This window comes from Anabrus simplex, chromosome 11 (assembly GCF_040414725.1).
Source record: "Anabrus simplex isolate iqAnaSimp1 chromosome 11, ASM4041472v1, whole genome shotgun sequence".
Taxonomy (NCBI): domain Eukaryota; kingdom Metazoa; phylum Arthropoda; class Insecta; order Orthoptera; family Tettigoniidae; genus Anabrus; species Anabrus simplex.
In genome coordinates this window covers 52,252,427-52,396,605 of record NC_090275.1, presented here as the reverse complement: position 1 = coordinate 52,396,605, position 144,179 = coordinate 52,252,427, and positions in this window count along the sequence as shown.

Here is a 144,179-nt window from a genome sequence, read left to right as displayed (position 1 = left end):
AGGATAAACTAAAAAAAAAAAAAAAAAAGGGGTTATATGAAAGATCAGTCAGACTTGTGCGATTGCGGGGAGCAACAAACTACCCAAATCTTTTATGACTGTCAATCCTGCCCTGTTCGTTGTACACTTCAAGACTTGACTCAAGCCACTGAAGAGGGAACTGCTGTTGCCCATTTCTGGGCAGACTTTGTATGAAATATGTTTATGATATAAGATGTACTTTGTTTTGTTTGTATATAATACCTTATTATTGTCCGGCTCCATGGCTAAATGGTTAGCGTGCTGGCCTATGGTCACAGGGGTCCAGAGTTCGAATCCCGGCAGGATTGGGAATTTTAACCATTATTGGTTAATTTCTCTGGCACGGGGGCTGGGTGTATGTGTCGTGTTCATCATCATTTCATCCTCATCACGACGTGTGGTCCCCTACGGGCGTCAAATTGAAAGACCTGCACCTGGCGAGCCGAACATGTCCTCGGACACTCCCGGCACTAAAAGCCATACGCCAGTTCATTACCTTATTTATATTCTAAGTTTTTCAACGCTGTGACACGAAATAAATAAATAAATAAACCGAAACACTCCACCTCAAGCTCCTAATGTTTCGGAACAACTAACTGTTCCGGTCCGCCCAACTCTACTCGCTTTACAATTAAGCTGCCGGCGGTGGAAAGGGGAGAGATGTGTGTTGTCTGTCAGATATTTCTTAAGGAAGGCGGCTATTTGTTTACATAACGAGTTCACGGGTGTCAATGACCTTGCTGTGTTTGTTTGTTATACGTTCTTCTCGGCGCTGGACACCTTCTAATTTTCTCATATTTTCCGTTGTCTTTGGGTCCTAGGAAGGAAGATCGTAGAATATAATTGGCCGCACCAGAGAAATATATGCCGTCCGTACAGCTTTAGTTCTTCCACCGGACAAAACCCAGTGCACGTATATCTCGCTAACAGTAGGTGGGAGACCAGAAGCGGCAATTGGGAATTATAATTTGGTTGGGGGACAGGCAGTATGCACAGACAACAAAAATTAACCGGGTTTATGGGATATAGCAGGTGGGGCGAGGGCATAATTTGCATATATTATATGCATCAAAACTGATTAAAAAACAACAAAACTGTAAGTGTTTGATTCTCTCTGAGCGAATTTCGACAGAGAGGTAAAGGTTGTCAGTTTACCAACTTAAGGGTGGTCATAAAAACATTTTTGAGATTTTGATTCAATACGATGAAATGAAATGGCGTATGGCTTTTAGTGCCGGGAGTGTCCGAGAAGAAGTTCGGCTCGCCAGATGCAGGTCTTTTGATTTGACTCTCGTAGGCGACCTGCGCGTCGTGATGAGGATGAAATGATGATGAAGACGTCATATACACACAGCCCCCGTGCCTGCGAAATTAACCAATAATGGTTAAAATTCACGACCTTGCCGGGAATCGAACACGGGGCCCCTGTGACCGAAGGCCAGCACGCTAACCATGTAGCCATGGAGCCGGATATTCAACACGATACATAAGAGTTTCACCAAAGGCAAATAATAGCAAAGTCAACTTCGTACAGGCCATGAAGGGGTGGAAGGTAAAGGCTTCCACTAGCCGTAACCTCGGCACTTGATGGGGTAGAGTGGTTAGCTCTACGCCCGGTCTCTTGCTCCCAGGAATTGACCTGGTACTCATTTTTGGTGTAGGCTGAGTGAACCTCAGGGTCATGTGCTCAGGAAAATAATAAACATGTATTACAATTAAATAGAAGTACGGCGTGATTATACAATTAACAATCATTTAATATTTGACTACACAAGAAGCCTCCGTGACTCAGGTGGCAGCACACCGGCCTCTCACCGCTGAGTTCCGTGGTTCACATCCCGGTCACTCCATGTGAGATTTGTGCTGGAAAACGTGGAGGTGGGACAGTTTTTTCTCCGGGTACTCCGGTTTATTCCTGTTATCTTTCATTCCAACAACACACTCCGATATCATTTCATTTCATCTGTCATTCATTAATCAATGCCCAGAGGACTGCGACAAGCTTCGGCAGCCGGCACAATTTCTATCCTCGCCGCTAGATGGGGGCTTCATTCATTCCATTCCTGACCCAGTCGAATGACTTGAAACAGGCTTTGGATTTTCATTTGACTACACACAACGAAGCTAACAGGCACTAAAAAGAGATTGCCAGACTGACGAATGGTGTCGTTGCGATTGCGAACAGTCTTGATTGCCGGAGGCCCGGGTTCGATTCCCGGCTCTGCCACGAAATTTGAAAAGTAGTACGAGGGCTGGAAGTGGGTCCACTTACTGAGTAGAGGTGCGTTCGATTCCCACCTCAGCCATCCAGGAATGGTTCTCCGTGGTTTCCCACTTCTCCTCCAGGCAAATGCCAGGATGGTACCTAACTAAAGGCCACGGCCGCTTCCTTCCCTCTTCCTTGTCTATCCCTTCCAATCTTCCCATCCACCCCACAAGGCCCCTGTTCAGCATAGCAGGTGAGGCCGCCTGGGCGAGGTACTGGTCATCCTCCCCAGTTGTATCCCCGACCCCCCAGAGTCTGAAGCTCTAGGACACTGCCCTTGAGGTGGTAGAGGTGGGATCCCTCGCTGAGTCCGAGGGAAAAACCGAACCTGGAGGGTAAACAGATGATGATGATGATGATGATGATGATGGAATTAAAGATGTCATGGAAAACCGGAGTACCCCGAGAAAAAAATGCCCCGCCTCCGCTTTGGCCAACACAAATCTAACATGGAGTGACCGGGATTTGAACCACGGAACTCAGCGGTGAGAGGCCGGTAGGCTGTCGCCTGAGCCACCTGTTCTTAAACCATGTGTAAATACGGGCTGAATGGTCCTACGTTTTTTGTTCACCACCTGCTATAATAATGGTGTCCGGAGAGGGCTGATACAGGTCTTTCGAATTGACCTGCACGTCCGTAAAGATGGAGCAGATGGATGAAGACAGCACATGCACCCATCCCCGAGATAGCTGAAATTAACCAATTAAGTTTAAAAACCTCGACTAGGTCGAGAATCGAACTCGGGGCCCGGTGGATTGAAGGCCAGTACGCTAACCATTTAGCCGTAGAACCGGTCATAACAGTGGTACGCCAACAGCATGCATGATACAGTATTGTACAGAAGTTGTAAAACTTCAATGACTAATTTGGTGATGGTATCTCCATTTAAGGCAGTAGCATGAAAATGTTGTCCGCCTCTGTGGTGTAGTGGTTAGTGTGATTAGCTGCCACCCCCGGAGGCCCGGGTTCGATTCCCGGCTCTGCCACGAAATTTGAAAAGTAGTACGAGGGCTGGAAGTGGGTCCACTCACTGAGTAGAGGTGCGTTCGATTCCCACCTCAGCCATCCTGGAAGTGGTTCTCCGTGGTTTCCCACTTCTCCTCCAGGCAAATGCCAGGATGGTGCCTAACTAAAGGCCACGGCCGCTTCCTTCCCTCTTCCTTGTCTATCCCTTCCAATCTTCCCATCCACCCCACAAGGCCCCTGTTCAGCATAGCAGGTGAGCCCCGCCTGGGCGAGGTACTGGTCATCCTCCCCAGTTGTATCCCCGACCCCTCCAGAGTCTGAAGCTCTAGGACACTGCCCTTGAGGTGGTAGAGGTGGGATCCCTCGCTGAGTACGAGGGAAAAACCGACCCTGGAGGGTAAACAGTTAAAGAAGAAGAAGGAGAAGGATAATAATTTTGCTGTATACAGCAGGGACTACCTTTACGCTACTGATTCCTCTGCTATGCTACACACTAAGAACCCCCCCACCCCACTCCCCTCAACCTGCATCGAAGAATGCTGAATGTGTGGTTGTTTTGTAGGGTGTATATATTTAGTAGTAGGGGCTGCCTGGCCGAGGCAATAAAGGCGTGCTCGGTTCGCCCGGAAGGATGTGGGTTCGAATCGCCGTCAGGAAGTCGTAAAATTTAAGAAACGAGATTTCAACTTCCGGAGGTGCACATGGCCCTGAGGTTCACTCAGCCTACACTAAAAATGAGTTCCAGGTTAATTCCTGGGGGCAAAGTCGGCCGGCGTAGAGCTAACCACTCCACCCTATCAAGTGGCGAGGTTACGGATAATGGAAGCCTTTACCTTCCACCCCTCCAAGGTCCTTCATGGCCTGTACGGAGATAACTTTGCCATATATTTAGTAGTCCGCCTCTGTGGTGTAGTGGTTAGTGTGATTAGCTGCCACCCACACCCCGTCCCCCCCCTAGGCCCGGGGTCGATTCCCGGTTCTGCTACGAAATTTGAAAAGTGGTATGAGGACTGGGACGGGGTCCACTCAGCCTCGGGGGCTCGATTCTCACCTCAACCATCCTCGAATTGGTTTTCCGTGGTTTTCCCCACTTCTCCCCCAGGCAAATGCTGGGATGGTACATAACTCAAGACCATGGCCACTTCAATCCCTCTTTCTTGTCTATCTATTCCACTATTCCCACCCCCCTACAATGTCCTGTTCAGCATACCAGGTGAGGCCACCTGGGCGAGGTACTGATTCTCCTTCCCAGTTATATCCCTGACCCAAAGTCTCGCGCTCCAGGCCCCAGGGGCTCTGAACTTTGGAGCGTGGATTGGCGACCACGGGGCCTTTATCTGAGTCCTGGCATTGTTTCCACTAACTTGTGCCAGACTTCTCACTTTCATCTATCCTATCCGACCTTCCTTGGTTAACTATTGTTCTTTTCCGACCCCAACGCTGTTAGGTTTGCGAGGCCTAGGGAGTCTTTCATTTTCACGCCCTTCGTGGCCCTTGTCTTCCTTTGACCGATACCTTCATGTTTTGAAGTGTCGGATCCCTTCCATTTTTTCCCTCTGATTAGTGTTATATAGAGGATGGTTGCCTAGTTGCACTTCCTCTTAAGGGAATGTGGTACCCCCTCTGGTTCAAAAATTCAACTTTTTGTGGATTTTTAAATATTGAAATGTATTTAGTTATGCATGAGTAATAGGATTAGCCACAATCATTCCTAACGTCCTAAAAACATTTTAAATGACAAGTTGACATTTTGAGGTTACGTCTCCTTTTCAGTTTGAGTAAAAAAGGTTAAGTATACTCTGATATTCTATTTCCTGTGGTGAAAGTAATGTTGTCCGCCTCTGTGGTGTAGTGGTTAGCGTGATTAGCTGCCACCCCCGGAGGTCCGGGTTCGATTCCCGGCTCTGCCACGAAATTTGAAAAGTGGTATGGGGGCTGGAACGGTGTCCACTCAGCCTCGGGAGGTCAACTGAGTAGAGGTGGGTTCGATTCCCCCCTCAGCCATCCTGGAAGTGGTTTTCCGTGGTTTCCCACTTCTCCTCCAGGCGAATGCCGGGATGGTACCTAGCATAAGGCCACGGCCGCTTCCTTCCCTCTTCCTTGCCTATCCCTTCCAATCTTCCCATCCCTTCACAAGGCCCCTGTTCAGCATAGCAGGTGAGGCCGCCTGGGCGAGGTACTGGTCATTCTCCCCAGTTGTATCCCCGACCCGATGTCTGAAGCTCCAGGACACTGCCCTTGAGGCGGTAGAGGTGGGATCCCTCGCTGTGTCCGAGGGAAAAGCCGACCCTGGAGGGTAAACAGATGATGATGATGATGATGATGAAAGTAATGTTGATCACCAAAGGGAATGTTTTTGTTGTGTTCATTTGTGTTGTGGCTAGCCTGTATCACATATTCCCGCACTTCTGTTCATTGTTTGTTTCCCTCGTATGAAAACGTGCAATGAGTACGAAGGGACGAATTTTGAAGATGATCGGTCCTTATCAGGAACTGGGAGACTTACGCAAAAGGAAATTGACAGCAATCACAATTATTATGGGATGGCAATAAGAAAGAATACCTCTAGTTCAGAGGATATGAGGAAAGCTGTGTGGGCAATATTTCTACATAAAGCATTCACTGATGAAAATGTTTTATGTCCCACGGGGGAACTTTCGTGGTGTAAATATAACAGGTCTTAAGTTAAGGGTGAAGTTTACAGTCACAAACATTCCCTGCCTGCACTAATAATTGACATTATAAAGCCTGTGTTCAGGAGACTTTCTGTCCAGCTCCATGGCTAAATGGTTAGCGTGTTGGTCTATGGTCACAGGGGTCCCGGATTCGATTCCCGGCAGGGTCGGGAATTTAAACCATAACTGGTTAATTTCCCTGGCACGGGGGCTGGGTGTATGTGTCGTCTCATCATGACGCGCCGGTCGTCTACGAGCGTCAAATCAAAAGACCTGCATCTGGCGAGCCGAACTTGTCCTCGGACACTAAAAGGCATACGACATTTCATTTCATTTCAGGAGACTTTCTGATCCAGAACTACTTCGTAAATGCTTGCATGGTCGAACTCAGAACCCTAATGAATCATTCAACAGTGTCGCATGGAGTAGGGTACCAAAAACAGTGTTTGTAGGATATCAGTCATTGTGCATTGGTGTTCATGATGCTGTAATTACTTTCAATGAGAAGCCAGAAAAGGTCTAGAGAAGATGCTGATGACCATGATGATGCATTTGTTTTCTCCATTTGAGTTTTTTAAAAGGAAAAGTTACGAATATTTCAGGTAGTACTAGGCATATGAGCACACAATTTTAATCACTTATACTCTCGGGTGTTTTACACATTTCTGTGTTTTCATAACATCAGTACTTAAAAACTGTCGATTTTGTTTGGCTACAGTGTGTTAAAAATCAATAAAATAGGTGCCCATTAAAATAATTATATAAATTCAGCCGGGTTATTATTCAAAGTCTAAAAAAATTGTTGTCCCAAAAGCCCTTAAGCTGTATGCATACCAAATTTCAAAGTGATATTATTGATAGTTATCACAAAATGTGTACCTGAAGTAGGTAAAATTAGCATTGCAAAGATAGCGGGTGTACCACCTCCCCTTAAAACAATAATCACCACCACCACCTCTCTCACGCTCCAGGACACTGGCCTATAGAGGTGGGATCCTTCGCTGAGTCCGAGGAGAAAAAAAACCTGGACGATAAGCGGATTAAGAAAGAAAGAAAGAAAGAAAGAAAGAAAAAAGAAAGAAAGCACATATTTAGTTTATTAAGTGTATATTTAATTGTGAAGTTGTATGGATGCTGCCTTTGACCTGATAATAAGTATGGTTCGAAGAGACATAACATTGTATTTTCAATTGACCATCATTCCTGGATATTTTCCATTTAAGGCTTTAAGGTCTACAGTATATTCTTTACATAACCTCACGAATAAGTTGTACGTTACATCCATCGAAAGTGTCGTGATCCAATTAATTTAAAATACATGAATGAGCGATATAATCTCACACTGCGTGCACCCTAAGGGCTGTGATCTTATCGTTAAAATGAATTTGACATCTCATGTCGTATATCTACAGTATTTTGAGGATGATGAATGAGAGAAAGAGACAGGAGTAATCAGTCGGAAGATTAGACGGACGCCTCGTTCAAAAACAGGTTTTGGCTGGAGAAGAAGACTTTGACATTCTTGTTACAGTATAATTAATAGATGACCGACTCGAGTCCTATACTTGTAGAAATATTCCTGTTCCACCAGGTATTCATCTAAGTCAGTGAACATGTCAGTTTCAAATGGCGCTAGCGTTCGCTCTTCCTTTTCCATAGCGGCTGCTAACCTAACCTAACGTAACAAAACAAAATTAATTAAACTTCGCAATAAGGGGCTTTAATAGAAGATGTGATTAAAATAACTACAAACAATGATTCTTACAAGGAGAAAAAGATTATAAGACTATTTTATACAAGTGTAAAACAATTTAGTCTGCCTCTGTAGTGTAGTGGTTACCGTGATTAGCTGCCACCGGTGGAGGCCCGGGTTCGATTCCTGGCTCTGCAAGGACATTTGAAAAGTGGTACGAAGCCTGGATCTGGGTCCACTCAGCCTGGGGAGGTCAACTGAGTAGAGGGGTTGCGATACAACCATCCTCGAATTGGTTCTCCGTGGTTTCATATTTATCTAGGCAAATACCGGGATAGTGCCTAACTTACGGCCATGGCCGCTTCCTTTCCTTCCAATCTTTCCATCTCCCACATGGCCCCTGTTCAGCATTGCAGGTGAGACCGCCTAGGCGAGGTAACCAGTTATATCCCCTACCAAATGCCTCACACACTAGGACACCACCCTTGAGGCGTTAGAGGTGGGATCCCTCGCTGAGTCCGAAGGAAAACCAACCCTGGAGTGTAAACTGATTAAATAGTAATAATAATAATAATAATAACTAGAGATGGGAATTATAGGCATGAATACGTTAGAATCCAAACGTATTTGAAAAGGTGCAAATGTAATCTAGACGCTCTACAGTTATGTAGGTGAGTTGCATACATTTTAGGGGTTCTGATAGGTTAGATCGGTACTATTTGTGCAAATGTCATGCGGGTAGCAGACACTTGCGCCTCGGTTAAATACATTTGCAGTCTAACCTATTCGTGCCTATAATTCCCACCTCTAATAATAACATTAATAATTGTCTCAGAAATAAAAAAAAAAAGACACCTGACTGTTCCTGACAAAAAGAAAAAACTGGTTGAATTAAAGACACGTGACTGTCGAACTGATCACTGCCTTCTGAATACTACTCTGAATATCGAGCGAGTTGGCCATGCGGTGAGGGGGCGCGGCTGTGAGATTGCATTCGGTAAATAGTGGGTTCGAATCCCACTGATGGCAGCCCTGAAGATGTTTTTCGTGGTCCCCCATTAATTAAGGCCACGCCCACTTCCTTCTCACTCCTAGCACCCAGGGGCTCTGAACTTTGGAGCGTGGGTTGGTGACCACGGGGCCCTCAGCTGAGTCCTTGCATTGCTTCCACTTACTTGTGCCAGGCTCCTCACTTTCAACTATCCTATCCGACCTCCCTTGATCAACTCTTGTTCTTTTCCGACCCCGACGCTATTAGGTTTGCGAGGGCTAGGGAGTCTTTCATTTTCATGCCCTTCGCAGCCCTAGTCTTCCTTTGGCCGCTACCTTCATTTTTCGAAGTGTCGGACCCCTTCCTTATGCCCCTCTGATTAGTGTTATATAGAGGATGGTTCCCTCGTTGTACTTCCTCTTAAAACAATAATCACCACCACCTCTCACTCCTAGCAATTTCCTATTCCATGGACACCATACGACTATCTGTGACGGCGCGGCGTAAAAGCACCCTTGGTGGTCCACATGGGTTCACTATTTTGAATTACTTCCGAGGGAATGACTGGTAGCGAGGAAAACGAGCTCCAAGAAGCCAAGCATTAGGGACGGTGCAACCACGGATAGAGTTTTGCCGCCTGTTATTCACCAGGAATCTATTCCGATCCCTAGGGATCCCAAGGCCTAGAGTGTAGTGATGGATAATCGAATACGTTTAATAATCAAACAACCTCCATCCGATTATTTAAATAATCGAATAAATAATCGAATAAATCGAATGAGTTTCAAATATCATTCAGTTGTAGCGATGGATAATCGAATACGTTTAATAATCGAACAACCTCCATCCAAAAATTTAAAAAATCGAATAGAGTAATCGAATGAGTTTCAGATATCATTCAGTTGCAGTGGTGGATAATCGAATACGTTCAATAATCGAATGGGAAAAATCCCTTCTCGATAGCCTCATTGATTCGAACGGAGAATAATCGAAAAAAACGATCGGGTGTGAAATATACTCGAATAAAATGAAATAATCGAATAAGCGATTATTTTGTATTCGATTATCCCATCACTACTAGGGTGACTCGGTTTTCGCACGAGGCTTCCACATCTGAAGAGGCATTCATTCAGTCCTACCCCCGAAACGAGTACCAGGTTCATTCCTGGAGGACCGGGCGAGTTGGCTGTGCGGTTAGGAGAGCGCATCTGTGAGCTTGCATTCGGGAGATTGTAGGTTCGAACGCCATTGTCGACAGCCCTGAAGATGGTTTCTCGTGGTTTATCATTTTCACACCAGGCAAATGCTGGGGCTGTATCTTAATTAAGGCCTCGGCCACTTCCTTCCCACTCCTACGCACTTTTTTTTTTTTATTCCATCGTCTCCGCAATGCCTATCTGTGTCAGTGCGACGTGAAGAAAATTGTAAATAATAATAATAATAATAATAATAATAATAATAATAATAATAATAATAATAATAATTACTGAAGGCAAAGGTGGCTGGACATAAAAGTAAGCTCCCTGTCTCACTTAGAGCCACGGTTACAGTTACTGGAAGTTTTTAAACTTCGACTTCTTCAAGGTCCTTCAATGATCTGTACGCAGGTTGCTTTGGCGTTCGGAGTAGAGTAAGAACTATGGGGGCAAGGCGTCCGCCTGTCACCCGGCGGCTCCGGGTTCGATTCCCGGCCGGGTCAGGGGTTTTTAATTGTAAATGATCGATATCCCTGCCTGGGGACTGGGTGTTTGTGTTGTCCTTAACGTTTCTTTCCTCACATTCAACACTCTACACTTCTGCAATTCCAATTACACGCAGGTTCATATCACATGGTGCAAGTAAGGGCAAAAGATATCTATAGATCGACACCCCGAACAAATAGCATTAATAAAAAAGTACGGAACAGCAATATCATTAGGGAAAAGATCGAGAAACACGAGGCAAAGGGATAGTCATCGTCCATGAAATTAGGTATGGTGTACAATAATAATAATAATAATAATAATAATAATAATAATAAATATGCCTTTGCTGGTCAGATCTAGTGCTTGCTGTGTCTTCTTCCATGGGCTAGAATAAATTTGTTACTTTCATTGGCCTGTCACAGTCTCCTTTGGCTTTGAAAATATGAAAGTGTTTGAGGTATGAGCGATGCTAGTAATACCATTCCTTATGCAGCCAGTCCCTGCTATGAATGGTGTGAAAATATCGCTCATAGGGTCAGTTGGTGCATGCATTTCGGTGGGCTGGGCAGACTGATATGTAATAGCAACTTCTGGCTCAGTGAGGAAAGCAACGGGAAATGACCTCACTCCTCATTTCCCTAGTACGCCTCTTCAGTGATGCCTAGGCTATCTATGACAGCTCAGATTGCCAGCTGAAAGAGTCTGTAAACATTTAGTGTCCTACTTCAGAAGTCTCAAAAAAGATTCCTCCTTGGTTGGTGGAGATCGATAAGAAATTATAAAGTACTAGTGGACCCGTGCACTGCTCCGCAACATTCCTTATAAATAGGTCAGATAACTCATCTTGATATGCCTGTCCTAGTCATATTGTGTTTCCTGCCCATTTCAATAATTTTATGAACATTTAATACCGATAATATAGTTTATGGATTTTCCAAAAATAAAAAAAAGTGTTTATTTTTAAAGAAGATTCCAAATACCAATTTTAACGTCTGTAGCATCTTCAGTTGTACGATCCGGCCCGTATGTGTGTCTTACCCTACAGTTTTCTTTCCCAAACAGTGAGTCATAATATGTTTACCAAACCGATTGGGAACGAACTTTGACTTAAACGGCATTCAAAGTGTCACAGTTCATCTCAGCTACCCCAAAGACTACGAATTCGTCACTAATATCGTAATTTGCGGATTTTTAAGTTTCACCTTATTCCTTTACGGGTGCTAGAGGTTTCTTGCCCCTACAGTAATTTTTCCAGATAAAAGCAGAAATACGTTTTAAGGAACACATCATAATCTTCACATACTGTTGGGTAGACAACCCTCTGATCGGACTTGTCTTGCGGTTTGCTTATCTTCCCCTATTTTATTTTTTCCCTTTAGTGCCGAACTACCAATCAGATTTCATTCAAACCACTTCATAATCGCCCTCAGAAGTAAAACAAACTGTAAAAATTTCAGCGAAATTGGTCCAGTAGTTTTTGAGTTTATTAACTTCAAACATACCAACATCCAATTATATATATATGGAATCAAAGCAACATACGTTCAACTCCGAGCACCACTCAAGCACGAACTAGGACAGGTTCATCAAGAAGAAGTCCCAACTCGACTGAAGCATGCCCATTGTGATGCATGGAAGAAAGCGCACTCGGAAAAGATGAAAACCTGATGGACCCGCAGGAAAATAAACAGCTGAGATCTCGCGGTCCTTAATGTCCCTGACGATGAATAATAATAATAATAATAATTATTATTATTATTAGCAAAATATATGGCCCCACTCATGTAAATGGCATATGGATTAAAAGAACAACTACAGACCGGTACACATAAAGAGATAAGTTTACTGATGCCGCACGCAGGAGACGCTAGAAATTCTATGCTCACATCTGTAGAATGGACAATAATAGATTTAGGCTACTAAAAAACTATTAACTATAATTAATTCAAAGAATATCAAGATCAACTGGTTGGAAGAAATTGAGTAGGATTTACAAGAAATAAGCGCTACAGACGAAATTATAAAAAATCGTTTCTTTGGAATTGTGGTTGTAAATAGCACATTCGTGGAAAAACCTAAAAACGACCACTGGTAAACCGTGGACAGAAGAACGGTAAAAACACCACAGCGAATTCATGAAGAGAATTTGGGAGAAAAGAAGGAGACGTCAGACGAAGCTAACAAGTCCAAACGCGCTCTTTAATTGAATAAATAAATAAATAAATAAATAAATAAATAAATAAATAAATAAATAAATAAATAAATAAATAAATAAATAAATAAATAAACCAGAAATGGTCTGAGGAACGTAAGATTGAGTTTAGCCGGAAAATGAAGGGCCACTGGGCCATCGGGAAAGCTCGAGGTACCAACAAGAAAACAGCTGCCAAACCAACCGCTAAGAACACCAATTGTGGCAAACAACGATGATGACATTAAGAAACAGCTAAAACACAAGCACCGTGGTCCATAGATGGCCCTAACGAAATAAAAATAAATAAATAAATAAATAAATAAATAAATAAATAAATAAATAAATAAATAAATAAATAAATAAATAAATAAATAAATAAATAAATAAATAAATAAATAAATAAATAAATAAATAAATAAATAAATAAATAAATAATAATTACAATTATAATAACAGAACAATTAGATCCAAAAAAATTGACCTGTCCACCTCTGTGGTGTAGTGTTTAGTGCGATTAGCTGCAACCCCCGGAGGCCCGGGTTCGATTCCCGGCTCTGCCACGAAATTTGAAAAGTGGTACGAGGGCTGGAACGGGGTCCACCCAGCCTCGGGAGGTCAACTGAGTAAAGGTGAGTTCTATTCCCACCTCATCCATCCTGGAAGTCGTTTTCCGTGGTTTCCCACTTCTCGTCCAGGCAAATGACTGGATGGTACCTAACTTAATGCCGCGGCCGCTTCCTTCCCTCTTCCTTGTCTATTCCTTACAATCTGCCCATCCCCCCATCGCAGGTGAGGTCGCCTGGACGAGGTACTGGTCATCCTCCCCAGTTGTATCCCCGACCCACAGTCTGAAGCTCCAGGACACTGCCCTTGAGGCGGTAGAGGTGGGATCCCTTGCTGAGTCCGAGAGAAAAACCAACCCTGGAAGGAAACAGGTTAAGTAGAAGAAGAAGAAGAAGAAGAAGAAGAAAATTTTTACTCAACTTCAAGCAGGACTCTTGAAAAACAGCCGAGAACATAGCCCCCCGTGATGCTCAGATGAATGTGACAATTTAATTCAACGTAGGCAACAAACATGGCATAATTGGTCATGCAATAAAACTCGAGCCACCTTCCAAGAACTTCAAAATAAAAGAAAGCTAGTTACAAAATCAATAAGGAAAATTCGCAGAGTGAGGATATAAAATTGCAATCTATGAAAGTTGACTTTAAACAACAAAAGTCAAGGAATTATTATTGAACTTTCAAACAAAAATTAACCAATATTCCCCTCCATTACTCCATTTTGTCTATGAAATGGATAAACGGTTTATACCATTCATAGTAACTGTAAAATCCACGTAGTATAATTTTCCAAATTACTTAATAGTGAAACTTCTCTGGAAAAATGTCAGTTCGCTTATTTTTAAAGTTAAAAATTTCATGTTTGTTCCGTATTGAATAAAGAAATATACAATACTAGCTGTAGTACCCGGCGTTGCCCGATTGTTTTTTTTGAATGTTTACTTTTAAGATTAGTATTAATAGTTATGTGCGAAGTGAATTTTTCTAGAATTCCTTTTTGAAATATTGATTTTTAACATCTATTACGAAGCTTTAGAGTTATTTAGATGTGTTTGATTGCAAGTTTTCCATTATTTTATCATCAAGTAAAACTTGATCCTTGTGGAAGCTCGAATTGACTGGGAAGTACTGTATTTGATCCTTTCAAAAAAATAATAAGAGGTAACTACATGTATGTATTAGTCGCGCTATAGATATGATCTACACGATTTCAACTCTCTTTGACACTGTCACCAATCAGCCTTGTGACTCCAAAAGCAGTGGATTCAACACTAATCTCGGTCATTTTTTACTATTTACTATCAAACCCCATTCTTCCTCCCGTCTCATTGGAGGCTGAACGTGGACTTCAACGGTATTCAGAGCGTCACAATTCATCTCAGCGACACATAAACATTGGATTAGACTTTAATATCGGTTATTTTCTATTACTTTCAATTGCCACCTTCTCCCATTCTCCATCCCCAGCGGGGGTTTGGTATGTTTTACCTCCATAGTATTATTCTTCCAGATGGTAAGTCATATGTGTACCAAGATTCGTTGAAAGCTTTTCTGGAACATACCCACATACACCCATATGTAAGACTTAACCATCCAGAGTATCACAGTTCAACTCAGCGACCTCGTAAACGATGGTATTCGCCATTAATATCAGTCATTTTCGTTTATTTTCATAATTCACCACCTCCGCTAGAAGTGCTGGGGGGGTGTTTTACACAACAGTATTTTTTTACATAGTAAGAAATATGTATACCAATTTTGTATGAGGGCTACGTTGGAAGAAACACTTATACGTCCGTAATTTCGGTCGTTTTGGGCAATTTCCTTTCCATCCCTTCTCATCTCCATGCCAATGGGGGCTGAAGATGGACTTAAGCGACGTCCGGAGTGTCACTATTCTTCTTAGCAACCACGAAAACTATGGATTCGACACTATTTCGATTATTTTTACATCTCATCCCCTCCCACCCTACCCCTAGGGGTGCTAGGGTTACCATACCTCCTCGCAGTTTGTCTCATGGAAGTAAGTCGGTGTAAGTGTACCATGTTTGGTTGAAATCTCTCCCGTAGTCCAGAGAAGTATGGATTCAACACTAATATAGGTCTTTTTAATTATAATTATATTTTGCCCCCTTCTTTAGGGCTTCTAGGGGTGTCTTGCCCCCCACAGTATTTTTTCCAGATAGTCGGTAATATTTTTACTTTTATTGACACATATGCTGGAACAACATATAAACATCCATAATAACTTATATGGTCATTTGGACATTTGTATTTCTTCATCCCTTCTCTCTCTCCTGCCGATTGGAGCTTAACTTGGACTTATACGACATCTGGAGTGTCACTATATCTCAGCGACCACGGAAACTATGGATTCGACACTATTTTCGATTATTTTTATGTGTCACTCCCCCCTCGCCCCACCCCAAATGGTGCTGAATATGGACTTCAGAAAACCCGATGTGTAACTATTCATCTCAGTGACCCCGAAAACTGTGCATTCAAAACTATTTTCGACTATTTTATACCTCCCCCTACCTGTAAGGGATAAAAAGTCCGAAATTACACTATTCACCTCAGCGGCCGCGAAAGCTATGGATTCAACACTATTTTCGATTATTTTCATATCACTTCCTTCGACCCCCACCCGTAAGTGATAAAAAGTCCGGAGTGACTATTCATCTCAGCGATCCCGAGAACAATGGATTCGACACTATTTTCGATTATTTTCATATCACTTCCTTCGTCCCCAGCCTAAAGCGGGCTGAAATAGGACTTTAATAAATCCGCAGTGTCACTATTCATCTTTGCGACCCCCAAAACTAAAGATTCTACACTATTTTCAATTATTTTTATATCTCACGCGCCCCCGCCCCAAACGGGGCTAAAATTGGACTTTAAAAATCCAGAGTGTCACTATTCATCTCAGCGACCCCAAAAGCAATAGATTAAACACTATCTTCAATTATTTTTATACCTCCCCATCGACCTCCACCCCTAAGGTATACAAAATCCGGAGTGTCACTATTGATCACGGCGACCCCGAGAGCTATTGATTCGACGCTACTTTCGATTATTTTATATCTCACTTCCCCTCCCCAACACCAAAGGGGGCTGAACTTGGACTTTCAAATATCCGGAGTGTCACTATTCATCACAGTGACTCCGAATATGGATTCGATGCTATTATCGATTATTTTTATAAATCAGCCCCCCGCCCCCCCACTCGCATTTAAGGGTGCTTGTGGTGTCTTTGCCTCACGAAGTTTGTCTTCTGATACTAAGTCACAAGTGTACCAAGTTTGGTTTAGTGGTTTAGAAGATGTAATACATAAACATCCACATACAATGACATTGATCTATAGATAGATTACATAGACTCGCCTTTGCTCGTTGGGAACCCTCAGTCGCTCTTTTTTTTTCCTTTTTTTTTTCTATATGCTTTACGTCGCACCGACACATATACTGTATGTCTTATGGCGACGATGGGATAGGAAAGGCCTAGAAAGTGAAAGGAAGCGGCCGTGGCCTTAATTAAGGTACAGCCCAGGCATTTGCCTGGTATGAAAATGGGAAACCACGGAAAACCATCTTCAAGGCTGCCGACAGTGTGGCTCGAACCCACTATCTCCCGATTACTGGATAATGGCCGCACTTAAGCGACTGCAGCTATCGAGCTCGGTCCAGTTGCTCTTCGTTAGGAGTGGGTGATAATTTGTGTCATTCCACTCTTGTTATTCTCTACGTTTCACAGTTTCTTAAATATTTACACATCTAATAGAGAGCTACATTCTTCAAACTGGGCAGACCTATCAAAGTTGGTCCTATATATTGAAAGTACGTCTCGATCATGGCATGTTGTATTGCTATTTTCAAATAACAGCCACGGTCATTCATGAAGCTCCTAGCAAGGGATGGTACTCTAGGAACCATGGTGACGTGTTCCCATCCTCCTATATACAGCATTTCTTAACGGACTATCAGGATATAGCGTAAGCTGCAGTCGCCTAGCAACAATTTGTCCATCAAGTCGATTCGATCTTGGTGCGGCTTTGCAATGTAATAAAATTACACAAAATTACTCATAATAATAAAACTACCTATCCGATTTCGTTCAAACCACTTCATAATCCATCTCAGTTGTAATAAGAACAAACTGTGAAAATTTCAGCGAAATCGGTCCAGTAGTTTTTGAGTCTATTAATCACAAATATACCAACATCCAATTATATATATATAGACTAGCAAATGTACCCGTGCTTCGCTACGGTGTTCAACATTGTATTCGAATATCGAAGTAAACAGTGTACATGCAGTAAATAAGATTGTTTTAAAATTGCATGTCTCTTAGCGTTATCCGAGAAAGAGCATGGGGATGTCCCCATACGTTGTTTCCAATGTAAAGTGTTTGTTACGGATTTGTGATATAACGGCAGGCTCACTTGTCTACTGCCATTCACAATCGAGTTGGGAAGTTTACATTATAATTGGAGGCCCCATTGCCTACTGCGCGGTCACAATCAAGTTGGGAGTGTTCGTTACAATGGCAGGCCCCATTTCCTACTCCCAAACAGATTACAGTCGAGGAGATTTTCTTATAATGGCAGGCAAATTCCCTACCACCATTAAAAATTGAGTTGTGCCGTTATCATTATAATGTCAGGCCGATTTTCCTACTGCCAGCCAGCTTACTGCCAGTCACACCAAGTTGGTGAGTTTCCATCAAAATAGCAGGCCACTATGCCTAATGCCAGTCATATTTTAGATGAGGACATTTCTTTATAATGGCGGGCACCCTTGTCTTCTGCCAAACACAATCGGGTAGGGAAGTTTTACACAAAACTGCATGCTCACTTGCCTTCTGCAAGTCAAATCGAGAAGCGAACTATTCATTACAATTGTAGACCTTCCTTACTAATGACAGTTACACAGGAGTTGGAGAAGGGCCCTTTCATACAGCCAGTCAAAGTCGGTGTGGGGAGTACTCAATACATTAGCAGACCCACCCTTTCTCGATCGCTACAAATCGACATCAGTGAATATATATAGATCGACATACGAAAGTATATGCGTGTTTACAATATTGAAGACCTTCATTTACAGATTAACTGCTACTAAACGTACGTCATATCGACAAAGAATTATACTATAAGACACGCCGGATTTAGTGCCCTAAATGGCTGGTCCTATGATATGTCATCTATTCTAGGGTCAGATTGAGTTAGAAACGTGGAACAGGGTAACGTTTTTGTAAGATTATCTCACATTACATTACTTTTCGGATAATTATGTGACAGCTACATACATAGAATTTGGCTCACAGATGGCTACTGGGTGGGCCAATTTTCGTGAAGAGTTTGATGATTCTGTATTTCATATAAGTAATCGAAAGTATGAATTATGCTTGTGAAAATTCCAAACTGACTTAACATCGATTAATAGAGAAAAATCAAGCGTAAAAGGGATACAAATACGGCAAAAAGTCATAAGACCAAGGTTGTAGACCATTCAAAATTGAACGGAGATTGTGCAATCCGTTATGTGATAGGAATTTCCGAAGGTCTGCACCATCATTAAAATTGCCTGCATATTTCGATATTCTTCGGGGATAAAAAGTGAAAAATGTAATAATCTAGGATGTTTTCCGTTCGTTACAGGCTAAAACGTATAATTTTTTCAAATTTCAATGATCTTCTTTTTCTTCTGGCAGATTATGCCACAATCTGGATTTTGGGCGAGGCGGGTAAAAATTAGGACTTTCAGGAAACTAAACCAAAAATTATGGAGATGATCATTATTACCCCTAAAAACGGAAAGCTGTACGAAAATTTCGCCAAAATAGTCAGTGTAGAGGCACACAGTCGTTACGATTTGATTTATATAGATAAGGAATCTGCTCCATGTAAAACACCCTTCGGGCTATGTGCGCTGGACTTAACATGCAAAAGTGACCATTCATGATATCTCCCTTATTAATCCTACTGACGAAAAAATGCATATGAAAAAAAGGGTTTAGAGGTGGAATTCTATCACGTTTGGTCGATTTCGTCAGGTTGGTCTTGTTCTGTATATATTGTGGAAGAGTAAAATAACCATTTCGGTTCCCTATAAACCGCCAGTCCATTCCGGAACATGAAATGTTATTTAAGTTTAAAACCTACCTTTGGACAGGTGGATGCTAAATACAAAGTTTGGTTCGAATGTCTTCAGTAGTTTTCAAATTGTAAGGAGTACGCTTTACACGCACCCGCTCGGGAGTTAAGTCCGATGGGACTTGTACAGAAAAACGGTCCGTTAATGATATCTCCCTTATTAATCCTCGTATCGAAATGATGCACATGAGAAAAAAGGTTTAGAAATTATCTACCAAGGTAGGTAGATTTCCATTAAGTTTGGTTGTGTATATTTTGTGAAAGTGCAAAATCACTGTTTCGGTTTCGTATAAACCCCCAGTCAATTCAGGGATTTAGAAACAATATCTGCCCTAAAACCTATCAAGGACAGGTGTATTCTAAATATGAGTCTTGGTGGAAATACATCCAGTAGTTTGTAGCACTCGAGTACATACGGCGTAATTAAGGAAGAAATAATACAGTTAAGAAAGTTGAAAGTAATAGAAAATGGATTATAACTGAGGACAGCCGGATAACGAAAAATATGTAAATGCCAAGTGAATGTATTGGAAAATCAAATGCCCCTCAATAAATTATGCCAGTGTGAGTAATGGATATAATAAAGCGGTAACAGAGGAGAAATTTAGGTCAGTGATTCTTAGGTAAACAAATAATAAGAAGATGACTAATGGTGTTATTACTTAATCTATTCGAGGGCGGTTATAATATCCAACGATATTCCGCCAATATCCCGCAGATAGGCCGATTGACGCCTCTCTTGCCTTCTACCCAAGGAACAACCACGAATTTAAAAGCATGATGAGGAAAATGGCAATGCGTTACTTCCCTGCTGGCATGCAGTCAGAGACGTTGCCATGGTAACCTGTCGGTTCGTTGTCGGTCTGTCGGTCACTCAATGCAGAGCATGATACAGCGGAAAACTGTAAATTTCTCCGGCATGTGAAGAGTAAGGTAAATTATGAACATAACGAAAGTTGTTTATAATGAAGAGACGTTTCACGTACGGTAAACGAAGTTTACAGAAAATCAATAGTATAAGAGAAAATGGAGAAAAACCATTCTGGTTTTCCTATAAACCACCCGTCTATTCAAAGATTTTAAAATAAAATGCATATAGAAACCTTCCCCGAGATGAGTATACTCTAAATATTAAGTTTGGTTGAGATCTATTCAGCCGTTTCGAAGTGATGGTGGAAAAACCATTCAGGTTTTCCTATAAACCCCCCGTCTATTCAAATATTTTAAAATGATCTGCATATGGAAGCCTTCCCCGGGATGAGTATACCCTAAATATGAAGTTTGGTTGAGATCTATCCAGCCGTTTCGAAGTGATAGTGGAAAAACGTTCTGGTTTTCCTATAAACCCCCGATCTATTCAAAGGTTTTAAAATAATATGCATATCGAAACCTTCCCCGAGATGAGTATACCCTAGATATGAAGTTTAGTTGAGATCTATCCAGCCGTTTCAACGTGATGGTGGAAAAACCATTCTGGTTTTCCTATAAACCCCCCGAGTATTGAAAGATTTTAAAATGATATGCATATCGAAACCATCCCCGGGATGTGTTTACTCTAAATATGAAGTTTGGTTGAGATCTATCCAGCCGTTTCGACGTGATGGTGGAACAGACAAACAAACAGACAGACAAACAGACAAACAGACAAACAGACAAACAAACAGACACGAAACGTAAAAACCACCGATTCGGTCTTGAGTTGACCTAAAACGGATAAATATCTGAAAAATTGGCAAAACAAAAGAAATTACAGACAGCGGACCCCTACAATTTTATTTATATAGATGACAGATAAGCATGAGCACTTTGAAAAGTGCAGACTTCCACTTCGAGATTCATATCTCCTAAACGGTTTATGATATTAAGAAACGGTTTGCGCCATCAGACGCCCCATTTATCGCTCTACATGTTTGTTTCTAAACCATTTAATCGTATCTCCCATATTAAGGGGGTAAATTGAGATCAAATTTTGAATAGGGTGAAATTTGGGTGCATTTTTAACACTTTACATTACGTTTTGCCTACTTATGTATAAGCTAGAATCATGAAATTTGGTACACACATGTCCCTTAATCGTGCCAATGTGCGCACACAACGTGATGATCCTATCATTCTTATAAGTGTGTCAAACAATGAAATATACTTGTAAAAATCACCAAATTTACGAACAATCCAGAAATACGGCCAAATTTAACGTATTAGGGAGAGAGATACGACAAAATGTCACAGGACCAAAGTTGTAGATCACTCCGAATTGAAGGGACATTGTGCCATCCGTTTTGTGATACGACTTACCGTTTAGCCAAAAAATAGCTCAAAAGGAATGTCTGCACAGTCATTAAAATTGCCTCCATATTTCGATATCTTTGGGGGGTAAAAAGTGAAAAATTTGAACATCTTGGAATTTTCCCGTCGGTTAGGGACCAAAAGCTATAATTTCACCAAATTTCAATTGTCTACTTCGTCTGGCAGGTTGTGCCGCCATTTTGATTTGGGGGGATAGGGGATAAAAAAGAGGAAATTCTCGAAAATTTTTAAGCCCACGAAACCTATAGGTTATCGTTTTGGATATACTATACGACTGTGTTCTTATGCTGAGCCCAAAATTTGAGCCCCCCCAGCGTGCCCCCTTCAGGGAATTTTGAGAATTTCTGATTTTTCTAGGGATCCTGGGGTCATCAGTTTCCTCCGTACAAAGTTTCAAATTTCTGAGATTTCTGGAAGTGCCTCATTAATTCACGTCTTTTTTCATTTTTAAATATTTATATATACATCGCTCCAGCCCGACTTGCTTTTATATATATAGATAGATGACAGATAAGCATGAGCACGTTGAAAAGTGCAGACTTCCACTTCGAGATTCATATCTCCTAAACGGTTTATGATATTAAGAAACGGTTTGCGCCATCAGACGTCTCATTTATCGCTCTACATATTTGTTTCTAAACCATTTCCTCGTATCTCCCATATTAATGGGGTAAATTGAGATCAAATTTTGAATAGGGTGAAATTTGGGTGCATTTTTAACATTTTACATTACGTTTTGCCTACTTATGTATAAGCTAGAATCATGAAATTTGGTACACACATGTCCCTTAATCGTGCCAATGTGCGCACACAACGTGATGATCCTATCATTCTTATAAGTGTGTCAAACAATGAAATATACTTGTAAAAATCACCAAATTTACGAACAATCCAGAAATACGGCCAAATTTAACGTATTAGGGAGAGAGATACGACAAAATGTCACAGGACCAAAGTTGTAGATCACTCCGAATTGAAGGGACATTGTGCCATCCGTTTTGTGATACGACTTACCGTTTAGCCAAAAAATAGCTCAAAAGGAATGTCTGCACAGTCATTAAAATTGCCTCCATATTTCGATATCTTTGGGGGGTAAAAAGTGAAAAATTTGAACATCTTGGAATTTTCCCGTCGGTTAGGGACCAAAAGCTATAATTTCACCAAATTTCAATTGTCTACTTCGTCTGGCAGGTTGTGCCGCCATTTTGATTTGGGGGGATAGGGGATAAAAAAGAGGAAATTCTCGAAAATTTTTAAGCCCACGAAACCTATAGGTTATCGTTTTGGATATACTATACGACTGTGTTCTTATGCTGAGCCCAAAATTTGAGCCCCCCCAGCGTGCCCCCTTCAGGGAATTTTGAGAATTTCTGATTTTTCTAGGGATCCTGGGGTCATCAGTTTCCTCCGTACAAAGTTTCAAATTTCTGAGATTTCTGGAAGTGCCTCATTAATTCACGTCTTTTTTCATTTTTAAATATTTATATATACATCGCTCCAGCCCGACTTGCTTTTATATATATAGATAGATGACAGATAAGCATGAGCACGTTGAAAAGTGCAGACTTCCACTTCGAGATTCATATCTCCTAAACGGTTTATGATATTAAGAAACGGTTTGCGCCATCAGACGTCTCATTTATCGCTCTACATATTTGTTTCTAAACCATTTCCTCGTATCTCCCATATTAATGGGGTAAATTGAGATCAAATTTTGAATAGGGTGAAATTTGGGTGCATTTTTAACATTTTACATTACGTTTTGCCTACTTATGTATAAGCTAGAATCATGAAATTTGGTACACACATGTCCCTTAATCGTGCCAATGTGCGCACACAACGTGATCATCCTATCATTCTTATAAGTGTGTCAAACAATGAAATATACTTGTAAAAATCACCAAATTTACGAACAATCCAGAAATACGGCCAAATTTAACGTATTAGGGAGAGAGATACGACAAAATGTCACAGGACCAAAGTTGTAGATCACTCCGAATTGAAGTGACATTGTGCCATCCGTTTTGTGATACGACTTACCGTTTAGCCAAAAAATAGCTCAAAAGGAATGTCTGCACAGTCATTAAAATTGCCTCCATATTTCGATATCTTTGGGGGGTAAAAAGTGAAAAATTTGAACATCTTGGAATTTTCCCGTCGGTTAGGGACCAAAAGCTATAATTTCACCAAATTTCAATTGTCTACTTCGTCTGGCAGGTTGTGCCGCCATTTTGATTTGGGGGGATAGGGGATAAAAAAGAGGAAATTCTCGAAAATTTTTAAGCCCACGAAACCTATAGGTTATCGTTTTGGATATACTATACGACTGTGTTCTTATGCTGAGCCCAAAATTTGAGCCCCCCCCAGCGTGCCCCCTTCAGGGAATTTTGAGAATTTCCGAATTTTCTAGGGATCCTGGGGTCATCATTTTCCTCCGTACAAAGTTTCAAATTTCTGAGATTTCTGGAAGTGCCTCATTAATTCACGTCATTTTTCATTTTTAAATATTTATATATACATCGCTCCAGCCCGACTTGCTTTTATATATATAGATAAATGACAGATAAGCATGAGCACGTTGAAAAGTGCAGACTTCAACTTCGAGATTCATATCTCCTAAACGGTTTATGATATTAAGAAACGGTTTGCACCATCAGACGCCTCATTTATCGCTCTACATGTTTGTTTCTAAACCATTTCCTCGTATCTCCCATATTAAGGGGGTAAATTGAGATCAAATTTTGAATAGGGTGAAATTTGGGTGCATTTTTCACATTTTACATTACTTTTTGCCTACTTATGTATAAGCTAGAATCATGAAATTTGGTACACATATGTCCCTTAATCGTGCCAATGTGCGCACACAACGTGATGATCCTATCATTCTTATAAGTGTGTCAAACAATGAAATATACTTGTAAAAATCACCAAATTTACGAACAATCCAGAAATACGGCCAAATTTAACGTATAAGGGAGAGAGATACGACAAAATGTCACAGGACCAAAGTTGTAGATCACTCCGAATTGAAGCGACATTGTGCCATCCGTTTTGTGATACGACTTACCGTTTAGCCAAAAAATAGCTCAAAAGGAATGTCTGCACAGTCATTAAAATTGCCTCCATATTCCGATTTCTTTGGGGGGTAAAAAGTGAAAAATTTGAACATCTTGGAACTTTCCCGTCGGTTAGGGACCAAAAGCTATAATTTCACCAAATTTCAATTGTCTACTTCGTCTTGCAGGTTGTGCCGCCATATTGATTTGGGGGGATAGGGGATAAAAATGAGGAAATTCTCGAAAATTTTTAAGCCCACGAAACCTATAGGTTATCGTTTTGGATATACTATACGACTGTGTTCTTATCCTGAGCCCAAAATTTGAGCCCCCCCAGCGTGCCCCCTTCAAGGAATTTTGAGAATTTCTGAATTTTCTAGGGATCCTGGGGTCATCAGTTTCCTTCGTACCAAGTTTCAAATTTCTGAGATTTCTGGAAGTGCGTCATTAATTCACGTCTTTTTTCATTTTTAAATATTTATATATACATCGCTCCAGCCCGACTTGCTTTTATATATATAGATTAAATAGAAGGAAGGATCCACCTTTCAATACTCCGTTGTTAAGTTGAACCAAATAGAAGTTACAACCTGTTCATTTGGGACCGATTTTAACACATTTAAAGTGTCATCATCAGCCAATTAGCAAAGCAGTGCAAAAATTAAGTCATAAAGATCTAAAAACAACTAATACAATGATCACAGGCGAACAATTAACACTATTTCGACGAAGCAATTCGAGTTGATGTTCATAACACAATGATTACAGTCAAAAGAGTAAAAAGAACACCACTATTTCATGCCGAAACAAATCCAGTTTTAATTTCATAACGAGTTATCCTTCAAGTCTCCATATTAGATCAAGTCCTTTAACTCGTTATCGATCTGAAATACAACATCTTCTTACGTCTTCATATGTGAATGCGGCATAACAGGATTGTACTAGACCTGCTTATGAACTTCAACTGGATTTGTTCCGGCATGGAATAGTGGTGTTCTTTTTACTCTTTTGACTGTGATCATTGTGTTATGAACATCAACTCGAATTGCTTCGTCGAAATAGCGTTAATTGTTCGCCCGTGATCGTTGTATTAGTTGCTTTTAGATCTTTATGGCTTAATGTTTGCACAGCTTTGCTAATTGGCTGATGATGACACTTCATATGTGTTGAAACCGGTCCCAAATGAACACGTTGTAACTTCTATTTGGTTCAACTTAACAACGGAGTATTGAAAGGTGGATCCTTCCTTCTATTTAATATTGTATAGTTCACTTCTTATCAAAGTAAACAATATTCAACCCCACTAAATGTCCGAGAAATTAGAGAAACCATTTAGTCATTAACAAACAACAAAGCCACAGGGGAAGATCAAATATCCGCAGAACTTTGGAAAAATGCGGGAGAAGATTCCATCAAAAAACTTCACGAAATTTTGTTGGACATTTGACAATCTGAAAGGATCCCCAAGAATTGGAAACTGGCAAAAATACGCCCCATACACACAGAAAATAAAGGAAGGAAAACTGTTCCAAACAATTATCGAGGGGTCTCCCTTCTACAGATCACATATAAAATTCTACTAAATTGTGCAGAGCCATCAACTGAACCACCAAATCGGTGAATACTAAGGTGGATTCAGAAAGGGGAGGTCATGCGCAGAGAAAATTTCGACTCTAAAAACATTCTAGCAGGTTTTCGAAATTCATTGAACAAAAAATGTCACCACGTTTGTCGATTTCAAAAAAAAAAAAGCTGATGATAGTATAGATCGCATCTCACTATTTAACGTTTTAACAGAATTTGGACTTGAGCAAAACACAAGAAATATTATAAAGGATACACTGAATGAAACGAAAGCTGAAGTTAAGTTTACGGGTGGATGTAGTGATGAGTATGAAATAAATACAGGTGTCTAACTGTGCTCTTGCAAAAGTTGTCAGAGAGAGAGGAGAAAAGCAGGTGCACCATGTCACCGACTAGGACCAAAAATTAATAGTCTTGACATAGACTGTCTGGCGTTTGCTGATGATATGGCACTAATTGCCAAAGACAACTCTGATGCACTAATTGCCAAAGACAACTCTGATACACAGAAACAGATTGCTACACTAGAAAAGCAAGCAGAAAAATAGGGATTAAGATCTCGTATGAAAAATTAAATTTATGACAAATATGAACACTGCTCCACCTGAACTTAGCATTGATATGAATAAAATTGCAGGAGTAAACGAATTTAAGTTCTTACGTGGATGAATAACTGAAAATAGCAATGAAAATAAATCAGTAGCTTCAAGAATTCAGAAAATGGAAATTGCTTTTCAACACACAAAGAATTTTTATAACAAAGAATGCTTGTCGTGGAACAGCAAAATTCGTTATTACTAGAGCCCGGATTTTTGTGCATTAATAGGTTAGAAAGCAAACTTAACAAAGCGAGTAGAAGCCTATAGTCTACCTTCACAACGATTATGTTGTGGGGTTTGCATAAACATGAGGGGTACGGCCCATCAGAACCCCTATAATTTATGTTACTCTTGCTACATTATGGAAGAGCGGGTGGCCGGCACTTCCTACTGACCAAATTAGTTTGCAATCTAACCTGTTACTGCATAAAAATCCGGGCTTTAGTTATTACCTAACAGTGATCAAACCTAGAGTTCTTTATGCTTCAGAAATGCTCAATTTACACTATAAACATTTAAAGGAACAATAATTAGAGATAAAAGAAACGAAAATCATGCGGAAAATATTATGGCCGAGAACTGAAAATGGAAAATATATATATATATATATTTATTAAATATATTTAAAAATATCTAAACTTACTGATACAAAGACTGCGACGAATTCAAATATCGGAAATACTACTACTACTAATAAGAATATAATGCAAAGCAAAGCAAAGCAAAGCAAAGACACCCTCGTACAGGCCATGAAGGCCCTTGGAGGAGTGGAAGGTAAAGGCTTCCACCAATGTTAACCTCGGCACGTGATGGAGTAGAGTGGTTAGCTCTACGCCCGGCCGCCTTTGCCCCCAGGAATTAATGTGGTACTCATTTTTTGTGTAGGTTGAGTGAACCTCAGGGCCATATGCAACTCCGGAACTTCCTGACGGGGATTCGAACCCACATCCTTCCGGGTGAACCAAGCACGTCTTTACCGCCTCGGCCAGGCAGCCCCTAATAATATAATGGAAATAATGAATAACAACAGACTTACTAACCGATTACGCACATTTTGGCAAATCAAACGAACGAGATCAAAATTGTATAAGCAAGTAGAGAAAGACCTCACTGAATTAGGATCACCAAATCTGCAGGATAGAAATGTAATCAGAAAAGCTGTTCATACAGGGGGATTTGAGGAAGACGAGGAGAAACCAGCACGATGTACCTGGTCGGAGGAACATAAATTACAACAATGGATGAAAATGAAGAAGTATTGGACAAGGAGGAAAGTTCAACAAATGTTGATTCCACGTGGTCCTAAGTGACCACTTCGCACATAACAATAATAATAATAATAATAATAATAATAATAATAATAATAATAATAATAATAATAATAATAATAATAATGGCACGCGGGTTGTTACCCGAAGTTTGCCTCTGTGGTATAGTGATTAGTGTAATTAGCTGGCATCCCCGGAGGCCCGGGTTCGATTCCCAGCGCTGCTACGAAATTTGAAAAGTAGTACGAGGGCTGAAACTGGGTACACTCAGCCTCGGGAGGTGAACTGAGTAGAGGTGGGTTTCGATTCCCACCTCATCCACCCTCGAAGTGGATTTCCGTGGTTTCCCACTTTTCCTACAGGCAAAGCCCGGGATGGTACCTAACTTAAGGCCACGACCGGTTCATTTTCTGTTCCTTGTCTATCCCTTTCAATCTTCCCATCATGTTCAGCGTAGCAGATGAGGCCTCCTGGGCGAGGTAGTGGTTCTCCTTACAAGTTGTATCCCCCGATCCGAAATCTTACGATCCAGGACAATCCTGGACGGTAAGCGAAATAAGAAAGAAAGAAAGAAAGAAAGAAAGAAAGAAAGAAAGAAAGAAAAAAAGAAAGAAAATGAATGTTATATGTATCTTTTCTTACCAGAAATTTCATGGTTTTGCTGAAGACTTCTTTCTTGTGTGCCCTAAGACATTATGATGCCTTCTGAGGATCCTCTCACGTTTTATATAGGAGTTCAATCACCTTACCTCTTGGTCACGCCCATTCTCAAAAGTCAAGTTCATCTTTACGACCTCCTCGTGCATGGCGCAAGTTTTAAGAGTTCGAAGTGAGTTTTGTTTAGACTGGACGAGGCTCTCTATTGGCTGTCGTAAGAAAGCCTAGGCAGTGGAGGCCGTCCTGTCTTATAGGGGCCTATAAGCTTCTGGATTGGAAACCCAATCCTCACGGCAGGTGTGAGATATTAGGAAGGAACTCCATTAACCAGTATGTAAATGAATACTCATGTGGCTAGACCGAGTGACGGGCATCATATTTAAGACGGGTCCGTATGAAGGAGAACATCTCACCATGTTTTAAGAATTCAAAAAAGTAACAGCAAACAGGTGTATTCTGAAGTACTACCTGCTCCAAAACATCCTCTCTTTCGTTTATCAGATTGTTTCCCCAAAATCCCTAATCCTTATTATTACGATTATTACGATTTATAACAACAACAACAACAACAACAACAACAACAACAACAACAACAACAACAAAAACAACAACAACAACAACAATCTATACATATAAAATAAGAGTTTTGTCTGTACATTGCTCAGAATTTGAAAAGAATAGTATTTCTGTATCGGTCATGTCCACAGTAACAAGGAAATGTACTTTTTACTTTTCCGTAATTTCTGTCTGTCTGTCTATCTGTCTGTCTGTCTGTCTGTATGTATGTATGTATGTATGTATGTATGTACACGCATCACTAGAAAACGGCCGAAGAGAATTTAATGAAAGTCGGTATGCAAAGTCGGGGAATAATTCGCTACAATCTAGGCTACAAATAATTTTATTCACGCTGATAGCAATAGTAGCTTAGGGGAAGGCCTAAACTTTAATTTTCATATATTTATGTTTTTTGTAGTCCTATCTTAATAAAAATTGGTATGAAAAGTCGAGGAATACGTCGATACAATCTAGGCTATAAATAATTTTATTCACGCTGAGTGAAATGGTAGTTTGGGGAAGGCCAAAAATTTAATTTTTAAATATTTACGTTATTAGTGGTCCTACTGCATTGAAAATTGGTATGAAAAGTCGGAGAATAAGCCACTACAATTTAAGGTATAAGTTATTTTATTTACGCTGAGTGAAATGGTAGTTTAGGGGAAGGCCCAAAATTTAATTATCAAATATTTATATTATTAGTTGTCGTATCGATACATTCTACATAACCAAAGTTATATACAATGAAATTTCCGACCATTTGTCTTATACATTTTTATCGTACCGGCTATGATAACACAGATATTCATGAATTTGTATTTTTGTTGCTAAGTCCATATCAACGCCGAGCCACGAGAAAATCTGTTAGCAGAACTTAATGAAAATCGGTATATAGAGTCGGGGAATAAGAAACTACAGTCTAGGCTATCAACAATTTTATTCATCCTGGATGAAATTGTAGTTTAGGGGAAGGCGCCTAAAATATAATTTTTAAATACCAATGTTATTAGTCCTATCGAAAAGTACTATATAAAAAAGTTATAGAGAATACAATTTCCGATCATTTATCTTTTATTCAGTTTTACCGTACCGACTATGATAAGAGTGGTATTTTAGAGTCGGAATAAAACGAAATGTGAAGGCCTACAATATGGATAGCGCATAACATTGATCAACTATAACATTACATTGACCATTGTTTGTTGTGATGTTCTTTGTCTCTTATGCAGCCTCTCAACTCCGATGGATGGGATTACTGCTGAGTACCGAGTATAACAGCCTGACTGAATACTGGCGGGAAATAGCCGGGGAGTTAGAAAACTTTCTTCTTTAGCATGCCATTCCTCTAGTTCATTCATTTTCTGTTACAGCTGGTACGTAACACACTGTTTCATCATTGTATTTCAGTTATTCGATCCCTACTCTGACGCGCTATTTTGATTGAGCAGTGTGCATACTTAAAGGCAGAGCCTTACTTAGTGGTGGTAGTAGTAGTAGCAATAGTAGTAGTATGGCCTGGTCTAGAATAACAATTTAGGCCTATTCCAAATTATAGCATCTCAATATTCACTAAATAACTCAAAAATTCAACCCTGAAAAGAGCCGTTTCTTAAGAAAAGTTTCTCTCTCTTCACTTTTATTAAATTCTACATTCAATTTATTCCAAATTAGCAGTGAAGAGGGGGTTTCTCCTCTGGCTTTGGAGGAAAAAATTTGCCTTCAAGTCAGATAGGTTTTTCCGCCGCCAGTGTAGTGAATTGATATTTTCCGACGCATTGGGTACTCCTAGGAAACAGATTAGTAACTGGGCATAGTTTTCTACCCTGGGAGTTTCCACTATTCGACGCTCTCCCTGCCGAAGGGTGTTCACGGATCACGGGTGTCTGCGCCTTTGTCATTCCAGCTCTGGAATTTTGGACTGTTAGATCGGCAGCGTAGTCCTGTTCGTTAAAAGTGAGAAAATGTGTGGTGTTCCATTTGAAAGTGTATTTCATAATATGAAAGCATTGCTTTTAATCGTGCCATTTCTACTGACGTCATTGTAATGTATGTTCATTTTGGTTGGGAAAAACCACTAGGACAGTCTTTGTGAGGATGTAAAAAGGCATTATAATGAAAACATCCCAACCTGATTGTGACTGATGGTATGCAGTTGGGTCTACAATTACAGTGAAAATTCCCTAACCCAGTCTTCATATGAGAAAAGACGTTTGGTGATTTCCCTGTCGCGTTTCTAGTGTAACGTTAAGAGCTATACAATTTAATACAATCTTGCTCACAACGTGTACACTACCTAACCTAGAATTCTGTATACAATGTAGAATTCCGTAGCGAAGCACGGGTACATCAGGTAGTAATAATAAAAATAATAATAATAATAATCTTTCACTTTATTTTTTTAATATGTTTACCCTCCAGGGTTGCTTTTTCCCTCGGACTCAGCGAGGGATCTTACATCTACCGCCTCAAGAGCAGTCTCCTGGATCGTGAGACTTTGGGCCGGGGATACAACTGGGGAGGAGGACCAGTACCTCGCGCAAGCAGCCTCACCTGCTACGCTGAACAAAGGCCTTATGAGGAGATGGGAAGATTGTTAGGGATAGACAAGGAAGAGGGATGGAAGCGGCCGTGGACTTGAGTTAGGTACCATCGAAAATTTTGCCTGCAGGATAAGGAGGAAACCACGGAAAACCACTTCGAGGATGGCTGAGGTGGGAATCGAACCCACCTCTACTCAGTTGACCTCCCAAGGCTGAGTGGACCACGTTCCAGCCCTCGTACCAGTTTTGAAATTCCGTGGCAGAGCCGGGAATTGAATCCGGGCCTCTGAGGGTGGCAGTTAATCGCGCTAACCACTACGCCACAGAGGCGGAATAATAATAATAATAATAATAATAATAATAATAATAATAATAATAATAATAATAATAACACCAAGCTCGATAGCTGCAGTCACTTAAGTGCTGCCACTATCTAGTATTCTTGAGATAGTGCGTTCGAACCCCGCTATCGGTAGCCCTGAAGATGTTTTTCCGTGGTTTCCCATTTTCGCATCAGGCAAATGTTGGGGCTGTACCGTATTAAGGCTACGGTCATTTCCTTCCCACTCCTGGCCTTTCCTGTCCTATCATCTCTATACGACCTATATGTGCTGGTGTGATGTAAAGCAACTTAATAATAATAATAATAATAATAATAATAATAATAATAATAATAATAATAATAATAATAATAATAATAATAATAATATTAATAATAATACCAGGAGGTACACCTCTACGCCGCGCGTTCAAAATAAGCGCCTAAAAGAACTCCTCTATTGGTGAAACAGTGAAACTGAAACTACACCAACTTAGAAATTTACTCAGAAGATGTCACCACTAAAATATGATGTAATTTTGTTATTGTCAAGTTTCCTGAACTGACTGTATTTCTATGATCTTGCACCCCGGTGCGAAGTGAAGGAACTTTTGATTTAAAGAAGTTTTGTATTCATAAGTTTTTTTACTGATTGATGTTCATTTATTTTTGGGTTGGCAATATTTCTTTTTTTATTTCCGCCAGTTTTGAATCTAGCCAATCCCAAATTTTTATAATTAATTCACAACCTATCAGAGCCTTCTTATTCGATTCTAAGTGTGACTTTGAAATTACCCAATAAACGTGAGAGGGTGTGGCTAGTTTAATCTTGAATGGTCTGGAACTTTCCCCGAGGGTTTATAAACTGCGGATTTTCACGTTTCTTGGACAATTGATCGTCATCTTACGGTGCGTGTGTGTGTGTGTGTGTGTGTCAAGGAGGAGGCGGGCGGCCTCTTTCTTTGGTCAGCTGTACATCAACCAGGTGATGGCCACATAACATCTTTCTTTCTTGCTAACTCCGCAGTTTAACCCGAGGGAAAGGTCCGAATCGTTAACTATGTAACCTTCCTTTCTAAAGTGTAAATCTTCTTTCGACTAAGGTAAAATTTCATTAAATTTTTAACTGTAAATCGGGGATAAAGAGTGAAGTACCCTCTCGAGCTCCCCTTCATCTCGGTTTGAGGTGCCACGTTTTTGTAACCTTTCGTTTTTGCAATGTATTAATGTGATTTCCATGCGTGCTACCTCAGTAGGTTGGGAATAGCCCCTGTTTTATCCGCCAAGCGCCCTATAGGTTTTTACATTTTTGGAGCTCAGTCTTTGCCTCCATTCAAATTGTACTCGGGCCGTTTACTTAACCTGTTCTTTTTCACTAAGGTCCTGTAGGTTGGGTAATAGATACCTCTGTGTAATACGATTTCTATTTGTAAATAGTGCCTTGTAAGGCCAGAGATTATCAGATTTTCATGCAATGTTGCCTTGAATATGCTTGAGAAACTGAGAGCCTGTTAGCTCTTTTCAGCTTTTGATAATTGTAAAGTGTGCCTCCTGAAGGCTAGATGTTGTGATTTAGGGAGCGAGTGCTCTTGAATTAGGGGATTTCTGCCCCTCATTAAATAATACCTCTTTCTTTTGTAAAATTGTAAAACTAGGGGCATAAAGCCCAAAGTGTTAAGGTTCCGAATCTTGGACCTTTTCCCAATCTTGTTCAATGATTGCTACTTTTACCTGCAATATTGTCATAAAATCGTACCTGCAATATTGTCATAAAATCTTGTCATGTGTGAAGTTCTGAAAATATAACCTTCAGTTTAAGTTTTAAATTCAATTCTGGACATTGTAGTTAGACCAATTCACCCCAGCACCTTCTTTCACCTCTTTCTGCTCCACGGGTAATCCCGTAATAATAATAATAATAATAATAATAATAATAATAATAATAATAATAATAATAATAATAATAATAATAATAATAATAATAATAAATTAGCCTCTCGAAGACTAAATTGATGTCAGTAGGTAAGAAATTCAACAGAATTGAATGTCAGATTGGTGATACAAAGCTAGAACAGGTCAATAATTTCAAGTATTTAGGTCGTGTGTTCTCCCAGGATGGTAATACAGTAAGTGAGATTGAATCAAGCTAATGCAGTGAGCTCGCAGTTGCGATCAGCAGTATTCTGTAAGAAGGAAGTCAGCTTCCAGACGAAACTATCTTTATATCGGTCTGTTTTCAGACCTACTTTGCTTTACGGGAGCGAAAGCTGGGTGGACTCAGGATATCTTATTCATAAGTTAGAAGTAGCAGACATGAAAGTAGCAAGAATGAATGCTGGTACAAACAGGTGGGAACAACGGCAGGAAGGTACTCGGAATGAGGAGATAAAGGCTAATTTAGGAATGAACTCGATGGATGAAGCTGTACGCATAAAACGGCTTCGGTGGTGGGGTCATGTGAGGCGAATGGAGGAGAATAGGTTACCTAGGAGAATAATGGACTCTGCTATGGAAGGTAAGAGAAGTAGAGGGAGGCCAAGACGACGATGGTTAGACTCGGTTACTAACGATTTAAAGATAAGAGGTATAGAACTATTGAGGCCACAACACTAGTTGCAAATCGAGGATTGTGGCGACGTTTAGTAAATTCACAGAGGCTTGCAGACTGAACGCTGAAAGGCATAACAGTCTATAATTGTAATCCATGTATGTATATAATAATCATAATAATAATAATAATAATAATAATAATAATAATAATAATAATAATAATAATAATAATAATATAAAACCGCCTTTGTGGTGCAGTCGTTAGTGTGATTAGCTACCACCTCCGGAGGCCTGCGAGGATTTGAACGGTGTCCACACAGCCTCGGTTTATCAGTTGAATAGAGGGGTTTCGATTCCTAACTCAGCCATCTTCTAAGTGGTTTTCCGTGGTTTTCGAATACTTCTCCAAGCGAATGCCAGGATGGTATCTAAATTAAGGCCACGGCCGCTTCCATCCCTCTTCCTGGCCTTCCATTTCCAATCTTCCCATCCCTCACAAGGCCCCTGTACAGCATAGCAGGAAGGCTGCCTGGGCGATGTGCTGGTCCTCCTCCCCAGTTGTATCCCCAACGCAACGTCTCACTCTCCAGCACACTGCCTCAGAGGTGGCAAGGTGGGAAAAGCCAACCGGGAGGGTAAACGGATTACATAAATAAATAATAATATCTTATGAGAAGACCCAATACATGGAACGACAGAACAATAATGTGCACAGCATGCATACTGCGCCGTTCCCGCGTCATTTTAATTGTAATTTTATGACATTGAAATGGCACAATACTGTATTTGGATCCGTAAAAAGAGTCGAAAAATTTAAATATTTAGGAATGCATACAAATAGGAGGATCAAACAAGACGTTTAACATAGATCGAATGGAAAAACTCCAGAAAGCATACAAACTCACATGGTCATATTATAATAAAATCATATCAAGACAGGCCAAACTTAGACACTACAACACAGTCGTATTACCAGACGCATTGTATGAGTCAGAAACGACCACAATTGGAGCATCAGGTATCATAGACACAGAAAAATAGAACGTAAAATTCTCAGAAAAATATTTGGACTAATACACAGAGATGGCATATGGGTGAAACGACCTACCGAAGAGCTGTACCAGCACAGTGACAGACTCACAGACATGATCAGGAAACGAAGACTAACTTTCTATGGGCGCATACAGAGAATGGACAGCAACAGACTTACAAAGAAAATCTATAATGTAGTAAACAGTTCAAGCAAGAAAACAAATTGGTATCATGAAATGGAGGAAGACTTAGGGCAGGTGGGGATCAACAGGCAAATGAAAATGAAATGAAATGAAATGGCGTATGGCTTTTAGTGCCGGGAGTGTCCGAGCATATGTTCGGCTCGTCAAGTGCAGGTCTTTTGATTTGACATCCGTAGGCGGCCTGCTCGTCGAGATGAGGATGAAATGATAATGAAGATGACACATGCACTCAGCACCCGTGCCAGTGAAATTAACCAATGATGGTTAAAATTCCTGACCCTGCCGGGAATCAAACCTGGGAGACCTGTGACCAAAAGTGAGCACGCTAACAAGTTAGCCATGGAGCCGGACAACAGGCAAATGATAGGAGAAGGAAAATAATTCAGAAACAAAACTAGCAATGAAAAATTTATAGTAAATGTGAAGAATAAGACAGGAACATTGTGGACAGAACAAAGGAAGCAGGAGCACAGCCAAAGGATGAAGAGATTTTGGGAAGAGAAGAGGAAGAAGGGAAAGAAGTAAAAACTGTGCCATCATGAGATATTCGAGTTCAAACACTGTCCATGAGGGCAAAAATTATATGAATAATAATAATAATAATAATAATAATAATAATAATAATAATAATAATAATAATAATAATAATAATAATAATAATAATACCGAGCTCGATAGCTGCAGTCGCTTAAGTGCGGCCAGTATCCAGTATTCGGGAGATAGTAGGTTCGAATCCCACTGTCGGCAGCCCTGAAAATGGTTTTCCGTGGTTTCCCATTTTCACACCAGGCAAATGCTGGGGCTGTACCTTAATTAAGGCCACGGCCGCTTCCTTCCCACTCCTAGCCCTGTCCTGTCCCGTCGTCGCCATAAGACCTATCTGTGTCGGTGCGACGTAAAACAACTAGCAATAATAATAATAATAATAATAATACTAATAATAATAATAATAATAACAATAATGTTTTCTTTTTTACGTTCTACTAACTACTATCTCGGTTTTAGGAGACGCCCACAGTAAAAGAATGAAAGAAATATGGGCACAGAGAAAGGCAAAGGCTCGCCTCTAAGTACTTTGCGTAATCTAAATGGGGTTATTCGCATATATACTAGGATAATAATAATAATAATAATAATAATAATAATAATAATAATAATAATAATAATGTCCGCCTCTGTGGTGTAGTGTTTAGTGTGACGGCCTTCCCTCTTCCTTGTCTATCCCTTCCAATTTTCCCACCGTCCCCTCTACAAGGCCCCTGTTCAATATAGAAGGTGAGGCCGCCTGGTCGAAGTACTGTTCCTCCTCCCCAGTTGTATCCCCGACCCAAATTCTCGCGCTCCAGGATACTGCCCTTGAGACGGTAGAGGTGGGATCCCTCGCTGAATCTGAGGGCAAAACGAACCCTGGTTTAAACAGATTAAGAAAGAAAGAAAGAAAGAAAGAAAGAAAGAAAGAAAGAAAGACTAAGAATAATAATAATAATAATAATTCCCTATCTGTTGTTTATCTAGCCTTTTCTTGAATGATTTCAAAGACATTGGAAATTTATTGAACATATCCCTTAGTTAGGTATTTCAATCCCTAACTCCTCTTCCTATAAACGAATATTTACCCCAATTTGTCCTCTTGAATTCCAATATTACCGAGCTCGATAGCTGCAGTCGCTTAAGTGCGGCCAGTATCCAGTAATCTGGAGATAGTGGGTTCGAACCCCACTGTCGGCAGCCCTGAAGATGGTTTTCCGTGGTTTCCCATTTTCACACCAGGCAAATCCTGGGGCTGTACCTTAATCAAGGCCACGGCCGCTTCCTTCCCATTCCTAGGCCTTTCCCATCCTATCTTCACCATAAGACATATCTGTGTCGGTGCGACGTAAAGCAAAAAAAAAAAAAAAGTCCAACTTTATCTTCATACTGTGGTCTTTTCTACTTTTAAAGACACCACTCAAAATTATTCGTTTACTAATGTCATTCCACGCCAACTCTCCACTGACAGCTCGGAACATACCACTTAGTCGAGTAGCTCGTCTCCTTTCTCCCAAGTCTTCCCACACCAAACTTTGCAACATTTTTGTTACGCTACTCTTTTGTCGGAAATCACCCAGAACAAATAGAGCTGCTTTTCTTTGGATTTATTCCAGTTCTTGAATCAAGTAATCCTGGTAAGTGTCCCTCAATACACTGGAACCATACTCTAGTGGGGTCTTACCAGAGACTTACATGCCCTCTCCTTTACGTCCTTACTCCAACCCCTGAAGACCCTCATAACCATGTGCAGAGATCTATATCCTCTACTTACTTACCGACAAAGAAGACGTTGTTAGCGTGGGGAAAGGAAAGCCCTTTTAACGGGCAGTGCTCGCGACCATCCACCAGACTTCAACTTTGTGCTGACATGGAAAATTCTATCTAACAATATCCGGTCAAATTCATAGCAAACTTGCGTCAGAGTTGGGGATACCGGAATCAACCGTGAGGAAACACATCAAATTGGATCTGAAAATGAGGTGTTGGCGTCCATTGAGTATCAGTGAATTATCAGATGATGATTTGGAGAGACGTGTTGATGCGTGTTGTGAATTTCCTAACTGTCTGACTAACTTTTGAAACATATTAATCTGAATTTATATTGATAATCTGAATATCTTCATTTAAAATGGAAAATCTGAAAATTAACATTCATTAAATAAATTACACACTCGTCGAACTTTGTACTCACACTTACTTGTTACCTGCTTACTTACACATACGTTATTTGAAGGGCGCCAGCTGTCACTCAGTACAGCAATAATAGAATGAGACTCTTGACTATCTCTAGGGTGTGGGGTAATAAGCTTACTTTTGACAACATACCATATAAGTTCTGGGAAAAGGAGATTGGCGTTCGGTTTCCCCATTAATTTTGAGGTTAAGATATTTTACTTTCATTGAAATAAAACTATGAATTCGTTTGATAGAACAATATATATTCTTTAAATAATATATCAAAAAATAGTGAGTCTTGTTGCGATAAAACAGATGAGAATGTGAAATTATGACATTGCAACTGAAAGAAACTAGGCATGAATTTGAATTCTTCTTGACCGGACATTTAACAATTTATACGAAATATTTCCCTCACTGATTCACTTGACTGTACCTTCAACACTTTTAGTGTAATTACGACGTATTCCTTTGATCTGGTGTTTACTGTAGATGTGTCACGCCTAACTTGGTGATACATCCTTGTGACTGCTTCTTCTCCATCTCATCTGACTTCTTTGTAAGTCAATATGGTATTACCTCTTGGTAGGTCCTGGGTTGCCCTCTCTGACTTCATGGTAAGCCCTTGCGTCCGTGTCTTCCACTAAGTGACGGACCAACCATTTGGTCTCACTCTCTCAATGACCAATAATGGCTCACTGAGTCTTCACCATCTCTCGTTCACACTGGTTGACTGACCAACTAAGGCCTCTTGATCTAGTAGACTACTTCACTGTACTGCATCCGTATAACTAATGACTGACGCTACAATATGCATCCACCTTATATAGACGTTGGTTGACACAGCTACGTAATCTCCAGAAATAACCATGACATACTCCCACAACGCGGCAAATATTACATACAGTGGTGAAATAGCCCCGCGGCGACTGAGTCCGTGCGCGCATTGCTAAATAAATACGATGACATAGCCATGGCTTGGCGATGACTTGGCAGAATCGCCACTAATCTTGCACAATGTCCCAACGTCACACCCAATCTCTGACATATACAACAATTCTCACTGTACAGGTGTTTAATGATAATTTACACATACGTATATATGCATACATCTAAGTACAATCTTGCAAGCAACAGGCAATTGCAAAATCGAATTAAATAAGACTGATAATTACAATAATAGTAACAATATCACAGATAACATAATAATAATAATAATAATAATAATAATAATAATAATAATAATAATAATAATAATAATAATAATAATAATAATAATACAGATAAAATAATAAAAATACAGATATCATCTTGTAACGGGATTTGAACCGTTACAGTGTAGACGAATGCAGCAACAATTCCAAACAGTGGTTCAGAAGGCAGAAGTCATGTTCACTGACGAATGTGCGATTTATCGCAACTCCCGTAGTCGCAATGTTTACTTTTGGAGAAAAGAATGTCTACATTTTTTTCAAGAAACCGAGCGAAACCCACCTCATGTCATGATCTGGGCTGAAGTGATACAAACGGATCTGTTTGGCCCATATTTTTGATCGTTCTGTTAATCAGAACAGTTACCTCCAGATAATTAATGACTGGATCATCCAGCAGCTGCAAAATGCGGGAATCTTAGACATTGTTTGGTTTCAACACGATGGGGCGCCGGATCACTTCGCAGTGACTGTTCAACAACACCTGAACGCAGTCTTTGGGAATCGCTGGATCGTTCGAGGATCGGAAAATGATCCAGCTCCTCTTCCATGGCCAACAAGAAGTCCAGATCCAACAACACCCGATAACGCACTCTGGGGTTACATCAAGGAACAGGTGAGGAAGCATCGGTATGTTGAAGGTGATGATCTGAAAAATGCGGAGCGCGAAGCTTTCCAGACAGTGACCACAAGAGTGTTACTTAATACAAATACAGTAGAGACAATACACGACACTTACGGATTTCGCCTTGCTAAAATGGGAGACAATTCGACGGTGGCGCTCCTAGTGACTTGACCTGAACAAATCGCGCTAAATTCAAATATCAATGGAAATGTATATACGGAAATGGATAAATAAATTACGTCTAGAAAGAAAGTGGTATTGAGATATTAACTTCGAAGTTGCTAAAGCAATTCTGGATAAATGAATGAAGAATTATTTAAAAGGTTATTATTCAAAGACTGAAATTATACATGTAAACAAGGTGTGAAATGGACTGCTGTGAAATGGCTTGATCTTTCGTTTATGCATTACTTTTTTAGCTTTAGCATACCTGCCTAAAATCTTACGGTTGGATTTGTCTTTTTTCCTCATTTAAAAACATTGTATCATCACATTAAGACATTTGTCAATGAAAACATCGGCACATTCCTTACACGTATGATGCAATGAATTAACATTTAATAGGTGGACAATTTTCCTCTTAACATGAAGCCTACTAACAGAAAGAAAATCTATAAAATCCCGGCTTTAATCTGAGAAGAGGGATAAAAGAAAGAAATGTTTGAAAATGTTGTCGATGGTGATGTTTTGAGGAATATTTACGTACAATTAGAGTAAAAATGTAACATACCCTTGGCTGTATAGTCGAGGATTTTTAAAGTAGCTGTCCTGGCAATGATCTGAACAGATCATATAATTCTTATACAAGCGTAACGTCCCTTATTTCTTGTACACTTTATCCAAATCGCTTCTGTGACATTTCAAAACCCACAGATCACACCTACAACAACACATTGGTATTGAAGGTTAACTGCTGCACTATACAATAAAATATGCGTATTATATTTTAAGCCCGTTAAAACATGGGTCGAGCAGGTCAGAAGATTATGAAGTACTATAAAAATCTCTGTCACTGGAAGAATATATATGCAAACACAATATTACTTACATGTTCTTGTCACGAGGGAACCTCAAGAACGACCGCGCATTTTTCTCTACTTCGTAATTACTGCAGCCAAACACAGCGCATACCTTTCCCCTCATGCTGAGAGGAGATATCAAGGAATGACACACGCTACTATTTAATTATGTCAACTCACTGAAAACGCATAAATAACACCAAAAACTTCACACAAAAATAGACGTGCTCTTATGACAGAATCAGTACCGTTCAGGTCTATCCGCTAGAGTGAGCTCCAATAGCTGTCCCTCGATATCTCGCTCAGTGTCGCGTATTGTCTCTACTGTATTTGCTTAATATGAGCATCAGAACTTGGCGTCGTATTCAGCTGTGCAGAAACCATGGAGGAACACATAAGAATGTTTTAGATTCTTAAGATGTAACGTTTTTTTTTTTTTTGCTAGGGGCTTTACGTCGCACCGACACAGATAGGTCTTATGGCGACGATGGGATAGGAAAGGCCTAGGAGTTGGAAGGAAGCGGCCGTGGCCTTAATTAAGGTACAGCCCCAGCATTTGCCTGGTGTGAAAATGGGATACCACGGAAAACCATTTTCAGGGCTGCCGATAGTGGGATTCGAACCTACTATCTCCCGGATGCAAGCTCACAGCCGCGCGCCTCTTCGCGCACGGCCAACTCGCCCGGTAGATGTAAAGTATAAGTAGAAATGAATACATACAAAATAATGATTATATGTACTTTTATATCATGTCAGGTAGAGGTTAATTTGATTTAATAGAGGGGTATATGGACTTTGTGCGCATCCTGTAGATATGTACCCCCCATTTTCCAAACCACCATAGTCTGTTATCGAGTAATAAGGAGATACATTGTGAGGTGAGAACATAGAATCTGGTACTTTTTTAGGAATGTTTATTAAATAAATATTTTATATATTACTATGCTTGAAAATGACAGTCGTAAGTGGGTGGAGTTTTTAAAAGGAAGTACGTAACAGTTATTAACCGATGATAAGAGGGGTAGCGACAGAGTTGGTGAGAACGACGTTGCTCCTGGAGAGCACAGGTACTGTCAACAATGAGGGGGACGAGATTAGACTGGGAGAAGCGATAACACCGGAGCTGACGAGTCCTGGAGAGGCGAGCAACAGCTGGCGCTTCTCTCTGTTCTCCTCCTGTTCTTGAGGGTAAGGGAGGGCAGCGACGGCGACGAAGGCCACCACAGCGAGAACAACCTGCAACATGAAAGAGAGAATTTAATATTAACAGAAAAATTACCCAGGAATATTCGCTGAAGAACGGTACTTTAATACCGTTTCATGATCAGAATCAGGCACCAAGAAATGCCAACTCTAAAACCTGAGTACAACCTTAATTATTTCGGGACTTATTTTCTGAACAATTGCATTTAATTTCACACAAAAGGGTTATACAATGTCTAGAATTCTATCCGTTTGTGTTGGTCTGCACAAACTATACCAAACAACAAGGACATACTGATGGCAGTTCAAGAGAGTTTGTAATAATATAATGGTTTTTTACGTCCCGCTAACTACGTATGAAAGGTTTTCGGAGATGCTGAGGTGCCGGAATTTTGTCTCGCACGAGTTCTTTTATATGTCAGTAAATTTACCGACTCGAGGCTAACGTACTTGATCACTTTCAAATACCACCGGGCTGAGCCAGGGTCGAACCTGTCAAGTTCGAGCTACTTACCCCGGCAAAAGAGTTTGTGCTGGGAAGACTTGTAAGCAAAGAGCCGAGATGCTCGACTAAGTGGTATGTTCCGAGCTGTCAACGGAGAGATGACGTGGAATGACATTAGTGGACGAATAGGTTTGAGTGGAGCATGTAAAAGTAGGAAAGATCACAATATGAAGATTAAGTTGGAATTCAAGAGGACAAATTAGGGCAAACGTTTATAGGAAGAGGAGCTAGAGATTGGAATAAAGTTCTCTACATTTCCAAGTTGCAATATTTCCTCTAATTACTGTTAATACATAATGACTGCCTATTTACAGTATACTGCCCCTTTACACTATAACAACCAAAACCATAAACGGACATTCATGTCCTGTGTGGATATTACTCTGACTTTCGGACTGGAATGAAATATCGTCCAGTGGACAGCTATATCGCTTTGGAGAAGAACGAGAACTCCGCCTCTGTGGTATAGTGGTTAGTGTGATTAGCCGCCACCCCCGTAGGCCCGGGTTCGATTTCCGACTCTGTCACGAAATTTGAAGCGTGGTACGAGGGCTGGAACGGGGTCCACTCAGTCTCGGGAGGTCAACTGAGTAGAGGGGAGTTCGATTCCCACCTCAGCCATCCTCGAAGTGGTTTTCGTGGTTTCCCACTTCCGGGATAATACCTAAGTTAAGGCCACGGCCGCTTCCTTCCCCCTTTCTTGTCTATCCCTTCCCCATTCCCCATCAATGCCCCTGTTCAGCATAGCAGGTGAGGCCGCCTGGGCGAGATATTGGTCCTCCTCGCCAGTTGTATCCCCCAAAATGTCACATGCTCCAAGACTCTGCCTTTGAGGTCGTAGAGGTGAGATCCCTCACTGAGTCCGGGGGAAAAGCAAGGGTAAACAGGTTAAGAATGAATAAAAGAAAGAAAAAAAGAATGAACGAAGGAAGAACGAGGAAGCACCCGATGCTAGACGTGGGGATCGGAAAAGTCCAAGAGACTGGGCATGGCCCATATAGTAATAATAATAATAATAATAATAATAATAATAATAATAATAATAATAATAATAATAATAATAATAATAATAATAATAATAATTTCTTTCTTTCTTAATCTGTTTACCCTCCAGGGTTGGTTTTTCCCTCGGACTCAGCGAGGGATTCCGCCTCTACCGCCTCAAGGGCAGTGTCCTGGAGCTTCAGACATTGGGTCGCGGTATACAACTGGGGAGGATGACCAGTACCTCGCCCAGGCGTTCTCACCTGCTATGCTGAACAGGGGCCTTGGTGGTGTATGGCATGATTGGAAAGGATAGGCAAGGAAGAGGGAAGGAAGTGGCCGTGGCCTTAAGTCAGGTACCATCGCGGCATTTACCTGGAGGACAAGTGGGAAACCACGGAGAAACCACTTCCAGGATGCCTGAGGTGGGAATCGAACTCACCTCTACTCAGTTGACCTCCCGAGGCTGAGTGGACCCCGTTTCAGCCCTCGTACCACTTTTCAAATTTCGTGGCAGAGCCGGGAATCGAACCCGGGCCTCCGGGGGTGGCAGCTAATCACACTAACCACTACACCACAGAGGCGGACATAAGAATAGTTTATCAAGTATTTTCCTTGAATTATTTCTAAGTAGTTGGAAATGTAACTCGGGAGGTCAACTGAATAGAGGGGGTTCGATTTCCTCCTCAGCCACCGTCGAAGTATTTTTCTATGCTTTCCCATCTCCCCTCCAGGCAAATGACGGGATGGTACCTAACTTAAGGCCATGGCCGCTTCCTTCCCTCTTCCTTGTCTATCCTTTCCACATTCTCCAACAAGACCCCTGTTCAGCATAGCAGGTGAGACAGCTTGGGAGTGGTACTGGTCCTCATCTCCAGTTGTATTCCCCGACCCAAAGTCTCACGCTCCAGGACACTGCCCTTGGGGCGGTAGAGGCAGGATCCCTTTTTGAGTCCGATGTAAAAACCAACTCTGGAGTGTAAACGGATTAACAAAGAAAGAAAGAAAGAAAGAAAAAAAGCATACATAAATAAATAAATAAATAAATAAATAAATAAATAAATAAATAAATAAATAAATAAATCAATCAATCAATCAATCAATCAATCAATCAATCAATCAATCAATAAATGAAGATTTACAAGAAATACACGCTACAGTGAATAACATAAATATCGTAGTCCTTTAAATTCTTGTTGAGTATTACATATTCGTGGATATAACTAAGAAGATCACTGGAAAACGGTGAACAGAGAAATGGAAAAATTACCACAGATAATTCATGAAGAGATTTTGGGAAGAGAAGAAGAAGAAGGGGAAGCCATCAGACCGGAATAACGGGTTCAAAGGCGCTCTTTAAATTGGACTTAACGAAGACAGGAATATAAATAAATAAATAAATAAATAAATAAATAAATAAATAAATCAATAAATAAATAAATAAATAAATAAATAAATAAATAAATAAATAAATCAATAAATAAATAAATAAATAAATAAATAAATAAATAAATAAATAAATGTCCCGTCGGAAATGGTTTCCTTGTAAGAAACTATTTTAGCGACACTATTCCCTCCAACAAGAAAATTAATGTGGCGTCTCTACTTACGAGGAACTTCATGGCTGTGTTGAAGATATTCTTCTCGTGTGTCAGAAGAAGTTTTGATGTCCACAGAAGGTTTTTTCAGCTCTTATATAGGAGTTCAAGCTGCTCTACTCCTGGTCACACCTAGTCTCAAGGTCAATTTCATCTTCACCATCTCTTTTCGGATGACGCAAGATTTAGCAGTATGAGGTCAGTATTCAATTCTCTCTGGTCAGGCGGTTCAGACGGTGGGGGTTGCTGGAATACTTTCATACCCTTGCAGCGGCCTAGAACCTTCTAGATTTTAAATGCAAACTCCATAACTGGGAGAGGGAATTAGGACTGTAGTTCTGATACCATTGTGTGTGTGAAAGGGATATAATAATAATAATAATAATAATAATAATAATAATAATAATAATAATAATAATAATAATAATAATGTTCGCCTCTCTGGTGTAGTGGTTAATGTGATAACCTGCCTTCCCCACAGGTCACGGTTCGAATCCCGGCTCTGCCATGAAATTTGAAAAGTGGTACGACGACTGGAACGGGTCCACTCAGGCCTGGGAGGGTACTGAGGAGAGCGGTTTCGATTTTCACCTCAGCCATCCTCGAAGATATTTTCGTGTTTTCCCACTTCTTCTCCAGACCCCGGTCGCGTCCATCCCTCTTTCTTGTCTATCGGTTGCAATCTTTCCATCTCCCCACAAGGAGCCCGTTTAGAATAGCAGGTGAGGCCGCCTGGGCGTGGTACTGTTCCTCCCCCCAGTTGTATCCTCTTATCAAATTTCTCACGCGCCAGGCGGTAGAGGTGGGATCCCTCGCTGAGTCCGCGGGGGAATAAACAACCCTGGTGGGTAAACGTATTAAAACATCAAGTAATAATAATAATAATAATAATAATAATAATAATAATAATAATAATAATAATAATAATAAAAACTGAAAGAACACAACTATCACCAATAACACTGGGAAGAAAGAATAGAGGTGTTGAAATAAAGTGCCTGGCATTTGTAGATGATTTCGCCCTACTTTCAGGAAACCTGAAAATTTCTGTAGAAGAAACTACTGTACATTTATGACAAGTATGAAAATACTCTGGAATTTTTAATAAGAGAAATTGCTCGAATAAGGAAGATAAAGTTATTCATAGATTTGGGAAAAAAAATTCAAGAAAACTCTGCTGGAGAAGAAAGGATTCGCAAGATGGAAGGAGCATACGGTATAAATACGAATCTCTATAACAAAAAGTGTTTATCTAAAATCCTCATAATACAGCACTACACCACAGTAGTCAAACTACCGAGCGAGTTGGCCGTGCGATTAGGGGCGCGCAGCTGTGAGCTTCCACCCGGAAGATAGTGAGTTCGAATCCCACTGTCGGCAGCCCTGAATATGGTTTTCCGTGGTTTCCCATATTCACACCAGGCAAATGCTGGGGCTGTACCTTAATTAAGGCCACAGCCGCTTCCTTCCAACTCCTAGCCCTTTCCTATCCCATCGTTGCCACAAGACCTATCTGTGTCGGTGCGACGTAAAGCAAATAGCAAGAAAAAAGTAGGTCAAGTCAAACTGGAATGCGTATACGCTAGTACTGAATTACAAACTGAATAAACTAGAATTAATGGAGATAAAAGTCATAGGTACGGAAAATATTCGGTCCGCTGAGAATTACAGAACTCTGGAAACCAAGAAGTAATGATGAAATATATCGGAACATAGAAAACGTAACAGAAACAATGCGTAAGTGGCGATCAGTATTTTTTGGACATGAATACAGAATGAATGACAACAGGTTAATCGACGAATCTCCAATTATCTTTGGAACAAGAAGTCAACAATAGTTCTGATACAGCCTGTAGGTTTGTGCAAGACAGGGCCACCTCAAGATTGAGGTACCAGTTTTAGATGATGGCATACAATCCGGGTGGTGCTAATAATGAACTTTTCGCGCCTATTTGCAATGCTTTGTGTTTATTATAATAATATTGTATACCCGCAGGGTGTTTTAAAACAGTGGCACATTTGGAAATTCGAATATTTTTTGACTCGTCGTCCAGGTAGTAAACTGGCTTGTTAAATCGTAGTCCAGAATTCGGATATATCGAGACTCGGATATTTTGAGAAACGCTGAGCCTAGCCTTTTCACACGGTTATCTGGAATACTCTCTAATCAGCAGCCCCCCTGCTGCACAGAAGTTGAAATGGCGTATGGCTTTTAGCGCCGGGAGTGTCCGAGGACAAGTTCGGCTCGCCAGGTGCAGGTCTTTTGAATTGACGCTCGTGGGAGACCTGCATGTCGTGATGGGATGAAATGATGATGAAGACGACGCATACACCCAGTCTCCGTGCCAGCGAAATCGACAAATTATGGTTAGAATTCCCGACCCTGCCAGGAATCGACCCCCTGTGACCAAAGGCCAGCACAGCACGGTAACCATTTAGCCATGGAGCCGGACGTATGGCAGTTAGAACACCCTGATAGGGTGGTGATAGCTTTATAGTGATCGCAAATGGGACTGATCGCAAATATATCTACGGGCAAGCACCAGAAGAGAAAACGCTCGTAGAATTCCTTTATTTACGAATTCCTGCGTAAACAGGGATTGGAATAAATTACCTGCAGAAGTATTTGATAAGATTCCCTTTCGGTATCAATACGTTTAAGAAGATCATTAGTGCTAGTGAAAAGTAAAAGTTCATAAGTGACGGACACTGAATTTGTGATTCCCTACACATATTTCAATGTCTGACAGTTTTTCACCTGTTCCTGTTATGCAAAGGTCGTGGTATAAAATGATATTATATAATATTTTAATCGTATGACCATGGAGTTACATGCATTGATACTCCACACAGACCACTGACATATTCGATCGAATATACAGTTTCATCTCAACTTAATTATCAGTAGTATTGTTCTTTTACTGATATCAACTTATTTTTATTAATGTTTTGTTATTATTATTATTATTATTATTATTATTATTATTACAATTGATATTACTAAAATAATAATAATTATTACGGAAATACGGTGGTTTAATTCAATTCTACATTTACTAAGTTAATAGGTTTTCATTAGTGTTTTCTCATATTCATCGTTGTATGTGTCTGTTCTGTCCGTCAGCGATTCCGCTGGTGGGATCCTCAACAGCGCTGCCATCAGCTGTCATAGATGGCCTAGGCATCACTGAACAGGCGTACTAGGGAAATGAGGAGTGAGGTAGTTTTCCGTTGCTTTCCTCACCGAGCCAGAGTTGCTATTACATATCGGTCTGCCAAGCCCACTGAAATGCATACACCAACCGACCCTATGAGCAACATTTTCACACCATTCATAGCGGGGACTGGCTGCATAAGGATTGGCAGCAAAAGTATTATTTTATGTCAATTTCATATAAGGGATTATTGTCATTGTTACTTTTATCATGCGCTTGACATCCAGAATCAGCAGAGTGTAGTTTATTAATTTCATTTTATTGTACATTATACTTATTTGTTATTGTGCATTTTATACTGCCACTGGTTGTAAGCCACTTGTAGCAGAAATACCTCGTTCCTTCCTTCCTTCCTTCCTTCCTTCCTTCCTTCCTTACCTACTTATCTCGTGGATCAACGGCAACAAAATCTTGAAAGACCAACTTAATTATGGAGCTGCTCCCGGCGACCTCATAAGGTGAATAATTTAGTAGAAAGGTGGAATCATAAACTGAAGAGTTATATTGGAAGACCACACCTAGAGTGAACAACCAGATAAAGTGCTTAAAACCTGAAGCTGAGTAATCTAATCATAAGATTCTGAAGACGGACTTGAATTAAGAAGGAGTGAAAAGAAAATGCTGCCCGAAGATCGTTGGAGTATGGTTCCAGTGTATAGAACCCTCACCAGGACAACTTGATACGAGAACTGGAAAAATATCAAAGGCAAGCAGCACGGTGATTTTTTTCTGTGTGATTTACGACAAAGGAGTAGTGTAACGAAAATGTTGCAAACTTTGAGGTGGGAAGACTTGGGGGTAAGGAGATAAGATGGTCGATTATGTGGTATGTTTCGAGCTGTCAGTGGTGAGTTGGCGTGAAATCACATAAGTAGAAGAATAAGCGTGAAGAGAGGTTTTAAAAGCAGGAAAGATCATAATATGAAGATAAAGTTGGAATTCAAGAGGACAGACTGGGGCAAATATTCATTTATAGGTCGAGGAGTAGGGGAGTGGAATAAGTTGTCAAGGGAAACTTTCGATAAATTTGCAAGTTTGTTGAAAATATTTAAGGAAAAGCGAAGTAAACAACTGATAGGGAATCTGCCACCTAGGCGACCGCCCTAAATTCACATCATTGGTGTTTGATTGATTGATTGATTGATTGATTGATTGATTGATTGGTTGATTGATTGATTGATTGATTGATTGATTGATTGATTGATTGATTGAATGCTATTCTCATTTGGATAAAAATTCCTGTAGCATGCGATACATTCAAAGTACTCGAATTCATTTTCTGGCTCATAGATAAGAGCTAATACCTTCAAAATCGGTACCCAGCCTCCTGGATACCAAAACCCAAAACGAAACCTCATGGTGAAACAGAAGGGCCTTGGCCTACCAAGCGACCGCTGCTCAGCACGACGGATCCTCTCGGCTGTTATTCCTGGCTTTCTAGACCGGGGCTCCCATCTCACCGTCAGATAGCTCCTCAATTGTAATCAAGTAGGATCAGATGCAGGTAAAAAGAGGCAGGCTCGCTACCCCTACACCACAGGACCGTCTCCCGTTACGTTATTAATACAAAATTCTCCCTTTCTTGTTCCAGGTTGTTCTCGCTGTGGTGGCCTTCGTCGCCGTCGCTGCCTTCCCCTACCCTCAGCAACAGGATGAGAACAGAGAGAAACGCCAGCTTTTGCTTGCCTCTCCAGGACTCGTCAGCTCCGGGCTCATCGCTTCTCCTAGTCTCATCTCGTCTCCCTCATTGTTGACAGTACCTGTTCTCTCCAGGAGCAACGTGGTTCTCACTAACTCCGCCGCTACCCCTCTGATCATCGGTTAATAACCATCGCTTCTTCCATTTAACATTTCATAAATTCATTACTTCTATTTTCCAACGCATGTAAAATATTCTCTAAATAAATGTATAAATTATTATGTTGTTGTTCGAGTCTCAGTCCGCGGACTGGTTTTGATGCAGCTCTCCAAGCCATCCTTTTCCTTCCTAGTTAACTACAACATCCAGTCTAATACGTTGTTATGTTAATCCCTTGGTTTACTTCTACCATTCTTACCACTTACACTTCTCTCAAAAAAAGACAACAATCGAACAAATCCTGGGTGTCTTAAGATGTGTCCTATCATCATCGTCATCATCCTTGTCCGGCTCCATGGCTAAACGGTTAGCGTGCTGGCCTTTGGTCACAGGAGTACCGACTTCGTTTCCCGGCAGGGTCGCGAATTTCAACCATCATTAGTTAATTTCTCTTGCACGGGGGCTGGGTGTATTTGTCGTCTTCATCATCATTTCATCCTCATCACGACGCAGACGTCGCCTACGGGAGTCAAATCAATAGACCTGCATCTGGCGAGCCGAACTTGTCCTCGGACACTCCCGGCACTAAAAGCCATACGCCACTTCATTTCATCATTATTTTCATTTCTCCTTGTCCAGCTCCTGCCTTCTCCAACGTTGCTTCTCCTTCCACCACTCCTCCTCAGTAACTGAGGACTAAATACGGAAAAGGATGAAAGTGCTAGAAACATGATTCCGAGTAAACGCCCATGATAGAGTTCCCGAACACAATGGCTCTTTCACCCTTCTCTACCAAAGGAGACCAGGAATTAAGGATTACCTACGGCCTTTAAAGTGCAAGTATATCACATCCAATACATTTTATATAATTACTATACCTCAGATTTGTAGGTGGTAATAGGTTAGATTGCAAAGTAATATAGTTTGTAGGAGGTGTCATGCAACCCGTTGTACCATAGTGTAGGAAGAGTAGCATAAATTCAAGAACTTCTATAGGCTGTACCCCTAATATGTATGCAAATCTCATAGCATAACCGTTGTACAGTGTAGGTTACACTTGTTAAGTCGGCCATACACGTTGCGGCGTACCGGAAAGGTTTACCTGTACAGTTGATCTAAGCAGTAAACCTGTACAGGCAACGACCTCATACACGGTACGGTTTGCCCATCAGTTGACCTCTCGGATTCCTTCAACGTTGTCAATAATTTTGTATAAGCGGCATTTTTCAGTGCACGATTATGATACTCCTTGCTCTTCACACGCCACAGACAAGGTTCAGATTTGTACAACTCGACAAACTCCTTTAAAACTTACGGTTTGACATAGTATTCTATCAAAACAAAACAAAAATCACCGGTAACCAAAAATAAATGACAAAACGAAACAAACCGAGTGGTTTTGTAAAAACAAATAAACAGAACGCAAGACCATCTTCCTGCGCTTGTCCTGCTTCAACTGAGCTGAAACCTGTGCAGGCCTTGTGTGAATCACACAGACGTGCAGTTATGTTCAACTGCGCAGGTAACGGAATTGTTTTTCGATTCTTCCTGGCTCGCCTGTACAGGTCCGGCCACCTGTGCCATCCACGCTCCGGTTTACCTGCGCAGGTCAACTGTACAGGTAAACCTCTCCGGTACACCGCAACGTGTATGGCCGGCCTTACTGGCTTAAGTAAGTTAGCATTTTAACCTATCAGCACCTAATAATCCGGACTCTAATAATTACATAACAATAGTTACCTTCTATACATTTCATTTCTTTAATTAAGTGGCTCAGAAATGAGAAAATACATGAGTGATAGCACATTGACACACTGAACAACACAGAAGGAGACGCTGGCACATTCACCCTTCTCCATCAAACTCAGCTGGGGACATAAGACTGTGACTCTACCTGTGAACTTTCTCTTGTCTGCCTGTTTCAGCGTCCAGCTCTCAAATCCATACATGAACAGTGGGAATGTTTTTTTTTCTGCTAGTGGTTTTACGTCGCACCGACACAGATAGGTCTTATGGCGACGATGGAATAGGAAAGGCCTAGGCGTTGGAAGGAAGCGCCCGTGGCCTTAATTAAGGTACATACCCAGCATTTGCCTGGTGTGAAAATGGTAAACAACGGAAACCATCTTCAGGGCTGCCGACAGTGGGATTCGAACCCACTATCTCTCGGATGCAAGCTCACAGCCGTGCGCCTCTAACCGCACGGCCAACTAGCCAGGTCAGTGGAAATGTAATCGCACTGACTAATCCGTACATGGTAGCCAAACTGATATCTCTAATACATACATCGCCACAGACTCAGACAAATGCACACACACATCACGCATATTAAGTAAAGATCAGCATGTCCCAGACCAATTACAGTAGGCCTACACAACAACGACTTTCTTTCTTTCTTTCTTTCTTTCTTTCTTTGGCAACCAATCTGGAGGGATTTATTTACTATAAGTGCGCGATTCTGTAGTGGTCCGTAGTGTGATGTATTGCAAGTAAATGAAAACATATATTAAGGCGAACACAGAAGACCAATTCCCAAAGCTAGAGAAATTAACCATACTCAGTCAAAATCCACGACTAGGCCGGCAATAGAACCCGAGGACCTCTTAACCGAAGACCACAAGGCTAACCACTCAGCTAAGGATCCAGACTAATTTGAGTTCACCTATCTTTCCTCTTCAGTTGTGTTTCGCACTAGAAGAATTTGATTAAGTTCAAAATTTTTAATTTTAACTTAAGTGCCCAAACCTATGAAGGACAGCGGTTAAGCTTTCTACAGATACAAGTCAATTACGCAGTAAGGTGAAAACGAGACTTCACAAGTTTTCAACTGTTTGAGTGGGAAATTTCTTGAAGATTCGTAAATAATAATAATAATAATAATAATAATAATAATAATAATAATAATAATAATAATAATACCGGGCGAGTTGGCCGTGGGGTTAGCGGCACGTGACTGTGAGCTTGGATCCGGGAGATGGTGGGTTCGATTCCCACTGTCGGCAGCCCTAAATATGATTTTCCGTGGTTTCGCATTTTTACACCAGGCAAATGCTGGGACTGTACCTTAATTAAGGCCACAGCCGCTTCCTTCCAACTCCTAATCCTTTCCTCTCCCATCGTCGCCATAAGACCTGTCTGTATCGGTGCGACGTAAAGCAAAATAGCAGAAAAAAGGAATTAATACTGAAGTTGTGATCTGGATGTAAAATTGTCTTACCTTTGGGATTACGAAAGGCTCTACAAGAATTTCACCTTAATATGGAGAATTCGGCCACTTTTCAAATTTAACTAATAAACCATATAATATCACTAAGAAATCAATGATTATTGCAGATTGATATGACAAAATTATCGTTCACAATTACACTAAAGACAATCATTATTACGTAATTTTTGTAACCAGGAATTTACAAGATGTACTTAGCCTTGGAATAATGTGCACATTTATAAAACCGCTAGAAGGCTATAATTAATTAATGAAGATTATTGTGAATGAATTGGTAATTACGAGTAAATTTATAGTGAAAATTACCGGAGAAAAGTTCGACTAGTTATGCAAATCAGTCGGCGCCGTTATTACGGTGGTTAACAGGCTGGTTTCCTGAATAAATTGCAACGGGTTCTCCTAATTAAGTGTGATTTGTATGAGTTTGTAAGGAGAAACTTGAACTAAATAGCATCTGACCACTTCTGTTTCTTATCAATATCAGTGCTGGTTAGAGTCCTATATTGATGGCTCACTTCTAATACCACGTATGTCACAATTCTCTTCCTACCAATTATTTTCCTTAAGACTGGTCACGCCTCCCAGCCACATACGGGTAGATTGATGACAATGCTTGTTGTTCAAAGGGGCCTAACGTCTAGGTCATCGATCCCCTCATACGGATATGCAGCCCATCAGAATAACTTTTCGGTGTGTTCGTTTTCCATATTGTTTGCAGATGATATAGTGATATAGTGTGAAGGTAAAAACGGAAGTGACCGAGCTCGATAGCTGCAGTGCCGCCAGTATCCAGTATTCGGGAAATAGTAGGTTCGAACCCCACTCTCGGTAGCCCTGAAGATGGTTTTCCGTGGTTTTCCATTTTCACACCAGGCAAATGCTGGGGCTGTATCTTAATTAAGGCCACGGACGCATCCTTCCCACTCCTAGCCCTCTCCTGTCCCATCGTCGCCATAAGACCTATCTGTGTCGATGCGACGTAAAGCAACTAGCAAAAAAAACGGAAGTGCAATATCAAGTAGATGTATGGAATCAGGAGAAGAAAAATTTGCGATAAAAGTAAGCACAGATAAATGTAAAACAATAGCGGTGACAAGGGGAAGGGAGGAAGGAAGGAAGAAAGGAAGGGAGAGGAAAAATAAAACTGAACGGTAAAATTCTGTAAGTGGTTAAAAGTTTAAAGTACTTGGGAAGTGTGATCACAGAAGATGGAAAGATAACCGAGGAAATTGGGAAAAGAATAAACATGCAAACAGCTTCTATCAGAATGCAAGGGGTATTTTGTGGAACCAAGATGTTCCGAAGAAATGTAAGAAAGTATCATATTCAACCTATTAACAACCCATACTAACCTATGCAGCTGGATCGTGGACTACAACAAAACGAGAGGAGAGTAGAATACAGGCAGCTGAGATGAAATTCCTAAGAGATATCGAGGACAATACCAGAAAGGATAGAATTAGCAGTGAAGAGATAAGGAAATGAACAGGAATATTGAAAGTTCAAGACAGGATAGAAACAACAAGGCTAAACTGGTATGGGCATATGATGAGAATGGGAGAAGAGAGAGTACCAAAAAAAAAAAAAAAAGCTTTTCAGAGATGTTAACAGGAAAGAGACCACGAGGAAGACCCCGAAAGTGGTGGACAGATTCAGTGCTGGAGTGCATAGAGAAGAGGGGAGGAAAACCAAAAGATGTGCATAAAAAAGGAGAAGAGTGGTGGAGAGACAGGCAGCGATGGAGGTCCTTATTCACAACCCGACCCGGGAAGCTGGAAACGGGAAATGAAGATGATGAATGACGATCATTTTCCTGTTCTAATGTGTAGAGGAAAATTAACCCTAAATACATTATACTGTAGGAGTATGTAAATTCGTCATGCAAACAACATCCCTACAGTACGGTATGGTAAGGTTAATTTTTCTTCACTCATTAGCATAGGAAAACGAACACAACTAAAATTATTCTGATGGACTGCGTATAAATATGTGGCTGAGAGGCGTCGCCAATCTTAAAAGAATATAGCGTGTAGGAAGAGCATTAGGAAATACGTGGTATTAGAAATAAGACCCTCGAAATACTACAATGAGAAAAGAAAGCATCAGCTATTTCCTGTGGTATAGGCTACACGCCACTCGCGTAAGTGAAGGGTATGCCATACTTCGGAAATGTGCAAACCTGTTTTCTCCGACCAGAAAGGAAATACGCCGAGTGACAATAAAATTGGGAAAGGGAAATATGTAAGTGTGATGAACCATTTGGAATTTTTTCAAAGGAATTTCTTTAATATTCACATGAATTTTAATTATTGACAACCGAGAGTATATTCCAGGACTGAAGTGTGTCATTTTATTAGGTTCACTGCGTCATAAATTTATTATACCGGTACGCAGCGATGCCAACTGTACTGTCTGAACCGCACATTTACGGTTTTCAACCCTCTATGTACGGTGTGCGGTTCGAATGTCAAACCGTATGCATTATATACGGTTCTTAGATATTTTTAAATGAACATTTTTTTATTATTAGAGATATTCAGATTTTATATGCAAATTTTTATTTTATCTTGTTTGAACACAGCTCATTTCCTGGACATGTATGACGTGTCATCTATTTCACCAAGGGATTCCCAAGTTTTGTATGTTGTGGTTTACCATAGAGCTGGTTCCAGATCAAGCAATGAAGCGCCTGAATAGTCTTACACGTAGGAATTTTCTGTCATATTTTGCGGCCGGTATTACCCTACTTCAAACTTTATCAACTGTGGATCTCGTAGTCGTATATTCAATCAATCAATCAATCAATCAATCAATCAATCAATCAATCAATCAATCAATCAATCAATCAATCAATCAATCAATCAATCAATCAATCAATCAATCAATCAATCAATCAATCAATCAATCAATCAATCAATCAATACTGATCTATTTAGGGCAGTCGCCCAGGTGGCAGTTTCCATATCTCTTGTTTTCCCAGCCTTTTCTTAAATAATTGCAAATAAATTGGAAATTTATAGAACATCTCCCTTGGTAAATTATTCCAGTCCCTAACTCCCCTTCCTATAAACGAATATTTGCCCTAATTTGTCCTCTTGAATTCCAAATTTATCTTCTTATTTATACTTTTTTAAAACGCCACTCAAACTTATTGCTCTACTAATGTCATTCCACGCCATCTCTCCACTGACAGCTCGGAACATACCGCTTAGTCGAGCAGCTCGTCTCTTTTCTCCCAAGTCTTCCCAGCCCAAACTTTGCAATATTTTTATAACGCTACCGGAAATCACTCAGAACAATTTGAGCTGCTTTTCTTTGGATTTTTTCCAGTTCTTGATTCAAGTAATCCTGGTAAGGGCCCACCAATACACTGGAACCATACTCTAGTTGGGGTCTTACCAGAGACTTATATGCCCTCTCCTTTACATACTTACTACAACCCCTAAATACCCTCATAACCATGTGCAGATATCTGTAGCCTTTATTTGCAATCATATTTATGTGATTACCCCAATGAAGATCTTTCCTTATATTAACACACAGATACTTACAATGATCCCCGAAAGGAACTTTCACCCCATCAACGCAGTAATTCAAACTGAGAGGACTTTTCCTATTTGTGAAACTCACAATCTGACTTTTAACCCCATTTATCATCATACCATTGCCTACTGTCCATCTCACAACTTTATCGAGGTCATTTTGCAGTTGCTTACAATTTGTAACTTAATTATCAGTCTGTACATAATAACATAATCTGCAAAAAGCATTATCTCTGATTCCAAGATTCGACACATGATGGCCGTCGCCCTCAAAGAACGAGGCTATATGGTCTACGAGGACGTGTCTGGATTGGCGGCAGAAGGAAATACCAGACGAATAAATATCATTGCCTTTAAACCGAAAAGCAAGAACGGAATGATCACTGATCCAACTGTGCGATTCGAATCGCATTCTGATCAACCGGAAGTTGTTGTTTTGGAGAAGAAGAGCATCCCACAGTCTCGTATTATAAATACAAATGTGGACTGCAATATATTTCACTCACTTCATGGTAGGAGCCCAGGGGACAATTCCTAAATTCTTATCGCAGTTTTGGACTTCATCAGACAGTGAAAAACATCTGCTCACAAACGTAGCGGCAGCTGCTATCCGCGATTCAAAACGATTTTGGGAGACAATTTATACAGTCGATAGCAAAATGTGCGCAAATTTTGCTTCTTAATTCCATTTTTTACTGTATGTGAAAGATATTTCGTATTCTATGATTTAGTACACTTTTTAATAACCTGTCAAGTAGCGATGTATGCTTTGCCATGGTGACAAGCTTATTATTAGGGAAGTTATGAAATAAATCTGGAAAGAGTGCAAAGGAAAGGGAGTAAGTTTGAGAGAGAGACGCAGTCCATAGATGATGGTAACGAAATTAATTAAATAAATAAATAAATAAATAAATAAATAAATAAATAAATAAATAAATAAATAAATAAATAATGTTATTGCTTTTACGTTTCACTAACAACCTATAATTTAACAGTTTCCGGAGAAACCCAAGGTGCGGGAAAGTTACCCTGCAGATCAGGGCGTGAATGGTAGACTTCATGGTGGAGATGGTTGACAGCTACATGTATGGTATACTGAAAGGTGCGTGTATAATAAAAAATATATTTCTTTAACCTTACTGGGATTGAGAGTATCTTGTTCCGTGTCAGATAGCGATAGTAATTAAAACAAAAATGACCTCATGCACCGATTTCTTGCGTCTTCCCGATAGAGGTACACTTATACACCAAACTGGTTATCCAAAGAAGAACTTGAGAATCAAGTGAGTTGGAACTGGGTTTGGCGAGTCGTAAAGAAGGTAATTTGCGAATAACATACATCTGCTGAAGGTCGATGGTATATAATAGCTGCGGACACTCTCTGAGGACATCATATCTTCTCCGGATATACACCAAACTGGTTATCCAAAGAAGAACTTGAGAATCAAGTGAGTTGGAACTGGGTTTGGCGAGTGGTAAACAAGATAATTTGCGAATAACATACATCTGCTGCAGGTCGATGGTATATAATAGCTGCGGACACTCTCTGAGGACATCACATCTTCTCCGGACGTAACTCAACAACATTCCTGCAGGAATAATGCAGGCTTTGGTAAGTGATATAAATTTTCAGAATATTTCCCTCTATTTACAGATGAATCAGATTAGGTTGGAACGTATTAATGGGGGATCACACCTTTGACTGACCAAAAAATGAAATTTTTTAAATTTAAAATTGAACTTTTCTTTTTATAACAGTGCAAAAATTTTCGTAATATCTTCAATACGTTTGGAATTATGACCAAAACCGTGAAGCCCTGTCACCCAAGCAAGCCTTTTATCGGTATGTTTCTGGCTCGTTTCTCGTAACTTTTGTTTTTCAGAACAGTTTCCCTGATTACTCTGAAAGTTCTTAAGATATTAAGATGAAATTTTGTGTGCATGTATATTTCATAGAGAAGAAGAAGGTATACTAGAATTATTGAGCTAGCTTCATAGCTTAAATTTAAAGAGGTATTTTCAAATGAAACTTAATGAACAATTAACTACTTGAAAATAACTTCATGAACAAATATTTATACTTGGACTTCACTGATTCTAGTATATGTTCTAGCTATAATCTATAGACCTACTAATATTATAAAGAGGAAAACATTGTATATTTATTTGTAACGAATAAACTCAAAAACTACTGAACCGATTTTAAAAATTACTTCACCTATAGAAAGCTACATTGCCAGTGAGTAACATGGGCTGTAGTTTATTCTGAAAACAATTCAAGGGGGGGAGCGACGGGGGGAATTTTGAAAGTATAAAAATAATAGGCTAATATAGACGAAATCGAATTTATCGTATAAGGACGAGACAAAGTTCATTTTTTAAGCCCCTTGACGCAAACAACAAAACGCGTTAAGCCCTACGGGCCAGAAAACCATATTTAAGGCCCCAAAACCAACCATTTTGGAGATATTGGCACCACACTATCCCTGCTCTAGGAATCGGATATGAAAAATGAACTGCCGTAACCATGGCAACGTAAGCTCCAGGATTCTACAGTAGCGAGATTATCTACAATATATAACAAAAACCTAACATGTTACAGTCGTTAAAACTGGTACTTGGAATCTCCTTTAAAAATAAATGAACACACATTTTTGGAAAATCCACTTAAGGGGGTGAACTAATCAAAAAGGCGGGTGAATTTTTAAAATGAGTATCTTCTTCTTCTACTGCTTTCCCATACCTGACCTGTGCGGTCGCGGGTGCGAACTGTGTGCAAATGTGGATTTGGCCATTTTTACGGCTGTATGCCCTTCCTGACGCCGACCCTATGTGTAGGGATATAATTACTATTGCGTGTTCCTGTTGTGGTTGGTAAAGTGGTGTTTTGAGTGAACATGAAGATGAGAGTGTTGGGGCAAACACAAACAACCTGTCCCCGAGCCAGAAGAATTAATCACACGCGATTTAATTCCCCGACTCGGCCCGAAATCGAACCAGGAACCCTCTGAAGTGAAGGCCTCAACGCTGACCACTCAGCCAAAGAGTGCGTCAGTTTTTAAAATGAGTATATCTACAGTATATCTCATAACTTCACAGCTACAGGTGTGAAAATTGGTATTTGTAATCCCCTTTAAAAATAAAGAAACACTTTTTTTTTTTTCGGAAAATCAACTTAAGCTAGAGATCGAAAATAAGTGAAGAAGGGGTTGAATTCTCTTTATGAGGATACTTACATCTCAAGAACTAAAATGTTACAGACGTGAAAATGGGTATTTGGAATCTCCTTTAGAAATACAGAAACCCTTTCTTTTATTTCGACTTAAAAGAGGACTGTTTCTCACATGTAGCGTTCCATGTCGCATGTTCCAGATTTAGCTCTGACAGTAGCTTGGTCATGTTAGCCCCAAAATGCAATGCATACACGTGATTTACAAAGAGGTTCTGGGGTAAAAATGATGCAATGTTTCGGCGACATTTTACACTTTAGGGATTTTTAAATAATGTCTTAGTGTAGTACCGAGGAACAATTGATTTTTATCAACTTACGAAATCCAAGTATTACTAATATAATCAAAATAATCATAAACAATATTAATATGTTTGGAAATTATCAGTGATTAGAGACCATGTTACATCGCCATTTTGAATAATGAATTGTGTATAATGGCATAGATTTATATGATTTCTGAATATGTAGGCATATTATTAAGGAATACTATGTTTGTCGTACTAAGTTTCCTTTTAGTATTAATTTCCACTACTGCGGAAAAGACAGCTCAATACGCGCCATTGTCTATGTTCAAAGGTGTAGGTACACCCTTAAGTCAAAATTGCACATTTTAAAAACATTCAGTATTCTAAAGTATTGAAGCAAGGACCTTCAGCCCTCTCTTTATACCAGAAAGCACTGCTACGTGTAGCGCGGTGGGAGCAGGAAAGCATTAAGTAAATGACTTTATGCCTTTTAGGGGCGTATTCCTTATCTAATGACCTCCATACTATAAGATTCCTGCATATAAGAATGTAAGGGAGAGGGCATATAAGTCTCTGGTAAGACCCCACCTAGGGTGTAGTTCCACCTCCACTTGATTACAGAAGTGGAAACAATCCAAAGTAAAACAGTTCAGTTTGTTCTGGGTGATATCCGACGTTGCAAAGTTTGGGCTGGGAAGACTTGGAAGAAAGGAGACGAGCTACTTAACTAAATGGCATGTTCCGAGCTATCAGTGGAGATATGGCGTGGAATGACATTAGTAGTCGAATAGGTTTGAGTGGTGTTTTTAAATGTGGGAAAGATCACAATATGAACATAAATTTGGAATTCAAGAGGACAAATTGGGGCAAATATTCGTTTATAGGAAAGGGAGTTAGGGGTTGAAAAAATTTACCAAGTGAGATGTTCAATAAATTACCGTATTCTTTGCAGTTAGTTAAGTTTTTTTTTTTGGCTAGTTGCTTTACGTCGCACCGACACAGATAGGTCTTATGGCGATGATGGGACAGAAAAGGCCTAGGAATGGGAAGGAAGCGGCCGTAGCTTTAATTAAGGTACAGCCCCAGAATTTGACTGGTGTGAAAATGTGAAACCACCGAAAACCATCTTCAGGGCTGCCGACAGTGGGGTCTCACACCTGCGCGCTCCTAACCGCACGGCCAACTCGCCCGGTATTATTTAAGAAAAGACTTGGTAAAAACAACACAGACAAAATCTACCACCCGACGACTGCTCTAAGTGCTGACCAGTGGTGATTGATTGATTAGCTTTGTATTAACTGTATTTTTTAATTACCTGGGCTGGTTCCCTAGGTTATAGAGTGCCGGGCGAGTTGGCCGTGCGTGTAGAGGCGCGCGGCTGTGAGCTTGCATCCGGGAGATCGTGGGTTCGAGCCCCACGATCGGCAGCCCTGAAAATGGTTTTCCGTGGTTTCCCATTTTCACACCAGGCAAATGCTGGGGCTGTACCTTAATTAAGGCCACGGCCGCTTCCTTCCAACTCCTAGGCCTTTCCTATCCCATCGTCGCCATAAGACCTATCTGTGTCGGTGCGACATAAAGCAACTAGCAAAAAAAAAAAAAAAAGTTATAGGGTGCGTCATTTGTAAACTATGTATCATATAAGAATGTTCTTATTATAAATTGGATAAAGAGTTATGCCAGATAGAACCTATGATTAAGGTTCGAAGTAGTGCTGTTATCGAAACAAAGCAAATTTAAACTATTTCTATAATAAACTTTTGGCACTATGATTCGAGTGTTTATCTGTCCATCCCCATAGGCTCACCACTTCCTTCTCGTTCGCTACGCTTGCCAATTGTGGCACAATTATTATTATTATTATTATTATTATTATTATTATTATTATTATTATTATTATTATTATTATTATTATTATTATTATTATTATTTCGTTATGCCAATTCATAGAGTGAAAAAGTAATTTAGCACCTTTTAAGAAATTGTGGCTTGATGGCTTTCGCCTTCCTATTCTTCCAATATTCCTTCATGAACACACTGTATTGCTTCTTCCTTATTCTGACCACTTTGTACCAGTCCTGCTGCTAATTTTGACCATAAATGTGTGTTTATTTACTGAGGTCCTGGAGACTTCGCGATTTTTCGTGATGTCTTCTTTGTTGTTCAATTCAATCAGGTCCCCTCTTGTATCATCCAGTCGATTTGTTCTCCTCTTTTGGGAATTTATTACAGTGAATAACCTTTTTGTGACTCTAATATTATTCATCCCTAAAATGTGTCCAAAACATTTTAAACGTCTCCTCCGTACAGTATTGGTGAGCTATCTGTGTAACTGTAGGGGTTTGCAGTTCATCTTTTGATCAAAATTCCATTTTCTTGAATGGGTCCGAAAAATTTCTTGTTTTTCAATATCTGCAATTTTAGAATGGCCTCCTAAAGTTAAGGTTTCTGATGCATATAGAACTTCCGGTAGAATAACTGTTTTTAATGATTCAGTTTAGAATTATTATTATTATTATTATTATTATTATTATTATTATTATTATTATTATTATTATTATTATTATTATATGTGAATTATCCCTTTTGGAACACACGAAGCTTTATTTATAATTTCGTTTGCGGAAGATCCAGGATGCTTTCATCTGTTGACTAAAGATCCTTTTCCGTTCTTCCGTCCACTTGGTACCTGCTCTTTTTCGTACTTCATTCTCTGGAGTAACTTCCCACTTGTGAATTTTCTTTCTATATATATATTTCGATTCAAAATGTCTTCAGGTTGAATTTGTGCGTTCTTCTTGTCCACTTTTGTTTGTTGTATCCAAGGGAAATTCTTCAGTTTATCAACTCTTTCAAGAACTTGGTGGGTTAGTCTATTTTCTGGAAGCCTCTTAACATGTCCATAAAATTTCAGCCTTCTTTTCCTGAGGTCTGCCGCAATATTAGATAGTTTTTCTGCGGATTTCCGGGTTTGGAGGCGGTACCCATCTCCCGTGTGTCTTGGTCCTAAAATTTTCCTCATGATTTTTCACTTTTCTTTTAGGATATTTTCCATTTCGCCGTTTCTATGAAGCGTTAGAGTTTCCCCTGCATATAAAGCCTCAGGTTTGGTTACAGTATTGTAATGTTTAATCTTAACGTGGAGAGACATACATTTTTTTTTAGATGTTCTCCCATAAGCTCTTCTGAGTTTTTGGACACGGTTGTTTTGGGCTATTTTCTCTTGTCCGGTTGGTTCGAGAATTTCGCCCAGGTATTTGAAGTGAGGGACTCTGTTGATTTTTCCGTATTTTGTATTGAGACTATGGATGTCTAGTTTTGCACAGAAAAATTCAGTTATCTGGAAGGAGATATGAAGTCCGACCTTTCTGGCACATTCTTGGAGAATTTCAACTTGCTTTATTGCTGTGACTTCATCGCTGGACAAAAGGGTCAAGTCATCCGCGAAGGCTAAGCATGGAATTTCAAGCTTGTATTTTTGTGTCCCGATGTTTACTGGGTTCCAGCTATTTTGTGCTTTCAGTTCTTTTTTCCATTCCCTCATCAACTTATCTAGGACGAGGTTGAAGAGGAGGGGTGACAGTCCATCTCCTTGCCGGACACCAGTTTTTATCAGAAATTCTTCTGAGATTTCTCCCATGAATTTCACTCTTGACTTCGTGTCAGTGAGTGTTTGGTCAAGTTTAGCGTTTTGGAGTCTAGTTTCTGTTCTTTCAGGATGTTGAACAGAGATTGACGATCAATTATCATAAGCCTTCTTGAAATCTACGAAGGTACAGATGATTGGAAGGTTTCTGAGGGCCCTGAATTTTATAGCGGTTTTGAGGTTGAAGATCTGTTCAGTGCATGATCTGTGAGGGCGGAACCCAGCTTGATATTCACCAATCTTATGCTCTAGTTGTTCTTGTATTCTTTTCAACAGGCTTGCAGAGAAAATTTTGTAGCCAACTTCAAGGAGGGAGATTCCCCTATAGTTGTTCACATCAGTTTTGTCTCCTTTTTTGTGAAGTGGGTGAATTAAGGCACATTTCCAGTCTTCTGGGAGTTTTTCGTTTTTCCAGATTTTCTGTATGATTTCTGTAAGTTCTTTGAGTGAATTTGGACCAAGATTTTTAAGGAATTCTGCAACAATCCCGTCTCTTCCTGAGGTTCTGTTGTTCTTTAGTCGTTTAATGTGGCTCTGAATTTCTTCCTGGTTTGGTGGAGGTGATTCTGGGTGAGTGAAACTGGATGCTTCTTCAAGAAATCTTTCAGTGGGTTCGGGGCAGTTAAGAAGTTCTGAGAAGTACCGTGCAAGTTCTTGGCAGTTTTCTTTATTAGGTAAGCGCCAATTATCCGTCTTGTTTCCTGAAACATAAGTTCTGTGGAATGTATCCTCGGAAATCCCTTGTGTTGTGGTTTCTAAAGCTTTCTTTAATTGACTCCAGTTGTTCTTTCAGGTGCTTTTTTTTCTCTTGCCTGATGGTTTTGGATACTTGTTTCCTGGTCTCATAAAATTCTCGTTGAGTTTTCTGGGATTTTCTACTGTTGTATTTCTGAAACGCAGATTTTCTTATCTCTAGGGCTTGGTTGCATGTTGAGTTCCACCAGGGGTGTTTTGTATTCCTTTTTAAGGGTACCATTTCTCGTGCCTTCTGTATGATTTTGGTGTGGAATTCTTCCCATGTTTTCGCTGGCTGATTTTCCCATGCTCCTTTTAGATCCGTAACAGGAATCCGTTTTATGTCAAATTTCTGTTGTTGTATTTTCTTGGGGTGGTATTTTCTTGGAGTAAATTTTACTTTAACTCTTGTAAGATAGTGATCAGAGTCGATGTTTGCTCCTCTTCTCACTTGTACATCATGTACCTCTTTCTGTAGCTGATACGAGATAGCTACATGATCAATCTGAAATTCACAAATGGATTCAATGGGGGACCTCCAGGTTTTTTATTTCTTAGGATGATTCCTGAGGGATGTGGACATGATTTTAAGGTTGCGCTGTTGACATAGTTCAATGAGTCTTGAACCGTTTTTGTTGGTAAATTTGTGCGCCGGGTAGAGTCCGACAGTTTTCCTGTGTTGATTTTCTCGGCCGATTTGTGCATTGAAATTGCCTAAGAGGATTTTAACATCATCCTTTGGAATTTATGACATTACTTTTTCAAGTTCGTTCCAAAATTTGTCCACGTTTTTGGGATTCTTCTTGTTGTCTATATTCGTAGGGGCGTGTACATTTATTAATGAATATTTTTTATTGCCACACTGAATCCCCATGGTCATTAGGCGATTGCTGATGGAATTACCTTCCTGAATCGAGGTCAATATACTTTTATGTACTACGGAGCTCATACCAAATAAAGGGGTCCTATTTAGAATCTTTTGGTCTGTTTTACTTTTGAATATACGGTAATTTACATAATCCATGGTGGCATCATCAGTAAATCGAGTTTCCTGAAGGTCAAGGATAAGAATTTTTTGCCGATCAAGTTCTGTGACTAAATTTAGTAATTTTCCTAGTTGTATCAATGTGTTGATATTGAATGTGGGGGTTTTGTGGGATAGTTTACCAGAGAGCTCCGACTCTCTCCCATGTTTTCTTGGTTGTCCAGGCTCCCCAGAATCCGAAAGCCTGGTTTGCCGTCTCAATGCGACGGGTGGATTGGTTACCACCTGGGGTAATGTTGTTACTACGCTCACGAATCATGTTTAGCTTGTAATAGGAGATCCAGCAGTGCTGGATGTTTAGAACCAGGGATTGTTAGTTCCTGGAGCTTGATATTGCCGCCGCACCTACAAGGTGTCAGACGCGGACCAGGAAGCCGGTGGATACCACTCAGACGCACCTGGATTTTAAACAAGCTTTTTATTACTATCCCAAAAAGTAAGGGTGCCTCCTCCGCCAGTTCCACCGTACCAATGATCTTTATCTCCGCCTTCACTGCCGTTGAGGTCTTCACTCGTAACCTTGAGCTGGGACCCTTACCAGATGATACACACCAGATCAGTGTGCTCTGGGACTCACATAGGCAGTGGCGCCACTCCCTGGGCAGGGCTGCCTCCAAAGAGGGTCCCTACCTACTACCTGTGAATTATTATTATTATAATTATTATTAAATATTTGAAAGTTTCGTCCTTGCGAACATCACCCTGTGTTGGTTTGATATTAAATTGACTGTCCTTAATATTGATCATTTATCTTGTTTTTTCAGTTGAGACTTTGAGACCGATTTTGCCTGCCTGATGATAAAATTCCTCAATGGTTGATCAGCTGCTTCAAAGGGTGAGCAAGGATTGAAAGATCAACTACAAAACCAGGCAATTAATTTTTATAGTTTTATAAACAAGTTTCCAGTTTTACGTGACTGGGTGTTCATTGGCCGTAGTCACGGGATTTCATGTCTTCCGTGGAATACGATCCACAGGGGCAAGAAATAATATTTCAAAATTTCCGCATGCACTGGTCGCCTTGGCGACATCTAGTCACAATGTCACTCTGAAAGAACATCAGGGTTTACGTCATATATGTACGTAACACAGCTCTTTTGTATTAGTGATGAAGATGGTTTAATGGAAAATACGAAGTGAAGATTGTCTGTTCTTAACTTGTAATTGAAAATGAAAGCACGAAGGTATCGGCTAAATATATTCTCCTTTTGATCAGCGGCAAAGTGTTAGTATGCGGATCCAAAGATTGTGGGTCAGACCTGATGAGTGATAAGTAGAGCCCGGATTGTATGTAATTACATATTATGTTCCTATATATCTAACTACAAGAAAAGCTAAAATGTCCACGATTCACACTAAAATGACCATTATTCCAGGAGTTCAAAGTTGTATATTTTTTCATATTTCGATGCCTAATACCAATTTGGTAAATATTACATATTTTAAATATTTTGAAGGATATAGCGCATTTGAAAGGAAACAGTTCTTTTTTTCACAAATTTTACATCGATAGCGTTTTAATTAAACACTTCAAAATAGTTTAAAAAGCCCACATGTCCTTAACATCTAAAAATAATTTAATAATTTAAAGAGGTAGTCTGTCAAAGTATCGCATCCCTCAGCTTTAGTGACTCTTCTTTTGTGATCCCTTCGCCTTTTCTCTTTCTTTCTTTCTTTCTTTCTTTCTTTCTTTCTTTCTTTCTTCCTCGGTTGTTGCCCATACTTCACTTCCTTAAAGGGCTACACTCCATACAAAAGTCTTCATAAACATCTTTCTAAAAAGCATATTTGTGTTTCATGAGATCAAATTTCTTCTCTCTTAATAAGGACCTCTCTTGCTTGAGCAAGTCTACAATTAAATATTTTTTTTCCGGGCAATTTGAAATACGCGCCAGTGACTTCGTGTGGAGTTTGAAGGTAATTTTCTATATATAATAACATCCTAACAGACAGAAAGCATTCGATGACCGCGGAAAATTTGGAAAAATATTTAGTTATTAACTCCACCTCCAAATGAAAGTTAGAGGTCGAATAACCTCTGCACTTTTAACATTTTTCGGTTTCCTTTTCCTTTTCTGTGTACAGGAATACATCAACCAACTCTTAGATATTAATTGAATATTTTTTATTTATTACATATTTAACTACATATTTATGTACATATTTCTCATTTTTATATTACATATAATCCGGGCTCTAGTGATAAGTGATGAGTGAAAAGCAGTTCATATCCTACCAAGATATTTGGTATTCAAACATAATTAATACTCGGCGATAGGTCGCCCAATAGAGTTCCGATTACCCTGCCACCTATTAGAGTAAAATGGATCATCGATAATAACACAGGCAATTTTTTTTTTTTTTTTTGTCAAATGAAAATATCTTTAGCCGGTAGCTCATGCTACCCTCGATGACATTATAGCCCCATTAGACCTTGAACTACGAAGCGACTGGTGCTCGTCGCGAAGGCCTGCACATTATGACGTTTTACGTGGTCAGCGTAACGAATCCTCTCGACTGTTATTCTTGGTTTTCTAGACCGGGGCTACTACCTGACCGTGAGAGAGCTCGTCAATTGTTCTCATGTAGGTTGAGTATACCTCGAACCTTTCCTTAAAATCCCTCACCTGGTCTCGCCAGTGTTCAAATTCTAAGCAGAGCATGCGACATTTCTGAAATGTTATTTCTTACCCCGGAAGACTTGAGATTCCCTGACTGCGGTCACTGAACACACAGATACGAAAAACTGACAAGTTGTTTATAATAATTGTCTCCAAGGCCGATGGCTGAAACTATATTATTATTATTATTATTATTATTATTATTATTATTATTATTATTATTATTTGGTGGATGGTACCCAACCTGCCTCTTTCCGAAGGTACATGCTTAGAGTTACGGCCAGTCTGGGCATTTCAATCCTGAATTGGGAGTTGGAACGTGATACAAATTTAGGAACTGCCTCATATGAGAAAGAAAATCAAACAATACAACTGAGGATGTCGAGACATTGATCGCATGATATTCCAATATCTGTAGGTCATCTACATGGGAAGTATCCATTTTAATATGATGTCATTTAGGATGCCTGTGTTTCAGTTTTAAAGTTCTACTTCATTCTACCTCATGGCACAGAAACTAGAACATAGCTTGGCGTCCCATGGCTGAATTTATAATTAGTGTTGTCGTATAAACATCAAATGTATTAGCACAGACCTATTGCAAGCCGACCTAGAACGACATAGTACAGAATGGACTTTCCGTCCATCATTCAAATATCCGAATCCCTCTACTGGGTTCGAAGTCGTGATACTGGAGTTTGGTGGCTGACTCTCTACCATTGAACTACAGAGGGAAACTTTATTATTATTATTATTATTATTTGCTACTTGCTTTACGTCGTACCGATACAGATAGGTCTTATGGCGACGATGGGATAATAAAGGGCAAGGAGTGGGAAGGAAGCGGCCGTGGCCTTAATTGTGGTACATCCCCAGCATTTGCCTGGTGTGAAAATGGGTAAAGCGTCTTCAGGGCTGCCAACAGTGGGGTTCGAACCCACTATCTTCCGGATGCAAGCTCAGAGCTGCGCGCCCCTAAACGCACGGCAAACTCGCCCGGTATTATTATTATTATTATTATTATTATTATTATTATTATTATTATTATTATTCATTGAGGAGAGCTAATACCTCCTAAATCTTCACCCAGGCTCCTGGATACACTACTGTTGTATTAATATTAATATAAATTTATCTGTTTCTTGTTGCAGGTTGTTCTCGCTGTACTGGCCTTCGTCACTGTCGCTGCCTTCCCCTACCCTCAGGTGCAGGAGAAGAACGGAGAGAAGCGCCAGCTGTTGCTCACCTCTCCAGGACTTGTCAGCTCCAAGCCCATCGCATCTATGTATATAAAACAAGAGTTTTGTCTGTAAATTGCTCAGAATTAGAAATTGATGGTATTTTTATATCGCTCGTTTTCTACATTTTAAATTTTACCTCTTGTCTTCTGTATGTATGTATTGAACCCGTTTTCGATTTGTGGATCGGTGCGGTTCAGTCAGGAGGAGACATGACATCTACTCAGGATCGTCACGGATAATCGAATGGATTGGCGGGTGTATCTATGGGCGTCAAAATGAGTACGGTTCAAGGTGAGGCACACTTTGGTAGTGAACAAATAACTACTCCAATGGCTTGGTTGGAGTGATACCCAAAATATATATTGTATTTCTATATCGGTCGTGTCTACAGTAACAAGGAAATGCCCATTTTCATTTTCCATCGTCCTTGTCTGTCTGTCTACATGTATGTATATATGTATGTATGTTTTTGCCGGTTTTTGTGGTAAAGATAAACGTAATTTTCAAGGGAAATACTTTTTTTGTTTATTCAAAATATTGGCCATCCTCTTCTACACACTTCGCCCATCTTTCGGGTAAGTTATGAATACCATGCCAGAAAAATGCTTGTCTTTTGAGGCAAACCATTCGTCGAGCCATTTTCCAACTTCTTCGAAATTGCTGAAGTGTTGCTCTGCGAGTGCTTGCGTCATTGATTCGAAGAGGGGATAGTCAGATGGTGCCAGGTCAGGAGAGTACGGCGGGTGCAAGAAGGATGTTCCATCCAAGCGATTTCAAGGTGTCTTTCACTGGTTTTGCTGTGTGAGACGGCGCATTGTCGTGTAACAATATCATTTGGCCATGTCTTCTGGCCCTTTCCGGTCGTCTTTCGATCAATGCGTGATTTAAATTAATCATTTGTTGGTGATAGCGTTGTGCATTAACGGCTTCACTGGGCAAGTGCTCCTTTTCGCACTTTTGTGGTCTACCAGAGCGCGCTGTTTTCCACATTGAAATCACTACGTTTAAATTGTCGAAATCATGTCTCACATGTTCTAATCGATGGAGCGTGTCCACCATATGTTTCTACCAGCAAACGATGACTTTCCACAGCCTTTTTACCTTTTGATTAAATAAGAAAAGCAATCCGTGCCGCAAATATTCTTTTTCAGACACAAACGTCGACATGATCACTGAACGGTACAACACAGACGCTAGTGTTTGGCGGACTCAACTTGTGTGTCTTGGTAGGTTAATGTCAGACGAACAAACTGACGTGTGTGTCAAATTCATACGCTGCGTACTGTTCGCTGGCGCCATCTCTCAGTGAAACCGGAAAAGACTTATGCATACACCTGGTATGTATGTATGTACGTACGCGCGTCATTATTTACACTTTATTGCTTTTATTCCGTTAACTAAGCATTGTGCTCGTTGTTTTATTACTATGCGTGTATATGAATATTGAATTTTCACGACCACATTGTAATCGAAACCGACTTTCAACTTATTAGGTCGTGTTACGTACATTTAGTACGTGCTGAAGAGTTTTCACGAAATTGGGTGGTTGTGGGTTCGGATCCCACTGGTGTTCGGTTGGCGATTTTTGTTCTGTACTTAATATCTCTTCAGGACGTACTAAATGTACGTAACACGACCTAATAGGTTGAAAGTCGGTTTCGATTACAATGCGTGTAATTTCCGCATTAATTTCCATTGATAAGGTTTCGGGGGATATACTAAAGACAATGGGTTGGGATATAGTACCATATCTGAAGTACTTATTTGATTATTGTTTGCATGAAGGAACTTTATCAAATGAATGGAGAGTTGCTATAGAAGCCCCCGTATATAAAGAAAAGAATGATAGACATAAAGCTGAAAATTACAGGCCAGTCAGTTTGACATGCATTGTATGCAAGCTTTGGAAAAGCATTCTTTCTGATTATATTAGACATGTTTGCAAAATTAATAACTGGTTTGATAGAAGGCAGTTTGGGATTAGGAAAGGTTATTCCAATGAAGCCCAACTTGTAGGATTCCAGCAAGATATAGCAGATATCCTGGATTCAGGAGGTCAATTGGACTGTATCGCGATTGACCTGTCAAGGCATTTGATAGGGTAGATCATGGGAGACTACTGGCAAAAATGAGTGCAATTGGACTAGACAAAAGAGTCACTGAATGGGTTGCTCTGTTTCTAGAAAATAGAACTCAGAGAATTAGAGTAGGTGAAGCTTTATCTGTCCCTGTAAAAATTAAGAGGGGAATTCCTCAAGGCAGTATTATTGGACCTTTATGATTTCTTATATATCAATGATATGTGTAAAGAAGTTGAATCAGAGATAAGGCTTTTCGCAGATGATGTTATTCTGTACAATATTGTGAGCAACTTCAAAATGACCTAGATAATGTTGTGAGATGAACTGTAGGCAATGGTATGATGATGAACGGGGATAAAAGTCAGGTTGTGAGTTTCACAAATAGGAAAAGTCCTCTCAGTTTTAATTACTGCGTTGATGGGGTGAAAGTTCCTTTGGGGATCATTGTAAATACCTAGGTATTAATATAAGGAAAGATCTTCATTGGGGTAATCACATAAATGGAATTATAAATAAAGGGTACAGATCTCTGCACATGGTTATGAGAGTATTTAGGGGTTGTAGTAAGGTTGTAAAGGAGAGAGCATATTAGTCTCTGGTGAGACGCCAACTAGAGTGATTCCAGTGTATGGGACCCTTACCAGGATTACTTGGTTCAGGAACTGGAAAAAATCCAAAGAAAATCAGCTCGATTTGTTCTGGGTGATTTCCGACAAAAGAGTAACGTTACAAAAATGTTGCAAAGTTTGGGCTGGGAAGACCTGGGAGAAAGGAGACGAGCTGTTCGATTAAGTGGTATGTTCCGAGCTGTCATTGGAGAGATGGCGTGGGAGGACTTCAGTAGACGAATAAGTTTGGATGGTGTCTTTAAAAGTACGAAAGATCACAATATGAAGATAAAGTTGGAGTTAAAGAGGACACATTGAGGCAAATATTCGTTTTAGGAAGGGGAGTTAGGGATTGGAATAACTTACCAAGGGAGATGTTCAATAAATTTCCAATTTCTTTACAATCATTTAAGAAAAGGATAGGAAAACAACAGATAGGGAATCTGCCACCTGGGCGACTGCCCTAAATGCAGATCAGTAGTGATTGATAGTGATCTCTGTCACTTTCCACTTAAATATATAAAGACAAAGACAAAATCACCTCCGTACAAGCCATGAAGGCCCTTGGAGGAGTGGAAGGTAAAGGCTTCCACCATTGTTAACCGCGGCACGTGATGGGGTAGAGTAGTTAGCTCTACGCCCGACCGCCTTTGCCCCCAGGAATTAACCTGGTACTCATTTTCGGTGTAGGCTGAGTGAACCTCAGGGCCATATGCACCTCCGGAAGTGGAAATCTCGTTTCTTAAATTTTACGACTTCCTGACGGGGATTCGAACCCTCGTCCTTCCGGGCGAACCGAGCACGCCTTTACCGCCTCGGAACTTAAATATATACATTCCAAAATTTATACTTCAAGTCATCGTGATGATATTCCCGTCTGGTTTCGCACATTTGCTGTAGCCTTTACAAACTGACACTTTGGTGAGACGAACAGGTAGGAGACAGGTTCCATGGTATCCCATGATCAATTACCATGAATAACACGAAGTCCAAGTGTAGACCTACGCACTTGCGTGAACATGTGACTCTATGTACCAATCAAGAACCAAATTAAATATCGTGGTGTTCTGGTCTTCAGTCTCATGCACGTTTAAGGGTGGGTTAGCTCTTGGAAATTCGTCGAAGGCAATGGTCGTCGAACCCCTCGGCCCACCATAGCAATAACTTCAGCCGTCTTTTTTTACAGAGAATATTCAATTCAGTTTGTCCAAAAGACGTTCGCTCGTATTGAGCCTATTAGTTTCATATCGGTTGCTGTGTACGTTTCACTTCCTCGACACTATGTTTTTGAAATGTATGTTAATTTACTATTTACCGGTAGTAAAAACTAGGTACCTGACTGCGAATCGAACTCCTGTGCCCAGTACCCACAATCTAACGTCATGCTCTGAGACAAATCATTCCTAAATCATTCCATTTACACACTTAAGTAGTACACGTTTTGTTTAGTAGGTACATTACTGTGACTGTGCTCGATATATTAAAATTAATAACACTGAATTATGTACAACATTACATTAATAAGTTTAAGTTTTACATTTTATTTACTGCTCGATTAACATACTCTATAGTAAAATGATTCGAACCGCGGATTCCATTGATCGTATTATACTATCTCTCACTCTGACTACATTGTACATCTTAAGACTTATATCGGATTCTTGAGGTAAGTGATCTCAAGTACCAATTGTCCGCCTCTGCTGTGTAGTGGTTAGTGTGATTAGCTACCACCCCTGGAGGCCCAGGTTCGATTGCCGACTCTGCCACGAAATTTGTAAAGTGGTAAGAGGGCTGTAACGTGGTCCACTCAGCCTCGGGAGGTCAGCTGAGTGGAGGGGTTTTCGATTCCCACCTCAACCATCCTCGAAGTGGTTTCCCGTGATTTCTCACTTCTCCTCCAGGCAAATGCCTAGATGGTACCTAAATTAAGGACACGATCACTTCTTTCCCTCTTACTTATCTATCCCTTTGAATCTTCCCATCCTCCAACAAGGCCCCCGATCAGCATAGCAGGTGAGACCACATGGGCGATATACTTGTCTTCCTCCACAGTTGTAGCCCCCGACCCGAAGTCTCACGCTCCAGGACACTGCCCTTGAGGCGGTACAGGTGAGATCTCTCGCTGAGTTTGAGCGAGAAACCAACCCTTGAGGGTAAACGGATCAAGAAAGAAATTCTGGGCAGGTGTTTGTATTCGCGGGAAGAAATTAGCTTTATGTTGTTTTGGAAAATTGTCTCAATTGAAATTAATTTGAGTACTGGTAAATGTGGTCGCATCCTTTAATATTCCTTACAATACTCCATTGTGGGAAATTTGCAGTCCATTTTATTTTCGCCGAGCAGGGTCGCTTTACTTAACAGTGGCTACGGCTTTACCGTGTCTCTTCAGCTCTATATTCGGTAGGTGCTGGGCTGGTCACACCACCGTTGACTGTCCTGACAGTGGTTTTCCGTGGTTTCCATTCTCCTCACTAAGACGAATGCCGGGACGGTTTCTTCTACAGGCCACGGCCGCTCCCCACTCACCTTCACCGCAGTACATCACCGTCTAGGAGACTCGCCTTCCCCCACCAGACTACGGAATGAAAGCATTTCAGTAGTACACTCAACTCTCTATTAACCGGGATAATGTGGGGTTAAGGTTTCCCCGGATAAGTAAAATCCCGGTTAAAGCGCAAGAAAAAATAGAAAGTACATTTAAAATTACATTTACTCAATACGTTGCAGTAAAAGTATCAAAATATTCAGACTACCTAACTTTACTGTTTCGGAAAATAATCAGTCATAGTTTTCTGCTTTTGTACCGAGAAACACTTTTTCTTTATTTTGCTTCTCAAGTTTCTCAAAACAAGTTTTTCGGTGATGAGAGCATCATCCTGGCAATATTATCCCGACCCTTTGTAATTCTGTATTATTTTAGCTCCTAACACTCGTGCATTTTTAGTGTTTTTGATATCGCGGTTAAGCCGCAACGCAGTTGATCCGATTACGGTAAATCGAGAGTTGAGTGTAGTAGTTTTAGTTTTGTTGTACACTCACAGTTTTGTTTCATATAAAATAGATCCTCGGTTATAAGTGTTCTACCATATTGTGACTGGAAAAGAAACCGCACAAAGAACTTTTAGTGAAATGATTTAACATGGTTTTAATGCTGAAAACATTTTTTTTTCTAGGGGCTTTACGTCGCACCGACACAGATAGGTTTTATGGCGACGATGGGATATGAAAGGCCTAGGAGTTGGAAGGAAGCGGCCGTGGCCTTAATTAAGGTACAGCCCCAGCATTTGCCTGGTGTGAAAATGGGAAACCACGGAAAACCATCTTCAGGGCTGCCGATAGTGGGATTCGAACCTACTATCTCCCGGATGCAAGCTCACAGCCGCGCGCCTCTCCACGCACGGGAAAACATTTTAACAGACAAATTAGGGGACCCCACACTTTGAAAAAACGTAAAATTTAGCTATTTCCCCAATTGTGCCAAAAGTTGAAGGGCTAAAGGGCCCGGAATGTTTTCAAGTTGTGAGTCTTGGATAGCTCTACCAATGTTGTTGTTTGAGTCATCAATACATAGACTGGTTTGATGCAGCTCTCCATGCCACCCTATCCTGTGCTAGTCTTTCTATTTCTACGTAACTACTACATCCTACATCTGCTCTAATCTGCTTGTCATATTCATACCTTGGTCTACCCCTAGAGTTCTTACCACCTACACTTCCTTCAAAAACCAACTGAACAAGTCCTGGGTGTCTTAAAATGTGCCCTATCATTCTATCCCTTCTTCTCGTCAAATTTAGCCAAATCGATCTCCTCTCACCAATTCGATTCAGTATCTCTTCATTCGTGATTCGATCTATCCATCTCACCTTCAACATTCTTCTGTAACACCACATTTCAGAAGCTTCTATTGTCTTTCTTTCTGAGCTAGTTATCGTCCATGTTTTACTTCCATACAATGCCACGCTCCACACGAAAGTCTTCAAAAACATCTTTCTGATTCCGCTCAGCAAGACCAAGCGTTTGAAGTGAGCAAATTTCTTTTCTTAAGAAAGCTCTTCCTTGCTTGTGCTAGTCTGTATTTTATGTCCTGCTTACTTCTGCCATCGTTAGTTATTTTACTACCCAAGTAACAATATTCATCTATTCCCGTGATTATAATATTCATCTACTTCCTTTAAGACTTAATTTCCTAATCTAATGTTTCCTACATCACCTGCCTTCATTCGATTGCACTCCATTATTTTTATTTTGGACTTATTTATTTTCATCTGGTACTCCTTACCCAAGACTTCATCCATACCATTCAGCAACTTCTCGAGATATTCTGCAGTCTCAGATAAAATAACAATATCATCGGCAAATCTCAAGGTTTTGATTTCCTCTCCTTGGACTGTGATTACCTTTCCAAATTTCTCTTTGATTTCCTTTACTGCCTGTTCTATGTAAACATTGAAAAGGAGAGGGGACAAACTGCAGCCTTGCCTCACTCCTTTCTGGATTGCTGCTTCTTTTTCAAAGCCCTCTACCAAACTCTACCTCTACCTCTACCAAAGCCCTCTACCAAACTAAAAAAATCGAAAATAACTTCTGGCCTAAATGTAGTTCCGGAAAAACAACATAAAATCGCTTGTTTTTTAATCGTTTTGTTTTTATTCAAATCTGAGCCATATTATATACATAATTCTTTATGTAATATGTTCCTTGGTTCAATACACCCAGGCGTATTTTGACTCTTAAAAAAATGTCCACGCCGAATGTAGTTATAAGGGCTGCATTGACTCACATTAGCGTTCGTAGTGGTAGATAGAGGAAAACTGCTAATCTAATCGACCAAATAACGATGATTAAGAAAAGAATTCTAATTTTTAGGAATAAATAAAGAATATATTCTCATACTTCATTATATTTTATTTAGTTAAAACTCGTAGCCCATATCCCTATGGTGTTTTCAACAATGAGTTGCTTGCCTGAAGGGATAGTATTGTGGATTTCTTAAAACTTATTTGCGTTATACTTTGGTACATTTGAGACGTGAACAAAAATGTTTTGAACCTCCTGAAGATTTTATCACGAGCTGCCACTGGAGGTAAATCACAATTATGGGAATGACACGGACAAATATAACCATTACCTTCAGCTATAGTTAATGTTGGTTCAGAGGGTGCTAAATATATATATGTTTATATCAGGGGTCCCATGGTCCCCGCCGGTGCCGCGTTAGACAGGCCTGCTTAACAGCACACTAATTTATGTGAAAGCACCACATACTCATTCCATATTCAGTACTTGGTTTATTGGCTGTATTTATAAGCACATTATCATTAATTCTGTACACATCCCTGAATAAAACTTATACTTAACATTTCGGAGGATTTAAATTTATAATGCATTTCCAAAAATGTCGCATTCAACGACGTAATATTAAACTCTGACCATGTATTAATAAGCATAACAAGAAGACCCTACGTGGATTTCTGTAATCTAGGTTAACTACTCATTATATATTTTCACCTGTCTTAATATGAAAGTCATACACTATATCTTACGATAATGAAAACAGAGAGGAAAGCAAAGACATATCTTAAGATGTCTTCATCTTACCACTCTAGTATTTGAGTCGAGATTTATCGCACAATCACCTCGTTCTCCATCCAGGACTTGCTCAGTAGCACATCGACAACTTCAATGGCAAAATTAATTTCATGCTATAATTCTTCTGAATGTTGTAAAAAAAACACTTGGAATTTTAATCACTCGCTTTGGGCAATGATGCAATGTACATGTACATGCACAAATTCAGGTAAATCTTTACGAAACTCTCACCAGTGTGAATAACATTATGTCTGGCGTCAATGCACTCTGCCATTGGTTGAAAATTTGCTCAGTGTAACTTCATTGTCTAATTCAACACAGCGGGATGTTATGACCAATCAGGCAATAAGGCAGACAAATTAATAATCATTTTAGACAAGAGAAAATGTAAACAATAAGCGTATGATCAGGTATTACAAATTCTCGACACTGTTAAGGATAGATTGCGCTGCGGTGTCACGCTTATAATAATTTATAATTTCTTTACGGGAGAAAAATAGTCGTATAAATTATAATAGACACACAGATAAAGAGTGTTGGGTTCTAAAATAATGAAGAATCTGAACACTTTAAAGCATAAATTACGCTGTTGTTGTCACAGTTAGACCTTAAAACAATTCACGGGAGAAGGACTTAATTAGAAATTTGAACACTTGTAACATGGATAGCAGTGCTGTCATTTTTAAGTGGTCCAATGTGTTTTTATAAGTAGTTGTGCGAGAGAAAGACGTAATTCATGTTTTTTGATGATGTTTGTTGTTTAAAAGGGCCTAACATCGGCCCCAGAAAGACGTAATTAGAAATTTCAATACTATTATTATGTTTTTCGTGTCACAGCGTTGATATAATATATATAAACGTACACGTTACAATTACACAAAATACATGGCACTTTACGGATATATTCCGTGAGGTCACACTGAGTCCATCCAATAAGCAGCGACAGCAATTCCGTCTTTGGTCGCTTGAGCGAGATCTCGAAGTGTACATTTGACAGGGCATATTTAACTGTTATACATGTGTGGGGTAGTTTGTGTTTCTCCCCGCAATCACAAAGTTATGTCTCTACATCTCCAGTACCACTCCTCAACCGATTAAGACCTCCAAGTAGCCCAGCTGAGCTGATGTCCAGGAGGTGGAGATTCAAGAGGTACCATCCACTCCGAAAGGTGCTGTATCCTACTTCACCACATGTCTCAGTGCACTGTTGTTGGCGATTTGTTTAGAGTGACAGAAACGTCGAGGAAGCTCTTTCTTGTATTAGGAGGCGGTCGAAGACTAAATAGTGGGTAACTCCTGTTGTTCTCCACCTTTGTCCTCTCATACATTCCTGCCACTTCCCTCCGAATATCAGGGGGAGTAATCCCAACGAGGCAGTAGAGTTTCTCAGTAGTGGTTGCTTTCAGACATTCTGTAACAACTCTAACCTATATAGAAAAAAACAATGTAGCAAAATTGTACATACCTTAATGGAGGGGAGTTCCCTTGCCTATTACTCAATTTCGTGCCATGCCCTCATTTTCCATGTTGTCTTTGCCTGGTTATTAGGCCGTGATTAATGTAGCACGTCACTAAACTTTCGAAGTTATGTTTTAATTAAAATCAGTGATCTTTAAGCAGCATCCTTCGCACACAACATCCATATTTAAGAATATACTATTGATTACCATAGCAATGAATAACGTATTTAATCATTTAGCAAGTAGTAATGTATTTATTGACATAGCAGCGAATCAATCAAACAGCGCGCCCACCAAATGCCCCTCCCTCTCAATTGGTACGAGTTGCAAGGAACTAAGTATGTCCCTACCGACAAATGAACATCAAGCAGTGGTACCTCTGCTGGTGCGAGTCTGGTAAAGATTTACACAAATTCCATCATATTAAATGAAATGTTTCTTTATAATTTATTTTCAGCTATACAATTATCTGGCTTATAGTTTAACTAGTTTTTTATTTTTGCACACATAGTATTCTCTCTCGTCCGAATTGTAACAATGCTTCATAGCCTCACAGCAGCAAAGGTATGGACGCTTCGCCATCTTTGTTCCTGACAATGAAACGGTTACAGTATGTATGTATATATGTATGTATATATGTATGTATGTATGTATGTATGTATGTATGTATGTATGTATGCATGTATGTATGTATGTATGAACGCGCAACACGAGTAAATGACTAAAGAGAATTTAATAAAAATCGATACGTAAGGTCGGAGAATAAGCTACTACAATATACGCTATAATTAACTTTATTCACGAAGGGTAAAATAGTAGTTTAGGGAAAGGCCTAAAATATAATTTCACCGAGTAAGTTGGCTGTGCGTTTAGGGGAGTACAGCTTGGAGCTTTCATTCTGGAGATAGTGGGTTCAAATTCCACTGTCGGATGCCCAGAATATGGTTTCCGTGCTTTCCCAATTTTCACACCAGGCAAATGCTGGGTCTATACCTTGATTAAGGCCACAGCTGCTTTATTGTCACTCCTAGCCTTTTCCTATCCCACTATCGCCGTAAGACGTATGTGTTTCTATGCGACGTAAAGCCAATTGTAAAAGAAATATCTGAAAAATATATTTTTAGTGGTCCTGCCGATAAATACTCTATAACAAAAGTTATATAATGCCGTGGCCAGCACAATCGAGCAACAGTAAGTGAACAGACGATAAACATGGAAGGATGTTCAGATAATCAATACTCGAGAGGAAATTGGAACCATTCAGAGAAGCTGCTACTAAGAGAACCGGAATTCAACCAGCCTTTTTGAATAAAAATGTAGGCAAGTAGCTAATGAAGTGTGAGATGACATTTTTCCGACCAATTTTGAGCGTGGAAAGAAGTTAAATTCTTCAGCGCAGGGAGGGAACTACAGTATACAAGAAGAAGAAGGTGGATGAATTGCGTGCGGGAAGATCTCAGAGAAAAGTGTTGACAGAAAATGTGAGACCGTGTGAAATTGAAACGACTTCTGTCACGAACGTGATTATCATTAGTTATTTAAAAAATTGTATAACAAGAAATTATCTTCGAATAATTTTCTAAGACCCGAAGACGCTTACAGACACTTGAAGTGCGCCTGCGCTATGATTTGAATGTATCTTATTGATATGTTATTTTCTGTTTCGACATTGATTGTTCCCCGTTCTGGTCCTTCCCCTTCCCTTCTCAAGCGTAGTCTAGGTGGCTGGCTGTGTCCAGCGGTTGAGAATCATTATTATTTTTCGTCTGATCACATCATCAACTTAGATGTTCCTTTCGAACCCGAGGCTGCTGGGCAGCGAGCATGCTGCAGTTTTGTTTTTGTAAATATTTTGCTACCTTGTACTTTGCTACCTTAGAGTAAATGACAGATGAATTTACGGATGGAAAACTCGCTAACCTCGGTTCACCTCGCTTCCTCTCTGGGTATGTTCCTATTTCATAGGCACTAATGCTAGAACCTTCTTACTTCTCTGAAATGTCGACCTCGCGTGCTCGTAAGAAGAAGAAGATGAGAGGTTGTTTTATGCAATTACGTTTCTCACAAAATGGCAGCAGGCTCTTACGTGAAACATTATTTCCAGTCGTACGGAGTGAAACGTCAGAATGGTCCGAGTTTGTTTCACGTTAAAGAACAGCACGAGGATCGATTTATTTTAGTATAGAGGCACTAAATAACAGAACAAGTTCCGTCATACTGGATCGGTTTCATGGCAATGAAAGGCGACAATTGGTGAGTGGATGATGATTTGGTGAAATTTGACAAGAAGACGAATAAATGATAGGACACATCTTAAGGGGCTCCAGTAGTGTAAAGATGTCTTTTTTTCATTTTCTTTTCTTTTTGCTGAATCTTGAACTTTGAGTTGTCCTATTTAATTTGGTAACTAACATATGCAGCTTTGTTACCTGTAAATTCTCATAATCAGCTATTTAAAAGGAAACTCTCTGGGGGTGAAAATATTCACACCGTCGAGAATCACACCATAAAAGCCATGTACAAGCTTGACAAAGAAAGAGTTAGGGTTTCAGAGAAAGCATTAAAGGAAGTGGAATACAAGGTAAGAATAAAGAGAAGAAAACTAAAGATAATGCTGGAAGAAACCTACCAGACGAACCAGATGACCCAAGTTATGGTGCTGGAATGCACTGAAACTTTGAAAGAAGTTTCCTGTAAGTTCATTTTTTGAAAAACTTTTGCAGCTTTGAAAGTACACGTTTGTGAGTAGTTTTACACAGTGATATTATATTATACCTAATACTTAGTGAATTATGGACAGGAGAGTACTTTATAACGTTCATACCAATTAAGTATTTCTAAACAGAACAATTTCTGGCAAACGAATTGATATTTTAGGAAATCCCTCTGATGAAGTATTAAAGAACCATCATAGGAACATTGGATTTCTTATTAGAAATTTACTTTACTTGATTCATGAGAAAAGGTGCAATGAAATTTGTTAAAATTGCATGCTAAAGATACATCCCAACACTCTCAGGTTTGGGTGGTAAGAATGGTAGGGGTAGACCGAGGGATGAATATAACAACATATTCGAGAAGATGTATTAGATACCTAGGAAGGAAAAGGATAGCTTGGAGAGCTGCATCAAACCAGTCCGCGGAATGAGACTCAAATAACAACATAATACATTTATAAGTTTATTTAGAGAATATTTTACATGCGTTGGAAAATGGAAGTAATGAATTTATGAATTTTTAAATGGAAAAACCGATGGTTATTAACCGATGATAAGAGGGGTAGCGGCAGAGTTAGTGAGAACGACGTTGCTCCTGGAGAGAACAGGTACTGTCAACAATGAGGGGGACGAGATGAGACTGGGAGAAGCGATGAGCCCGGAGCTGACGAGTCCTGGAGAGGCGAGCAACAGCTGGCGCTTCTCTCTGTTCTCCTCCTGTTCCTGAGGGTAGGGGAAGGCAGCGACAGCGACGAATGCCACCACAGCGAGAACAACCTGCAACAAGAAACAGGAAATTTAGTATTAATAAAACAGTAGTACATCCTGGAGACTGGATAAGGTTTTAGAATATTTTTTTTAGAGGTTTCACGTCTCACCGATGGGATAAGAAACGTCTAGGAGTGGGAAGGAAGCGAGCGTGACCTTAATTAAGGTACAACCCCAGCATTTGCCTGCTGTGAAAATGGGAAACCTCCGAAAACCATCTTCAGGCCTGCCAACAGTGGGATTCTAACCCACTATCTCCAGGCTGCAAGCTCACAGCCGCGTGCCCCTAACCGCAAGACCAACTCGCCCGGTTAGAATGTATTAGATCTCCTCTAAGAATAAAAAGGTGATTTAATTTGTTGAAAGCTACAGAAATCTTACCCCAATTAGATCAGCAATGTGTGTGATACAATGTAAAATTGCAAATAATTATTTAAAATATCTAATAATCTAATCTGACCCGTTATTATGGGTTTGGGCTTACAAGATCAAATAGTTTAATATATGCAGTGCTGTATCATAATTGTTATCTATCAATGCTGGCCATGAATTCTTTTAAACATATCGTCATGTTTGTTTAGAATTCAAGAGCACTATTTTTACGAGACGCAATGTTATGTCCTCTAATATATAAAGTGGTGAATTTTATTTAAGGATGTTAAATCTTGAATTTGGGAGCAGCACATGAAAATTCAGGAGAGAGAGAGGAACTCAGGATTATCAATTTGTGAAATTATTTTTTAAATGAACGTTACTACCATTTTTTTGTCTTCGATCTTTGAAACTCCCCATTTATAAATTTATCAGACGCTTGTAAAATTAATTCATATGTGGATATTGAGATGCCCTTTAAAACTATAAATACAGTATTTACTTTAAGATATTCCTCTATTTCTTTCCTTCCCTGAGGCTACACACCACACGCGGTGGAATGTCAGAATGTAAAACTTGCGGCTTGAATTGCACGTTTAATAAAAGGTTCATGCTTGGTGACGATATAAACAATCATAGAAATATACAAACTTGGTTGGTTGCTTTTATAAAATTTGGAGAAGAAGAGAGGCGTATATCAGTTTAGCCCGGCAGTATTTGAAGGTACTCAACTACGTAAAGAAACTCCTACGTGACAAAATATCCGGCATATCAGCGTCTCGAATCTCGTAGAATTAGCTAGTGGGACATCAAAACAATGACCTTAATTACACGTATTATCTGAACCGAGAATTTCCCTTGTGGAAGAGAACTTGCCAAGCGGTTTCGCTCAACCTACAAAATAATAGAGTATCAGGCTATCCTGTAGTAAAAGCAGGCGGATCTACAACTAACCAACCACTCTATCTCTTTTAGCGCTGTGGTTAAAAGAAACAAAGGTGGTTTTTTTTTCAACTACTCCAGAGCTTCTAGTGTCTTTGTAGAAATGACTGTGAATTATATGTGGAGCCCGGATTTTGAGGTTTTAATATGTTAGAATGCAAACATATTGAAGCAAATGACAGTATTCCCTACCCGGACAACAGTTTTACAATGAGATTTGCATAAACAGCAGAGTCGCGGCCTACAAGAACCCTGAAACGTATGCTACACTTGCTACACTACGGAAGATCGGGTAGACGACAGTTCCTACTAGGTAAGCTGATTTGCATTCTAACATGATACTGTCGAAACATCCATCATATGGTAGTTCCAGAACAGAAAAAAACAAACAATTAAAATATATTTCTAAACGGAGGGAATAATTTTGAAAATCTCTATCTAAAATATCCAAAGATATTTATGTTGCTTTACTCACCAAGACCTTCATGATTACTGTAGGATTGTTGTTGACTTGCGTCTGGAGATGTGATGTCCTCAGAGAGTGTCTGCAGCTATTATATACCGTCGATCCTCAAAAGGTGTGTTCTTCGTAAAGCACCTCCTTTATCCCTGGCCACACCCAGTCCTACCACACTTGATTGCCGGGTTCATCTTTGCAGAACCAGTTTGGTATTAGGTACTGTACCTCTGTCTGGATGATGCAAGAAATTGCAGCATGAGATCATTTTTTTTGAGTAGGCTACGGCCACTGACCAAACATCGCTGTTTGACACTGAACAAGGCGCTCTCAATGTCAGTGAGGTTAAATATAGTTTCCTGGTTATACACCTACCTTTCTTTATATGATACTGTCAACCATCTCCTGGTGAATTCCATCGTTTACGAAGTGTCCTGCAGGACAATTTTCTGGCACCTTGGTTTTCTCTGGAAACCGCTGAGGTATAGGTAGTCAGTGGTACGTAAAAACAATACATTTATAATAATAATAATAATAATAATAATAATAATAATAATAATAATAATAATAATAATAATAATAATAATAATAATATGCAGAATCGATGACAACAGGTTAACCAATTAGATCTTCAAATATCTTTGGAACAAGAAATCAACAACAACTTGGATTTATGAAGTCAAGAAAAATATTTGGAAAGAAAAAAGTAGAGGAGGAGAAGAAGAAGAAGAAGAAGAAGAAGAAGAATAAGAATAAGAAGAAGCAATGTAGAGGGAGAGTTTTTAGAAAGAAAGTGTTACTAATGAAAGGATTCCAAGGTCGGAAGGGAGAGAATATAGGTTCAAAATGGTACTACGAGAGGAAGGAGACATGGTAGAACCGGCCCATAGTGAAAAGATGCAGGAGTATTGGAGGAAGAAGTAGAAGAAGAAGAAGAAGAATAAGAAGAATAAGAATAAGAATAAGGAACAACAAAAGGTGAAGCATTCAAACTGGCAGTAATCCCTAGAAGACCTTAACGGAGAAATAATAATAATAATAATAATAATAATAATAATAATAATAATAATAATAATAATAATAATAATAATAATAAAAGGGACAAACAAAAGGTTGATAACTTCAGAGGCATCTCTCTTCTGCAAATCGCATACAAGGTATTCTCGAAAATATTGCTGAATAGAGTAGAAACATCACTTGACAAACAACTGGGCGAATATCAAGCTGGATTTCGAAAAGGTAGATCTTGTTCAGAACAAATATTTAATTTAAAATCCGTAATTCACCATAGGATATTGAATTCAAAAGACATTGTTGTGACTTTTGTAGATTTTAAAAAGGCCTTTGACTCGGTTGATAGAGAAACCATAGATAAAATAATTCGTGAATTTGGAGTGAGAACTAAATTGGCAAACCTAATACGTGAAACCCTTACTGACACAATTTCAAAGGTGAAATTTATGGGTGAGATATCCAAACCTATTAAGATAAATACAGGGGTACAGCAAAGTGACGGCCTGTCACCCCTTCTATTCAACTGTGTTATATTGAAAATTGTACGAATTTGGAACGTAAAGCTTAAAGAGCATAACATTTTGCTGGTAACTTTGGGGAGAAAAAACAAAGGCATTGAAATAAATTGCCTAGCATTTGCAAACGATTTCGCTATTTTGTCAGAAAACCTAACAAGTGCAACAACACAAATAAATCTCTTGGATGAAATAGCCAACAAGACAGGTTTGAGAATCTCCGTAGAAAAAACAAAATTTATTACAAACAACAAGAATGGTCCAAAATTTTTGGCAACAGATGTTGGTCCAGTAGAAAGAGTAACGAAATTCAAATATCTGGGAGAAATAATTCAAGAAAATGGTTTAGATAAATAGCAGAAGAAAGGGTACACAAGATGGAAAGAGCATATGGTATCACAAAGAATTTTTATAACAAAAAGTGTCTATCTAAAAGTCTTAAAATAAGGCACAACACTACACTGGTGAAACCGGAATGCTTACATGCAAGTGAATGCCTGGTACTAAACTGTAGATTAGATAAACTTGAGGTACTAGAAAGGAGAATCATGAGAAAAAATCTTAGGCCCTGTGAAAACAACAGAAGTATGGAAATTAAGATCTAATGATGAAATATACAGGAACATAGAAAACATAACAGAAACCATAAGAAAAAGGAGATTGCAATTTTTCGGACATATTTACAGAATGGATGATTCCAGCTTAACAAAAAGGATTTTCAATTACCTTTGGGACTAAAAGGCAACAACTAGCTGGATTCAAGAAGTAAAGAAAGATTTAGAAAGAGGGTAGTAAGTATGGAAGGATTCCAAGGAAGATTGAACAAGAAACCTGGTGCGAAGTGGTCCGAGGACAGAAGGAAACACCATAGTGAAAGGATGAAAGAATATTGGAAGGAGCGGAAGAGAAACCACAGTATGAAGAACTGAATTGAAATTGGAACGTGGTCCTTAGCAGGCCTCATCGGAAATAATAATAATAATAATAATAATAATAATAATAATAATAATAATAATAATAATAATAATAATAATAATAGTAATAATACAAAAAATAGACAAACCTTGAAACAATTGATGCTGACCATCAGAAGATAAAGACCCTGTCTATACTAAGAAATATAATTTGAAGTAAAATGAAATTAAATGGTGTATGGCTTTTAGTGCTGGGAGTGTCCGAGGACAAGTTCGGCTCGCCAGATGCAGGCAACCTGCGCGTCGTGATGAGAATGAAATGATGATAAAGACGACACATACACTCAGCCCCCGTGCCAGAGAAATTAACCAATTATGGTTAAAATTTCCGACCCTGCCGTGAATCGAACCCGAGGCCCCTGTGACCAAAGGCCAGCACGCTAACCATTTTGCCAGGGAGCCGGACAATTTGAAGTTTAGAGTAGCGATGAATAAATGCAGATATAAAAACCGAGCGAGCTGACTGTGCGGTTAGGGTCGCGCAGCTGTGAGCTTGATTTCGGGACATAGTGGGTTAGATTTCCACTGTCGGCACCCTTGAAGATAGTTTTTTGTGGTTTGTCATTTTCACACCAGGCAAATGATGAGACTGTACCGTAATTAAGGCCATGGCTACTTCCTTCCCACTCCTAGCCTTCTCCTACCCCTTCATCGCCATAAGACCTCTGGGTGTCGGTGCGATGTATAGCCTATAAAAATACTACAATTTGTTCGCGAAGCTAGCTTCCTAACCGCCATAGGAACGGTACCAACTGATTTGCATGTCTAATATTAACATTCTTTTGTAGGTCACGCTGAAAATTTATTCATAATTACCATGTATATGAACTCATTAGAATCTTCAATAATTATACCTCTAGAGAGACTCCATAACCTTTTACAATATTCTAAGGCTAAGTAAGTCATGTGAATTCATGGTTACCAAAATTTGGAAAAAATAATTTTCTTTACTATAATAGTGTGCGATAATTTTGTCATGTAAATTTGTCTTAATAGTTGATTTCTAAGTGAAATTATAGTTTATTAATAATTTTTGAAACGTAGCTGAATCCTGCATATTAATATTCACATTCTGTGATACTTCCATGTTCCATTTTCGTTCACATTACAACTTCAGCATGAATTCTCCTAATATTAAAGATCACCGAGCTCGATAGCTGCAGTCGCTTAAGTGCGGCCGGTATCCAGTATTCGGGAGATAGTAGGTTCGAACCCTATCGGCAGCCCTGAAGATGGTTTTCCGTGGTTTCCCATTTTCACACCAGGCAAATGGTGTACCTTATTTAAGGCCACGGCCGCTTCCCTCCCACTCCTAGCCCTTCCCTGTCCCATCGTCGCCATAAGACCTATCCGTGTCGGTGCGACGTAAAGCAACTAGCAAAAAAAAAAAAAAAAAAATAACGATCTACTGTAATGGGAAATTCTTTCTTGTACACGACATCATATTGTTCAGAAAGAGCAAATGGGAATGCCAGAATGGTCAAGGTACTGATCTTCGGCCAAAGGGCCTTGGGTTCGATTCCCAAGCGGGACGAAGATTTAAACTGTATATGGTTAATTCTTCTAGCTCGGAGACTGGGCATTTGTGTTCGTCTTCACAGATTTATCTTCATTTACAACACACTAGCGACCACCGCTGAAATACGCTGTAGTGAATTCACTCAAAGACAGAGTTAGCGTTAAGACATCCGGTCGTAAAACTAAGCCAATTCGCATCAAGAAGTGGCGTTCGTAATGAGTTGGAAAAGGAACAAGAAGAAGAACGAGAAGAAGAAAGGGAACAAGTGACGAATGGCGCATAAGGAAATGAGAATGGTAGTTACGGATTTAAATAATAATAATAATAATAATAATAATAATAATAATAATAATAATAATAATAATAATAATAATAATAATAATAATAATAATAATAATGCAAAATGCAAACTCGTGTCCTCATCCCGAGGTGGTGCAGCTCTTTTCAGGCACACCCCCATTGGAGGTGAGCTGCATGTACCATTTAAACCGCATACCAGCCCTCCTGCCATTCTTAAATTTCTGGCAGTACCGGGAATCGAACCCGGGTCCCCGAGGACGGTAGCTAATAACACTAACCGTTACGCTACGGAGGCGGAAATAATAATAATAATAATAATAATAATAATAATAATAATAATAATAATAATAATAATAATAATAATAATAATAATAATAATAAATGTATTATTCCTTACGTCTGATCACGAATATTCTCAATCAAGCAATTTAAATATTGCAAATTTGTGTATTCACCTTACTACGTCGTCGACTTACAATTTTAGAAAGCATAACAGCGGTCCTTCATAGGTTTGGGCACTGAATTCAAATTTAATAATAGCCATGAAATATTTCAATGGTTTTATTATCTAAGAATCGTGTTATGAAAACTGAAAGTTACGATGATTCAATATAGGCCAGTTTTACATCATCCTGCACCAAGAAGTTCATTTAAGGTAACGTGAATCTGGAACCAGTTCACCATCATCTTGAACTTGACCTTGGGTGTGGCGGTAACTGACCGTGCAGTTCGTATATAAGGTGGAGGAAAAGCCCTCTGAAAACATTGACTGTCAGCTGTTTCTAGTGACTACAACCGATTAAACATGAAAGTCTTGGTAAGTACTTCTGGGTAATGTCGATAAAACAACAGTTTTATTCTCCATTCAGCTAATAATAATAATAATAATAATAATAATAATAATAATAATAATAATAATAATAATAATGTCCACCTCTGTGGTGTAGTGGTTAAGGTGATTACCTTCCACCCGGGGGACCCGGGTTCGATTCCCGGTTCTGCCACGAAATTTGAAAACTGGTACGAGGGCTGTAACAGGGTCCACTCAGCCTCGGGAGGTCAGCTGATTTGATGACGTTCTATTCCCACCTCAGCCATCCTCGAAGTGGTTTCCCATGGTTTTCCACTTCTTTTCCAGATAAATACCGGTATGATACCTAACTCGGGGCCACGACCACTTCCTTCCCTCTTCCTTACTCTTCCAATCCTCCCACCCCCCTCAAGGCCCCAGTCATTTGAAATCGCAGCGTAGCCTTTCTTGAGATTATAAAAAGGAACCTCATTGCACCTAGTTTTGTCAAATTACCTATCTGTTCCTCGTTTCAGATTGTCCTCGCTGTGGTGGCCTTCGTCGCCGTCGCTGCCTTCCCCTACCCTCAGGAACAGGAGGAGAACAGAGAGAAGCGCCAGCTGTTGCTCGCCTCTCCAGGACTCGTCAGCTCCGGGCTCATCGCTTCTCCCAGTCTCATCTCGTCTCCCTCATTGTTGACAGTACCTGCTCTCTCCAGGAGCAACGTCATCCTCACCAACTCCGTCGCTACCCCTCTTATCATCGGTTAATCTCTGTACCTTTCTTCTATACACTTCAATAAAGTTATTTATAATAAATAAATAAAATGTATTTTAATATTAACACTGATCCCAATTCTCAGTACAATGATGGAGCTGCTGTTATGTTCTAGAGATTAGCAAAGTAGCTTCCCACATGGTTGAATATATTTTAAACTGAATGCACTCGGTCTTGGAATGTAATTGATCCAGCTCGATAGGTGCAGTCGCTTAAGTGTGGCCAGTATCCAGTATTCGGGAGATAGTGAGTTCGAAACCCAATGTCGACAGTCCTGAAAATGGTTTTCCGTCGTTTCCCATTTTCACACCAGGAAAATGCTGGGGCTGAACCTTAATAAAGGCCACGGTTCCTTACTTCCCATTCCTAGCCTTTTCCTGCCCCACCGTCACCAGAAGACCTATTAGTGTCGGTGCGACGTAAAGGAACTTGTAACAAACAACGAAATGCAATTGAGATGTCAAGTTACTTAAAAACCCACTGTCGATCATCCTGGAAATGGTTTTTGTGCGCCATTTCAGACGAGTTTTAAGTCTCCAACCTCGGCCCTCTCAGAAACTCAAGTTTTGTAAGACATGTGAGGTAAACATTTGGCTTCATCTGAGTCTACTTACATACGGTTTTCTGAGTTATATTCCTTGTTCAATTCATGAAGTCTTCAGACTCTGATATTTGGTTTTTGAGATGTGTTTTATATCCCTACACAGTGAATTGCAGATGGTCATAATTCGGCAAAAACCTACAGTACTGAAGTTGAGGTATAGGCTGGGTCTGAACTTACTGTTTCGTGGGGAGATAAAGTCTACAAGATGAACAGGATTTTCTCTTCTGAATAACATTGGTATCTTCGTCTCACATTCTGAGAAGTTGTCAAGGTAATAATTTTGTTTCGCGGTCAGCCATTCTAAAAAGTCTCCCTACTTCTTCAAGTGGTAAGTCTTTTTTTAATTGCATGTGTATATTGCTAGCCTAGTGCATCCCTTTTAAGTGAGACTCTCCGACGAGTGCGAGCATTATATGACGTGTATGCATGCTATTGAGATGGGCGATAATGGTGTATGTGGTGTGTCAACTTGGTAGGTTCGATTCTAGTACCAGGAATTAACCATTTTATGATAACAATCCTTCGACTCGTCCAGGAATCGATCATGGGGCCCCGAAGACTGACGAAGAATACACTGACCCGTCAGCCCCTTGGAGCTAGAATTTGAGGTGCTATCCGGATTGTTCTGGTATGGACATGAACCTATGGCCACGGGATTGTGTTTTAAACGTGCCAAAAATGTTGTTGTTTGGAGGAAATGATTAGCTCAATGACGTGGTGCGTATTCTTCCTGTGGTTGTGACCTTTAATCATCTCTCTAAAGAAGAGATGACAGCCCAATTTCAATTCTACCAACAATAACCATCAACACCACTATTTATCCCTTGCAGTTTTACTTTCATTTCAAACTAGCAAATGTACCTATGCTTCGCTACGGTATTCTACATTGTATTCAAATATCGAAGTAAATAAGATTGTTTTAAAATTGCATGTCCGATCGTACCAAGACGTCACCGGAACTAGATCACTGCCGCTCAAGCGCCACTGTCGCCTCTGGTGCATGGCCGCCTGCAAGGCCTTCAAGGTGGAAAATGGCTAAGCCACCTGTCGGTAGCCAATGAACAAAAATTTTGGCTCACGGTCGAGAGGGAATTAGTTACTAAGAGGTAACAGAGAAACAGCATCGGGAGGTCGCCATACGTGGTTTCCAATATAAAGTGCTTGTTACGGATTTGTGATGATAACGGCAGGCTCACTTGCCTACTGCCATTCACAATTCAGTTGGGAAGTTTACATTATAATTGCAGGCCCCATTGCCTACTGCGCGGTCACAATCGATTTGGGGAGATTTCTTTACAATGACAGGCCCCCTTTCCTACTTCCAGGCAGATTACAGTTGAGGAGTTTTTATTATAATGGCAGGCAACTTCCGTCCTAGCAGTCGAAATTGAGTTGTGCAGTTATCATTATAATGACAGGCCCCGTTTCCTACTGCCAGCCAGCTTACTGCCAGTCACACCAAGTTGGTGAGTTTCCATCAAAATAACAGGTCACTATGCCTAATGCCAGTCACATATTACATGGGTACATTTGTTTATAATGGCGGACACCCTTGCCTACAGCCAAACTCGCTCGGTAAATAAATAACAATACTATGACGAAATATTCATTCATTCTTAAGTGAAATCATAGGATAAATATGAAGAGGTCTGATAGTCTAACGAAAAATGATACTGCAGAACATGAGGCGGCCCATAACGAACATTTAAACAATTTTTTTCAATTTGTTTTAAGTCGCACGGACACATATAGGTCTTCTGGCGACGTTGGGGCAGGAAAAGCCTAGGAGTGGGAAGGAATTGGCCGTGGCCTTAATTAAGGTACAGCCTCAGCATTTGTCTGGTGAGAAAATGGGAAACCACGGAAAATCATTTTTACGGCTGCCGACAGTGGGGTTCAAACTCACTATCTCCCGGATGCAACCTCACAGCCGCGTGCCCCCAACCGCACGGCCAACTCACCCGGTAAAGCCTTAACTTGCCTTGTGTGACAACAACGGTGCGGCGCCACATTCTCTATGCGGTCCGTCCTTAATGTTATAAAAAGGGATGCAAATATATGCTAATTTGATGGGAGTATTCGAAGTAGTTTCTTAGGGAAGAGCTTTTGCATGACTGGCCATCCGCATGGACAAGGCTACCTCTTAGTAACTAATTCCCTCTTGACAGTGAGCCAAAATTTTTGTTCATTGGCTACCGACAGGTGGCTTATCCATTTTCCACCTTGAAGGCCTTGCAGGCGGCCATGGACCAGAGACGACAGTGGCGCTTGAGCGGCAGTGCTCTAGCGCCGGGGACGTCTTGGTACGATCGCGATAAGTTAACCAGTGCCGGAAGTGGATATGGGATTACCTGATGTGTTTGAGGAAGGTTTCCCTATAACTTCTCCTTTACGGAGAGGCTGGAAGTAGCTGGCAGAGACTAGCCTTTCCACCTCAGGTTACTCCGGTACTCCTGTACTGGGCTATGTTACTGAGTTAGTACTCACTTATCGGTCATTCGCCTAACAGATAGGTCACCACGGGCTTTGAGGCGTGGGGAATGGAGCCTCACGGCACCACGTACAAAACAAGAACACATACAGTAATAAGTAGACATCGGATTATTAGGTTAGAACGCAAAGTAATCTGGCCAGTAGGAACTGTAGCGCACCCCGTTCTTCCACAGTGTAGCAAGTGTAACATACATTCAAGGGGTTCTGATTGACCGTACTCCCAACGGATATGCAAATCTCATAACGTAACCGTTACACAGGGTAGGGTATAGGCCTACTTGTTGCGCACTTCATCTTAAGGCCTGTTTACACGTGGACAGTAATTTAGTAGTAACTAAATTTTTAACTTAATTTTAAGTGACTTGCAGCGTGTGAACTGCGACTTTAGTGGTAAGTAAACGATTAAGTAACAATTTAGTCAAGTGGAATAGAATCCCATTTATTTTTTCTTTCAAGTAGACCTCCTACAAGCGGCGCGCGCACCCATCGGAGTAGTGGGGGAAGCACTGTACTCGCTACTTACCACATGTGACCAGGCGCAATTTAGTAAAGTTCATAGGTTGTGGGTGAAATTACGGAGTTGATCTTCCCTGTGAGTTCGTTTTTCTTTCGATCGTTCGTTCTAATTGCTGAGAACAGTGGCTACATGGACATAAGATACATACATGCATACATCATCATTATAGACCGTTATGCATTTCAGCGATCAGTCTGCAAGCCCCTGTAAAACACTAAAATTCATTAGTGAATACGTTCATCACGAGGAGCTTTGGAATACTAAAATGCACTACGCATGATAGTATCTCTCTTTGCATCAACAGTTCAACTTTATGCAGTAACTCATTAAATATTACTTCTGACATTCGCAAGGTTAACAAATAAATTATGTTATTCGCTTTACGTTCCAGCAACCGCTTTTACGGTTTCTGGAGAGCCGAGGTGCCGAAATTTTGTCCGACAGGAGATTTGTACGTGTCGACACGAGGCTGACGTATTTGAGCACCTTCAAGTACCACCGGACTGAGCCAAGTTGGGGTCAGAAGGCCAGCGCTCTACTGTTTGAGCTGCTCAGCCCGGCTATTAACAAATATTCCTGTCGATCCTCCTCGGCTAATTATTTAAAAGAATTGTACTTGTTCCGATATAATTCCTTCTTGTTATCCGTTTCCACTCCTAAGTTCGGTCACCTAATCTTTAATTTCTTCTAAAATGTCTTCTAACACGCAACGGATAAGGTCACTAACAAGTTTTACTCGCTGTTGATGGCCGATCATCTTATCTCTGATCTAGTTCACGACGCAAGAACGACTGAATCAACTGACTTGAGTGATAAATTGTCATTTGTCACTGTACTAAACACTGTCTACGTGTAAACCGGCCATTAAAGACAATCAGTCTAACTCAGTCGAGCTGGGCTAAGCGCTAGCCTTCTGAGCCCGAGTCTAGGTTTCGGTTCCGTCTCAGTCCGGTGATATTTGCCACGTGTTAATAAATTCATAGACACGTAAGTGAATTCTTGTGCTCCAAAATTGCGGCACTTTAGCGTCTTCGGATACTTTAAAGTAATTAGTGGGGTGTAAAAGAAACTTTTTTAGAGGCAGTAATGATCTAGACACGGTATTAGTCTCTGGCAGAGACTATCACAAGAGAAAATAAGTACTATGTGTCCTGTTGACTAGTAGGCACTGGGTCCTCCATGGGCACTGACAACGTATTCCATGCGTGATGGCAACGACGCGTAAAAGGCGCGAATGGCGTATACACACCCATGCTGCAATCACCTGATTCCACAGTTCATCTTTGGTGACCGCGAGGGCTCTCAAGTATGGAGCGTGGGTTGGCCACCAAGGGGCCCATAGCTGAGTCCTGGCATTGCTTCCACTTACTTGTGCCAAGCTTCTCATCTATCCTATCCGACCTTCCTTGGTCAACTGTTGTTTTTTGCGACCCCAACGCTATAAGGTTTGCGAGGGCTAGCGAGTCTTTCATGTTCACGCCCATTGTAGCCCTTGTCTTACTTTGACCGATACCTTCATTTTTCAAAGTGTCGGATCCCTTCCATTTTTCCCTCTGATTAGTGTTATTAAAGAGGATGGTTGTCTAATTGTACTTCCTCTTAAAACAATAATCACCACCACCACCACCACCACCACCACCACCACCTCATCTTTGGTGGTTGGCATTGGATCAGAGCGCCACACCCGTCGTTTCACCATATCCCACACATTTTCGATTGCCGACAAGTCCGGTGATCGCGAGGGCCAAGGCAACAATCTGACATCCTGTGACAACAAGAAGGCACGTATTCGCGCAGCGACATGTGGTCGCGCATTGTCCTGCTGAAATATGGCGTCTGGGATATCTTGCAGAAAGGGTATGGCTACGGGTCGCAGGATGACATTGGCGTAGGTCAAACTGGTCACAGTGCCGTGCACACGCACCGACTGTGATTTATGGTTGTACCCAATAGCACCCCACCGCATAAAGCTTTGAGTTGGTGCAGTATATCTTGTGCGAATGTGATGCCTCTCCCCCGGCCTGCGGCGAACCAAAATTCGGTCATCATTTAAAAAAACCTGGATTCGTCTGGAAACACTATCTGCTGCCATTCCTGCCCCAGTGACGTCGTTCCATACACCACTGCACTCTAGCATGTTTATGTACATTAGTCGAAGGTATTCGGAGAAGTGGACGTAACCCAGACCCTAATAAACGCTGACGAACTGTCTCTCCTGATAGTGTACGATGTGTTACACTGTTGCGCCAGAGCCGAGGAAGACGCAGATCTGTCCTGCAATGCCATTCGGATGAAGTGTCGATCTTCTCGGGGGGTGGACTGGGTGGTGCGACCAGACCCATCTCGTTGTGTTCTAAGGCCTTCTGTCAGCCATTCTGTACACACCCATTGCACTGCCGACACACTTTGTCCCACACGAACATCAATTTCCCGGGTGGATGCATCACGTTCTCTCACGCCAATAATGCGCCCTCTTTCAATATCACTCATTTGACAGCACGTTTCTCGCAAACGTCTGCGAGGCGTTCTGCACACCTTCTCAAGTCACGCTGATCCATTACCCATTAACGAGAGCCGCAGACACATTTTACCAGTCAGTGGTGGTGCGCCGAATATCGATGTGGACCTTGAACCTGAGGGCCGACATGATTCAAATGCTAGTCATTTCTTCAGAACATAATAATTCACATATTCTGTGAATATGAACTTGCTATCTCTAGTCTTTTACGGTGTTCTGGTTTTTAGGGACATGAGTGTACATCAAAAAATCATTGGACATACTGTATAATAATAAACATCATCTGATAAAGAAAAGGTATATGTTTATACAGCGGATATACTCCTGCCAACTCATGGATTCTAGACCATCAAGGCTTGTCATGTAGTAGTGAGGAAATTAAGATAACAGCAAACATTTCAGCAGCTAGACCGGTGTCAGGAAGTTCTCAGAACGACTGAAATTGTAGGCGCTGCCTCAAGAAGACTGAAACTCTTGCGCATGTTCTCGATACGCACGCTCAGCACTCTCAACAAAAACAACTCCAGAATCCAAAAGAAAGGTGAATATTCTCGAAAACCCTAAGAGTTACTAAGAAATTTCTTATGACGTTTCTTGTTGGAAATTTAATTTCAAGAACACACGGTGCACTTCATTTTTCAGAGGGTCAACTGTTTTCCTCTTATTCTACTTGATGTAGGAAAAAAATCCCTAAATATGGGACATGCCCCTCTAAAATCCCCTACTACTTCGAAACGGTGAAATATATCAAAATTGAAAGTATGTCTTGAGTGACTCAGGATTTCGTTATATCCTTACCAAATTTCAGCTCAGTCGGTCCAGAAGTTTTCAAGCCTATCCCGAGCAAACAAGCAAACATTTTTATTCATTCATTCATTCATTCATTCATTCATTCATTCATTCATTCATTATCTGTTTACCATAAACCTTTATATCTATGGAAGCCCAGGCGGAAAGGACGTAGTGCCCGCTGAACTTTTGAAATAATTTATTGAATCCTAAAGTAAAACAATCATATTCACTATTTACAGGTAAAGTAACAACGTATAGTGTATACATATTTCTCATTTCACATCCTTTCACCCCCCTGGTTCATTCTTCCACATCTACAGGGTGACCGACGGGAATCTGACGTTTTTGGCATGGCTAGTACTCTCTCGGTAGGAGGAGTGGGGAGCGGAATTGTCAAGCATGACACTCGCCATGCGTTGCCGTTTCAATAGCTATGGAGCAGTGGTCGGTTGAACATCGATTTCCTTTCTTTAAAAGTAATATTATTCTGGCTTTCCTCCATTCTTAGGGTATATTTCTTCTTTTCCAACAAAGATTAATTAAATGTAACAAACTAAATTTAAGAATGATCCTACCATATTTGAACAACTCCATATTTATATTGTCTAACCCTGGTGATTTTCTATTTTTGAAGCAATTCAGAACAGTATTAAATTCTTTTGTACCTATTAGGTCAATTCCTTCAACGACATTATCAATATCTTGATCTTCATGACTCTCTCCATACTCTCCGTTATGCTAAAATTCTTTGTAGTGTTGTATCCATGATTCTTCTTCGATTAAATTTATATTAGCAGTTTCTCTTTCATCGCTGTTGAGGTGCTTCATTAACTTATATGCCATCTCGTGCCTATCCCATGATTCTTGCTTGAGCTTTATTGTTATTGACTTGAAATTGTTCCTGCTGTTTTTATATTCTTTCTCATTTTGTGGGATGCGATGTTGTATCATTTTCAAGTATAGGGCCTAATATTTGTTTCTGTTTGACAGATTCTGAAATTTCTTTATTCCATACTTTAAGCCTAGTTTTTATCCTAAATTTCTTCTTCATTCCAATGGCTTCCTATGGTGCTCTCTGAATTGCTGAGATTATGATTTCCCATTCTTTGTTAATATCAGTACTTGTCGGAATCTGAACTAAATACTGTTGCAGCCGATTTTGATATAAGAATTTTATTCCATCATCCTGTAGTAAATATACCTTATAGATTTCTTGGTGTGTCTGAATATTTCTATTCAGCCTTCTCCTACATTTAGCAAGGATTCTGATTTTTGAAATGACCTGTGCATAAATCGCTGCCTCTATGTACTCTGACATCTGTTACATCTGGGCCTAACTTTCATTGATCATTATACAGTCAATAATTGAACGCTGTCCTCTTGCAGTCCATGTCAATTTATGTATGTCGTTCTTCTCAAGGAAGGTGTTAGTAATTTTTAATTGATTATAGGATTCAAATTCTATCAATAATTTACCATTTTCATTTGAAGTTGGTTCACCTTTATTTCTCACTACTTCTGCAATTGGTTTGTTCACTACTTGAGCATTGAGATCACCAGCTAGAATAACAACAGTGTTATATAACACTGATTGAAGAACTTCATAAAACTGTTCAGATTCTTTATGTTTGTTTTCTTCAGGAGCATACACGGCTACCAGGGTTAATTTCCCTTCCCGTATCTTCAACCTTAGCACTAAAATACTTTCATTTATAATGGTGTAGCTTTCTATTTTGTTTTTCCACTTTATTAATTTTGCGACCACTACTGCAGCTCGTTTATCCTGTGTAACTCCGCTATAAATCATAGTATATTTTTTGTCCTTTGTAATTTATTTTTTTTGTCTCAGTAATTACAGAAACATTGATTTCTTTCATATCCAGCTCTCTATCCAGTCCTCCTTCTTTGACTTTCATGCCTCTCACTTTCCAAGTTCCCAACTTTAATGTATCTCTAATTCCAAATCGTTTGTCCTTTGATAATGCCTTTGTCGTCATCATAGAATCCATCCGGTTATTCATCTGAGTTTTATGAGTGAGGTAATCTATCTAATTAGGTAAATTAAACTAGCTCAGACTGTAGCCAAATAAGATAACACTAAGTGAAGGGTACATTCTTGATAGTTACTATAACACCACTTTACTAATTTCTTAATTTGTTGACCTTTTATAACATCGCCTTTTAAGTACATTTCCACGAGGAGTGTCTCCCATTACAGCCAGGAGGGAATCCTAACAGGGCACGCTTACAAGTGTGAATTAATTATCATAAATTACCGGGCGGTAAATTAAGAGGCAGAGCAGGGTAGAGGTTTCTAACCTTGTAGGAATGCTGTTCGGGGAGGAAAAGAATTTGAGATCTGTTTTAAGATAACTTGATGTACCTATACGTGGAATGTTTTACATAAGTGAGAGCCAGTGTAGACATACACAGGGTGGCCCATATTTATACATACGATTCTTAAAATTATATTACACAATTAAGATACAATTACAGAATTTATTGCATATAACTGTACAGTGGAATGTGCGACTCCTTGGCTGACTGGTTAACGTTGAGAACTTCGGTAAAGTGAATCCCGGGTTCGATTCCCGGCCGGCTCGGGAATGTTAATCGCGTCTTCATGGTGTGGGTTACTGTAGTCACGTCCTAGTTCGTGAACCACGGGCAACGGCTGAGTGGCCTAGTAAGTGATCCTGAGAGCCGGGATACCAGTTGCTATGGAATGGGAGTGGGCATGTCGGACAAATTCTGAGTCGTGGCCCACCTTATGCTCAAGCGGCTAGGACAGTACGATCCACCGGTGGTCCCTAACCCGTAAGAGGAGAGATACTCACTTGAACTATGCGTAAGTAGGGTAGCATCCTGCTTCATGAATTTTCCGAGCTCAGATCATTTTAAGCAAGCCTCGGACCTATGGGAGTAACGGAGTCCCACTCACATTTGACAGGCGAGGGACTCTTTGGAAACAACTTGGCGAACGAAATGGAATTCGATGGGGGAGCTATCAATATTAATGGGGCTAATGGAAGAAGGAAAGTAGAATTGGCAGAGTCAGCAAAGAGGATGCATTTGGATGTGCTAGGAGTAAGTGATATTCGAGAAAGGGGAGATAACGAGGAAGAGATAGCAGATTATAAAGTGTACTAGACGGGGTTTAGAAAGGGAATGGCAGAGTATGTGGTAGGGCTGATCATTAGGAATACCATTGCACGCAACATAGTTTCTGTTAGTCACGTAAATGAGCGAATGATGTGGGTAGATTTGGCAGTTGGAGGAATTAGGACGAGAATTGTCTCAGTGTATTCACCATGTGAGGGTGCAGATAAGGATGAAGTTGACAAGTTTTATGAAGCATTGAGGACGTCGTAGTCAGGGTCAACAGCAGGGATAGGATAGTGATGATGGGCGATTTCAATGCGAGAGTTGGAAATAGAAATGAAGGATACGAAAGGGTGATTGGTAAATGTGGAGAAGATATGGAAGTTAATAGGAATGGGAAGCGTTTACTGGACTTCTGTGCTAGTATGGGTTTAGTTGTTACGAATACATTCTTCAAGCATAAGGCTATTCACGCCTACACATGGGAGGCTAGAGGCACCAGATCCATAATAGACTATATCTTAACCGACTTTGAATTCAGGAAGTCTGTTAGGAATGTACGGGATTTTATAGGATATTTCGATGATACAGACCCTTATTTGATCTGTAGTGAACTAATTAGCTATAAGCCTAGGACAGAGAAAGTGAAACCTGTCTGCAAACGCAAAAGGGTAAAAATTCTCCAGGACGAGGAAATTAGACAGAAGTTTCGAACAGTGGACAGTAAACAGGTTCAGGATATAGAAAGAGAATGGATGGCATACAGGGATGTTGTAGTAGAAAAAGCAAGGGAATGCCTAGGAACAACTGTGTGTGAAGATGGGAAAAAGCGAACATCTTGGTGGAGTGATGAAATGAGAGCAGCTTGTAAACGTAAAAATAAGGCTTATCATAAATGGCTCCAAACAAGGGCCCATGCAGACAGTGAATTTTACGTAGATGAAAGAAACAGAGTTAAACAAATACTTGTTGAATCCAAAAAGAAGTTGTGGGAAGATTTTGGTAATAATCTGGAAAGGCTAGGTCAAGCAGCAGGGAAACCTTTCTGGATAGTAATAAAGAATCTTTGGAAGGGAGGGAAAAGAAAATGAACAGTGTTTTGGGTAATTCAGGTGAACTCATAATAGATCCCAGGGAATCACTGGACAGGTGGAGGGAATATTTTGAAAATCTTCTCAGTGTAAAGGGAAATCTTCCTGGTGGTGTTGCGAACAACCAAGCTCATGGGGAGGAGGAAAATGATGTTGGTGAAATCATGCTTGAATAAGTGTAAGGGATGGAAAATAAACTCCATTGTCATAAAGCAGCAGGAATATATGAAATTAGACATGAAATGGTGAAATACAGTGGGAAATCAGGGATGAAATGGCTTCATAGAGTAGTAAGATTAGCATGGTCGTAAGGTACCTTCGGATTGGACAAAAGCAGTAATTGCTCGTATTTGTATGCAAGGGAACAGGAAGGATTGCAACAAATATCGACGTATCTCATTGATTAGTATACCAGGCAAAGGGATTCACAGACATCTTGGAAGGGAGGGTATAATCAGTGGTTGAGAAGATGTTAGATGAAAACCAGTGTGGTTTCAGACCACAACGGGGTTGTCAGGATCAGATTTTCAGTATGCGCCAGGTAATTGAAAAATGTTACGTGTGGAATAGACAGTTGCGTTCATGTTTCGTAGATCTACAGAAAGCATATGACAGGGTACCGAGGGAAACGATGTTTGCCATACTGTGGGACCATGGAATTAAGGGTAGATTATTAAAATCAATCAAAGGTATTTATGTTGAAAATTGTGCTGCAATGGCAATTGATGGTAGAATGAGTTCTTGGTTGAGAGTACTTACAGGGGTTAGACGAGGCTGTAATATTTCACCTTCGCTGTTCATAGTTTACATGGATCATCTGCAGAAAGGTACAAAGTGACAGGGAGGGATTCGGATAGGTGGAAATGTAGTAAGCAGTCTGGCCTATGCTGACGACTTGGTATTGATGGCAGATTGCGATGAAAGCCTGCAGTCTGGCATCTTGGAACTTGAAAATAGGTGCAATGAGTATGGTATGAAAATTAGACTTACAAAGAATAAATTGATGGCAGGACGTAAGAAATCAACAGAATTGAATGTCAGATTGGTGATACAAAGCTATAACTGGTAGATAATTTTAAGTATTTGGGTTGTGTTCTCCCAGAATGATAATATAGTAAGTGAGATTGAATCAAGATGCAGTAAAGCTAATGGAGTGAGCTCGCAGTTGCGATCAGCAGTATTCTGTAAGAAGGAAGTCAGCTCCCGGACGAAACTATCTTTACATCGTCTGTTTGCATACAAAATTTTCTTTACGGTAGCGAAAGCTGGGTGGACTCAGGATATCTTATTCATAAGTTAGAAGTAACAGACATGAAAGTAGCGAGAATGATTGCTGGTACAAACAGGTTGGAACAATGGCAGGAGGGTACTCGGAATGAGGAGATAAAGGCTAATTTAGGAATGAACTCGATGGAAGAAGCTGTACGCATAAACCGGATCCAGTGGTGGAGTCATGTGAGGCGAATCGTGGATGATAGGTTACCTAGGAGAAAAATGGAGGGTAAGAGTAGTAGAGGGAGACTCAGTTTTTAACAATTTAAAGTTAAGAGGTATAGAACTAAATGAGCCCACATCTATTTACAAATAGACGATTGTGGCGACGTTTAGTAAATTCACAGAGGCTTGCAGACTGAACACTGAAAGGCATACGTCTATAATGGTAATATATGTATGTATCTATGTATAATTAATTCTTTTTGCTCGGAGACTGGTTAATTTCGTTCGTTCCAACACACTCGTCATATTCAGACAACTCACCACACTACCAGCCACCAGAGAAACACACAATAGTAATTACATCCCTCCACATAGGGTTACGTCAGGAAGGGCATATGTCCGTAAAATAGGAACAAATCCACATGTGTGACACAGTTCGCACCCACGACCCCACAGGTATGGGAAAAGTGGTGGAAGAAGAAGAAACATCTAAGAACTATACAGTGGAATAGATCACAAAATTGTATTCGTGCTTGAACCATGTGTCCATCGAGGTCCATACACGCTACCAGACGCAACTTCACATTATCAAAAGACCTTTAGCACATGTCCACAGGATGTTGTTATTCCAATGGTGGTACACATTGCCTTTCAGATTAAAAAATAAGAATTCAGCTGGGATTAAATCAGGGGATCGACAGGCCATTTTACAGGTTCTCATATTATAATACAACTGTTCGTCCAACCATCCCTGAACTGTGCGAACATTGTTAGGGTGTAACACCCTCCTCTCGCCCCTGCATTGTGTCCAAGTGTTATCGTTGAAGCAGTGGAGTAGCCACTATTAACTCGAAATACTGATGTTTTTGAAGGAGAATGTACCATTTATCCAACCCCACCGCCCTCCAGCATTACTCCAGGTGTTCATCTCAAAATCCATATGCTTGCTTGTGGGACGCCGGTACACGTCGTTGTGATGAATTAGACATCAATTTATTTTTTTCTTTTTGTTTTTTTGCTAGGGGATTTACGTCGCACCGACACAGATAGGTCTTATGGCGATGATGGGATAGGAAAGGGCTAGGAGTGGGAAGGAAGCGGCCGTGGCCTTAATTAAGGTACAGCCCCAGCATTTGCCTGGTGTGAAAATGGGAAACCACGGAAAACCATTCTCAGGGCTGCCGATAGTGGGATTCGAACCTACTATCTCCCGGATGCAAGCTCACAGCCGCGCGCCTCTACACGCACGGCCAACTCGCTCGGTGACGTCAATTTATTAGGCAGTAATAGGTTAGAATGCAAACTAACTTGGTTAGTAGAAAGTGTGGTGCAACTCGTTCTTCCCTAGTGTAGGAAGGGTAGCATACATTCTAGGAGTTCTACATGTCGTACTCCTAGTGTCTAAGCAAATCTCTCTTTTTTTTTTTTTTTTTTTTTTTTTGCTAGTTGCTTTACGTCGCACCAACACAGATAGGTCTTATGGCGATGATGGGATAGGAAAGGGCTAGGAGTGGGAAGGAAGCGGCCGTGGCCTTAATTAAGATACATCCCCAGCATTTGCCTGGTGTGAAAATGGGAACCACGGAAAACCATCTTCAAGGCTGCCGACAGTGGGGTTCGAACCCACTATCTACCGGATGCAAGCTCATAGCTGCGCGCCTCTAACCGCATGGCCAACTTGCCCGGTAGAAAATCTCTTAGCATGTGGGCATTGTACAGGTAGACTATACTTGTAAGTCGCTTCAATAACTTTACTACCTAAATATAAGGACTCTAGTGATGACTCACACTACCTGATGCGTAAAGTTTTGCTATACCAGTCCAGCTCAGTCTTCAAGCACCGCGAGCCAGATTTCGATTATGATGATGCTTGTTGTTTAAAGGGGCCTAACATCTAGGTCACGGCCCCTAATGATACGACATGTAATGACAATTTTAACGTTCAAAATTATCCACTGACCAGAATAAAACGTGATGATGAAGAATGAATGGATGAATATGAATTTAAAACAGTCAGTCGATCCACCCCAGAAACTATCATAAACAATAGTACTACTAACCAAGGGGCTGCTTCTAAAGCACAATCCTGAATCGAGGATGCTTATTCTCTAAAGGTGTCCAAAATCCAGGTCAACGGCCCCTCATAATGCTACTTATCGCTAGTAAAGTAGAACCATTGTAATTGTCATGTTGCGGTACTAATCAAAAGTAGCGTAGACTCACGGTGTTCCACACATTATGGTCTTTCTCACATAATGGCGCCACTCACAGGCAACGCAAACCCATGGTGTTCCTCACCTAGGTGTACTAATCACTGGCAACGCCCAGACCCGTGGTGTTCCTCGCAATGCTACTAATCACGGGTACTGGAAACCCAGTGGTATTACTCGCAAGTAAAGGCGACCTATGGTGTTCCCCGCGTGATGGTACTAATCACAAGTAGTTTCATGGTTCTAATACAATCATCCCTTGGTCGCCCCTTTAGTCGCCTCTTACGACAAGCAGGGGATACCGTGGGTGTATTCTTCGTCTGCATCCCACACCCACAGGGGGTAGACAGAGAGAAAATAAGAAAGAAAAAAGAAGGGATCCGTCACTTTGAAACTGAAGTAACAGACGAAGAAAGGCAAGGGCCACGAAGGGCGTGAAAATGAAGGACTCCCTAGGCCTCGGATGCTGTAATACCGTCGGGGTCGGAAAAGAACAAGAGTTGCTATTTGCTTTACGTCGCACTGACACAGATAGGTCTTATGGCGACGATGGGATAGGAAAGGCCTAGGAGTTGGAAGGAAGCGGCCGTGGCCTTAATTATGGTACAGCCCCGGCATTTGCCCGGTGTGAAAATGGGAAACCACGGAAAACCATCTTCAAGGCTGCCGACAGTGGGACTCGAACCCACTATCTCCCGATTACTGGATACTGGCCGCACTTAAGCGACTGCAGCTATCGAGCTCGGTGAACAAGATTTGACCAAGGGAGGTAGGACAGGATAGATGAAATTCAGGAGCCTGGAACAAGTAAGTGGAAGCAATGCCAGGACTCAGCTAAGGGCCCCGTGGTCCCTAAACCAAGGTCCCAAGTTGAGAGCCCTGGGGCCCCTTTTAGTCGCTTATTACGACAGGCAGGGGATACCGTGGGTGTATTTTTCATCTGCGTCCCGCACCGACCGGACGTGAGCCAGATTTCTGCAAACGGAACCATCCTCCTTCAGTTCACTGACCGGACGCGGATGGTATTGTCTCGGCCTGAGATCTATCAACATTCTTTGAATACTTTTTCGTAAACACAAATTGATAGACAAACGCTTTTGTGGTTTTGTCCTCGTTCATTCTGCAGCTGCTGCTTGCTGTCCTCATTAACCACACTTTTCAGTCTAGGCCTACTTGCTCCTTTTTAACCTAGACTTTCGTTCCTCGATAATGGGTACATGGAAAGAAAATGTTAAATCTCTTTTAGTGTTTGGATAGAAGTTGTATATCGCCGAAAGTATGTAACTTCTGTAATACTGTACGTAACGTACTAGTAACTAGTACGTCGGCACTGCATTGTGCTTATCACATGTATGGCTTGCAGTGGTGTCGCTACCGGCGTGCGGTATCCAACTGATGAGCCCATGCCGCACTCTGGGCGAAACACTGATAACTTTTGACGATTGAGTTTCCTGAATTTTATTTCTAACTTACGATTATGTTTGATGTCTCAATTGAAAGATAAAAGAGGAGGCTACCTGCTGCTAAAAAAGAATTAAAATCTGGAACGTAGTTTGCATGAAATAGCGCTTCAAAATATGTGACGTCACACGCATACTCTGTTATAAGATGGCGCTGTGTCATCAGTTGGATATTAGCTGTCGTTCTGAATAATCGTGATTAGTTATATAGAATAACAAATTTAATATTGGAAAAGAAAGATTTCATTAGGATTCAGTAAAAACCTGCAAAAGAAAGAGTTGAATCGGGAAAAGTCAATGATGAAGGAGTAAAGATATGAAAAAAAGACAGCCTAATAGGCGTTACTATGAGAAATTGAAGCTGCGAAACATTTCTCATACCGCAGACCTATACTGTAACTACTCCTATCACTACTCTTACTACTAATCTCCTTCACACAATACACTTTGAATTGGTTGAGCGCCACTTGCTGTAATACGCAACAAAATTCGAAGAGCATGTCTCTTATCTCAAAGCGTGAGGTGATAAACTCGCACATCTGGCAATATAAAAGAATATGGATCAGGACAATTGTAAATTATGGTTCCATTTCCACAATTAAGGATTGTGCTTGGAAATAGAATCACTTATTAACATAAATCTGAATTTATGACTATACGTCACAATGAACTAGCGTTGCCGTGCTTTAATTTAACAATAAAAATATACTGTGTAAAATTTGCTGTTACATATCCAGAAAATGTAATCTAAATAAAGAAAGCTGTTGGCATGAAGTTGAAATACACTATGAAATTGCCGCTGATTACATTCTTCTTCATGTTATTTTTGCATAAGATGTCTGATGCTGTAATTACCTGATATCTGCACACACCGCTGTTGAACTTGAAATTCCTGGAAAAACCTTCGGAAGCCGTCTACTGTTATCTTATATTCTTATGTAACCTGGAGTTGATCTACATTTCCTTTCGGAAGGTAGTGACCTCCAATGCGGTTACGTCCACTCAATATTTATAATTAGAGATTGGAAAACTTTATTGAACCACCTGTAATATCCAGGCATACTATCTAGTTTCACACGTCCTGATAGCAAATATAGAGACTGTTGAAATACATACAACAGTTCTATGCGATGTTAGATGTATCTATGTAAGATCAATTCTCGAACAAGGTTCGCGAATGGCATAGTAGAATTCAATAAAGAATTCGAAGTACCATGACGACTGTTAACTGCATATCGTTGTTTAAATTCTATATATATATATATATATTTCCTATACATCTGCAAACCATGGCACTAAATCTCTGGTGAATCTTCTGAAATAAACTTACATTTCGAAGTACTACCTGCTGCTTCACTATCAGCCCAGTACCAGTCTCTACTCAGATCAGACCACAGCTCGCAGACCCCTTCGACGATCCTTAGACCTCTTCAAACACCTCTTGGCTCTGACCACCACTCTTAGAACACTTAGACGGGGCAACTATTCTTACCTCCACTTTTATAAACTCGTAATGACCACTCATATCCCTACTATATGGACATCCCTTCCACATCGACATACGGTAGCTAGCGAAACCACCTGGCCACGCACTTTACAAAATCAGCCATGTGTCATGGTAGCTTGCCAACGCGGACAAACGAAGACTACCTAGCATATGTCAGCGGAAAATTTACTTGTCTAATACAGTCTCGGTTAAACATTGCCTTGATTGCAAAATAATATGCCGGCTCATCTGGCCACAGTTACAAAGACACAGTATAACTATTTCAAACCAGCAAATCTCACTTATTAATATACATAATAACTACAAACAAAATTCCCTTATTCAATGATTAAATGATATAATAAGCGCGATACCTAATTATATTACAGTCTAAATGATGAAAATCAGAATATAAAATCTAATGAATCAGGTCAATTAATAATAATAATAATAATAATAATAATAATAATAATAATAATAATAATAATAATAATAATAATGTACCGGGCGGTACACCTCCACGCCGCTTATTTAAACCTTGCGCCAGTTGAAACTCCCCTACTGGGAGAAGTCTGAACTTTGTCTTATGTGTTAATTTTCAAGTTACCCTGAAGATGCCACTACTTGGAAATTTTGAAGTTTCTGAACTGTGTTGTTTTCGATGTATTTTTGTTTTGCTTGTAGTAAGAAGTGTGAACATTCTCTTCTAGAGGACACTACTGAAGAACTACAACGGTGCACCCTAGTGCGAAGTGAAAGAACTGTTTTTGTTGAGAAAATTTAATTTCAAAAGTTTGTTCTTTGCTAAATTTCTTTCAGTCATTGTTTAAGTTGGCAATATTAACCCTTTCTTTCCCCTTTGTTTTGAATTTAGCCAATCCCGAATTTCTCGAATTAATTTTCAACCAATAATATATTTCTTCCTCGTATTGTGTAGGAGGTTTCTTGGTGAACCAATAAAATATTTGTGGGAGGGTGTTCTCAATCCAAAAACGCCTCGAACTTTCCGCGAGAGTATATAAACTGCTGATTTTCGGGTCTCGAGGCCACTTCAGTACCATCTTTCAGTGTGTAAAGTACATAGCAGGGGGCGGGAAGCGCCTCTTTCTTCGGGGAGCAGTTCAACACCAAGGTAATGGCCTTTTAATAACTTCTTTTCTTGCTAGCTCAGCAGTTTAACTCTCGGGGCGGGTCCGAAGCGTCTCTACCATGTAACTTTCCCTAAAATGTAAAGACTCTTAGCCTCTATTCTCTTTCAAAACTACATATTGTGATAGAGAGTGCTTAACCCTCTCGATCTCCCACTCATATTGTTCTGAGGTGAACTTATTTTTCTCAACCGATTCTTCCGTAACAGTAATGTAAATTGTTTCTTTCTTAAGTCACCTCTTTAGTATGGGATTAGCCCTTGCATTAGCGGCCTAGTGCCAGATTAGGGTTTTAAACAAGTGTATTAGGAGTGCAGATCGCCTCCTCTCTATTGTTATTTTAGAGGTCAAGTAATTAACCTTTTCTCACTTAATAGACCTCAGTAGGTTGGGTGTGTTACCCCTGTGTATATGTCCTTAGAGGACAACTTGAAGGTGGAGTTTGGTGTGGCCTTTGATAGGCTTAAAGTTGAGAGCGAGTGGCTCTTTTTCGAAAACTGAGTGTTGTATGCCTCGAGGAGGCTTTACTGTGTAATTTGGAGCAAGTGCTCCTGGGCTTGATTGGGGTCTTCTGCCCCTTTGTTGAATTCTGTATATCGTAAAGTTGGGCTAATTGCTCAGAATTGTGTGTCTGGCTCTCGGAGCCCAAATCCTGTAATTGTACATTCTCGATTAGTGGTTTTGCTACTCTGTACCTGCCATTATTGTTATTTCTTGTTTTTTGCTAAGAAAATATAACCTTGTTAAATTGTACATTAACTTTAATTTCGTAGTTTGAGACCCGTTCACACCCGCACCTTCTTTCACCTCTACCTACCACAAAAATACGGTAACAATTAATAATAATAATAATAATAATAATAATAATAATAATAATAAATGCTGAATGACATATGTAACCCTGTTATATGGTTACAATACTACACGGAGTTAGTACCCACATTTCAAGAGTACCACGTTCTATCGAATAACATTTGTTGTCCTCATAATATGTGTATTATGTTTTAGACTGTTTCTCATTCTAGTTGAATTTCAAAGGATGAATTGTAGTAGTTTATCAGGGTCCTTGGGATTAAAACCTTTTTTCGTTAAGGTAACATGTTTTTGCTGTCGACTAAATTCATTACAGCGCTATTCAAAATTGTTTAAAAGTTCACTTGCCTCTAAGTTTTCTCTTCAACACTATCTTGTACTCTAGACTGTAATGAGACACACAGCTTCTCACATGGATTCCTCCAAGCTGAGCGATTTGTTACCATATCACTGCCATCTCGTAACTGCGTGTCTTCATTTTTGATCGGTTAGTTTTGATATGCTGAAGAACCTAACATTGATTCATTTATTGATTAACTAATTAATTGATCATTTCAGTTGAAATTGAAGAGGGATAATGCCCATTATAACAGAGGAAAATATGGTCATGTAATGTTTCTATATTTAAATGATTGTACACTACTTTCTGCTTTATCTTGTAAACTTTTGTGTTCATGTTTAGTCATACAAAAGTATGTGTAGTTTGAGTGTGCCTCGTTACAGTTGAGTAAGGGAGTTAGTCTGTACTTCTTTGACTGTAATTGTATATATTTGCGTTTAGGAATTCATAGGTGTAAGAGGCCTGTGCACAGCACTAATGCAATAGTATATATTGTAGGTATAACTCAGACACTTATAAGATATCAGAACTGCACTTGTGGGTGAGTCAATACGTCTGAAAGCTGATCTTGAACTATACTGCTAATAATAAGAGTTGGCGTCTGACATTTCTTAGAGGGAGGTCCGTTTACTGCCTGCCGAGGCGGGATAAAGGGAGTGGCTGTGTGGTTGCCATAGAAACGAGGGTGGGGCGACTGCGGTTGCCATGGAGATAAAACTTCAGGGCAGCTCGTCTTGCTGGGAGTTGCCAAACCTGTCACTGTCACAGATAAGAACCTGATTGTATAAGAGTGATCGCAAATGGGACGACACCGCCTGGCCAGGTAGTCTACAGCAGATCACAGCGGTCAGAATGAAGGAGGGAATAAGTGAGCCGGAAGCGAGGGGTAAGAGTATGTAGAAAGGAATGCTGGAATGTGGCAACATCGTGAAATGGCACGTGTAATGCTCCTCCCTCCAACCTTATCTGTCAGACACCAACTTTAGTTAAGTCTAATATACATAGATTGTCATGTATTGCATTGTCTGTTTTGATGATGATTTCTCAATAAAGTATAACATGTTAATCTCAATATTAATTATGCAAATAATTGAAATGATTCAACACCTTAAAATATTGAAGCTATGTTAAAAAAATGGTTTCTCCTATTCCTTTTAAAATTCTAGTCTAGTGTATTTTAGGTAATGTATATAACAAGAGCATAAGTGTTTCAAACATTTGTTTCAAGGCTCGTACGTAAAATGCCAGTAATTTAATTTTCAGCAAGTGTTTATCATAGATTTTTGAGAGTTCAGCTATTGCATGTTTACAATAATTACTGTATATTCGTTGGATGGTGTCAGGCTCCATGGCTAAATGGGTAGCGTGTTGGTCACAGGGGTTCCGGGTTTTATTCCCGATTGGGTCGGGTATTTTAACCATAATTGGTTTATTTCTCTGGCACGGGGGCTGGGTGTATGTGTCGTCTTCATCATCATTTCATCCTCATCACGACGCGCAGGTCGCCTACGGGAGTCAAATCAAAAGACCTGCATTGGCGAGCTGAACATGTCCTCGGACACTCCCGGCACAAAAACCATACGCCATTTCAGATAGGTGTTATGGTGACGATGGGATAGGAAAGGGCCAGAAGTGGGAAAGAAGCGAACATTTTCCTGGCGTGAAAATGGAAATTCACGGAAAGCATTTTTACGATTTCCGACTGTGTGGTTAGAACCCACTATCTCCCGAATGCAACTTCACAGCTGCACACCCCAACCGCACAGCCAACTCGTTCGGCACCCGCTCCTTTAGTATGTTGTAGATAGATAAATATCTTTACTGGTGTAGTTAAGGCCATTAGGCCTCCTCTTATAGTAAACCAATTATTATAATTATATTCGAATCATAATTAATACTAGATAAAGCACAGTTAAACACAATCGAAATATATTATAACTGAAATAAAATTCCAACCCAGTGAGACATATATGCAAACAAACTTATAATAATAATAATAATAATAATAATAATAATAATAATAATAATAATAATAATAATAATAATTTTATGTCCCACTAAATACTTTTCACGGTCGTCAAAGGTGTCTGTTTCTCAATCAATCAATACTGATCTGCATTTAGGGCAGTCGCCCAGGTGGCAGATTCCCTATCTGTTGCTTTCCTAGCCTTTTCCTAAATGATTTCAAAGAAATTGGAAATTTATTGAACATCTCCCTTGATAAGTTATTCCAATCCCTAACTCCCCTTCCTATAAATGAATATTTGCCCCAGTTTGTCCTCTTGAATTCCAACTTTATCTTCATATTGTGATCTTCCCTACTTTTGTAAACGCCATTCAAACTTATTCGTCTACTAATGTCATTCCACGCCATCTCTCCGCTGACAGCTCGGAACATACCACTTAGTCGAGCAGCTCTTCTTCTTTCTCTCAATTCTTCCCAACCCAAACATTGCAACATTTTTGTAACGCTACTCTTTTGTCGGAAATCACCCAGAACAAATCGAGCTGCTTTTCTTTGGATTTTTTCCAGTTCTTGAATCAGGTAATCCTGGTGAGGGTCCCATACACTGGAACTATACTCTAGTTGGGGTCTTACCAGAGACTTATATGCCCTCTCCTTTACATCCTTACTACAACCCCTAAACACCCTCATAACCATGTGCAGAGATCTGTACCCTTTATTTACAATCCCATTTATGTGTTTACCCCAATGAAGATCTTTCCTTATATTAACACCTAGATACTTACAGTGATCCCCAAAAGGAACTTTCACCCCATCAACGCAGTAATTAAAACTGAGAGGACTTTTCCTATTTGTGAAACTCACTACCTGACTTTTAACCCCGTTTATCAACATACCATTGCCTGCTGTCCATCTCACAACATTTTCGAGGTCACGTTGCAGTTGCTCACAATCTTGTAACTTATTTATCACTCTATAGAGAATAACATCATCCGCAAAAAGCCTTACCTCCGATTCCACTCCTTTACTCATATCATTTATATATATAAGAAAACATAAAAGTCCGATAATACTGCCTTGAGGAATTCCCCTCTTAATTATCACAGGGTCAGATAAATCTTCACCTACCCTTATTCTCTGAGATCTATTTTCTAGAAATATAGCAACCCATTCAGTCACTCTTTTGTCTAGTCCAATTGCACTCATTTTTGCCAGTAGTCTCCCATGATCCACCCTATCAAATGCTTTAGACAGGTCAATCGCGATACAGTCCATTTGACCTCCAGAATCCAAGATATCTGCTATATCTTGCTGGAATCCTACAAGTTGAGCTTCAGTAGAATAACCTTTCATAAAACCGAATTGCCTTCTATCGAACCAGTTATTAATTTCACAAACATGTCTAATATAATCAGAAAGAATGCCTTCGCAAAGCTTACATACAATGCATGTCAAACTTACTGGCCTGTAATTTTCAGCTTTATGTCTATCACCCTTTCCTTTATACACAGGGGCTACTATAGCAACTCTCCATTTATCTGGTGCAGGAGAGGTGTTGGAATATTTGTTTACAGTTTTTCACGTGCCGGTAAATCTGTTGACACGAGGTGGATGTATTCGAGCACCGCCAAACACCACTGCACTAGACTGGGACCGAACCCGCCAACTTTAACTCAGAAAGACAGGCCTATACCATACAGGTACTCACCCCAGCAAGTACTCACCCAAGACATGCAAAAAATGAAACAAGTATTTCACATTTCTCTGTAAGCTGTTCAACGAGAGCACGCCTTACTGATACGCTTACCTTCGTACTAAGCTGCTTTGCGGAAAGTATCAGTCGGACATGTAGGTGGAGTAATGTCTAGTGCCAATGTTCGATGAGAGTACGCCTTACTGATATGCTTACCTTCGTACTGTGCTGCTTTGCGGAAAGCATCAGTCGGACATGTAGGTGGAGTAATGTCCAGTGCCAATGTTCGACGAGAGCACGCCTTACTGACATGCTTGCCTTCGTACGAATCTGCTTTGCGGAATGCATGAGAGGGTCATGCAGGCGCTAAGCGATGTGTACTGTGGTGCCGCTGTTCGACGAGAGCACGCTCTGCGGATATACTTACCTTCGTACTCAACTGCTTTGCGAAAAGCATGAGAGGGACATACAGGCGCTATAAGTCACGAGCGCCAAAATAATTGCGGCGGTTGAGAGAGAAGCTTCTTTGAAGTACACTATGAAATGAAAAAGAGAGAAGCAGTATGTTAATTATATTCATAACGACCTTGACATTAAAATTAAGTTATTCTGCTCTCAATAGTTTTACAAAAAATTACTGACTACCTCCGGGGAGATATTGTTTTACTGAACCGCAGTGTCGATCTAGGAGTTAGCATATTTTGACACTACGATCATATTGGGCTTTCGGTGGTGAGGTAGCAAGGTTTGGGTAGAGAGTAAATGGTATAGGGAAGGAGGGGATCATACTGACACTGAAAAACGAACTGGTACCAGCAAGTTCACAAGTGCATCATCAAGAAATGTGCTTATTCATGACGACCAAAGTGAAATTTTCACTTAAATGATCTCATACCCCCCCAGATAAACGGCGCATTTCATCGTCGAGAAGAAATGAATGACAATCTGGATTATTAACAGAAATTAAAACATATGCAGCTGTTTTACAAGTTTTATCTTTAGTTTGCCCAGAAATAATCCAAGATGGGTAGAATCAGCGAATGAATTAGTTGAACTTTAAGTCAACTCTCATACTAGAGATCCGTTTCATTGGATACAGACATTTATGTACTTTATTACATGTGCGTATTACCCGTTGAGACCAATTTATATTCTCAGTTATAATAATTCCTAACTTAGTCACTTAGGTACAGTAGGATATGGTTTTAGTATTTAAAATAATTGTAGGGATGTCCCGTTGCTTCAGGGAATATAAAAAGCAAAGTCATCTCCGTACAGGCCATGAAGGCCTCTTGGAGGGGAGAAAGGTAAAGGCTTCCCACTATCCGTAACCTCGTCACTTGATGGGGGAAGAGTGGTTAGCTCTACGCCCGGCCGCATTTTACCCCCAGGAATTAACCTGGTACTCATTCTTGGTGTAGGCTGAGTGAACCTCAGGGCCGTGTGCACCTCCAGAAGTGGAAATTTAATTTCATAAATTTTTACGACATCCTGACGATGATTCGAGCACGCCTTTATATAGTTTTCCCTAATGTTAAATGCTAATCAATATACTCGCATATATCTTTTATCCTCTTAATTTCTGTCGTACTCATGTAGTCTCTTGAAGCCAAGTTTCCTAGATAGCAAATTTTAAATTTTACAAGTTTGATCAAATTTTGTAAACTGTATAATTTATAAAACTGATTTTGATATGCAAAAATAAATTTTCAGTTCTAACCCTTCATGCAAGCAACTTTATGTTGAAAATATCGTAGAGGCATGAGCTAAGATTTCTCGAGAAATAAAATGTAATGAAGCATGAAAATATATTCCTTACTTATTCTTAAAAATTACAATCCTTTTCTTAATCATCATGATCCGGTAGATTAGCGGTTTGCATTTTCTAACACTACGAGCGTTAATGTGAGTCAATGCTGAGTTCCCTTAAACCCTTAAAACTACATTCGGTGTGGGCATTTTTCAAAAATAAAAAACCTCCTGAGGGTATTGAACCAAGGAACTCGTTACAGAAAGATTTATGTAAATAAGTTAATTTGGCTAAGATTTGAATCGAAAGGAAGACGCGTAAAGAAACAAGCTATTTTGTTCTTTTCTGGACAGTATTTACGCCAGAAGTGATTTTCGAACGTTGATTTTTTAGAGTTATTCAAGACTCAGAATTTGAAACCTTTCCGGCTGTTTATCCCTTCAACTTTCGACGCAGTTGAGCAAATTGCTTAATTTTACGTTTTTTTGCATACGGGGAGCCCTATTTTATCTGCTAGAAAATGTTAAAAATAAGGATGATTTTATAGGATGAAATGTTTGGCGGAGTGATCGGAGTTACTGCAGGAGAGGAAATCCTTCCACGGATTATCACCAGAATTGGGTAGTAACTGAATTACTTGTAACGATTTAATTCTTAGTCAATTTTACATGTAGTTGTAACTTTTTACAACATGTAATATTTAATTGTAATTTTCTTCTTGAAGTAAAATTGTAATTGTTACATTCTAGTAACTGATATACATCGTACAGAAGCAGAACAGAGGGAAAATTAAATATAATAAATTTTTTTTAACATTTAAAAGATAACTCTCTCAGCTCTATTACAGCAAAACCAGTACCTTTTCCACTACTTCCAAATACATCAAACTTAATCCCAAAGATGTTTTCATTAAAACAGGAATTCCTTCAGGTGGTCCTCTAGGGCGTCCTTTCACCAAATGCAAAGATGTGCTTCTCCCGAAAGAAGTGGAGGCTTCGCGATGAGAATTCTAAGAAACAATTGTTTTATTTCTAAAGTAAATGTAAATTGATTTGAAACTGGATAACAGACCAGATGCTCTGGTATTTGCTCATGATGTGCTGTTATGGGGAGGAACAGAAGCTGAAGTACAGAAAAACTGACTGATTGGAAAAATATATTCATTAAATTTGAGATGGAGATAAATAAAACAAATACTGTAGAAATAACCATCAAAAGGAAAGGAACAAACTCAAATTTATTTTTGGAAAGAGTACAACTAGAATCAGATAATCACTTCAAGTACCTCAGAAGCACAATGTCCAAAGACAACACTGTCAAGGAGGAAATACTCAGGAGGACACAAAGAGCATCGAACCATTACAACAAAGTCAGAAATCTACTCTGGGACTGCAAAATACCATAAAAACAAAAACAACCCTCTACCACATCTACTTCGTACCTTTCTGACATATGGTTTAGAGACGTGTAATCTACTAAACAATGACTACAGCAGAATTCAGGCAACAAAATTGAGTTTCATTAGAACTATGAATCAAACTACTCGAAAGAAAAATCAAGAATGAATTCAACAGGAACGTAGCTGGCATTGAGGTCCCTGTTACCAGTGTAATAAAGAAGCGTAGAGTTCAGTTGGACAGGCACATTATGAGAATGAAGAGCGAGAGACATACCATAAAAACAAAAACAACCCTCTACCACATCTACTTCGTACCTTTCTGACATATGGTTTAGAGACGTGTAATCTACTAAACAATGACTACAGCAGAATTCAGGCAACAAAATTGAGTTTCATTAGAACTATGAATCAAACTACTCGAAAGAAAAATCAAGAATGAATTCAACAGGAACGTAGCTGGCATTGAGGTCCCTGTTACCAGTGTAATAAAGAAGCGTAGAGTTCAGTTGGACAGGCACATTATGAGAATGAAGAGCGAGAGACCTGCCAGAAAATACTTCGACCTTACGGTCCAACGAAAAAGACCAATGGGAAGGCCAAGGAAAGACTGGATAGACACAGTGAAATTAGATGTGGAGAGGAGAGTTCTCAGATGGGAAGATGTCCTGGAACAGAAGATGTGTGCAGGTAGAAGAGATGGCAAGCGCTTGTACACCACACCCGGGAAAATGGAGTTGGAAAAATCATGATGATGATGATGATTATTAACTAAAATAAAAATTAAGAGATAAGACCACTTCAAAAATTCCAGGGTTTTATTTACATTTACTGATGAAGTAATATCATTTCCTTGCAAACGTTTGTATTATTCCAGCCCCATGCGAATAAAGTCAGTGATTTGCCGACTAGCGTTCTGCGAAGTAATAATTGTAATCTTACAGATTACTTGTTGAGAAAATAACTTGTAATTATGTAAATATTTCTCGGGTAATTTTAAGTCATTCAAATTACTTTTGTCTTATACTGTTACCATCATTGATTATCACCATTAGTACCCGGATACAAACATCTGCCCTCCGCAAGATCAGCTGCTGAGGCTTATAGTAACATGTTACTGAAAACGTTCACTTTAGAACACGTGTCATCACAGAGTGATATTGTAACAACATTGGTTGAATGATTGGAAGGAATACACAAGACGAGGGAACTGGGACAAGTTCTCTGCCAATTAGGGAATACGTAACATGAATAAGAATGAGCTTCAGGACATAACAAGTGTTACTAAAAATGTCTGAACCAATCAGATAGAGAAACAACGGGCACGATAGCCGAGTGACATCTTAACTGGCTCCTCTAAGACCCCAACTAGAGTATGGGACCCACCATTAGGATTATTTGATTCAAGAACTAGAAAAATGCAAAGAAAAGCAGCTCGATTTGTTCTGCGTGATTTCCTACAAAAGAGTAGCGTTACGAAAATGTTGCAAAGTTTGAGCTTGGAAGACTAGGGAGAAAGAAGACGAGCTTATCGACTAAGTGGTATCTTCCGACCTGTCAGTGGGGAGATGACGTTGAATTACATTAGTAGACGTATAAGTTTGAGTGGTATTTTTAAAAGCAGGAAGAATTACAATATGAAGGTAAAGTTAAAATTCAAGAGGTCAAAACAGAGAAAATATTAGTTTATAGGAAGAGGAGTTAGGGATTGGAATAATTTACCAAGGAAGATGTTCAATAAATTTCCAAATTTTTTGCAATTATTTAAGAAAAGACTAAGTAAACATATAGGGAATCTGCCACCTGGTAATGCAGATCAGTAGTGATTGATTGATTGATTGATTGATTGATTGATTGATTGATTGATTGATTGATTGATTGATTGATTGATTGATTGATTGATTGATTGATTGATTGATTGATTGATTGATTGATTGATTGATTGATTGATTGATTGATTGATTGATTGATTGATTGATTGATTGATTGATTGATTGAAGATGATCGCGTTTCGATTCCCGAGAAATGTATGTGGGAATTTTAAATGAAATATCACGTTCATTTGAATCGGATCCCACATTAAACAGGAGATCCAGTGGTGTGATCACAGTGTTAAGAGCCATCTAAAACTATAAGCTTGCTTGCTTGCCAAAAAAATAATATCTTTGCGATGTTGTCACAAACTTGAATATAACCATTGTACTTGTGTATTTGTAGTAACTTGTACAATATGACTAATATATATATTACATAAATAAGTCGTCCGCCCTCCAGGTAGGAAATACAATTACGAATAAGTTCGCGTACAAATTGAATTTAAATATTCAATACTAATATATTAGGAATAATTTAATACGAGGGTTGTAAATTAAGTAGTTAGAACGTAGTCCAGACACTCTCAGCAGATCGGGCTTGCACAAATAGGACATGGGAGCGGTCAGGTGGCGCTGTTGTCGATGTTTAGTGTGCATTTGACGGGTATCCAGTTGGGAGTGTTGTTGCTGTGTGGCGTTGAAGTGAAGAGTGTCGATTTCACTGCTTTAAAGGATGTTTTCAAAAGGTGATCATAGTTTGTGGCAAAAATGCGTCAGAATGTTATCGAGGATTACGTGAATCCTGTGGCAAGAATGTATTACTGTATAGGACGGTTGTAAGATGGTCAAGGACTTTCATACGAATTGGAATGAGAGTGCGGATTGCATCGCACAGGTTGGGCGTCCATTCCTCAGATAAGATTGAGATCGTGAGTTGTCTCGTTTCCGTAGACCATCGGTGGACTGTCCGGGAATGGTGTGGCGCATACTGACGAAATGTTTGAACATGAGGAAAATTGCGCTCCACATCAACTCACCGACGTACAGAAATGACACCGGTATGCACTGGCTGCCAGATACCGGAAACAAGGAGACTGCAGTATGTTATTGCCGTTGATGAGACGAGGTTCCGAGCCTGCGATCCTCAATTAAAGCGTCAATCGAATGAATGGCGTGCGACTTCGACCTGTTTCCGAAGTTGAAGGAATCTTTACGAGGCCACCGATTTCCTGATGTGACGTCCGGCTCCATGGCTAAATGGTTAGCGTGCTGGCCTTTGGTCACAGGGGTCCCGGGTTCGATTCCCGACAGGGTCGGGAATTTTAACCTTGATTGGTTAATTTCTCTGGCACGGGGGCTGGGTGTGTGTGTAGTCTTCATCATCATTTCATCCTCATCACGACGCGCAGGTCGCCTACGGGTGTCAAATCAAAAGACCTGCACTTCGCGAGCCGAACATGTCCTCGGACATACGTCATTTCATTTCATTTCCTGACTGACATCTGTACTCCTCGCAGTAGGGCGCTCTGTCGCTGTCATCAACAGAGAACGCCTTGCCAGCGGCCCCCGTATTTTCTTTTTTATCCAAGTACTAGCCAAATTTACTTATTTACATAATTATTTCTGTAATGTGATCCTTGGTAAAATACTCTCAGACTTTTCTTTTAGAAAAATGTCAACACCGAATGTAAGTTTAAAGGCTTAAGTGAAACTCTGCATTTACTCGCAATGGTAGTAAAAGGCAAAATGCTAATCTAATCGACCGGATAACAATGATTAAGAAACAGATTGTAAAATTTAGGAAGAAATAAAATATATATTCTCATAGTTTATTTACCTAAATTTCGTAGTTCATATCCCTAAGATGTTTTCAACAGTTGCTTGCCTGAAGCGACACCTACTTTATTGACAGCCCTCGTATTTACTGTATAAATGAAAATGTGCAATTTGCAATGATTCCCTAAGGTACTCTATCAAGATTTTTTCGAACAACGTGGTCTGGAAATTTTAAATTGTTATATTAGAGCTCCTGTGTGATTTGGGAATCAATCTCTGGTACTAAACACAAGTTCTCAGGTTCTCGTTTATATTTCTACGGCCAGAACACATTCATGTGTTACCTAGAGTCCCAGCTCTTTGAAGATAATGTAGCAGCCTTTCAATGACGTTTATGTTCAGTGTGATAAAATGTGTTGATGATTTTAACTGCGATATATGTCATTCACTAAATTAAAGGTACTACTTAATTTACCTACAATATCTTATAGTAATTTAGAACCTGGTTTTAACAAGATAGAAACTTTTCTGTCAATCCTCGGTGATTTAACGCTCACTTTTCTTTAAACTAAATGCGATTCTCCCTCCATTTATGGGCCACACCTGCTTAACCTTGACTAGATAAAGGAAACTGGAAGTTGTCCGCCGTTCAAGGTTCTTGGAGATACTGCCAAGTTCATTGCTAGTCTCCGGGCACGGCTTTGTCTGCTGTGTAGTGGAAAGTCAGACCGGAAACTGAACGCTGGGATTACCACTCCTGGGTTGAAAAGTATTCCTCACGTAACGTGAAGTTACTTACGACTATGACTATCTTATGGAACATTATTTGTTCTTTCATAAGTCTTGAATTTGCAAACATACAGCGCATTTGAATAACAATGTAAGGGAAGTCCGTGTAATATGCACCTCCTAATTTTAAAAGTCCATAACTCAATTTAAACGTACTGAAAATTTCTGAAATGTTATGCACGATGATTTGGTGAAATGAATGTTCATATACCTTTAGTATTTGTTTAAAAGTAATATTTATTCAAAAAATATCATGTAACTTCTACCGATAGCGTCTAACTTGGACCAGGTGATCGTGCAATTTGGACACTTATAAGTTATGTAATGGATGCATTATGAAATACTAAGGAATGGAATACGACACTATGAATTTTTATCTTCACTTCTGGCATGCTGGAGGATGATAAAACAATTCATTCCGAATTTAGGCGCAGTTTTCATGAGCCATTTTCTTTTTGCAACTACTGTATTTCACTGAATTCAATCGTCACCATAATACTTGTCAGACAAAATGCCATCAGATAGCTCCTCAATGGTAATCACGTAGGCTGAGTGGACTTCGAACGAGCAGGTAAAAGTCCCTGATCTGGCTGGGAATAGAACCCGGGGCGTCCGGGTAAGAGGAAGATATGCTATCTCTATATTGCGGTGCCAGCCTCAAATTATTTAAAAAAATTCTTTTACGATCACCAGTAAAGATACGAAGAAACGTAATTATTACAATCAACGACCCAAATTACACACACTCGGGAAGTTCAAATTACACGACATGCAAATATTTAATCAAAAATGGAATAATATGCATGAAGTATGTTTAAACTTACCTAGACAATTCATCAGTACTTGTAAAAGCTAAACACCCTCCCGGCCGAAATAACTACTCCACAATACACTTGTCACCGTATAAGATTACAAGGAATGTAAGTATTAAGATTGCTTCCTCCTTCCCCTTCAACCAGAAGTCCATCAGCAAACCGCACCTCCTAAATCCTTGTAGTTTACCGAGCTCGATAGCTGAAGTCGCTTAAGTTCGGCCAGTATCCAGTATTCAGGAGATAGTAGGTTCGAACCCCACTGTCGGCAGCTCTGAAAATGGTTTTCCGTGGTTTCCCATTTTCACACCAGGCAAATGCTGGGGCTGTACTTTAATTAAGGCCACGGCCGCTTCCTTCCCACTCCTAGCCCTTTCCTGTCCCATCGTCGCCATAAGACCTATCTGTGTCGGTGCGACGTAAAGCAACTAGCAAAAAAAATATCCTTGTAGTTCAGAAGCTTAAGATTGTGAATGACACATATTGGTGTTTTGCATAGATTATTTATACGTTCGACAATAGTAATGAAGTGAATTTACAGAGGAAATTATTCTCTCGTCGTTCCGTTTTGAGGACGAATTTTCTGTATGGGAATGAAAGGTAAAATAAAGAAACATGGTTACTATTAATGATTACATAAAATAAATCAGAAAAAATAATGCAAAGCCAAAAGTCAATATGTCCTATATTTCGTATGAATGCTAAAAGTATTTTTGTTTGTTCAGTTAATAATACAGAATAGGTATAACAACCGGGCAATATTCGACATTATAACTGAGTAATAAAACGCTTCAGAGTGCCTTATTTTAAATAAAAATTGGGAAGCTGCAAGAATTCGAGAAGAAGATTACGAGGAAAATTCTGAGACCGAAGAAGATTACTGATGCGACTTGGAAGGAAAGGAGAAATTAGGAGCTCTACAAGTACACTGAAAGGATCACGGACACAATGTGGAAACGAAGGTTGAAATTTTACGGAAACCTAGTAAGACTGACCAGAAGTATCTTCAAATACATTATGGAGTTAACGTTCACCTCCAAGTGGATAGAAGAAGTCAAGAGTGATGCAGAAGGGTTGAAATTACATTAAAGATGATCCACAAAGAAGATAGTTCAGAAGAATAGCCAACACTCTAACATCATTTGAAGAGAAACCACTAAAACGGAGGCCCGAAAGGATCATTTCCCAAGAGGACAGAAATAATGAAGAATGAAGAGATTTGGGAAGAGAAAAGAAGAAAATCCAACACGCCTTGAATTCTATTCGGTCAATAGATGGCCAAATTCGTAAAAAATTGAGTATAAGAATACCATACTCATCCAGAATCTATTCTTTAAATTCTTTAAAAACATTCAAGTGAAAAAACAATGTAATTTTCGTCAATATGTTACATAAATCATGAGCTTTATGAGCATCGCCTCTTTTATATCCGATCAGTCCTCGAAATTCTTGTTCACTTGCCGACCTACCCCAGGTTACCTCGAAGTAAATTACCGACATATCACATTATCGCTTCCTAATAATTATTAATGGACGAATACATTCAAAAATATCGTGATTGGATATGGCATCGAGGGGCTGGATAAGAATTAACAAGACATATTTTCTGAGTCACTACATGACGGATTGTTGATGACTAACAATAGAAGTATAGGTACAATAAATTATTAGCTTCTATTATATTTTCTTGGACCACTTCCCCCTCCCCCACTAAATCACCCCATACGCGATCTTGTCGGAGCAGTAATAAAGACAGCTTGGAATACGTTGCGCGGGTTGACCTTGTATCAGGAACACGTTCTGAGTTCTCGTAGGGTGTGGTCCATGTTATATAACAAAAGTACGTGGGAGTAGGACACGATGCAGCAACCTCTGTGTTTCTCAACAAATGGGCGGTTGAGATCTACACGAAGATGATTCGCTGTTCGAACAATGGAGCTGATGGTATCGTGTTGCCGTGTAGTGTGGCTCAGACGGTAGAGCCCTAAACGGCAGGTTCGATCCCTGCTCAGTCCGGTGGTATTGAAGGAGCTCAAATACGCCAGCCTCGTGTTGGTACATTTACTGACAAGTACAAGATCTCCTGGGTACAACATTCTGGCACCTCGGCATCTCCTAAAACCATAAAAACTAGTTATTGGGACACAAATGCAACAATATTATAATTATTTTTTCATGTTGTAACAGTGAACCTTGAAAAAAACATGTAAAATTGGCAAATTTTTAAAAGTTTATTAATTGTATTTATTTATTTATTTATTTATTTATTTATTTATTTATTTATTTATTTATTTATTTATTTATTTATTTATTGCTAGACCTCGGATTTTTTACGCACGAATAGGTTAGATTTCAAACTAATTTGGTTCGTAGGAAGTATCGCCTAGCCCGTTCTTCCGTTACGTAGCGAGAGTAATATAAGTTCTACAGTAGTGTTCCTGAGGGGCCGTACCCGTAATGTTTATGCAACCCTCATAGCATAGTCGTTGTGCAGGTAGAGTATCCGATCATTATTGGAAGTGCAACTAGGCAATCATCCAGTACATAACACTAATCAGACTCTTCGAAAATGAAGGTATCGGTCCTAGGAAGACAAGGGTGTGAAAATTAAAGACTCCCTAGGCCTCGATACGTAATACAGTCGGGGTCGGTTAAAAATAGGAGTTGGCCAAGGGAGGTCGGATATGATAGATGTAAGTGAGGAGCCAGGCATAAGTAAGTGGAAGCAATGCCAGGAGTCAGTTAAGGGGCCCATGTTCGCCAACCCAGGCTCCAAAGTTGAGCTCTCCTGATGCCCCTTTTAGTTGCCTCTTACAACAGGCGGGGGATAATTTGCATACTAATCTATTACTGCCTAAAATCCAGGCTTTATTTATTACCTTATAATTTGGCAACGAGAGTAAACACGCTGCGGGTATGGAGCAAATCTCTGCATTCGGGAGACGGGCGAGCTTGAATCCTACCGTGGGCTGTCCTCAGAATGATTTCCTATGGTTTTACATTTTCATTTCCAGACAAATGCCGGGAGAGTTCCTATTCATAGGCCACAGCCGATCCCTTCCACCCCAATACCCAATTTCATTCACAATGATTCATTTCATTAGCTCCTCAATGGAGATTGGTGTCAGGAAGGGCAACTGGCCGTAAAACATGCCAGAAAATCCACAGTTCTAGCCCTTCAGGCAAATAACTTAGTGTTGAAAACATCCTAGGGTATGAGCTACGAATTTTAGGTAAATACAATATAATAAAGTATGATAATATATTCTTTATTTATTCCTAAAAATTACAATCCTTTTCTTAATCATCGTTATCCGGTCGATTAGATTAGCAGTTTGCCTTTTTCTACCACTAGGAGCGCTAATGTGAGTCAATGCAGAGTTTCACTTACACTCTTATAAATACATTCGTTGTGGGCATTTTTCAAATACAAAAAAACGCAAGTTAATTTGGCTAGGATTTAAATAAAAAACAAAACGAGTAAAGAAACACGCGATTTTAGGCTGTTTTCCGGAACTGCATTTAGGCCGGAAGTGAGTTTCGAAATGTGTTCTTTTAGTTTGATAGAGCTGTCCAAGACTCACAGTTTGAAACAGTTCCGGGCCCTTTATCCCTCCAACTTTTGGCACAATTGAGGAAATTGTTTAGTTTTACGTTTTTCGTAATATTAAGAAACGGAACTAGCGGATAGATGCATGAATAATCTCTTTCAATTGGCTCGAAGTGGGCTTGCCACTGAGACACAGAATATAAGTCATATTAGTTTGGACTGATTACAAATAATTGCTGGAAATTTCCTTTAGGGAAAATCAAGTGATTCCTATGTCTTTCAATAAAATGTGTGACGCGATGTAACCTAGCAACCGTGCAGCCTGTGATGTAAAGTAGGCTATTGATGGATGGCCATGACATACACATCCATTGCCTGTGCAGCTCCCAAGGTACTGTTGCTAGGCAACATCGCTTCACACATTTTGTTACCTGACACTATTTAGTTTTTTTTTTAATTAATTTATTGGCTTTAGGTGCCAGACTAAACAGCCAGCTAGAACACTATTTAGTTAAACTCATTAAAAATTATTTAAAACAGTTTGTTGTTTGTCCAACCCTTGTCCCGTTTCCCTACGTAGTCGGGTATGAGGTGAGATGAATCTGTCGTGGTGGGTTTTTATGACCGGATGCCCTTCCTGACGTCAACCTCATCAGAGGAGTTAATGAGATGAAATGAATGACGTGATATATGATAGTAGGGAGAGGGTGAAGCCCGGTGCCGGCACATAGCCTACTCCTGTCGAATAGCACCAAGGGGTCTGCTCAAGGCTTGATTTCCTCATCCGACGGACGAATCACCATCAACAGCGTCATGTGCCCTCACTCCATATGAACACTGCGGAGAGGTTTGGAATTTAATCCAGGCTTTTAGCACGCAATCTAGTGATTAGAAATTGTATACCACCACCTCCCCTACCCTGCCTGATGGTGAAAATCTTTTCGATCAACGGGTCTCGAACCGGCTAACCTCGGTGTCAGACCGTTTAGACTTCAGCGCCTTAACGATCATGGCCACCAGGCGGGCAAAAACTACTTAAAACAGTACTATGACTAAATCCACCTTATCAATGTATTTTCGTTTAATGAACATTATGTATTTTCTTGTAAATAAGCCTGTCTTCCAAGTCGAAATTACTATATATATAAAGTAAATTGAAATTCTCAATCGACTATTAATATATCTTATGAATAAAAGTTGTACTTTCCAGGATTTATACGGCATTGGAATGGAATCTTTTTTTTGCTAGGGGCTTTACGTCCCTTTACGTCGAATGGAATCAAAACAGTTATTGTATACAGTCAAACCTCGATATCTCGAACCTCCATTACTCTAATTTTCAGTATCTCAAAGTAACTTAAACTTCCAGGCCGTTTGTCCTATTCTTCACCTGTATTTATTTCTGTATTACTAGAAATTCGATTACACGAATTCTCGATTTCTCGAAGCAAACATTTCCTCCCTTGAAGCAAAAAAAAAAAAAACTCGAATTTTGTGCAACACGGTATTTGTGGTTTGTGAAGAACAGTTAACAAGTAAACAAAGGTTTACAGTGATGCTGGGAGCTAATATGGCGGGAACCGAAAAACTGAAACTTCTGATGATCGAAAAATCGGCGAAGCCTCGCTGTTTCTCGGGTGTGAAGTAATTACCTGTCACGTACGAAAGCAACCCCCGAAGTCGTGGATGACAAGCTCCCTGTACGAATCTCGGCTGCCTGGTATTGAGATGTTTCAAAGTGAAGGGAGGAAAGGTTAACCGTAACAACACAGAACAGACAGGGTTATAATTAAAGTGATGCCCTAAAATAGAGTTCGTCTATATATTTTTAAATACTGTTAAAAAGAAATGAATTCAGTCTTAGCTCGTAGATAGAGATCGGGCCAGCTAGGAAGACGTCTGGGAGCGCATGTGCACTTTGGACTATCCGGCATAGCGCATCCCCTCCTAACAGAGCTCCTGCTACAAGGACAGTACAGTGCATAAGTTTACACTCAGCTGCCGCGCTCTGCTTTCTAATTTCTCGTTGTGCAGTAACTGTGGTCAGTGGTGGTGTGCGTTATGACTGTATGGAAGGCGTTAAAAGCAGCCTGCATCGTAAGGTGCAGCAATCTTGAACGTTGTAGACTTTATGGAAAGGGAGGCAGTGGAAGAAAAGTTCGTGATAGATTGCAAGAAAGTGCAGGAAAGAGTAGCAGCAGCTAAATTTTCTGTAATTTTTAATTCTACCAGGTCCTTTTCAGTTTCTTTAAACCAGTTCGGTTTTGTTTTGGGTTACGGAAGAAGTCAAAGATTTGTTCGGTTAATCTATTAGATTTCATTCTGAGAAGAAGATGACCGAAGAAAATGCTCTTTATTCCCATCGTATGTGAGAGTTTTTCAATTTTGTTGTAGCGTGTTTCATACTTGATGTATAATATCTTATTATTAATATTATTATCGAGTTATTTTACATGACGTGGCTCAGGTTATGAAGCCTGGTATTATAGAAAACCATATTCTACACTATACATCTACAGCGTCGTAAAGTTAATTTTACATCAAATTAAAATTTAAAATAAGGACTACGCAAATTGATACACGAAAACGATTTTGACAGCTACTATAATAAGAGGTTAAATTATATTCTAACTCCTTAAATCTATCTATCATCTGTAACACTTCTAAATAAATTCATTTCGGCTAGGTATGTCTGTAATTTACAGCTAGAAGGTAATTCCACTAACTGAAAATCTGCGGAGTGTTACATGGCAGTTATAACAAATATTTCGGGTCAACTGTACGTCGCCACTATACTGAGCGAGAAGGGGAAGTCAGCGTTCTCGCTCCCACGGCTCTGCTTTCTCACTCTCACACTTTCCCTCACCGGGTGTCTTCCTAGCTGGCCCGATCTCTACATTCTTTGTTTTTTAATCTGTTTACCCTCCAGGGTTGGTTTTCCCCTCGGACTCAACGAGGGTTCCCACCTCTGCCGCCTCAAGGGCAGTGTCCTGGAGCTTCAGACTCTGGGTCTGGGGTACAACTGGGGAGGATGACCAGTACCTCGCCTAGGAGGCCTCACCTGCAATGCTTTACAGGGGCCTTGAGGGGGATGGGAATATTGGACGGGATAGACATGGAAGAGGGAAGGAAGCGGCCGTGGCCTTAAGTTAGGTACCATGCCAGCACTTGCCTGGAGGGGAAGTGAGAAACCATGGAAAACCACTTCCAGGATGGATGAAGTGGGAATCGAACACATCTCTACTCAGTTGACCTCCCGAGGCTGAGTGGACCTCGTTCCAGCCCTCGTACCACTTTTCAAATTTCCCTGGCAGAGCCGGGAATCGAACCCGGCCTCTGGGGGTGGCAGCTAATCTCACTAACCACTGCACCACAGAGGCGGACCCGTAGATACATATGATTTAATTATGTGCTAAACATGCTCAAAAAGGTATTCTCTTCTTCTTCTTCTTCTTTTCCTACCGCTTTTTCCCACACCTGTGGGGTCGCGGGTGCGAACTGGGTCGCACATGTGGATTTGGCCCTGTTTTACGGCCGGATGCCCTTCCTGACGCCAACCCTATATGGAGGGATGTAATCACTATTGCGTGTTTCTGTGGTGGTTTGTAGTGTGGTATGTTGTCTGAATTTGAAGAGGAGAGTGTTGGGACGGACACAAACACCCAGTCCCCGAGTCAGAAGAATTAATCAGAAGCGATTAAAATCCCCGACCCGGCCGGGAATCGAACCCGGGACCCTCTGAACCGAAGGCCAGTACGCTGACCATTCAGCCAACGAGTCGGACTCAAAAAGGTATTCTCTATATCTCTAAATGTCGATAATTCGAAATAAAATTTAGCTCCCGAGGTGATTCGAGATATCGAACTTCCACTGTAATTTCCTTACAAACCATATTGAGTGGAGTTGTAGCTCGGAGTTGTCCTGTGACGTCTATGGATGTGTGTACTCTTGAGAAAGCTACATACAGCTACTCAAAACGAATCACCGTAAACTGCGTCATATGTCCTGACTCCATATGCGCACTGTGGAGAGGTCTGGAATTTAATTAAGGCTTTTGGTACGCTTTCTTGAGACTAGAAATTGTATAACACCACCCCCCCTACCCTGACGACCAACATTCTGATGGAAAAAAGTATCTTCAACGAACGGGTCTCGCACTGGCCAACCACGGTGTAGACATGGCTCATGACCACCAGGTGGGCTTCTGCGTCTCGTGCTTATTGGTACAGATAAACCCAGAATGAAAATAATAATAATTTCAATGAAAACATGCGGTACGATTTCAGATGCCATTCGAAATCGAAGAGTTAAATTTTTTGGACATATGTCAAGAATGCCTGATGGAAGAATTGCTAAGAAAATCTTTAACCACTTCAATAAGCCCAATAAGAAAGGCAACTCATATGATTTTTCTTTTAACACGAAGAAGGATTTGCAAGAAATGAACATCACGCATCAAGACACCCACAATAGAAGCACCTTCAGAAAAAAGTTACACACATTTAAGGGTTTCCTAGAGCCAGAAACAATGAGCAAGAAGAAGCAACAATGGACGGCTGAAAGGGAAGAACAAGCAGGAGGATGAAGGAGTACTGGCGCCAAAGAAAACTTAAATCATGAGGAGTTCTTTGCGTAGTCCACAGCTGGCCAAAATCGATAAAAGAAAACGGAAGAAAGAAGAAATGTAGTATGTTTCACAGAACGGTTCAAGTATGATGGTCATCATTGCATTATTCCTGTAATCTAAAACTGCTACCAGTTTACGTCTTTCAAATACAGTATATCTGTGGAAGGCAATAGAAGCCGGGAAGTTTGCATTTCGACATCATGCCGATAGGTATAGCTGTGTACCTACGGCATCATGGTGAACATACGACAGCGACTTCGCAGGTAGAAACTTACTTTTTTTTTTAAGTAGAAAAATTGTCGTCGTGAGAGGTTCATCGTATTTTTGTGCAAAGAAGACATAACAATACGTAACTAGTAACAATTTCAGCTGTTGAATCCTTGTCGTTTTCTCAACATCACTGTGAATGGCAGACAGAATTGTGGATTTTGTATATATATATTGATTATACTTCTTTGGAGATCAATAAACATTATCTTCATCACCGACCATACAAACTTATTTCAACTGTCAAAGTCTAAATTAAAACAGAGATTTTATATATTTTCAACATCAGTGAATAAAAACAAAGTATCAATTTTCATTTGTTTAGCATAAATTTAAAGAACTATTGTATCACAATTTATAATATAAATAATTAACCCGTTATTAATAATGCATTATCAAACTAATATCAATATAATATTCAATATCAAGTTGATGTTCAGTGAGATTTAGTTCTAAAATATCCTCAAGATCTTCAAATCTTAACTTTCCTTCTGTTTTCGTTTCTTCCCTAAATGATTCTATGCTATAATGGAATTTCGTCTGTAATTTTTTCATTTAAACTCGAATCAAAATTATTTTTCAGAGCAAGACGTTTTTTCTAAATATTTCAAAACGTTAATGAGTTGACCTCTATATTCATTCCATGTCACTGTTTATGTCTGTGAATTTATGATAATTTTTTACCATGTGTTCTCCCATTGCTGAATAACTCTTATATTTAACAGCATTACCATATTCCTTACATCTTATAGCCAAACTTCTTCCCGATTGTCCAATATATTGTTGCTTACACGTTTGGCATGTCTATTCGCAAATACCTGACTCTTTTGTTTGTTTCCGAATTTGGCGTACTATGTATCACATAGAACTTCAGGCTTCTTGGCCTTTCTTCTCTTCTCTTGCCAAAACCTCTTCATTCTTTCGCTTCTCATCTTTCTCTACTCTTCAAAAAATGATCCGTTCTGGCCTCCATTTTAGTGGCTTCTATTCAAACAATTTTAGACAGACCACTCTTCTTCTGAACTCTCTTCTATTGTGGATCATCTGTAGTGTAATTCCAACTTCGTCCGCATCTCTCTTGACCTCTTCTATCGACTTGGAGGAGGCCTTTAACCGCTTGATGTATTTGAAGATCTGTTTGGTCAGTCGTTTTTTCATCCATTCCAAGAAGGTGTGCGTAGAATTTCAACCTTCGTTTCCGCATTGTATCCGTGATCTTTCCAGTGTACTTGTAGAGCTCCCCATTTCTCCTTTTTTTCCTAGTCCCATCAGTAGCCATCTGAGGTCCCAGAATTTTCATTTCCTTCTTCTCCAGTTATTGCATCTGCCCTTTTAAAAATAAAATAAGGCACTCTGAAGCGTACAATCCTTCCGGTTTTATTACTACGTTATAATATCAGATTTTTGGCCTTTTAGGATAATGCCCGACTGACTTATTAAAATACTTTTATCCTAAATTCTGTTTGCATTAAAAATTATCTTAGTATTATTATTAGTTGTGTAGGCCATATATACGTTTCATTTTTTCTGGAAAATGTTATCCAGTTGATAAGAGTTCTTATTTCTAAAAGTCAAACCTACAAATTTCTTTTTCTCCTTTCGATATTTAATTAAAGGTTTTTACGTTCATTTGTCACTTTATTTATCATTATATTAATACACTAGCAATATACCAGTGCTTCGCTACGGTATTATACTGAAATTTGTAATTGAATGCTTATTGTTGAATGCCGAAATTCGCGATCTGACTCGTTTTCTGCGAGAATCCACCAAAATTCGAGATCTGACTCGTTTTCTAATAGATTACGGCAAGTTTCCTCCCATTTTTCAATCTTTCTTTCCAGCAATCGGTTTCGTACTTCCCGGGCTAGGTCCAGATATTCTACCCGGTCAGTTGGGTCCCTAAATCTTTGCCATCTTTTCCTATAAGCATTTTAAATATGGATCAAATCCTTCAGGAGATCCGGCGTGGTGTCGTCTTGGATGCCTTGGCGGTACTGAACCCGCGGCTGGACTGCATTCTTAGTCATTAGCAGTCCAGGACCCGTTTCCAGCGCGGTCCGTACATTTGACGACGCTCCACAACATTAATATTATTATTATTATTATTATTATTATTATTATTATTATTATTATTATTATTATTATTATTATTATTATTATTATTATTATTATTATAGATGTTCTGGACCCCACAGCAAGATGCAAGACCGCTACTTGGCGGTAACTTACATCCGCTGCCATTGTCATTGTTGACAATGTGACCAGCACCATCGTCGCGCTTAGGCAAATGTGCGGGATTTCTGGCGATACGAATGACATACTTCCGTGCATTATTGACCTTATTATAGAGGTGAACGGACGGTCAATCTCTTTCCTATCGTTTATTTCAAATTAGTTTAAATTTTTATTTATATGCCAGCAGAATCTACTGTAATCTAAGAACGTTCTCCGAAGGAAAAGATGGTTCTTGAAAATGAACCCAGGAAAGGTTAGAAATGATCGGTTTATGATCAGAATAAGTACATCGAAAATCTACAGCCTGTTTCCAGTCATTCGACAGGGTCAGGAATGGAATGAATAAAGCACCCGTCTAGCGGCGACAATAGGAATTGTTCCGGCTGCCGAAGCCTGTCGCACTTCTCTGGGGCAATGATTAATAAATGACAAATGAAATGAACTGATATTGGACAGTGTTGCTGGAGTGAATGATGACATTGAAAACCGGAGTATCCGGAGAAAAATCTGTCCCGCCTCATTTTTGTCCAGCACGAATGTCACATGGAGTGACCGGGATTTAAACCACGGAACCCAGCTGTGAGAGGCCGGCGCGCTGCTGCCTGAGCAACGGAGGCTCCTTGTAAGTACATTGCGAACAGTAAAATCAATTGGTCTCCCCTCCTTTTACACCCCACCGCCGTTAAGTTTATTTACCCCCCCCCCCCCCAAAAAAAAGAATGAAAAGATGGCGTGCTTCTTTATGTTTAAAGGAGATTCCAAACACCAATGTGGTCACGTCTATTACGTTCAGTTTTGAGATATAAGTATACCCATAAAAATAATTAACTTTTTTCACTTCCTTTCAAACTCCTCCCCCTCCCCCCTACGTGAATTTTCCGGCAAAAAATACTTGTTTCTTTAATAGTAAAGGGTCTTCTAAATACCAAATATCACGACTCTAACTTCTTCAGTTTTAGATTTATGTGACCTCACGAAAGGAATTCAATTCCTTTTCACTCCCCCCCCCCCACACACCCCAAGATGGTTTCCCCCCAAAAACGCGTTTTCCTTTGTTTTAAAAGGAGATCCAAATACCAATTTTCACGTCTGTAACAATTTTAGTTTTTATTAGCTTATGTATTCTCATACAAATAAGTCAATTAATTTTTCTATTCTTTAACCCCCCCCCCTCATTGGATTTTCCGAGAATACGTGTTTCTTTACTTTTAAAGCAGATTCCAAATATCACATTTCACGTCTGTAACATCTCCATTTTTGAGATATCAGTAGCCTAATTAAAAGAAGTCAATACCATTTTCAGTCATTATTAACTACCCCCTCCACCCAAGTGGCATTTCCGAAAACAAAAAATACATGTTTCTTTATTTTTAAAGGAGATTCTAAGAACAAATTGTTACATCTATAAACTTTAGAAGTTTTGATATATAGATATACTCATTTTAAAAATTCACCCCCTTTTCACCCCCTATTAATTGGATATTCCAAAAACCAAAAAATACTTGTTTCTTTATTTTTAAAGGAGATCTCAAACGCCAATTTTCAGGTCTGTAATATCTTCATGTTCTGAAATATAAGTAGCCTCATTTAAGGCATTCAACCCCTTTTTCACCCTTTTCCACCTTTCCTATTGGGATTTTCCGAAAACAAAATAATACGTGTTTCCTTATTTTTAAAGGATATGCTAAAGACCAATTTTTACATCTGTAAACTTTCAAAGTTTTGAGATATAGATACACTAATTTTAAAATTCACCCCCCATTTCACCCTCCCATTAATTGGATTTTCCAAAAATAAAAAAATACGTGTTTCTTTATTTTTAAAAGAGATCAAAAGTACCAATTTTCAGGTCTGTAATATGTTCAGTTTCTGAGATATAAGTACCGGTATCCTCATTAAAGGCATTCAACCAATATTTCACCCTTTTTCACCCCTCCCATTGGCATTTTCTTAAAATAAAAAATACGTGTTTCCTTATTTTTAAAGGAGATTCTAAATACCAATTTTTACATCTGTAAACCTTTAAAGAGTTGAGATATAGATACATTCATTTTAAAATTTCACCCCCTTTTTCACCCCCTTAGAGACGGAATATCCAAAAATCCTCTCTTAGCGAGCACCTACATCTTATTATGAATGTATCCTCAAAATTTCATTTCTTTATGTCAAGTAGTTTTGGCTCGGCGATGATGAATCAGTCAGTCAGTCAGGACAAGTTACTTTATATATATATAGATAGATTTTCTGTAGTATCCCTTCTTATGAGGAATCTGGTGGATTATATTTATTTGTTATTATTAACTGATACAGGCAATTCGGATATATCCCGGTGGCAATGGTCGCTTACACTCATGTGATAATTACGCAACATAAATCTACTACTACTACTACTACTGCTACTACTACTACTATTAAGTTACTAATAAATACATCATCCTATCGTATACAAATTCACACACAACTCAAGTATTTCAGTCCTTTACACTACGGCTGAGCTTACTACTAGCTTAACGTTAGTACAATACCGTCATACACAAATTCACACGCATCTTAACTATTCCAAAATTTTATACTGCGACTTGCAGTAGACTGAGGGCTCCAGTTACTAAATATTATCTTATCATTGTAAATGTCCGACTCGTTGGCTGACTGGTCAGTGTACTGGCCTTTGTTTCAGAGGGTCCCGGTTCGAATCCCGGCCGGGTCGGGGATTTTTAACCTTCATTGGTTAATTCCAGAGGCCCGGGGGCTGGGTGTTGGTGCTGTCTCCAATATCCCTGCAATTCACACACCACACATAACACTATCCTCCACCACAATAACACGCAGTTACCTACACATGGCAGATGCCGCCCACCCTGATCAGAGGGTCTGGCTTGCAAGGGCTGCACTCGGCTAGAAATAGCCACACGAAATTACTATCATTGAAAATACAGCACGTTCATATACAAATTCACACATGTCTTAAATAATTCAGATGCCTTAATACTACAATTTACATTGGGTTGTGCGTTACATTAAAATATGACATACCGAGCTCGATAGCTGCAGTCGCTTAAGTGCGGCCAGTATCCAGTATTCGGGAGATAGTATGTTCGAATCCCACTGTCGGCAGCCCTGAAAATGGTTTCCGTGGTTTCCCATTTTCACACCAGGCAAATGCTGGGGCTGTACCTTAATAAAGGCCACGGCCGCTTCCCTCCCACTCCTAGCCCTTTCCTGTCCCATTGTTGCCTTAAGACCTATCTGTGTCGGTGCGACGTAAAACAACTAGCAAAAAAAAATATGACACCATCACATAGACAATTTTACACAATTTAGAGAATACTGCAGTCTATTCTTTAAACATCGTACATTTTCTATATCATAATTATTTTTAGACATTATTATATTCATAGCTTTCTTAAGCTGTAAAATGGTGCCTTTTTATGTTAATGCTGGATGATTAGAGACGTTTCTAATACATTAACATAATGTAATGTTAATAACATAATAACATAACATGGGAACACAAGAGAGGCATTGGAAGACCCCAGAAGAGATGGCTCGATGACAAAGCTGTTGGCTGGAACACTCTGGTTCGAAGTAGCTCAAGACCGAAGACGATGGAAGCATATGGAAGAGGCCTATATCCAGCAGTGGATTGAAATAGGCTAGAAAAGAAGAAGAAGAAGAAGAAGAAGAAGAAGAAGAAGAAAATAAGACATTAACATAAAGTGGATTGACAAGGTGGATTTAACCAGAATATTATTTTAAATGGTTTGTCATGGGTTTATACAAGTCAATACAGGAATAATCAGCACCTATTATCGTCAAATTTATCAGCTATTTCTTTACATAATTTTCAGATGACCCTCAGGACTTAGACATATATACGTCAAAACCTCCTTAGTGTAAATTTTAAGTATCTTGTATACCATATACTTCGTTTTGTTCTTCGCCTTTTGGGATCGACGCCTTGTATGTATTCAGCCCAGTTTTACGACCGGGTGACTTTGTTTATTCCAACCCTATGTAGAGGGATGTATTTACTGTTGCCTGTTTCTGTAGTGCTTTGTAGTATATTGTGTATCAATGGGGATGATCAAGCTCCTCTTGTCTCTACCTATCTTTCAGTGTCCTCCGCAATTGTCTATTTTTAAGAAATGAAAAACACACACCTGAAACACCAAAATACACTGCCTGACAACAAAATTGAAGCACCCAAAGGGGAAGACGAAACGAAATGAAAATTCACGTGTTGAAAGGTATGTGATGTTAACTCAGTGATTACAAAATAAGAGTCAAATGTACAAAGAACTTGGCAGTACGTGTCCACTAATCAGTACGACGTTGCACCCGCTTATGGCCTGGATGGGTGCACTGATTTGGTTGGGAAAGGTGTCACAAATCCGTTGTATCATCTTCGGAAGCAAGCTGGCCCACAACTGTTGTTACTAGTCCCGGATATCCTGGATACTGTCACTGGGACGCAGTTGACATCCGAGCTGGTCCCACTCATGTTATATCGGGGACACATCTGGGGATCTTGCTCGCCAAGGTAGTACCTCAACACCACTCATGCAGTTTACAGAGATACTTGCCTTGTGTGAACGAGCTGTTGAAATATGGCACCACGATACTGTCGCGTAAGAGGTAACACATGAGGACGCAGGATGTCCGTGACGTACCATTGTGCATCAGAGTTCCCTCAGTCACTACCAGCAGTGATCTGAAATCATACCCGATGGCTCTTCACACCATGGCACCAGGCGTAACACCGCTGTGACTCTCCAATACATTGGAAGAGTGAGAACTCTCCCCAGGTTACCACCATACTCGCAGACCACAGCCATCCGAGGTAATACAGAACCGCTATTCATCGCTGAGCACAATGCGACGTCATTCATCAGCAGTCCATAATTCCCGGTCACGGCGCAACTCCAAACGTAGTCGTTTGTATTGTAGTGTTAACGGCATCCAACGCACGGGACGGTAATTCCCTAGTCTGGCTGCTCTTAGTTATCTACCAATGGTGCGGGATGACGCAGAATGTTGGAGGGAGTCCATTACTTCTTCTCGGATGGCAGGCGCAGACGTGAAGGGGTTACAATATGCTTGGTGCACAATACGGCGATCCTCCATTGTGGTGGTCAGACGTGGTTGACCGGTATCCCTGCCCAATGTTGGACTCTATAGGAACGTTCCTATAGAGTCCAAAATCGAGCCACTGTCACATCCGAATGCTCCACACATCTGGATATTCCACGATTCGACCAACCGGTCAGATATGACCCAATAATGAGGCCCCTTTCAAAATCTTTCAGGTGCACATAACGCTGTCTCGGACAAATCCGCGGCATCTCCGTATCCTTCACAGTGATCACTCAACATCTAATACTGTTCACGCCTTTCATACACCCTACCAGGTCAGGTAACATCACTAAACACGAACAACACTATTGGCCCTTTTGCGTGTCCCAGAGAATTGCAACTCTAATCATTGACACACCCGCTGATGGTGCGTACGTGTACGAAGTTACATTGATATCCGACCATTTCTTCTAGGTGCTTGAATTTTTTTATTTTTTATTTGTCAGGCAGTGCATCTGTATGTGAAACTGGACCGAGTCCTATCTTCCAAAACAATCGACCAGAAGGTTTGCGCAAGGAATAATATCCGCCGGAAACTAACATACATATCATGGGTGGGCAAGCTCACGTCTCATCACCTTTAGTTTGTCAGCAGGAGAATAAGCAGCTCCTGGTGGAAGGAATTGTACTCACGCAAAGCAAGTGGTTGTACGCATCATGAAAGATGGTTTAGACCAACTTCCATATGAAAAACTATATCCTTTGATAGGAAGAACAATAAGAAGACGTGTAGCAGCCGAAGCGGAACTCCTGAAACAGACATCTGACTTGCGCCCATCCCCTGTTAGGACTCGTGGGATGCAACCAACCAAACTAAGGCCAATAAAAAAGCTTTGTCAAGTCAACACAATTAATGTCTCTCTCGGCTGGGAGTCGTCGATTGGAACTGTGGAGACGTTAAGAAACTGTGAGAGGAACCTACCCTTTGCTACCTGGATATCTCTCAGTCGACTGCGCACCGGAATATCGAGGTGTAAAATGAAACTTGCTAAGCGGCACTACCTAGAAGAAGACCCAATCCGTCAGTGTGGATCAGTCCAAGATAAAGAACATCTTCTGGTCTACCGGAATCTGAATAAACAATGCTCACATGATGATCACCCTGCAGCCAACTATAAAGATTTATATCATCTCTTAAGAAACAATACCGCCCTTCCTATCCATTATTTTCCTTAAGACTGGTCACGCCTCCGAGCCAAATATAGTTATGCAGTCCATCAGAACAATTTTAGTTGTGTTCATTTTCCTATGCTAATGTGTAAAGGAAAATTAATCTTAAAGAAACCTATATTCTGACGTAGGATTGCGCAAATGCGTCATGCATTTATTTATTTATTTATTTATTTATTTATTTATTTATTTATTTATTTATTTATTTATTTATTTATTTATTTATTTATTTATTTATTTATTTATTTATTTATTTATTTATTTCTTGTGTTTCAGACAGGTATAAACCTACTGAAGTGAAACACATATGCATATACTATTACATTAAATAAAAACAAATATCAACTTATAATTATATTATGTCCTATGAAAGTCCTTGTAAAATCTTGTGAAATAACAATACATTTTTCTTCAGTAGCGTATCATTACAAATATTCAGTTCCATATGCACATAATGTAACAAGATATATAAAATAAGAAACTTATTTACTAACGGCTTTAAGGCGACGCTCTGGAGATAAAAAGATATTATTACCTAATGCCTAAACCTTTGTGGAAAAGTCACCTATATAAAAGTAGGGATATCACGAATATTTATTTCATATACAATTAATAGTTTTCGCAAAACATTTTTATGAAATGTTTAATTCCTTTTTATGTAATTTAATTAACATGTTCATGTAAATTAGCAATTAGGCAGATAATAGGTCTTTTAAAAGCACTACATATCGATTTTTCTGTACATAATTTATATAAGGAGATATATCGTACTCAAGTTTGTGTAATTTTTACTTTCTAAAATTTTGGACTTAAAAATCTCTACTACTTGAAAAATTCTGGAATCAAAACTTCCATACGCAGGTTTCTTAATATAGCTGTGCTACATATACCATACAAATTTTGTTACGTTTGACGGAATATTACGGGAGAAAAAAATGGGATTTAAATGTAAAAGTACAATTGGCAAACAAAGCATTATTACAGTGATAAACTCTTTAAATTCAGCGGAATAACTTCGTGACGATAACAACAAATTTGTTGTTGTTGTGTTGTTTGAGTCATCAGTCCATAGACTGGTTTGATGCAGACCTCCATGCCACCCTATCCTGTGCTAACCTTTTCATTTCTACGTAACTACTGCATCCTACATCTGCTCTAATCTGCTTGTCATATTCAAACCTTGATCTACCCCTACCGTTCTTACCACTTACACTTCCTTCAAAAACCAACTGCACAAGTTCTGGGTATCTTAAAATGTGTCCTATCATTCTATCTCTTCTTCTTGTCAAATTTAGCCAAATCGATCTCCTCTCACCAATTCGATTCAGTATCTCTTCATTCGTGATTCGATCTATCCATCTCACCTTCAGCATTCTTCTGTAACACCACATTTCAATAGCTTCTATTCTCTTTCTTTATGAGCTAGTTATCGTCCATGTTTTACTTCCATACAATGCCACGCTCCACACGAACGTCTTCAAAAACCTCTTTCTATTTCCTATATCAATGTTTGAAGTGAGCAAATTTCTTTCCTTAAGAAAGCTCTTCCTTGCTTGTGCTAGTCTACATTTTATAACAAATTTTACAACAAATTTAGTCCTTTCAATTTCAGTCATAAAAACATTCACCAAAAAAGACCAAAATATCGATTTTTTTTCTCCGGAGTATCGCCTAAAACCTGTATTAGTACTGTACTGTATTTATACAAGATGGTAGAGATTTTATCGAAGATGATAATGATGATGAGGTAGATACTATTACTGGAAACTAGAAAGTGAACTAAAACTAAAACTTGACAATAAGAGTCATCAAAGTGAGATTTTAATTTAATACAGAAAACAATTAGGTTATTTGTTTACATTCTATTACAATGCAGTTGCAAATATATCTAGTCTGTACTCATTGCTGTATTTATTCAATATTTTCATTGTGTTTACAACAGGTGATTTACTATGTTGTTGGGTTCTTGAGATCTTGAGCAGTGGTTTGTGCGTGTACATGGATTAGGGAGAGACAAATTGTACAGAGAGATTAAGTTAAACCTACCAATCAGATTGTTAAATAATTTATATACAAATAGAATAACTGCAATTATTCGTCTTTTTTTGTAAAGACCTATAGGCAAATTATTTCATTAAGACATCATAAAAATAAAATTTACGGCAATCATTAGCTATTTTGCACGTAAGGCATCTAAGAAAATCGTTTTGCACCATTTCAACTTCGTTTTCATATAGTTTAATGTTTACATGCACCCACAGGAAAATGAACACAACGAAAATTGTTCTGATGGACTGCATATTGCCTGGTGTAACAAGATCTGAGAGGATAGAAAGAATCTCGAAACAATCTTCAGCCTGTGTGAGACTTGTCCGGGAGTAACCTAGACCCGAACACTCGCTCACGTTCTTGGTTCATGCCCTCGAGGAGACTTTCTAAAGTACACAAGACACCACACGAGTTGCGACAGTATTGCAACTGCTCCCGAGAAATAACTCGAGGAGTTATTCAATTCCTTACGGATTCTTGAATGACTCAGCCATAGACGCCCGAGAGAGATTCGGTTTCCTCTGACATCTAGTAGGTCTACAGTAAAATGCAACGTCGAAATCGACGAACAAGCAAGCAGGTGGCACCAAGTTAAATTCTTGCACACAGTAGCTGAGGCCATACGATTATTATTATTATTATTATTATTATTATTATTATTATTATTATTATTATTATTATTATTATTATTATTATTATTATTATTTTATTGCTAAGCCTGTCTGATCCTCTTGATCGTTAAGACATGTGTCTGTATGGTTAGCCGGTTCGTGTCCCGTTGTTCGGAAAAGAAGTTTGACACAGAATGTTGGAGAGGTGGTGGCATACAATGTCTAATCACTAGATTGCATGCCAAAATTTTTTATTCAATTTTAAACCTCTCCGAAGTTTTTATATGGAGTGAGGGTATATGTTGCTATTGATGGTGATTCGGCAGTCGGATGGGGACGTTAAGCCATCTGCAGACTCCGTGGTTCTATTTGACAGGAGTAGGTTATGTGCCGGCACCGAATTTCATCCCTCTCCTTTCCTACTACCATATATCACGTCATTAATTTCATTTCGTTAAGTCCTTTGATGAGGTTAACGTCAGGAAGAGCATCCGGTCGTATAAACTCGCTAAGAAGATTCATCTCACTTCGTACTCAACGACGTAGGGAAACGGGAAAATTGTTGAACATAAATAAATATGTATTTATTTATTTAATTAATTAATTAATTAATTAATTAATTAATTAATTAATTTATTTATTTATTTATTTATTTATTTATTTATTTATTTATTTATTTATTTATTAAATAATTTCGCCAATTATAAACCCCTAAGAATGTGGTACAGTGTTTTTATTTTCTTCTTTGAATTTCTTCATACGTTGGCTGAACGACTACCGCTGTTCCTCCGATAACAGTCTCCGAGGTTGATGTTGAATCTGCAAAAGCGAAAAGTCCTCAGAAGTGACCTGTCACTGGAATGTCACCCTGTTAGTTATGATGTCAACTGAGATCTTCAGTCTTTGTAGATCCCATCGTATCTCTCCTAGCCAACCGATGGTGTGTTTTAATTTGGAGATGTAATCAAAAATCTTTTTAGCTAGCCAGTTGTTCATTTTGTGAATGTGAACATAACATTGCAGTCTTCGTCTTTTAATCGTGTCTCTAATTTTCTCCATATTGCGTTAGAGGTACTGATTTTTTCTCTTCATCTAAATATCTTCATTCTTTTGGGGTCTCAAAATTGCCCCATGTGTTTTCCTTTCTTTCTCTTCCAGTTTCTCTTGTTCACCTCTATTATTATATTCTGATCCATATGATACCTCTGGATTTATTATTATTATTATTATTATTATTATTATTATTATTATTATTATTATTATTATTATTATTATTATTATTATTAAGTGATGGGACGAGTACAACATAAAATGTTTCGGTCTCGATTACAGTTACTTGAAAAATATGTTACTAGAATACGATTAC